General features: G+C 40.1%; 6 protein-coding genes and 1 non-coding gene across 14 annotated transcripts; 2 read left to right on the top strand and 5 right to left on the bottom strand.

Moving 5' to 3' along the window:
- Positions 1-52175: 52175 nt before the first annotated feature.
- tmsb (thymosin, beta) lies at positions 52176-54400 on the top strand. Of its 2 annotated transcripts, none has more exons than XM_037546245.1 (3): positions 52176-52323; positions 53541-53653; positions 54326-54400. In XM_037546245.1, the coding sequence occupies exons 2-3, from the start codon at positions 53554-53556 to the stop codon at positions 54358-54360; spliced, it is 135 nt and encodes a 44-aa protein (XP_037402142.1). In that variant the 5' UTR covers positions 52176-52323; positions 53541-53553; the 3' UTR covers positions 54361-54400. The 2 variants fall into 2 exon arrangements, with proteins under 2 accessions (XP_037402142.1, XP_037402143.1); XM_037546246.1 differs by having other exon boundaries at positions 52216-52353.
- Positions 54401-64609: 10209 nt separating this feature from the next.
- On the bottom strand, positions 64610-67789 carry eif4ebp3 (eukaryotic translation initiation factor 4E binding protein 3). The gene is made up of 3 exons (XM_017718342.2): positions 67501-67789; positions 66141-66305; positions 64610-65109 (listed from the first exon to the last, which is right to left on the bottom strand). Exons 1-3 carry the CDS (start codon positions 67631-67633, stop codon positions 65078-65080), a joined length of 330 nt encoding a protein of 109 aa, XP_017573831.1. The 5' UTR covers positions 67634-67789; the 3' UTR covers positions 64610-65077.
- Positions 67790-69956: 2167 nt separating this feature from the next.
- Positions 69957-111151, bottom strand: ankhd1 (ankyrin repeat and KH domain containing 1). 7 transcript variants are annotated; one of them, XM_037545859.1, is made up of 34 exons: positions 110714-111151; positions 91932-92085; positions 89090-89246; positions 88245-88407; positions 87815-87962; positions 87396-87629; positions 87178-87272; positions 85896-86133; positions 85166-85357; positions 84739-84848; positions 84542-84629; positions 84042-84169; positions 83631-83774; positions 83403-83505; positions 82373-83260; positions 82021-82154; positions 79952-80063; positions 79731-79876; positions 79423-79565; positions 79088-79301; positions 78154-78329; positions 77886-78048; positions 77603-77698; positions 77383-77499; positions 75124-75286; positions 74500-75001; positions 74139-74294; positions 73875-74024; positions 72120-73759; positions 71769-71954; positions 71415-71669; positions 71089-71264; positions 70770-70934; positions 69957-70545 (listed from the first exon to the last, which is right to left on the bottom strand). In XM_037545859.1, exons 1-34 carry the CDS (start codon positions 110987-110989, stop codon positions 70486-70488), a joined length of 7872 nt encoding a protein of 2623 aa, XP_037401756.1. In that variant the 5' UTR covers positions 110990-111151; the 3' UTR covers positions 69957-70485. The 7 variants fall into 7 exon arrangements, with proteins under 7 accessions (XP_037401756.1, XP_037401758.1, XP_037401757.1 ...); XM_037545861.1 differs by having other exon boundaries at positions 82021-82151; XM_037545860.1 differs by having other exon boundaries at positions 84739-84845.
- A 7537-nt stretch (positions 111152-118688) lies between these two features.
- zgc:110540 (deoxynucleoside kinase) lies at positions 118689-122077 on the bottom strand. The gene is made up of 7 exons (XM_017718376.2): positions 121868-122077; positions 121110-121225; positions 120283-120476; positions 119962-120109; positions 119661-119776; positions 119412-119511; positions 118689-119082 (listed from the first exon to the last, which is right to left on the bottom strand). The coding sequence occupies exons 1-7, from the start codon at positions 121959-121961 to the stop codon at positions 119056-119058; spliced, it is 795 nt and encodes a 264-aa protein (XP_017573865.1). The 5' UTR covers positions 121962-122077; the 3' UTR covers positions 118689-119055.
- Positions 122078-128320: 6243 nt separating this feature from the next.
- trnas-gcu lies at positions 128321-128402 on the top strand. Its single transcript has one exon. It is a non-coding gene; the product is annotated as a tRNA-Ser (tRNA).
- Positions 128403-129022: 620 nt separating this feature from the next.
- On the bottom strand, positions 129023-131385 carry LOC108439788 (prefoldin subunit 2-like). Its single transcript, XM_017718377.2, has 4 exons — positions 131246-131385; positions 130580-130668; positions 130173-130296; positions 129023-129322 (listed from the first exon to the last, which is right to left on the bottom strand). Exons 1-4 carry the CDS (start codon positions 131336-131338, stop codon positions 129137-129139), a joined length of 492 nt encoding a protein of 163 aa, XP_017573866.1. The 5' UTR covers positions 131339-131385; the 3' UTR covers positions 129023-129136.
- A 1471-nt stretch (positions 131386-132856) lies between these two features.
- cd248b (CD248 molecule, endosialin b) lies at positions 132857-134938 on the bottom strand. Its single transcript, XM_017718372.1, has one exon. The coding sequence runs from the start codon at positions 134936-134938 to the stop codon at positions 132857-132859; it is 2082 nt and encodes a 693-aa protein (XP_017573861.1).
- Between the last annotated feature and the right edge of the window lie 9241 nt (positions 134939-144179).

Raw genomic sequence — 144179 nt, 5'->3', positions numbered from 1 at the left:
GAGTTTCTAAATACTCTCAAGTGTTTTCCCAATGAAAAACACAGAAATTATTAGCATCCAAATGGAGAGAAAGACAGGTGGCGGTGCAGTGTTGAGCTATGGATTTGAGCATGGTAGAAGGTGAAAACTTGACTGCCTGAAAGAGGAATGAAGATTGCTCGTCCTCAGACATTAAGCTGACAGGAAGCAGGAGAGGAGAAGATTAAATGGTAACGCTGCTGGGAGGGGAGAGGTCGGCATTAGTTCTAATATCAGCAGTACACACAACACAGACATACAGCACAGAGATGTGAATATTATTTTAGGCTCTTATTAACCCTGACAGTTTTGAAGAGCTCCCCCTGAATTCCGCTACTTCAACTATTTGAGGTAAAGTTGCAGATAAACAAGCATCATTTTCCAGAGTTTAGAATGAGTTTGATCTGTTTATGCTATCTATATCTTTCTGCACTTAAACCTTGTGTTCCATCACATCTTCCACAACAGTTGGTCATAGTATTGTTTGGCTGCCCTAGAATTATATAAATGTTTATCTGAAGTCAGGAAAATTGGCCAAATGCTGTGGTCGTTACTGAAATAAAGAAATTTGGTGGGTCAGTGAAGAGGCAACAAGACACGTCTCAGAGAGAGGTAACCATAGCAACAAGCTTCTAAAGACGAACCTCACAGCTGAAAATCTGTGTACACTTACTGTGCATCATCATAGATCCTAAAACAATGATGCAAATACTCTTCCCCATAATTGCAGCTCTGATATCTTTTTTATTGGCAATTTGGTGCAACCCTTAGAGGTCAAGTTATTACTTTTGTTAAAGTACTGAAATATAATTACACAATGATATAATGATTCCATTTACACTCAACTTACATTCTTTATTGACAGGTTTGTGTTTGCACTGACTATTTCTGTTTGTTTTAATACATAGTTACCGCATTTTTATCAAGCAATTTCTAACCTGGGTTATAGTTCTTTCCATGAATTCCATGTTAATGAAAAAGTCTTTAATTCAAATAAAATATTCCCAACATCTTCTTCTTATAAAGATGTGAATCATGGCTGGTGAGTTTTAGTTAAATGTAAAGGAGAGTCCTGGAAGCTGGAAGAGAACTATATTCAGAATAAGAAAAATATAAGATTGACACTATAAGAGAAGATGAGACACATCTTAAGACTGAGGCTGAGCTCCTGTTCAGCCTTTTCCACCAATCAGTTTAGCACAACACGCTGCATTTAAAAACAAAAGCTTGCCCTCAATTAGTCTCTCCTCTGCCTCTTAGAATGGTATTGATCAGCCTTTGTCATTGTAGCAGCTCCTGCATCCCACTTTACAGATTGACAAAGGAACTCCAAAACCACAGATGAAAAACATCATGCATTTGCATAACAAAGATATTTCAAAAAAAGAGTCCAGCAACTCATAAAAGGGTTTTCCTTTCTTTATATTTGATTAGTCTTGCAAACCTCTGTGGAATGTTTAATACTGAGTCATCTGAAACAAAACAAAGGAGATTAAAGAGGGGTTTGCTGAAGCAAGGAGATTCACAGCAGTAAGCCCGACTGTTATCTGATACAAAAGAGTAAATTGGCCCTCGCTTAAATGTCTGAGGAGGGTCTGGTTGTGAGGTGATATACATTGTAAAACGTATTACTAAGCTAAAGTATATATACTCTAATAACATGAGGTTGTGGCCAATTAACTCATTAATGTTCATGATTTTTTTCTGATTTTCCAGTAGTATTTTGTTCTTTACGTTTACCTGACTATAGATTAGAGGACTTTTTACAATTTAATCGCACCACATGAAAAGTGATTGATTTTATTAATTAAGATTGATTCCTTGGACGAAGCCTAAGCTTAGACCTCAGCACAACATTCTAAAAGAAAATGTCATTCAAGACTAATCCCTGCCTAGGAAACTGACCCCAAATTTATCAGATTAAGATCTCAGATTGGTCTACTTTTCAACAAAAGTGACAATCCAGATTTGAAGACTTTCAGTCAAACATGCTGCATATCCATGTGTAACCATTGTAGAGTTTTTGCTAAGAATAACAGCTGGTATATACTGGAAAACAGTTTTGTTTATCAAATGGCAGCCATGATGTATCATTGTTATTCCCTGTACTACATGTAAAGCCTACTTCCAGCAATGCATATCATAAAAAAAATGCAAAGTTTATGGAAAATTAATGCATTATAACCCTTCAATTAATTATTAAATGTGTGAATGAAACCATTAAAACATACAGTATATGTAATGAAATTCAAATGGGTACTGCTAGATATTAATCCCATTCATACAATTATAACTATAGTTCATCACCTTAGACCAATAATTAGACTCCATTTGTAGATTTTATTGATATAAGCATAACAATGATGAAAGAAAGGCGAGACCTTTAACCCTATCAAACCTCAGCAGCATTATAGTTTTGTTTGTCTCCTTTTCACTCATTAAAATCTTTTTTTTTTAATCTCTGTACAAAAAAAGCACAATTCTTCCTTTATTGCTGGATGCATTGCGATAGCTGTGATTAATCAGAATTTAATCAAAGTTGACTAAAATGTGATGTACATTCTTATTCCTTGATCAAAATGGAATTCTAAGATTAGAATTCTGAGAAATATTATTAACATAAAACATATAATTAACAGAAATGAGCAAATTAAGCAGCAGAGATAGACACTCATTTGTGATGGCCTTAAAGGGGCTAAACAATGTTAAAGTTAAACCCACAAGACTGATGCAAACTATTGCCTCACCTTTTTTTAATAGCTTTTCAGTTCTAGCACCACTCATATGCAATGTGTATTAGGTTTTGTGCTTATTTATTCATCTATTCATTATTTATTTATTGAAGGTGAGCTTCTGACTTTCACTCTTCCCCATGCAGGTGTCTGTTGAATCCTTCTTCATCTGCAGGCGCAGCAAGAGGAGAAGTCACTTGGGGTACTGTGGGGAACTGTAGCAAGTGGGGCAGCCTGAAGCTCCCCACCGAATCTCAGTTCTCCTGCCAAAAAGAAAAAAACAAAAGCAAGCCTAAAATGGTGTAGAGCTATTGTGAGTTATAGTGAGTTTGTAATATTGAAGAAACCGGCCTACAAGAACAGCTTTGCAGTCAGTTCGTTCTTCTCAGCTCAGCTTAACTGTAATTAAGAGATGTCTTAGGTATGTTGCTCATTTACTCACTTAATGTGTTTTGTAAGTAACACTTGAAATCTCAGTGTCAATAGCATGTTTAAATAGAGCCAGAGCTGCTGTGCTAGGTCATTAACTAGAGAGGAACTTGTTGCATAATTAGCTGTACTTTCAGACTAAAAGCTTGAGAGAATCTGTTGAGTGCCCCAAGCCTCCTCCAGCCACCCACTCACTCCATTAAGGCACACATACATACACACACACACACACACACACACACACACATTTAAGCTTCTTGCTGATATCATAAGTTCATATTTTTCACTGTTACTGCTGGCTCTATGTTTTTCACTGTTTCGCTTCCTTGAGCCTCTTCCCAGAAGCCTTTGTAGTTTGCCTGCTTTGCGCTCAGGCCTCTGCTGAAACGCGGAGGGAAGCTCAGCATTATACTCCGATCTGTGAGGAAATAAACATTACCGCTTAAGGTTTGAATTACTGCTCCATTTCGCGCCTCTGCCAGAGCCTGATAAGACATCAATGTCAAAGCTGCTCTGTCTCTCTCTCTCTCTCTCTCTCTCTCTCTCTCTCTATCTCATACACACACACACACACACACACACACACACACACACACACATGGGAATGAAGATATTCAGCAAGCTTACTGGAATCTGAAAATGAGAGGAAAGCCCAGTGCTGGTACCCAACACGGGAAAAAAATTCAGATCTGAGCGGCAAATGGGCCACTGAAATATGCAGGAAACATTTCCATGGATATTGATTTCAACAGTCATCAGAAAAACATACTAACTATATCTCTGCAAAGGAGTGGCTCCAAAACCGTCTTCACTTGAACTTGATGGATAGTTCCTGTGTCTGTCGTGATGAGAGCACATATCTCAGTACTGAGCATGTGGCGCTGGATGTCCAGTGGGACAGCAGCAGTGAATTAAGATGGCTTTCTTTTTATTAGTATTGTTTCTCAACACTGTTAATTATTGCCAGTGAATTATTGTGCACTATTATAGATGCTAACTTATTATGTATTGGTTACTGACTTGGGAGAGTGGAAGCAATGTAGATTCTTCATGACATTCATATGAAGGAATAACACAGCACTGTGCATAAGTCAGAGACCACGCTTCATTTCTATAATTTTCAAGTTATTCATTTTTCACCATCAGAAAAAAAATTACACAGAGGCCAGGCCTCTATTAAATAGAGCCTCACAGTTTTCAGTATTTAGTGTGTGCACACTTTGGTTTTATAAGCGGCTCCATTCTTTTTTGACTTGCTTTGGGTTATTGATAAAAACCTGCAGGAATATTTTTTGACCTCAGTTCAGTCTTAGCAGTTGCATTATCTGCCTCTCGTGATCCAAGTAATCCCAAACAAAGGTCTGGACTCTCCATTGTTCTAAGAAGAGCAGCAGCTTCTTTGATTTTCATTTTTTCTTCTTTTTTCTCTCTTTCCTTTTCTTAGTAAGGGCTTCTTGAGAGCTACTTATCTTTTCAGACTCATAGTGTTGAATTGTTTCCTAACAGTGGAAGGATGGACAGAAACATTAGGAGCTTGATTTTCTCCTCTCTCTCAAAGAGAAAGCTTTAAGTACTGTTTACCTAATAGTGACAGCTTGGGTGGTCAGCCAGGTCTTTCAGGGTTGTTAGGAGTCCAATTTTCAATTATTTCTTCATAACTTCAGCTCTGGAAACTTTTGTCACTTTTCCTTTGACATCGTCCTTCCTTACACAGTCCCCCATCAGACCCCATGTCCCATTTCCTCATACGGATCTCCTGAAAATGAACAACTTGGACTTTCCAGGTTGCTTTGACTGGAAATTAAATAAAAGAACAGTGGTCAAATATTTAGAATTCATTCAATTTCATATGCATAAAAATAAATATAATGTCTTCTAACACATAGGTCAAAATGTAGCCTATTGCGGTATTACATCTAGAATTGTAGAACATTTGAACAGCTGAAAGTGCTAGAAGAAGTGTTCTGTATACATGACATAGCAGTCACCCACGTATGGCTAGCATTACACTAATTGACTGGGAGAGAGGAAGTAAGTCATTCATTTAGAACACTGAGAGCACCGTAATGCGTTTTCATGAACTCTCAGCCACAGATGCTGTGGCATCACTGGAAATGTGAGTCAGGTCCCAGCAGGAGGACAAAAACTTATTAGACAATTGCACCAGTTAGAAGTGCAGCTCTATAGCCTTATATCTCTGCCTGTTCAGAGATGACTGATGGAGGTCATCTTCTTACAGAATATTATCTGCGGTACAGAGAAGATCAACAACTGCAGTGCAGACATATATTTTTCCTTAACTTTTTGTCTTGCAGGGCAAAAGTACAGTGTTTGCAGTGGGCCAAGGACACAAAAAGGCAAAACAATAAACAAATGATAAGATAGTAGGTTTGCAGAGTTTTTGATTCTCTAAATATGGTGGCAAATATGTCCATTGGCTTTGCAGCTTTAAAATACAAACCCAATTCCAGTTGGGATGCTGTGTAAAATGTAAACAAATGTAAATAAAAACAGAATGCAATGAATAGCAAACCTTACAGACCCATATTTTATTCATAAAGTAACATTAAAAACATATATGTTGAAAAGGGAGACATTTTACCATTTCATGAAAAACATTAATTTTTGTTTTAACATTAATGTTTAGAGCTTGGCAGCAATGTATTTCTCAAACAGGGGTTGCAATAAAATACAATTGAACAAATATTAATGTTATTGAATGATAAAAACAGTTTGACTGGTTTATTTCATTTTTACCACTGTTAAAAGTGAAAATTGTTATTAAAAAAATACATTGCTTAAAAAAGAAAAAGTCACATAAGTTAGGAAGAACACTTGTCCCTCAGTTTTATGTCACTGGTGTTGTCATAAAAAAAAAAAAAAAAACAACAGTTAAAATCCTCCAAATTTCAAGCAGTGTTTTTTTATTTTTTTTGTTTGTTTGTTTTTTCTGAGGCAAAAGATGAGTCTATTCATTCTTTTTCTAAGTTTATACATTTTTGTTTTTTATGTTAGGCCCTCAGATTTGCCATTCATGTTAGTTTTTTTAACATGATGTATTCACATCATTTGTTGATCTTTGTGTGATTAATGAGGAGTGATTTGAAAGACTGCAGAGCCCATAATGGAAAACATGTTTCATGCCAAATTGTCACTTCTGTAATAGCTCCATACTCGTGACACCAATGACAGTAGATTTTATGACGCCTAATAAAACTATTTATTAATTGCTTTATTTATTGTCACAATATAATGAGCAGAATATGTTTACTTACATTTAGCAAGCACAGCAAATCTTTCTGCACTTGTATGGTCTGAACGAGTCTAAGCTTTAAGATTGGCTGCTACTACTGTTTTTAGCTTTGTGGTGTACTTTTATCTATGTTCACAGATAACAACTTGTCATACAGCCTCAGCAACCACTAGCAAGTCTATTTGGGATTACTCAACTTGATATTTGGCTTAAGGAAAGTGAGTGATGATTCTTGGATGAACAATGAGAATTGAAATGGATCATATTGCTGTACTGGTCTTCACTGCAGAGTTTCCATTGGAAGAAAACTTTTTTTGCTGATTAGTTACCAGGCACTGTGTTGAATGTTTTGCGATTTTATCATGATGAGTAAGTGTAATTCCTAATGTTTTATTGTTTTATGCTTAATTTGGACCTCCTAATATATTGACTTTAAATAAGGCTTGAAATAATACTGTGATGTCTTTGTAGTTACATTGTGTCATAGGCATAACATGATGGAGCTGTCATATGATGTCAGCTCCGGCTTTACAAATGTTGAAATTTTTATATTATTGATGTTGAATGGATGAAATATGGTTTTTATTAGATAAACATTTTAAGGCTCTCAGTATTCAGATGTAGATATTTTGGTCTCAAGTATAGTTTAATGTGGAGAATTGAGAACGTTACAGATAGAAAACTGCCTTACAAATGTTGATGCTGTTTTAATTGTAATATAATAAAGTGTGTGAATGAGCAGTAAGCTGTTAGCTGCCATGCTATCCCAGGTGGTTGCTAAGGTATTGCTAGGCTGTTGTTATGATATGCCATGTGGTTGCTAAAGTCTGCTAGTCTGTTTGTTATAGTATCCAAGTGGTTACTAAGGTGTTATTAAGCTATTGCTTTGATATTCCAGCTGATTGCTAATATGAGTGCTACTATGTATGTAAGTCGGTAATGTCTATGAGGGGTAGTGTGAGAAGATTTGAACTTTTTCGTTTCCTACAGGAAAAAAAAGTCATCTTTGAATGAATACTTGAATACTGTACAAAAATTGTGTGTACGATCGGTCCCAAAAGCACAAGCATCCTCTTCCTGTATAGGCACTATGACTGCACAAAGTTTTGTGGTTTTAGCTTGAAAACATGCAACCTATGAAAATACCAAAAAAGAAACATAATAATGACAAGACAAAGATAACAATATCAAGCCAACTTGATTACAAATATGTCTTACTCATCGTAGTATCACAAACCATTTTTCTAAATGTGTTGTCTGTGTAATTTAAACTCTTAAATGGCCAGAGCCCACTGACTGGCCCAAAGTTTTATTATCCACTTCTATAACCTAAGAATAACTTAACAACAACTTAACAAGTTATGTATAGTATAAAAATATCATTACTGTGTATGCAAAAACTCTGGTAAACTTTCACCATGACTGCACCAATAGAAATGTTTTAAAATTACTTGGAATTAAATATTTTTCATTAACTTCCATTAAAATTTAAGAGTAGGGGTTAGGTTAACTTTCTGGTGGGCCAAAACAAATTTCCCACCAGCTAAATTTGGGCAGGCCTGAGGAAATCAGCACCATGACTGTGCTCTATAGTGTTTCATCAGATTTAAACTGTAAAGGCAGGGCTTCTGCACATGGCTTTAAACACCTGGACAGTCATCAGCCTTCTATTAATGTTCTCATGCAATAGGCATTAACTTCACACATTCGATCTGCCCTTTAGGTCAAGTCTAAATTTATCTCAGGGTATCGATCCAGAGGGAAACACACCTGCAAGTAGCTGTTAAAGTTAATTGTGTGCAAATCAATGAATGTGCATCGCAGGTCACACAGAGAGGACACGAAAGATAATTCAGCTGTGCTGAGCGCAGAACTCTCAGCATGTCTGTCACTTGCTCACACAGGAAGGCAGCTGCACCCTGCTTATTAGCATGTCTATTAAAAGCTTCATGGAGATTTTGGAAATGACTCCTTAAGAATTCATTTAGGGCTTAATTGAGGGCACAATCGCTACTCTCTCACTCTCTCTCTCTCTCTCTCTCTCTCTGTCTCTCTTTCTCAAACTCTCAATCCCACTCCTTTCTCAAATTCATAAATTCATAGTGTGGTGTATTTTAACCCCTTAATGCCTAGGTCTATAATCCAATTGACGATTATACTCTCTCCATTTCAATATTGTTTTTAGTGGCTGTTCCATTACTCTATTAGTTCAAGTGAAGCTTGTGAGATGGTCCCTTGGGGTGTAGGGGGTGAGGGCTCACCTAAAAGTAAATATATACGTAATTAAGTATATGTATTAATATTCACATATACAGTGCCCACTTGTGCCTTACTTAAAAATGTAACAAATAAAATATCAAACCAATGGTCATGAGTAAGACTGTCATCTTCTTTTCAGCAAAGTATGCTTTCAAAAAGTAGTTAATGTCTAATACACATCATATATGAGCTCATAATCCCATTAATCAGGCTCACTTTATCACATTAATCAGCCCCTTATCCCTTCTCCGCCAAACTTTACTGTTGGCACTCTGCATTCACATAGGTAGTGTTCTCCTAACATCCACCAAACCCTGATTCATCCATCAGACTGCCAGATAGTGAAGCATGATTCATAACTCTAGAGAACACATTTCCACTGCTTCAGAGTCCAGTGTTGGCATGCTTTACAGCATCCAGCTGACACTTGGCCTTGCACATAGTGATTATATAAATCAACATGTAGTATGTTTGTTTAGTCATGTAGTGTATTTGTTTAGTAATGTAGTGTAATTGTTTTAGAGAAAAATGTTGTTTAGCACAAAAACTACTGAAAAGCACAGAGGTGGAAAAGAGGAAGTCTGTTTTTCTTACCGTGGTGTCAGTGAGCTTGACTAATGGGATTATGAGCTCATATATGATGTGTATTCGGCATCAACTACTTTTTGAAAGCATACTTTGCTAAAAAGAAGATGACAGTCTTGCTCATGACAATTGGTTTGATTTTTTTTCCTACATTTTTAGTTTTGGTTTTGTTATACATTTTATGAAGAAATCTAAAGAACTTGATAGAAGTTTACCATTTTGTTAAATAGTAAGTGTCTGAATACTTTTGGGACATACTACAGTCATGTCAAAACTTGAGAATGTTCCAGAAATATTTTAATTGATTTTATTTATCCGTACCATTACGGCTTTGAATTCCTTACCTTAGCTGGTAATGTATTCTTGATGAAATTCATGTATTTCATGTATTCATGAAATCTTTCAATACTGTACAACATAAAAACAAACTACTGTATATAAATGATCGTGACCTATCTACAAGAAAGAGTGATCCTTCTTCAGAATTTTCCTTGCTGACAGCAGGGATCAAACTTATAAACTTTCAACTGACAAAATTCACATAAAAACGGCAAATCACTCAAAACTGCAAATTATGCAATGCATTTTCATGTACATAAATCAGTGATGTGCTTGGAACTGGTGAGCAACAGGAGAGGCACACTTAAAGGGCCAATCAGATTTTTACTTGGGCCAGTGCATCTGTGGTTGCACCTCTGGATCTGTCCCTGATGTAATTAAACCCATTCATTTACAGACTCATTATTCAATTTTGTATCTTAAATAATAGCTTATTATTCAGCAGTTAATGATTTGGAAACTACTGTGCAGGTCACATAGTGATTACAATGAGGGACTGAAGTGTGGGCCCACATACGAGCTTCTAGGATTTAAGGGGTTAAATGAGGGATTCTTTTCATAAAGTTGAGCTGAAAGCCTGGAGATTTTGATCAGAGCTGTTGCAATCGTGTTACTGTGGCTGTCATTAATCTTTGCTGTCACCTCATAAAGGCAGGACACAGAGACATAGGGAAGGTGATCCAACTCATATGCCAGGTGACATTTATTAACTATTAATACACACTATGGAGAGCTGGGGGAGCCAATTTAAATGGATTGACAGCTTGGAGCCACTGGGAGTGCTACCCTGCATCTACTGAGCTGCGCTGTCTCCTGAGCCTGGATTAGACGCTGCACAAATAGGCCATATTAAAGTAAACGCACAGATTAATGCAGAAATACTCCAGAGAATTCCGTTCGCTCTGAAAACAGAGAGCTATTTTTCATTGTTTCTCTTTCGCCGTATTATGATCTTAAATTCGTCACTGTCCAAACTCAACCAAACTCAATTTAGTAGGTTACTATTGTTGTTGTGTTAATAAAAATAGCAATAATAATAATAATTTCATTTTTTATTACTATTGTTATTATTATTACTACTGTTGTTGTTTTCATCTATGTAGCTGTTCAAATTGCTTTACCAATTATCCTCACAAAATAACTTCAATAATTTTGTGAGTAAAAGTAGTTTTGGGCTATTTCTTTTGGTTGTTTAAATTTTTACACCATGTAAAAGGCACAGTTCTGTGTAAAAGTTTGGACACCCCTGGTCAAAAGGCATATTTTATTGACATGGAACTGGAAATAAGTACACATTACTACAGAGAACACACTTTTGGACATTTTAATGCACAATTACTGTTTGTTTACTGAATTTAACATATTTGGAAAAACATAGCTTGGCATATTTTACATTTAATGTTTTATTTTTTTCCCCCCAGTATGTTAAAATGTCGTATTTAAATGTGTTCTCTGGAGAAGATACGTTAGCTTATTGTCATTGAAAAACATGTGACCCGGGGTCAGTTCAAGCTGTGCATATGACTATACCCTGGGATTAACAAATAGTGTAAATAAACAAACAAACAACAACAAATGGTACACGGTTTTGATATCATGGTAGTATTTTCCATGTCATAGTCTGTGTGAAAATTCCTTCTTATCCCATCACAGTGGCTTCTTAATCCAGAGAAAGTGTCCCCACCCTGCTGTCATTGCTTCGTTACCCACCATCCTCTGCCCCCTGGCTCAATGAGGGGGTGGTGTGGTGACAGAGTGTGAGAAAGAGTGAGTGAGAGACAGAGAGAGAGAGAGAGAAAGAGTAAAGGCCAAACACAACTGCAGCCTTTTGGACCTCCCTATAATTAAATCTGTCGCCGCTAATCACCGCTGACCATTGTCATGGCAACCCACAGAGGGCTAATTAGGGGCCAATGAGAGCTGAAGTCAGGGGGCAAATTGGCAGTGTCAGGTACCGACTCCTCTCTACACACTTAAATGACAGCACAGCCATCGTCCTCAGTGAAAGCAGGATCAGCAACGTAGTTTGTCCATCTGCTCTCCTGTAACCTTTCATTACTGCCCCGATCAGTGGGTTTAGCCTGTAACGGGCAGCGGCAGCAGTAGCAGCATACCAGCATCAGGAAGTGCACTAATGTTCAAAAATGTGTAATCAGTGTTTTCAACAACATAAATACAATTTGGTTGCACACAGATGCTTAATGATTGAAGACTATTATCATGTAGTCCTGAGAAACTTTGCAGCTTTCAAAGAATTTGTTGGCAGCTGTAAAAAGAGTCAAAATGTTAGATGTGTCCATATTGGTGAATGGAGCTGTAGATGATTTTAAGTATCAATAATGAAGTTATTAAAGTTGTGATTATTATTATTATCATTGTTGTTGTTGTTGTTGTTGTTGTTGTTGTTATTACACATAGCTTTGCTTTTATAAGTTATAATTAATATTATTTGCAATAAGCAACTGTTCTCTCAAGATCTCAAAATGAGTATGAGATTATAATGCTGTAATACCACCAAAGCATTATGCTATTTGCAGCTCCTTTAGAATAGTCTAATATTGGACACGTCTGCATTGTAAGTAATATTGGAATATATATTTTAAAGGGTCTATATCTTGGACAACCAACATTTTCTGTCTCTTTTGAAATAAAAGAGTTTAAAGTAGTACAAACACTGTAAAAGTGTCAACATACCATTCACTCATTCCATACAGTACATACATGAAATGCAAATACAGCCCATTTTAAAATTTAAAATTTTTAAATTTTTAGCCCAGATGAGGCACAGTATAAGGCACAGCCCATTAGAAGCCAATTAGAACAGGTCTCATTTACACATGGTCATGAAAAAATAAATTCTTGCTGTTTTGGCACATCACTCCATACAATCATTATAAGTGGACCTCAAGGAAGATGATGAAATGAAATATGAATACTGGTTCACTTTAAACTTTTAAACAAAAAAATACCAGATGAATGCTCAAGGTTTCAGTATTGGCATTTGAAAAGAAAAAGTACTACCTATCACTAAAAAGATCATTACTATAAGCTACCTTATTATATTTTTGTACTGTAAGTTATTATATATAATATATAAGGTAACAAAATTGTTCTGTATAATGAGAGACTGTAATTGGTACTTTAGCTCTTGCTCTCTATTGTCTCTAATAACAGAGTGACAGCTGTGCAGGTGTAGTGCTCAGTTTCAAAAGCATGTAATTGGAGGCAGAGAGCTGTTGCTCCGTTGCACAGACAGAGTCATGATGGATAGAACAAGTTACGCCCACCACCGGACACTATGTCCTTCACAATGTCAGAAACAATCGGCAATTTCATTATCATTTGCACATGACATTTTTGTCTGCTGCGAGAGTTAATGCTGGGTTGAGAACCCTGCCTGGTTTCAAGATGATCCACAGTGATTTCAGAGTTGCGGGTGTATGTGGGCTTGCATAGGAGTAGGCAAACTGTGAAATAATGGATTGAGATGAGGCCTTGTTGTAGTATGTATGACATACTGTGCGAGGTGAGGCGTGGTACTCCTGGGGCTGGGAGGATAATAACAAAGAAGCAGGAAGTCTCCACTTTTGATGTGGCTGAATAATTGTCTTGTCATCTAACCCACAATAATATGACCGGGTATTGCAATATGCTTTTGTGCAAGAATACAAAAGCAGACAGGGATTTCAATACTTCTTATGATTTTTTACAAAGCTGAGGGAAAAAACCCTAAAGTTCAACATTGATTCCACGCTGAAGCTGTAATTAAAATCCATTACTTCTCACCTGCTAAATTTTGAACAGTCTGGAATGTTTCTCTCGGGAAGATAGTAATCACTTCATTTGTTTGTAATCACTTCATTTGAATGCTAATCTGGCTGCAACTACAGGGCACAATCTGTCTGGAATATTTCTCACTATGTCCAGTAAGCAATTGAATCATTTATAGTCCCTGCAAAGACCATCAGAACCTAAGAATAACATGTATCAAATCTAGAGTTTAAGAATTTCCTCCCTCTGAATAAAACTGTGTGGCTAAATATAGTGGTGTTCAGGATCACTTTTCGAGAGCACAATAGCACTACAAAGATGTATCATATCAAAGCAAACATCTGCAAGTGATAAGACAGACAACTGTTTCATTCATGTTCCCTGAGAGAAAGTGTGATGCACAGAGGTGTGAGGAAATCATACATGGGTGTGTAAAATTACAGAGAAGGACACAGTGGACAGCAATGGCTTTTGAGAGCTACTGAGGTACCGAGAGACAAAACTAGCCCCAGTCATGACATTTATGTTTGTTTTAACTTGGGATAGCAATGAATGGTAAATATAGAACTTTCATAGTTTCATTATATATTTCGGCCAATAGTGTAGCAATGGTAAAGTTCTCATCTGTTCCTTCTTCTGTAAAATTATTTAGAACCTAAACTCAAATTAAAATAAACTACATCCATTTTTACTTTTAAATGAAAAAAATGAAAACAGTTTATGAACTGTTCTCAGGGGATGTTTAAACTTTGGAAGCAATGACCATTGCAAGATTTTCAACCAACAGATTTCATTTATCTATATTTAACATATACAACAGCAGTTTTCAACCTGAAGGCTGTGGCCCTTCCAGAGGTGGTACTGCAGTCTTTTTGTTTGTTTTATTTTTAATAAAAAAAAATAATGATAATACAAATAACTGGCGACCTGTCTAGGGTGTATCGTGCCTTTCGCCCGAAGACTGCTGGGATATGCTCCAGCACCCCCCCGCGACCCTGACGGAGAAGCGGCTTAGAAAATGGATGGATGGATGGATGGATGATAATACAAATATTTAACTAAACATAATATGGAAATATTCCTGACTATTTGCAAAATACAGCTCATTATTGCAAAATGATAACTAGTTATGTTTATATTTTCAGTTAAAGATGAAATTGTGTGTGAGTAGCTACTATTCTGTGCATTTTGCTCAAGAATTTTTTCAAATAAAGCTTTGAAAGCCAATATGTTACACCATCACTTGGAGACTAAACATATAAACCTGTCCAATTGAGCCAGAACATTTGCAGCTTTCTTCTCTTTTGCCTGACATCCATAGCTTGGTAGCTGCCACATCATTGAGTCAGAAAAAATCATCTGATTACCGAAAACTGTGGAAACCTTCACTGTTATTTGTGTGGCCCTGAAATTGACCAAGACAAGACCAAGTCCAAATGCAGTCAGGACCAAATTGAAAGTAACACTACTTGACTGAGCTCAAGTACCACTAGCAGCCAACATTTTATTTTGGTTACATATTCATGAGTATGATTTTGCTGTCAGTCCCTTTGCTTAAGATAAGGTTAGGGTTTTACTGAGCGTATGTTTAATATGGTTTCAGGCTGTTTTCTTCATGTACACACTTATATAAGTGGTGTAAATCACATATAATAATACAGAATTCACTTTCTGAGACCATAATATCAAAACTGGGTACCATTTGTTGTTGTTTGTTTGTTTGTTTGTTTACACTATTTGTTAATCCCAGGGTATAGTCATATGCAAAGCTTGAACTGACCCCGGGTCACATGTTTCTCATTGACAATAAGCTAATGCGTCTTCTCCAGAGAACACATTTAAATATGACATTTTAACATACTGGGGGAAAAAAAATAAAACATTAAATTTAAAATATGCTCATAAGAGTGCATGTATAAATAGTTCATTGTTAATCAGTAGTCCTTTTTGCAATGGCTTAGAATGAGGCTTATCCTCATTCTAATGATTTGAGAACTGGAACCGTTTTACAACTGTTTTGATGATCCCTACTGTCTGTGAGTATTTAGCTAGTGTATCATATTTTGCAGTGACTGATCAATTAGTTGTAGCACTGCTAGATAAGTGAAACAGTATTTTTTCTGAAAGACTTAATACAAAGACATAGCTCAAAAGTTCAAAGCATATAAGTCAAGTTTTATTAGACCATCGCACCCACCTCCCTGCTCTAGGCATCAGGATACATGCCCAGAGTACTTTTATTTGGGTGCTTCCAACACTCTTAATCATTATAACTGCCAGTGGTCAACACACAGGTGGACAGGAAAACAGAAACAATGCTATGGTCAAAAAATCTGATGGAACAGAAACAACACAACAGTTGGTTAAAGAGACACAATCTAGTCACAGATGTGTGGGAGCAACACTGAGAAATACTGTGTTCTTACAGTTCATTACGTTGGCTGCAACAGATCAATATGGATGAAATGAAAGGTTTTGCATGGTTTTGCATGGTGCTGGGTATTTTAGGACTAGGAAGCAAAAGCTCATGTGCTATTCAGTCAGATCACCGGTAGGACAATCTCTGATTGTAGATCTTCTAACTTCCTCTTCTAGTTCCACACCAGCAGAGATAGATTGTTTTTATATCACACCATTTAGCACGGTCAGTGCTACTTGGCTTGGCTGAAAAGTCTTATATTAAAATCTTTACTAGAACTGGAGCTGCGTATGAAGAAAAGTGGCAGAACCCATTTGGCAGCAGCCTCAAAGCCACTGTGTGGGATGGTCTGCCTGGCACTTTCAATCAAAAGACAAATGAAAAACACTGGGGCACAGTTGAGACATGCAAATGATAATGACAATGTTTACACATGCCAGGATAAACAAGACACTCAACTGTTCTCACTTTGAATCTCCTTGCTGGAGCGTATTTAAATATTTCATGCTTTTCATGCTTATATTTTCTTTGAAACAGAGTTCTTTCCTATATTTTTCTTGTGTTTTTTTCCCTGAGGTCAACTCATGGTGTTTGCATGGTTTTATGTACCAAAAATGTAACGTTATATAACAATTTTCCACCTGTCTTCAACCCATAAACCATAAACAGGCTTATTGTTGCTCTTACTCTTATTATGTAAGAGTGATACATGTAAATTACCTCTGTTTTGATAGATTGCTGTGTACCGTGCCTCATTAAGAAGTAGTCCAGGTTGAAACATTGCTTATAACTTGGATGGGCTAAACTGCAGAAATCTCCATACCTAATGTCAAGTGTCAGAGGGTCATAAAGCCCACCAGTACTGGCCCGTGGAGAAGTTGAACTGCATGCTCTGGAGTGATGGAGCATCGCCTTCAGTGCCTGACCTCACTTATGCTCTTGTAGCTGATTGCAATGAAATCCTCACTATAACATTCAACATCTAGTGTAAAGCAAAGAGTAGAGGCAGTTATTACATCAAACCCTGAAAATCTTGGCACTATGCATTCCAGTAGGTACTGTTCTCCTGGCATCTTCCAAAGCCAGATTCTTCCATCAGCTTGCCAGATAGTGAAGTGTGATTCATCACTCAAGAGAAGATGTTTCGACTGCTCCAGAATCCAGAGGCGGTGTGCTTTACACCGCTCCAGCCACCACTTGGCATTGCCCAGAGTGAAGCCCATTTCAGAGGTCATTTGGAGCTCTGGTAATCAGAGTTGCAATAGAGGACAGGCATTTTGACACACTACACCTTTCAGTACTCCTGCTCTGTGAGTTTGTGTGGTCTTCTGTCTTGTGGCTGAACTGTTTTTGCTCCTAGACCTTTCCATGTCACAATAACACATACAGTTGTTCAGGGCAACTTTTTTTTTCTTTTTTTTTGTTGTTGTTTTGTTGTTGCATCTTAGTGTCCATATTTGAGTACTGAAAGTAGTTTTAAAACTTTAACAATGCTTACATTCTATATAAAAATCTTATCAGAAAAATAAAAACAAGGAAAATTAGGTATTCCATGATATGGCTCCTTTAACTTGACTTTGGTCCAAGAAGTCAGTCATGCTCCAGTTCTGTTGGAGTAGTAACAGCAGTGCTATGAGAGGTGCTAGCCTGGGGCCTAGTGAAGCCCGCACTGCGGCGTGTTTCCCCGACAAATCTGACCAGAATAGCAAAGTAGACCACTCTCCCTGTGGAGCTGAGCAGTGTAACATCTGTAAAAGCGCTGTGGCGCCCTTGCATGCAGGTGTCAGAACATTTAAAACCATTTTCTCCAGAGGGAGTTAAGAAAGAAAAAAACCTCACCAGCCAACCCTACTGGCAAGTAGCTCCTGCCCCAAATTAAATCATGACTCCTTCTTTCCAAGAACTGATTTGCATTTGGATTTTTCCTTTGAACCAATATGGCTTACTCCCCTTCAGCCCTTAGTTTCTTATCATGACTCACTCTTCAGAGAGGAAAATAAGGTACGGTGAGTGGAAGAGGATTTGTAGACTGCAGAGGCGGAGGGAGATGAGCTGTCTGCCTCGAATTCAAGAACACTCACAGAGGCAGCCGGCTTAACAAGGTCAGAGACATTAGGATGTGATTAGGGATCACCAAGAGCAACATCACAAAGAAATACAGCGCATATTTGGACAGATGCTCTTTTTTATTGTTTTGACTCTGTACTCCAGTATTTCAGATTGGAAATGACACAGTGACTACTGGGGTTAAAATAAAGGTTGATGTCCTCCATTATGTTCAAAAGCATTTTTGACCTATTCTTGTGCAGCTGAATCTTCAGCTGTGCCTTAAAAGTCAGGTGCACTGAAAAATTTTAAGTTGATCTCAACAAACTCACTGATTTATTCTGTGATCCTGTGCTAAATATCTGTAAAGATACATAATACAAAGATAAGCATGTTTCAATCAAAAATAAATGTCTTTACAAGATGTTCAGTATAGAATATATTAGAAAAATTGCAAAATATGCATGCAGGCCAGTTTTAAAGCAAAAATATTTTTGATTTTGGAAACCATGTTTACATTAGTCAAACCAGGGAAATCATTTAGTTGCTTGACATTAAATGGCGGGCCTAATAAGAAGGAGGTTTTACTGTTACTTTCCATTACAGATTCTAACGAGATCCTGCTCATTGACTTTGTATGGCATTAGCTAGGGGCATTCAGGACTGTCTGCAAGTTTGAGCGAAAGAAATCAGAAACTATTTCATCTTATGGTTTATACGTTTTGCTATACATTGGTGAATGCTTTTAATTGCACTGACTGTTCCACTTTATTACTATGCTAAGAGTTCTGTACAGTTTGGTTTCATTTTATGCATCACAGGATTAATGAGTGCACTGCCACAGACATAGTTTGATGAAATGTTTAGAAGAACACAGTGATTTACATGAAAATGATTTATAATTTCAGTAACCAAATATGAGTGAATCACTGACTGAGCTTAAACATGTAAGGAGGTCATTCATTTGCTAATGCTACTGAAAGACTTTGAAAAAGCCTCTTCTCCTTCTACCCGGCAGCTCCATCTCCAACGTTCTTTGACCAATATATCCACTATTCCTCCTCAACACATGTCCAAACCATCTCAACCTGGCCTCTCTGGCTTTATCTCCAAACTGCTCCACCTTCACTGTCCCTCTGATCTGCTCATTTCTAATCTTGTCCATCCTTGTCACTCTCATCGAAAATCTCAGCATCTTCATCTCCGCCACCTCCAGCTCAGCCACTTATCTTTTAGACAGAGCCACAGTCTCCAAACCATACATCATAGCAGGAAGCACTACTGTCTTGTAAACCTTCCCTTTCACTCATGCTGCTATCCTTCTGTCACACATCAGCCCTGACATCTGTCTCCACCCACTCCATCCTGCCTGCACCCTCTTCTTCACCTCTTTTCTACACTGTCCATTGCTCTGGATGGTTGACCCAAGATATTTGAAGTTATCCACCTTTATGACCTCTACTCCTTGCATCTTCACCTATCCACCTGCCTCCCTATCATTCACACACATGTATTCTGTCTTGTCTCTACTGACCTTCATTCCTCTCCTCTCCAGTGCAAACCTCCACCTCTCCAGATTCTCTTCCACCTGCTCTCTATTCTTACCACAGATTACAATGTCATCTGCAAACATCATGGTCCATGGAGCCTCCTGCCTGACCTCATCTGTCAACCTTTCCATCACCATTGCAAACAAGAAGGGGCTCAAAGCTGATCCCTGATGTAACCCTACCTTTACATAGAAACCATTTGTCACTCCAACTGCACGCCTCACCACTGTCTCACTATCCTCATACATGTCCTGCACCACCCTAACATACATTTCAGCTACACCTGACTTTCTCATCCAGTACCACAGTTCCTGTCTTGGCACCCTATCATATGCCTTCTGTAGATCCACAAAGACACAATGTAGCTCCTTCTGACCTTCTCTGTACTTCTCTACCAACAGTCTCAATGCAAAAATTGCATCTGTGGTACTCTTTCTGGGCATGAAACCAAACTGCTGCGCACTGATCTGAACCTCTCGCCTTAGCCTTGCTCAACAACTCTTTCTCATACCTTCATGGTGTGGCTCATCAACTTTATACCTCTGTAGTTACTGCAGCTCTGCACATCACCCTTGTTCTTAAAAATGGGGACCAGTACACTGCTTCTCCACTCATCAGGCATATATAAAATGTGGCTATGACTACTTATGTGAAATGCAATGATTACATGTCATATTCAGCACTCTGAATTGAGCAACACTGAGGTGCCAGTGACCAAATATCAGTTTACACAGGGAGCTACCTGTGGTAATAATGATTGGAAGTTATACATATTGCAGTTATAAAATGATAAGCTGGTAAAATTATGTATTGCTGTTATTAGAAAATTAGGAAAACAGGAAAATAAAGAATGCCAAAAAAATTTAAATTCTATACATAGGTGTGTCCAAAGGTTTGACTGGTACAATACATTTTAGTGTAATAGCTCTGCTTCTCTATTTTAGTGTGTAAGCTCTGCTCCCTGACCCAGCTATGCTTCTGGCCCAATACACCGCTCGACCACTCCATGGACAGCAATAGGAATGCACTGTAACTGATTGATGGCCTTTAGGGGCCAATAACACTTGACCATGTGGGTGACATCAGCCACTGGGAACGACACATGACATGGCCATGTCTTTGTGGCTCGTTAAACTGTGTCAGTTTACACAGATCACCTGCGTCAGTGGTTGTGGCTTTGAAAAATCTGAATAATGCAAAAGAAAGAGAAAACACTGGAAAAGGGACCTGCACCAAGGATAATACAAAAATGACAGTAATGTATTTTGTTGCTCTGACATGCCATACACAGATTAAGAAAAGAAAGAAACGAACCTTTCTTCATGCTTTCTGCTGAAACAGCCCAATATCCTCAGCATCGGAAATAGAATATGTCTCTTTTCTCAGATCCCACACAGCCCTTACAACTGATCATTTGTCATTATTCTCTTTCCTGACAGAGCTGCAGCAATAAAATCCAGCAATAAGCCTAAAGCAGCACCCTGGAGCAATCTCCCCTGTCTAATACGCAGCACAGCAGTACATGCAGTGGGCTTTCAATGACTGGACTATAAACCCCCTGCCTGTAGTTGAAAAGGCCATTGGGACACATTCTTCTGACATAGAAACTGTATTTGTGGGCTTGACTTGCAAGTGAAGGCGCACTACACACTGCATCATGCATGAGCGGTCAGAGAAAGGGGCACAGCAGGACACCCAGCAAAGCACATTACTGTTACACCACAGGGGCCAACGCTCCATAAAACTAAGAAGAATGGAAGAATATGAGCAGGCAATTTGGAGAAAGGCAAAAAAGGTGTAACAATGGTGCAATACATGGAGAAAAACATTGTTCACCTGAGAGTGATTTGCCACTGTGCATCATAGAACTTTGAGAATTTGTCACATTGCATTTGATTCAACATTTAAAAAGAGCTTCAGTTACAACATAGGCCACACTATGATCAGATTCTTAATGCATGATTTATGTTGACTTCTCTCTATACTGTCAGATGAAACCCTTAAAGGGCAGTTATTACAAAAGCCCAAATTTTCTCCCCGATCCATTCAGCCCATATATGAAATTCATTTGTAAATGTATTTAAAATACATAAATCTGCCTATTCAGGCTACAGCAATTTAGCCCAGTAACAAGCAATTCCAAGGGTAAAAAGCTGAAAATGGTGAAAATGAATTATGACTGATTTTGCTACATTGTACCACTGAACCAAAAATGACAACTTTCCTCACTCATCCTGCCAAACCTGTCAAATGCTCTAGCAATTATTTGACCATCCAAATGTTCTTGGGATGACCATCAACCCTTGTATCTTAAAACTATCCCAAATTCAGAATTGTTCATTTTTACCTCGTGATTTCATGTCCCATTTCATATTAAGCACAATTTAACACATCACATAATTTAAAAGATATTTTTGTGACATTTGCCCTCTAAAGCATCATCTGACTTTTTATTACGTCACCATATATCAGTGAGCATGGAAAGTTTTTAGCGAATAATAGCGTGTTTCACCTTCCACTCCCACTGCCGCCACCTATCATTGAGAAAGATGACTCAGCTAGATTCTGAGACCCTCCCTAATACCACATGTCATTCTGAAACATATCACAAAGGGCAAATATGTTATGGTTTGGATTCACACTGACTTTAATCTTACACACCTAATTCTTTTTATTTTCAACATGGATAAAGAAGAATCCTCAACTTCTTCCTCAACAATTTTTAGAGAAGTCATAGGGAAGGCAGTAGTTTGTTTGATGAAGATGATTCAGTATAGAGGAGGTGATCTTTGAGGCCCAGGGACCTTTTCCTCACTGACATTTGAATTTCAGTGTTCAAATCACCTCTTTATGGACAGCAGACCTTTTAGTGAAGGGCAGAGTATTACTGAGAATCTGATGCAGTTCAAGTAAACTGATGAAATTAATTGAATAATCCAGCATGTTTAAACCTAATCTCAAATACCTTGGGTTGTTTGTATAAAATCATCTAAAAATAGTCTTTAGAATGGAAAAGAACAGAAAACCTGTTGACTCACAGACTCACGTAAAACCCCAATTCCAATGAAGTTGGGATGTTGTGTGAAACATAAATAAAACCCCATGATTTGCAAATCCTTTTCAACCTATATTCAATTGAATACACTACAAAGACAAGATATTTAAATGTTGACCTTTATTGTTTTTTGCAAATATTCACTCATTTTGAATTTGATGTCTGCAACACGTTCCAAAGAAGTTGGGACAGGGGCATGTTTACCACTGTGTTACATCACCTTTCCTTTTAACAACACTCAATAAGCATTTGGGAACTGAGGACACTAATTGTTGAAGCTTTGTAGGTGGAATTCTTTCCCATTCTTGCTTGATGTACAACTTCAGTTGCTCAACAGTCCGGGGTCTCCGTTGTCGTATTTTGCGCTTCATAATGCGCCACACATTTTCAATGGGAGACAGGTCTGGACTGCAGGCAGGCCAGTCTAGTACCCGCACTCTTTTATTACGAAGCCACGCTGTTGTAACACGTACAGAATGTGGCTTGGCATTATCTTGCTGAAATAAGCAGGGACGTCCCTGAAAAAGACGTTGCTTGGATGGCAGCATATGTTGCTCCAAAACCTGTATGTACCTTTCAGCATTAATGGTGCCTTCACAGATGTGCAAGTTACCCATGCCATGGGCACTAACTCACCCGCCATACCATCAGAGATGCTGGCTTTTGAACTTTTTGCTGACAACAATCCAGACAGTCCTTTTCCTCTTTGGCCCAGAGGACACGACGTCCATGATTTCCAAAAACAATTTGAAATGTGGACTCATCAGACCACAGGACACTTTTCCACTTTGCGTCAGTCCATTTCAGATGAGCTCGGGCCCAGAGAAGCCGGCGGCGTTTCTGGGTGGTGTTGATATATGGCTTTCACTTTGCATGGCAGAGTTTTAACTTGCACTTGTAGATGGAGCGACGAACTGTGTTCACTGACAGTGGTTTTCTGAAGTGATCCTGAGCCCATGTGGTAATATCTGTTACAGAATGATGTTGGTTTTTAATGCAGTGCTGAGGGATCGAAGGTCACAGGCATTCAGTGTTGGTTTTCTGCCTTGCCGCATCAATCTTTTGATGATATTATGGACTGTAGATGATGAAATCCCTAAATTCCTTGCAATTGCACATTGAGAAATGTCGTCCTTAAACTGTTGGACTATTTGCTCACGCAGTTGTTCACAAAGTGGTGAACCTCGTCCCATCCTTGCTTGTTGCCTTTCAGGGATGCTCCCTTTATACCCAATCATGACACTCACCTGTTTCCAATTAACCTGTTCACCTGTGGAATGTCCAAACAGGTGCTTTTTGAGCATTCCTCAACTTTCCCAGTCTTTTGTTGCCCCTGTCCCAACTTCTTTGGAATGTGTTGCAGTCATCAAATTCAAAATGAGTGAATATTTGCCAAAAACAATAAAGTTTATCCGTTTGAACGTTAAATATCTTGTCTTTGTAGTGGACTCAATTGAATATAGGTTGAAAAGGATTTGCAAATCATCGTAATCTGTTTTTATTTATGTATTGCACAACGTCCCAACTTCACTTCAGCACGTATTGGATTCTATAATGGTGTTAACAAGTTTTGATTTTAAATTTTTTTTATTAAGTAAAGAGAAACACGTCTAAAATACTGTCTGTGGCAATTAACCATATGTTGATGCTGCAGACAGATGTAAAGTTGAAAAAAAAACTAACACTGGTGTATTGCTTTAAGACAGCGCTTGATTGGACAGTCTTCATATTACCTCTTTTTATGAAAAGCGGTACTGATGAGCTAAGCAAATAAGTAGATGTGGACAATATGGGCCCACCACCCTGTGTAGATAACTTGGACAGTGGTTGCTTAATAAGTAAAGCTTTGGGTGATTAATTCCAAGGTTGTAGGTTCTAAACTTGATCTGCCACTGTTGACCCTTGAGCAAAGCCTGGGCTCCAGGGGTGCTGTGTCATGGTTGATCCCAGCATTGTAAGCTGGAATATGTAAAGAAAAGCAATTCACTGTACTGTGCAGGTATAATGGACAATACAGCTACTTAAAAGAAGAAAGACCCAGAAGGTGTTGTTCATTTAAACAGCAGGCTGTGTTAGAAACTCATGTTGAACTCTAACAGAACGTTTATGGCGAGTCACTGACTGCCTAAGAAGAACTTGATCACTCCAGCATTTTTGTGGAGCTGAATAATACATAATGTGAGTTAGGTACTTCCTGATGCTGCAGTAGAGGCATGTTCATGTGTGCACAAGGAGAAGTAATGGGATTTGAAACAAACTCTGTAACAAGCTCTGCTCTCTAGCCTGACTTCGACATGCCATTTGATTTTCCTCACCTTCACACCTTGTCATCAGATCTACGAGTATAAATTGAAAGGAAGACTTAAGGGCTGCCACTGAGAGCTAGAGATGACCAAGGTGCAGACAGTCTGTCACAGAGATGTAACAGAAGGTCATCCGATTACAGCAGAGATGTGAGCTAATTTTCTCATTTTTTGAGAGCTGGGAACTCGCATTTTCTTTATAGTGGAGGTAATAAGAACCAGGGGTCATGATATCTACAATGCATATAAGCAATTTTAGTTATTAATCAAAACAGCCAGTGAACCTACATGTGTCATTTCAGCTTTTATATGTAATGTTGATGATGGTAAAATAGTGGTAAATCTTAAAAATGCATTTTCAGTCCTCTATGACTGCATTTTTAAAATGTTTTAGGCCAAAGCTTATCTAAAAACTATTGTAGAAACAAAGCCTCAGGCATCACGCAATGTATTTGCAATATATTTGCAACCATGTTATATAATAGCTGTGAGGGAGCTTTAAGAGGCATTAAATACTTTAGTGGTCTGGTTCCTATCAGCACCACTGTGATCAATTTTGAGTCTGTTTGCCTCTATAGAAATGCACATTTCACATCAATCCACTCTGAACGACTTTCTTTTCACTTTAACCACTGAATTATGCAGAAGTTTAAAAATGGTGGAATTTTCTTTTATTAAAATCAGTTTGAAAACATTTTTATTTCTTCTTCACTTATCATTTACTGAATATTTTTGCCAGCTTGTCACTGTCTTTCACTGTTTCTATGATTTTGAGTGGAATATGTCTTAAATAACTGGTAGACGCCTGATACATCACTGGTTAAAGGTTTTGTTATTTTATGTGTTTGTGCCTGCAATGTCATCATACCAAAAGCATCCTAAAACTGATTTAACATCATCCATTGCAAATGTTTATCCTCCCTGATTGGATGGTGTTAATCTGGAGCCTTACCAAATCATCATTTAATATATACCTCAGAATGGCCTTCATTTTAGTAACATCACTGAATTGTTTCACCGCATTTACACCAGGTCACTTCATGTGACTAGTATCTGGATTCAATTCTCATAAGATTTTAATAGTCAAATGCATCTCCAGTTACTTGGATTGAAATCTGATTGCTGTGTGGGATGGAATATGCTAATCTGCTTGTTACTTGGCAACCAATCGTCAATTGTTCATGCGTTCAGCCTCTGTCTGCAGTTTGTTTTGTATCAGTAGTATCTATCCATATTGCTTTTAAGCATTCCGTTTCATCCGATCCACAACCATGTGCATCCTCCATGATTATCTTCCTCGCAGACATGGATCAAGTGCCCAGTGTCATTTTGCATGGAGAGAAGTTTCAGTTGGACTGGGAAGGGTATTGTTTGTTTAATGTGTCTGCAGACAAATGTGTTTACACTCCAATAACTGGACTCAAATGCATCTAATACTACCTTCTGAAATGCTTTGAGTGATCAAATTTGTTTCTGTTTTAAATGCATCTTGGGTGTGTTTGGACCTGTCCAGATTTAATCTTTTTGTCTTCCATGAGATGTTCTGTCATCTAATATGTAGACAAATGTCATCTTACTGGGTTGACATTAGCCACTTACAGTCTACATAGTTAAAAGCACTCACTTACTATCAGTGGGAGCAGAAAACAGAACTTGGATGCCTTAATATCATTTCTGCATCATCGTTATGCTGATGGTAATCACTATCTCTGCTTTTACATATCATGCACTGCATTCTGACCTGACTGATTTTGTTGACTAAACATTGCAGCCATACGTGTGTTTGATCTAAACTCTTCAGGGCACCCCTGGGCTAATGGCTATTTTTTAGATGCTTTTCTGGGCAGCTGAGGAAAACTTCCTTCCACAGTCAAATTGAACTGAGAAGTAAAGCTTACATCGCCTCACGCTACCATATTTCTTCCAGCCATTTTGTACTTACATATTTTTTTGTAGCTCAGCTCACTTTGTTGACTTCGCCAACAAGAATCTGCCTCTTGCCTCAGGCTACAGTTCAAATTTAGTTGCTTCCTGTCAGTTTGTCAGTGCTTATAATGTATATATTTTTTATAACGATCTCTCTTGAAGCTGTGGTAGAAATAGCAAACTTAGCAGGCTAACAAGAAGTTTGCCTTGGATTGTAAGAAGACTTCCAATAGCCTGTCCCTGTCCAACAGAAAACGCATACCTTATTTAAGATTGCAAACTTAATTTAAGATTGAAAATCTGTTGTTTAGAAAATGAGCAACCTCAAAGATGTTCTTTGTTTGATTTCTTCCTCAGAGCTGTGCTTGCTTCATCACACTCATGAAAGTGTAAGTTCTCTTATCATCATCCAGATGGCAAATCAAATTTCGATTGTTCTCTTCATGCAGATATCACATGGCGCGCAGCCTGCTGTGTGCTGGGCTGTACCGAAATGCCTCCACTCAGTGTGTGCTTCTGAAAGTATTTACAGCAAGGCTTTTCTGGGGCTTTCACAGCAACTCAATTATTTCACCACGATCCATTTATGCCATCAAAGCTGATCCTTTCAAAAGCCTGTGTGGAAGAAGTTGTTAGCTGAACGCATTTGCGCCTGCTGTACTGAAACGCAGAAAAACATTATGAAGCTCTGCTGTCATATAGGATGCATTTTGCTTTTATGAGCTTTTTCTACTCTGCCTTTTTAAAGAAATGTCAAGTGCATTGTTAAATATGGTAGAAATGTATGATTGAAGATGCTTGATGTGCTTAGAATGGAAGAGCTTGATTACAAAGTGTATTGGCCTATAAAACCTTCTTCGGATGTCAAAAAACTGATTGATGTCTGTGGAATTTTGATTACCAATACTTATAATTTTTCTTCCACAACTTAAGCCATTAACGAAGCGATTACAATGCAATAAAAAGACAATAGCAGTGTGCTGGGTATAGTAAAGTTAGGGCACAGAACTTTAATTTCAGATCCAAACGAGCTCTCATCACCAAGTGCAGAAGCAGCTATGAGAAAGTCTTCCTAGAGCCCACAGAGCAATTTATTTTCATTATACTAATCACTAGATCAATACAACGGCAAATAGCACCCATTCATCTTACCAGAAAATATATGGCACTACCGGCGAACACTACGCATAAGCGGCAGTTAGTTGCCATGCATAACAGAATTAACTGTGCATAATGACAAATGATTAAAAACGGCCCAATAGGGAGAGAGAGGAGAAATGGATGTTTCTTTGTTGACTGAAACATGGGGAGCCTTCACTCTAGGGAAGGTTTGGCATTTGTTAGACGCTGTTTACAGAGAGCTGACTGGCAGACAGCAATCCATCATGAGTCTTGGTCGTGGCTGAAGTGGGAGTTGGTACCACTCCCCTGGAGACATGATGTCTCCTGTTGTATACAAAAGCAGCGTGCATGGTATCATACCTGCAGTACAAGAGGGTTTGTTACACCCATTTGGCACCAACTGTAGCAACAGGATACAATAGTAATGTTATTGCCACCTGTCCCCTTCACTTTAAAGTGCTGGTCAGCACCAGCATTCAAACAGTTTTAGCTGCAGAAGATAAACAGTGAAAAATTGGCCACCTGGAACTGTTTCACAATGTGTGCCAAGTATCAAGAGGGAGTACAACGCCCAAGGACTTCTCTATTACAAGTTTGATACCACTTGGAAACATGACATCCAGCTCCATTTGCAGAACAAAGCTTGTTTCATCAGACTCATGAAAGCATAAAATCCAGATGACAAAAGTCCGTAGATTTAATAAAAGATTTAATACCAAAAGTGCTTTTCTATTACATCACTTCGTGCTTTTTAAGACTGCATTCACTGAAAGGCTTCAGATTAATAACTGACTAATACACAGAGCTTTCAAGAGGTTAATATCAATAACATCAAAAAAATCTCCAGGTCTGAATGTGTGCCACGTCTGCTGATGGATGTTTTCATATATCCGTCGTTGCCAAAGGAGCTATGTCAGTCTCGGAGCAAGCCCACAGAGAAAACATATGCTGTCTGAAAAGCATCAGCTTGAACCCATCTGCAAAACCACTGAAAAAAAGCAGTGAATCGCTGTTCAAAAGATGTTACACAAAGTCAGCTAAAAACTTTATAACAATGCAGTTTCACATGAATGCTCCATAAATACACCTAGTAAATAATGACTGAACCTCTCCACAGAAAATACAATGGTGTCCTGGGATGCAATACAATACAGCACAAATGTGCAGAGTTTAGAAGCTTTACTAGGCTTTTCATCCACTGCATACTCATAACTCATCACTTCTACTGCCTTGTAGTTTGGCATGCTATCTTCTTTCAGGAGGAACAGGTTTGTGTTAGTTTTTTTTAGTTGTTGTTGTTTTACATATGGTTTTAGTTTGGAGAACAGTAAGTGATGCATGCTGGGGTTAATTCTGATCTATGTTGTACTGCCTAAGCAAAGCATTTATGATGGGGTGTGAGCAAATGTAGTAATAGATGCTGTCTCAGTGGTTATTGCTGATGGTCAAACCAGTCACAAAGTGGTTCTCCAAGGGTTCTTTAGTAAAGGTAGCGGCTGGATACATACACTTTTGAAAAAAAGGTGTCACTATGGGTTCTTTGAGTGATGTGATAGAAGAACCATTTTAGTTCACTAAAGAACTGTCTGTAAATGAGATGTGTGTGAAGAACCTTTTAAAGGTATAACTACTTATAACTGCTTATGTAAAAGTTCTTTACAGAATGTGGATGTTCTTTAAACTTTAAAAAGGTCCTTTATACTCACACATCTCATTTACAAAAATGGTTCTCTAAAGAACTTTCCATGGAATGGTTCCTTATGGAACTTTTCAAAAAAGTGTAGACCAATCACAACTCAAAGCACTCTTTCAATGCATTAATGGTTTTTCTTTATGATGAAAAACCTGTTGTCATGCAGCCTTCAGAATCCCTTGTGGAAATGAACTCGATCTCCCAGAATCCTCTGGGAGATCACGTGACATCACAGGTGACACAACGCCCCTATCAGTGCTCCAGGTCTCCGGAATATTGATGAGCATTACCTGTGTGATGCACTTGAAATAGTATGTAGCCCAGGCTATAGCTTAGAGATGTTGTGAAGTATTGATTCACTTTGTGTTGATTTACTGAGCGGTTTTTCTGTTGTGATATCTTTCGTGTATGACCTATTGCTATTCGTTTTCGGTTTATGCTCTTTCTGCTCTGCTCTTTGGATGTGTTTACTGCTTTCTCTGATTTTGGATTTGAACTCGGCCTATTTTTGTGACTACGACTTGGAACTCTGTTTATATCAGTAAAAGCCTGTCCGATTACAATCATCTGCAAGCGTCTGACTGTGCTGGAATCCTTACACCTGTTGTATATGGTTCTTTTTTGAAGATATATAGCACCAACAAGGATTCCACTACTGTTACAAGTATAATAGGACCCTTTTGTCACTAAATAGAACACTTTTTGTTAGGAGAATGAGGCAGGTTATTGTACAAACATTTTTATCTGTGGAGTCAAAGTGACACATTACAGACAAAGTGGTGTAAAGGTTCTATACCAGTTTCTTAGAAAAATACATCAAAGCCAAGAACCATTTAGAAACCTATGTTTTTAAGGATGTTGTTCAAATACAACTGCAATTAATTCAGAAAAGGCCTGTACACTAATAAAAAAAACGACAAATATTTTAAGCAAGATCTTTATTAGAGAAATACAATACAGAAAAATAGTGCAAATATTTTAGTCACACAAGACTTGCTTCAGTGCAGTACTTAAATTTTAGCAACTCCGTCTGCCATGCTTCCCATGTTCTTACAGTTTATTTGCCAGACATGGAGAGAAAGAGAGAGAGAAAGCAGTGAAGGTAGAGATTCCATTTATATGCCTAATAGACACCATGATTCACACCATATATAAGCAGATTATAGAACTCCATATATTACCATGTTCCTGGCTCACGTATCTCATTTCTCCCTAGCCGCAAGCACAGGATTACTCAGAAATCCACCATGACAGGTAACAGTAACAGTTTTCTCATCCAGCTAATGTTTTCCCATCAAATTTTTTGTTTATTTCTCTCTGAGGGACTGAGGAGTAAACGCTAGCCTGTACTTCTTCATTTGTCTCATGTTCAAAGCGTTCAAGTCTTCCAACATATGGCTGGTTCAACTGTTACTGTAATGAGGCATTGTAAGTGCTATTTTCAGCAGGAGTCAATAAGACTTGCCCTAGGGGCCATTCTGACTGCTGCATGGTTGTCAAAGTAATTTATCTGGTATGGGTGAAACATATGGAGTACATGACAGGAAAATCACTTTGATAAGATACATTTCCTGAGTTCTTGGTTCAACAAGCAGGACGCAGGAAGTGCTTGAAGATGGTGATGCGGTGTTGGCTGGGAATGAATGGAGTTTCACTGTGGAAAGATGAATTAGGAGAAGTGCTGGCTTAAAACTAGCATGCTAACATAATGTGGTGAAACATCCTCTGTGTGCAAGGTACTGGTGGTATCCATTGCTGTTAATTGGTAATGTTTTTCGGCTTTGGACCATTACTAATCAAATAGCTGGCCACAATTTAGGAATAATAAAAGTGGGACAACCAGACATGCCCCAAGTATGTGGCTTAGAATCCAGGACAGCCAGAACCACAAGGGCTAGCAGGCACTTGACCCACCACTGTTCTAATGGAGTTCAGGATTCTTTCTTACTAGAGAAATTAAACTACACAGAATGCTGACTAATGCATGTGAATAGAGAGAGAGAGAGTCAAACTCTTTGGTAAAAGCAATCAAAATCTCCATTTCAGCTGGGAGGCAAGATATTTCTGAAACAGGAAAGCCTTCAAGAGTTCATGTTGAGTGAGAGGAACTGCACCTCACTAATCTGAGAAAAATTGCTTTTAATGTAAAACACAAACTGTTACAGTGCATATCAGCACTGTATTGTCCACATAATGCACCTGTTTTAACATTTTTCTAATCACAGATTGTCATATAGTCCCTGCATGCTGCTGTTAATCATGGCACACAAGAAAAAAAGTAATAGCAAAGATGTTTTTTAAGATATATTGCTTTGTTTTGAGATGTTAAGCGTCTCTATTTCCTGTTATATTTTTAGATTCTCATGGTGGTAGATGTGACAGTAACAGAGAGATTGCATCCTTCCAACAAAATTTCTGACCTATAAACAAACACCCCCATGTGTAATTAGGTCCACTTCACAGTTGCACTTTGTCACTCAGCCACCCACCGCTTCTTGAAGTGTGGCACCACCCCTGTTAGGAGACCAAATCACTAGTCAGCATTAGGATGTATTCATTGTCAGAGCAAAAGGTCAATGTATATATTGCACATTTTAGTTAGCATCCTGAAATATAAATTGCATTCTTGAAATATTGAAGCCATATAAACGCAGTAGTTCCTAAATAGGACAATTAGCTTTCATTTTAATGTTGCATATGATATTTAATAAAGCCTTGAAGTAAATTCTACTTAGTGTAACTTTTCTTATATTTTGAAACTCGTGGATTACCGAACATCCAGATGGCGAGCACTAATAATGTTATGACTGAGATTGAGGGATGAGTGAAAGATTTGTGTGGTCTCTCAGTAAATTGCCCCCTCACTCAGAATTACTCCAAGACGTCATGCTCTCTTCCCTCCTGTTGCATGTTTTCCATGGGACAAGCTTGGATGCCTCTGGTAATTGGGTTCATAAGCTATGGGAGAGAGTGAATTGCTGCCAGTCAGAACATTTTTTTTCAGTTCCTTGCATTCAAATTTGCTCTGTAAAGAGCCACCAAGAAGCTAAGGCTATGGGAACAAGCATAAGAAACACCAGGGTGAAGTGTCACTGTAACATGTATGTTTTTGTTTTAAATAAGCACTTTAACATCTTTAAGAAACCTAAATACTTTCTTGCACAGTAAGCTAGACTTAGTTTTAGATTTAGTTTTTTTCAGTTACCTCATTGACTGGAGATATTTGTTCAGTATTTTATCAATACAGTACAACACACTTTCTAATTGGTGAATTCAACTACTTTAAGGTGCACTCTTTGCTGACACAGGCATTTAATTGGGTAGTCACAGCTTGTGTAATCTCCAGAGAAAAGCACCATGAATATAATGGGACACTATGGAGCAGCCGCACACAGTCACCATGCCCAATACCAAGTGTCAGCTAGACGCGACCCCCAGCATTGGGCTAAGTAGCAAGGGAACTGCATTCTGTGAAGAGATGAAGCACCATCTCATAGCTTTGGGATAAGCTGTAGTGGCATTTGTGATCTAAAACTAATCACCCAGCATCAGTACCTGGCTAATACTCATGTGGCTGAATGCAATCAAATCCTCCCAGTAATGTTCCAACTTCTAGTGTAAACCCTTCTCCAAAGAGTCAAGGCTGTTCCTGCAGGAGAAGGGCAGGCAAACTGCTTGATTTCAGAAGAAACACTGGAGTCTACAAACTTTTGGATTGTAATAATAGATGTGATGCAGATTTTTTTAGTTTTTAGTTTTTTTAGAAGTTTTTATTTTATTTCTTTGGTGCAATGCCACTGAAGAACCTCTTGAGCTTCCTTAACCTTTCAATGATTATTTAAAGAATGTAAATGTGAAGAACCTTTTAAGCTTTAAATAATGTCAACCTCATGAAAATGTTCTATAACAGTTACAGTCAAGGACCATTTAGGAAGCTTCATGTTTAAAACTGTATCAAAGAATGTTAAAATAGAATAATCGTATTGATCAATTAATGTCCTGCCACAAAATCTCAAAAACTCCTTAGCTTTGAAAGATAAGCGAAGACAGTGTATTTGGGTCACAAAAACATAATCCGTCAACAAAAAGGAATAGTTGTTTGAACTATAAAGATGATAAATAGTAAGAGCAATAAACATGTAAGGTGACTGAAGCATTTCTGTCTTCACTCATTTTTTATTGTGTTCCTCTGTGTAAAAAAAGAGCTATTTATCCTCCCACGCGCTCCGCCTTCATCTGTTGTTGTTCCCCCCGAATCAATCTCCTTTGTGCTAGTTCATAGTCAAAATCACATGAATAATACAACTCAGTGGGTGGTAAGACATCCTCTTTAGAAACATGAAGTTGATGAGTCTTTGAGTTTCGGTTTCTGATCTTTGCCTTGCAGCCACTCTGTGGTCTTTCTCTCCCTGTCCTCCCTCAAAGGACCACAGAAATATACCCAATGATTACACCCATCATTCACTGTCACAGCTGTGAGGTACTGGGAGCGGGGCTCTCCATGCTTCTTCATCAATGTCTGTCTCAATGCCTCCCAAAGAGGTGCAACTCTGAATGATGGTGCTCAAGTTAGATCAGATAATAACAGTTGGAGAGGTTCTACATAAAGCAGCTGTCTTCTTCAGAGAGAAATATGCTTGCTGGAGAGATCTAAGCTGAGAGATCTCATGTTGGAGAGATCCTTCTGTGAAGAACTTGCATAGAGTGCAGTGCATAAATTAGGTACACTGGGTTTGCAATGGAACCAAAATATGGATGAACCATATGAATCACCACTCTTTTTTTGCACATTCCCAGGAGAATTTGAAAACTGGTTGATCAGTACTTTTTTGGCTAGCGGTGTGCCATTGCACCTTTAGATCATGAATGAGAGAGCTAACAAAAGTTCTACAGCTGATTCTAGATGTGACATTTTAGAAGGGAACCCTCAGGGCCTTCTAGGCCTTCAGAGAAAACCAAATGATTTCTGGTGGGTAAAAAAAATGCAGCTGTAATTTTTAGTTCATTTTAATTTCATAGAATCATTGTGCTTGTTGTATTTAAACTTTTTGATTCATGCACGTATTTCATTATTACGTTTTGGTGGGAAACAAATGGACTAAAATCCATTTCCAAATATTATGTTGTATATATTCAGGGATTTTCCTCTATGGCGTAGGTAGATGTAGTTCTCTCATTGGTCAGGACATCACAAAAAGGGAAAACGCATCAATCTGTGCCTTCTGAAAGGCCTATAAATTGACTGTAAAGATGAGTAGTAGCCTAAGCATTAGAATTTTGTCAGTTCTTAAAAATGAAAAATACTGAGCGGATCTATATTCCAAGGTTGTTTACTCAAAGAGTCACTGCAAAAGTGCAACATACAAAGCAAAATTTATGTACATCTCCGTTAAATCCTCAAATTAAACATATGGAAAATCTTTTACAAGCTTTATAACTCTTTAACTGGCAAGAATATCCATATGCACCAGTCTTAGTTTAGTGTAAACATGACATCACAAATTCCATAGGGAACAGATTTTTTTGCCTTTTTTAGCAAAGTTTTGACATTTATGGCCCAAACTAAAGCCTGGCTTTAACAATCATGGTTCACCACAATGGTGTTTGCATCTGGGCTATGTTGCTATTGTTTTTCCAGATAAAGACCAGAGGAAAGCCAAAGCCAGAAAAATTACCATCATATCAGATGCGCTAAAATTAACTGCCAAAAGAATGAAACAACTAGCAAGCTTATTCATAGTACAGACAACATGGCAGACAGAAGATGATGAAGTTGATGAAAAAAGTCTGTTGAACAGAAAAAGAGTGCAGTTCAGGATGTGTGAAAGACAACCAAGAACAGAATCCACTGGAGAGTTTACAAGATGCACAACACTGGTAAACCTCAAGAACAGAAACAACAGGTTACAATTTGCTAACAAGTACATAAAACCTTGAAGAGCTCTGGAAGAAAGGCTATAATAAATAATAATAGAATAAATAATTATATATTAATAATATATAATAATATATTAATAAATGAGGTGAAGAACAGGGGTCCTTCTTGTGTGGAGTTTGCATGTCAGTTGCCACTAGGTGAGAATGTGTGTGTGAATGTGCATGTCTTTCTGTCTTCCCACTTAAATGTCCAATTGCTTTCATTTTTTTTTTTCATTTCAATGAACATGCTTGAGTACCAGGCCAAACTATAGAAATTGCACCACTGTCCAGTGACGTATGGACTGCACTGTACACACTTCCATATTCCATGCACTTCCCAAATGTAGTGCTTAAGACATTTTTAACTTGAGTGTTCAGAATAGGGTTAATTCCGTGGGTAAAATTCAATTATCAATAATTGATGTCTCCAGTTCTCACACGATTAACTCAGAAACGCAGCAGGAAAAGGATGGAGCAATTGCTTCCAAAGTGCAATTTTGAAATGTAAATTGATGCGTCAATACTGTACTTGTGAATATTGGTTTTGCGAGGAGGCCTCATCCAATCTCTCATAACGATTCTCAATCCAGGACAAAGCCTGAGGACTTTGCGGAAAGCCTTGTGCGGCAATCTCTGACGCCCAGCCACCTCCATGGCAGATAAGCACTTTACTCCACTGTTTGTGTCAGCACTAAATCGTCTCCCCGACTGCATAGGAACTCTAATCTGGAACAACTGTAAAACTCCTACAATCTCACCTCCTGTAACCTCAAAAGAATTAACGCTGCACTGGATGTGCCTGCAGCAAAGACGAGCACTCTCAACTTCCTGGCAAACACTTATTTTTTGATAGGTTATATATCTGACTCCCCTCACAAAGAGAAAACCCTCGGCTTGTTACAGCTGAAGCCCCTTTTATTGTTTGCACAGTATATTTGTGCCCTTGTTCAGAAACCAGAGACGGTTACTTTTGAAATAGCTGCTGGACTGCAGAGAGCAAGCCAAAGGAAAGTGACAGACCACAGAGCTTTCCATCTCTGCTCTCCCATTTTCCTCCTCTTTCTCTCAGTCTTGGTTGGAGCAGCAGCTGCTAGCCTCCAGTTGTTAGTGCTCTGAGGAGATGCTGCGTCAAGCAGATGAGGCTGAGATGGGATGAAAAAAGGCTGATCAGTCAGATAATGCTCCTGAAGTGATGTCTAATAAGCAACGGGACAGAGAAGTAGATTTGATTTGCTAAGGTTTTTTTCCTCCTCCATCGTGCACCCTCATCTCAGTTTTTCATGTAATTTTTCTTCATTTCTGATTGCAGATTTGCAATTACTATTGCACACACACATCTATGCACGCCAACAAACAAAGATAAACACATATAAAGCTGTATACGTTTTGCAAAAACCTGTGCTTTCCTAATAACTCCAGGGACCTGTTTCAGGTACGGATGTGTACATGTACTCGAGTGTTTGTTTAACCATTTAAGGGTAAGTGTTTGAATACTGAAGTGTTTGAATATTGAATACCACTATTCGGGTAGGGTGGGAATGAGGTGAACAAGGTGGGTAATCAGGTAAAAAATCTGTTAAATAGAACAATAATAACCATGTAAACACTTGTATCCGATTACAGTCCCTATCAGAAAGTTTAAGTATGTTCTGCGCATGTGCGTTCACGTCATAGTGAAAGTTTATAACGTTCAACATTCCGGGAGCAGAAACTGACCTGCAGAGAAGATGAAGTTTATGCTATGAACTGAACTTACGTGATAACTTGTAGTGAGCATGTAAACAGAGATTTTCAACTAGATTGTTGAGTGGAGTGATCATATAAACACCCCAGTCTTAATCTATAATCGGAATGTATTCAATCAGATTAGCCAAAAACTTTGCATGCAAACACAGCCACTGAATTGTTGATCTTTTTTGGCATGTTTTAACAAAACTGTAAAACATCAATGCTTTGCTTGTACTTACTGAGTAAGGATGTTGTGGTATACTTTGTTATTCCAATTATTTTTTGTTACTATATTTGCATTAACAAGCAACAGGGCAATAGATGACCAGTCGTTTTTTCTATTACATGATTTGTAGCTGTGATTTAGCGACATGGCAGCAGGACTACAAGTGACAGTTTTTTCAAATGTATTCAAATGATCTATGACTAATAATGCAAATTAACTACAAGACTGGCTCAAATAACTAAAAATAGGACTAAAAATAGATATGGGGGGTGAGGTCCCCAGCTTCTGTTCTCTGATCTTTTTGTTCCTACCTATTTCCATAGTATTGTGCAAAAAGCAAAACTTATATTGTTTTTGCAAGCAAAACTTATACATTTGTAACCTAAACTAAAGTTCCTACTTTGAAAAAAACAGCCATACATGTATAGTACATATTTATTACAGTTTAATATCAGAAGGTGGACAGCGTATACTCCCACATGTGACAACAAGCCTCAAATACATCCACAAGAGACAAACTTTTGACAACAAACAGTAAGTGTGAGTGTACGGTGAAAAGGTGGAGGCAGCACAGCTTTATTGCTAAATAGGCAAGTCCAGAAACAGTTAAATGTACTTGTCCAACAAACTAACCTGTTGACAGGTTATCCAGGTAACGCCTGTATAAGATAAGATAATAATAAACAATAAATAGAAGGTGCAAATAAAGGGGGTGGACAAATAACAGCAGCAAGGACCACAGCAGTATGAGTACGAGGTAGAAGGTGTACATCTTAATAATGGTAACGTATAAAGTGACATAAGACAACAAGTCTTCATGTGCATCATGAGCAGAGCTCTACCAGTTAGATGTAGTTTTAGTTTATTAGCTTATCTGCTCATCTGAGACTGTCTATACTACTCACCTCACAATAAAACTTTCCAATTTTCCTGGGCTATTTATGAATAATAAAACATTTTTGAAATGCATTCCTCTACATGATGCTAAATTTTAAACAACACCAGCAACACTCTGTGGTTAGCAAGATATCAGTTCATGAACTTTTATGGATACTCAAATATCAAAATTAGCCGGAATTCACATCCTTAGTTTCAGGCAGTAAAGAAAGCTGCGCCCCAGAGGATGTTCCCAGAACAGATGCGGAAGTGTGCGTCTGTGTGTGTGTGTGTGTGTGTGTGTGTGTGTGTGTGTGTGTGTGTGTGTGTGTGTGTGTGTGTGTGTGTGTGTGTGTGTCATCCCATGTTTGAGCAACCAAGGGACTCCATCACACAAACACTGGCTTTAAAAAGGCACTGACTGAACAAATATACCAAAGTCTATAAACAGTCCCTGTATAATCCCCTGCCTATGTCTCATGCAAATGAAGCACTGCAAGGCAGCGTGTGAAGTGTCTGCATTACATTTCCATTTCAAGTTTTGCAGGTTTTTTAACGGCTGCGTTTGCAGAGCTCATTGTGTCTTATGAAGCAGGAGAAGATCTGTTTTCCACTGCGTGAGCTTCACAGCACGGTGAGGTTCGCTAAAATTGAACTGCACCAGCACAGTGGGCATGGAAATATCTCAGGGCTAATGCAAGACAATCAACACAGGAACGGTAGTTTAGAGGGGAGAGAGAGAGAGATAGAGAGAGAGACAGAGAGAGAGAGAGAGAGAGAGAGAGAGAGAGAGAGAGAGAGAGAGAGAGAGAGAGAGAGAGAGACAGAGAGAGAGAGAGAGAGAGAGAGAGAGAGAGAGAGAGAGAGAGAGAAAGCAGGACACAGAAATATAGAAAGCGAGGAATAGAGAGAGCAAGGACGAGTGTGAGAAATGGAACGAGAACTGGAAAGAGAGCAAGAGAAAGAGAGAATGAAGAGAGAGAAAAAGATACATGAAGTAAGAGATAGTGAGAGAGAGAAAAAGGGAGACAGAAAGAGAGACATAGAGCTAGGGAGAGACAGAAAAAGAAATAGAGAGAGATGGGAAAAGAGAGAACCCTAGAGGCAATAGAGAGGGAGAAAAAAGAAGGAAATAGGAAGAGAAGACGAGAGACAGAGAGATTGGGAGAGAGAGATCAAGAGATTGAAATGGAAAAGTGAGAGAAAGAGAGAAGTGGAGAGAGATGGGAAAAGAGACAGAAAATGGAGAGGGAGAGAAAAAGAGAAATAAGAAGAGAAAAAGATAAAGATAAGATGAGAGAGGGATAGACAGAATGAAATGGAGAGGGATGGAGAAAAAGAATTTGAGAGACAGAGAAATGAGTGAGGCAGAGAAAAAGTGAGAAAGACAAATATGAATAGAGAGAGAAAGAAATGCAGAGAGAGATGAAGAGAGAGACAAAGAAATGGAGAGAGATGGGAAGAGAGAGAGAGAGAAAAGGAAATGGAGAGGGGAAGAGAAAGAGAGATAGATTAAGAGAGAGTGCACAAGAGAGAAACAAGAAGAGAGCGCAAGAGAGAGAGATAGTAACAAAGAGAGACAGAGATAATAAAATAGAAAGAGAGAGAGAGAGAGAGAGAGAGAGAGAGAGAGAGAGTCTTTCATGAAAGTATGATTTGTCAGGCAGTGTAGAGCATCATGATGAAGCATTACGCTGGAGTCCTTATGTAAACCGCCTCCACAGCCACACTGCCTTTATGTAAGCCTGGAGAGAGAGAGTGAGAGAGAGAGAGAGAGAGAGAGAGAGAGAGAGAGAGAGAGAGAGAGAGAGAGACAACACTTTCACTACAACACTTCACTCCAGCTCTGATTCCAGTTCAGCCTATAACATTTACTCTGCAGTCAACCTCAGTGTTTCACAGCTGGGCCTTTCACCACCCCTCTACACACACTCGCGTCCAGCTGAAGAGCCTTTGACGCAGTCATCAGAGAAGAGCCCTCTCTAAACCTAAAAACCTGACAGCTTCTTCCCCAATCTTTTCCCGCGCTTTTGTCCTCGCGCTTTCACTCTGTCAGACCTGGCTGGCGTCTCGCGATCCCTTTTTATCAGGACTTCCATTAGCACGCCGTTGCCATAGCGACTAGTTCCCCTTGCGAAAGCTCTCGATGGTAAACAAGAATGGATGCTCTATTGGCTCTTTAGAGATTTAATAGAGGACTGTATGAGAGGCTGCTGGTGCTCGCAGCCTCAAAAGTCATCACCGCCCTACCACAGGCTTAGAGGCAGCGTTGGTGAATGTCTATGCACACCTGTTGCTTTGAGCAGGGTGGTTTTCAGTGTCTTTTGTGATGGTTACACACATGATCCAACAATAACTGGCTGTGAATTTCCATGGCACTCGTCTTCTGGCTGATGCCAAGCCAGCGTTAACATTCCCCAAAACAAAGATATGGATCTCTTACTGGAAGTCTGCAGCCAGATGCAGCTCAAAGCTGCAGCACCTCTGGAGTGAGAGCCTCAAAGCTCCAGAGAAGGCAAAGCATTGCATGGGGTTATGCAAGTAGAGCTGAACAGATTATTCTGCATGTTGTGACTTTGTGGTTCAGAAACCTGACACATTGGGTTTCTGGATCTTTTACGAAAGCATATAGTGGGGATTGTAGTTTCATGATATACTTCCTATCAGTGACAGAACTTGAAGGGTCCATATTCTGCATCTCTTCCTTTCCATTAGGTCCCTTGTGACATCTGTTGTGTTTATACACCAGAAACTTCATTATTCCTAGACCATTTCCAACCTCTGATTATCCCTAACAATTTGGTACTGTGTCTTTAAGACTTGTAAAGATGTAAATGGATTATGTTTTGATTAGCAGCTCAATATTGTGCCCCATTCAAAAAGCAGTTAAGGCTGAAACATCAACATGAAAGTGTGGAGTTAAACTGCTGTAAGCTGAAAATATGAATATATGAAAACGAGTTCTTCATAATATCACAAAAACAATTCACTCAAAGTTTTTGCTTTTAGTTTTTATTCGTGAACTGGGGAGTTAATTTTAATGTTTATGCTGTCATTTACATTCTTCATCAAACTCAAAATGATCAGAGTTATAAAATTACAGCTACAACAAAACTTGCAACATTATTTTTCAAGTAAAGTCACAAAATCTTTTTCACGCAGGAACCAGAAAAAAGAAACAGAGAACATCATTATGAAGTCACTGAACAGTAGGCACTGTGTTAATGTATCTACTAGCATCAGAAAATTATTTTTCATGCAGTGAGCAAGAAAAAATATGGAACATCATAGTGGCGCCACTTAAAGGGGTTCTTCTTGACCATAACAGTAGGCACTGTGCTTATGTATCTACTACGCTTTGGAGGAAGAGGCATCACACAAGGGACTGCAAAGAGGTCTACAGTTCCCTGGTAAGCATCAAGAATGTTGATTTAATACTAATACTAAAATGTCTGACCACGATAGCCCACCACAGCACCACTGTGTGGACCACAGCTGGGCCACAAAGCACCCTCTGGTGGTCCTTGGTCCAATACTGAGTGGGAGCAATTGGTCTGTAGTAGGCTCTTTGGCACTTTGTAATAACAATCTGAAAAATAGCTGACTTAATAATGAGAATAAAGTATGTACACAATGCAGTTTCAACTATTTTAGCAAAGTACACTGAGGCGTCCACTTCAGTAGTAGTCCACTTGTGAACGTACAAAAAAACATTGAAGCATTCTGCTGAATTCTGGTTTAAAAACGCTCACTTTAGCCTAATGTGTTGATATTGTACTATCAGTGACACGCATCACATATTGTGAGAGTCAACATGAGAGAAACATCGCTGTGAGCTGAGCACTTTCTAAAGATAAATAGGTGGGCCTTGAGATGGAAAAGCTCCTTGATTTACTGTAAAACCAACCAAACCAAATGAAAAAGATACAATTACACACAAACTTAACTTTGGTATGGACAAAATAGGTGTGAAAACTCCAAAACTCTGAAGTATTCCTTTGAAAAACTATCCATAGGAAAAGATCAAAAAAGTTCAAAACTAGTTCAAAAGAATCCTATCGGCACTTTCATTTTTTGAAAGTGGAGATCAGGGGTCAGAAACTCAAATGTTACGAAGAGCCATTTTGTCCTTTCAACAAATATCAAACCACCTTGGGAGCCACAAGGTTTTATGTCCATTTTACCATCTTAGCTGTAAATATGTCTCAGCATATATGTGCTAATGTGCTGATATAGGCTAAAATATAATACAAACAATAATAAAGATTTACTTTGCTCTAGCTGCTTTTCTCACATCTCCAGCAGGAAACTTTTGCAAAAAAGTAGAATAATATATTGTAAAATACTCTGCCTGGCCAAAAAAAAGGTCACCACCTGGATTTAACTAAGCAAATCTTTCTCATTTGTTTAACAACCATGCTGAAAGACACATCCTGTGGCTATGGAAAAGATGTTAATTTGTTTCAGAAAGGTCAAAATATTGGCATGCATCAAGCAGAGAAAACATCTAAGGAGATTGCTGAAACTACTAAAATCGAGTTAAGAACTCTCCAAGGCATTATTAAAAAGTGGAAGGACAGTAGGGAAACATCATCTTCGAGGAAGGAATGTGGTCGGAAAAAATCTTGAACGATCGTGATTGGCGATCACTTAAATGTCTGGTGAAATCAAATTGTAGAAAAAAAACAGAAGAACTCAGGGATATGTTTAATAGTGAAAGTAAAAGCATTGCCATAAGCACAATGCAATGGCAACTCAAGGGATTGGTACTAAACAACTGTGTAGCCTTAAGAAAACCACTTTTCAGTCAGGCTAACTGGCAAAAATGGCTTTAATTTGCTAGGGAGCATAAAGATTGGACACTGGAGCAATGCAAGATGGTCATGTGGTCTGATGAGTCCAGATTTACCCTGTTCCAGAGTGATGGGCACATCAGGGTAAGAAGAGAGGCGGCTGAAGTGATGCACCCATTATGCCTGGTGTCATTGTACAAGCCTGAGGGGGCAGTGCTATGATCTGGGGTTGCTGCAGTTTGTCAGGTGTACTACTACTACTACTACTACTACTACTACTACTACTACTACTACTACCTGAATATACTGAACGACCAGGTTATTCCATCAATGGATTTTTTCTTCCCTGATGGCACGGGCATATTCCAAGATGACAATGCCAGGATTCATCGGCCTCAAATTGTGAAAGAGTGGTTCAGGGAGTGTGAGACATCATTTTCACACATGGATTGGCCACCACAGAGCCCAGACCTGAACCCCATTGAGAATCTTTGGAATATGCTGGAGAAGACTTTGCACAGTGGTCCAAATCTCCCATCATCAATACAAGATCTAGGGGAATAATTAATGCAACTCTGAACAGAAATAAATGTTGTGACATTGCAGAAGCTTGTGGAAATGATGCCACAGCGAATGCGTGCCATATTCAAAGCTAAAGGGGATCCAACGAAATTTTAGAGCGTGACCTTTTTTTTTTTGGTCAGGCAACGATAAACTTTTTTACAAGGCTGTAGTTAGCTTCTCATTCGCAGCTTCTTGTTTGAATTTTTTTCATTTCACCTTAAATGGTGCCTGAGGCAGCGGAATGAAACTGCTGCACCATTTAAAACTTGAACAAGACGCTGGTGAATCTGATTTCTGCTTTGTGACTTTTTAGTGTTTGACAGTTTCTAGTTGCAGACTAAACATATCAGGAAACCAGCTGGAGTGATTATAAATGAAAATAAGTCCATTCGTCTCCAAAGTATTGATGTTCTGACTGTTATCTGTGTTGCTATGTGACCAGCCATCTGTGTGCCAACCTTCAGGGTTAAAGGGTGAATCGGCAGTTATACATTAACTCCAGCATTTAAGACCATTTACTGGTAAAACTGTGTTAAAATGATCAGCAGAACTTTATGTTACTGCAGAGGACGAATATTTTATTTTTACATGAACATCTAATTCTGCTGTGGAGCCGCAGCAGGTCAGTGAAAGAGACGCATGTTGCTATGCTAGATGCTAATGTTGAGGATGATGCAAAAACAATAGAGGTTGGAGCCACAAAGCTCATGTTTTTGGACAGTGATGTTTTTGTGAAGTGCGTGCAGGTCACGCTGAAATTGCTGGCTTTCTTTGCAGAACCTTGATGGCACTCAAATGTTCTTAGATTGCGTCAGACACCAGCGACGGGAAGTGCTTATTGAGTCTAATGGCACATGTCTCATAGGAAGCTGGCAGAGAAGAGAGCTGAGGCCGACCTCTTTCCCTTTGAGAGTGAGGATAAATCAGGGGCTTGTTCAGGGCGTTAAACGCTCGGCTGCTTCTGAGGAGGAGCCGCGGACGACCCCCTGGACGACAGTGATTAATGCCGTGTGGATGAAGTGATAACGGCGAGGGCCAGGGGCGGAGGCGTGGGAAGTGGACTTTGACAAGGGGGAACATGGCTCTGCTCTGCTGCGCACAGCTGCGCCACGTCAAGTGGATTCGACTCCAAGGAGGGAGAGGAGGGAGAGGAGAGAGGGAAGGAGGGAGGGAGGGAGGAGAACGGGAGGAGGGAAATTTGTCTGCAGATGTGAAAATGTGGTCATACATTCTCAGGCTTTTGTTGTGTCCCTCGAAGGTTTCGAGTGTCTGCCGTTCTCTCAGTCGCTCGCTCAAGAGGGCAATGTCAAGATGTTAAAATGTTAGAAGCTGAAAGGAAAATGAAGAGTCAGGCTGATTTACTTCAGGGTCTTGTGATGTGTCATCTTCAGTCCAGTGTTTGGAGCAAAGCTTGAGCTAGACTGAGCTCGTGTCCTAATGTGAGCCTGCCGGAGAGTGTTAAAATGGTCAATGAAGAGAGTCTATACACTTGTCTGAGTGCAAATGACTAATGCAGTGAGTAATATCAACCACTCTAAGATTATAAGAACTAGACGAACTCGTTGGAACTGCTCTCAGTCAGCGTAGCACGAAAGCTGCACAGCGCCCTCTAGTGGACAACCTTTAAACCTGCCCATTGTTTTCAGTGTCGGGTATGAAACCGAAAAGGCTTGAGCTTCAGTGGTATAACTGCGTTAGAACCAAACTAGTCTGTCAAAATCAGTGCAAACAGACTAATTTAAAATTAAAACCAGCCAAACTTACATGGATATATTTCCCTCTGCCAGCTCCAGAGCTCTTCTTCTGTAAGACCACCTGATCTGCTCTCCTTCGTGACAGAACAAAAGATGACAATGTTTGGCTGTTATGTTGAAATAATTTAATGATCACTGTGCACAACTAAATCATTCAAATCACATTAATTCATTCACTCTATGCTAATTCCTTGAAATTGTCTCACTACTTGTGCATGTTATTGCCATCGCTCAGAGCAAAAATATGTCTAGATATCTCTTCATGCTTCATCTAACGCATTCAAAACCTGCCACCGTGTAAAATAAAACATTAAAAAAAGTTCCACAAAAGCAAACAAATACCGCACGTTGACAACAAAAACAGTTGGATCAATCTGCATGGAGGAGCTTATTCACTGACCACAGAACAAAGCAGTAGTGTGCTTGTGCATGGTTAAGAGCATTCCTTGTACACTAGGTCCATCTGGTGGTAGGATGCAGGGGGAGATGAGGATGTCTGGAAGCTGAGAAGATGAGCGTAAATTATAGAACTACTAGGGCGAGAGACATACATATGCACTGTAATATAAAGTGACATTATCTTAAACATAGGAAATCCTGTATGTCTAATGTTTCTCATTAGGTGATAAGTGTAAAAGTAATTATATATTATATATTAGAATATTCAGCTTCCAGATTTATTTTAGGAAATAATGCTTGAAGCAATGAATATCGTTTGCCTGTGCAGTAAGATAATAATAATTTATAATGTCATTTTATAATAGTAGAAAGAATGTCTAGAAATGGGTTGAATAATTCTTAAAACAATCTCAAAATGAGAAATTAGATATACTGGCTATACTTCAGAGGATTTCTCTGGCTGAGGTTTCATTCTTGCCGAGCAGTACAACCTTTGCTAAGACCCAGGATATGTTGGTTGCTTTTTAATTTCGTCTTGGTATTTGTAATTAGTAGCACCTGCTACTTGTGCAAAAATAACTAAATCCTTGAAGTAGTTTAGGAAAAAGGGCTTATTTTTAAAATGAATATAAAATCGACATTCATTTTCGATTCCATTCACATAAAGTAAACTAGGGGGAACCTGTGTGGTAAAGCTAGCGTTACAGTGCATAGCAAAGAGAAATAGCAAAGATAATAACAAAAATAACAGACTTCTTAAACATGAACCCCAGTTTCCCATTGTATTTAGTCCTCCCTAATTCTTTCTCAGTATTTTTACCAAAACATCTAATATTGCCTTTTACACATCGCCTTTACTTATCCATCATGGACAATATGTGATTACTTCGCCCAGGCCTACCCTGAGTCCTCCCTGTGTTTCATGCCAATTGTTCTACCTGTGTGTACCTGCTTAGAGTACTTTACAACACATCTGTTCTGAATAGTGTATTTTAAAGTAAGTAAGTGATACTTTTTTAATCCCACAACCAAGGAAATTCCACCTCCGCATTTAACCCATCCGTGAAGTGAAACACCACATACACACTAATGAATACACACACACCAGGGGGCAGTGAGCACACTTGCCCGGAGCAGTGGGCAGCCCTATCCACAGCGCCCGGGGAGCAATTGGGGGTTAGGTGTCTTGCTCAAGGACACCTCAGTCATAGACTGTCGGCACTGGGGATCGAACCAGCAACCTTCCGGTCACAGGGCCAGTTCCCCATTTGGGTACATTACAGGGCCAGTTCCAGCCCACGCCCATTTGGGTACATTCTTATAGCAGGTAACTCACTGCAACCTACAAAATACAGATCCATTTCAAATTACTTAATAACAGTTACCATTCTTCAGTTTTCTACCTGGTCAGGAAGTGTCTGCTTTTCTTTAGTGTGAAATGCTGAGAACAGTTCCACAGGAACACATCACATTTCCCACAGCATATGCAGTGTTAAAATCATTCTATGCAAGGTAATATAAGCTAAAATAGATAAGGAGGCTGAACAATGAATATAATGTGTGATTCAAATTATGTGGAATGCTATCCTACCAGCTTGTTATTATGCATAAACAATATGGGAACATTGTTCTACATTATTCATATGAGTACTACATATTTATTGCCATACTGGCTAAATTTACAAAGTTATTATTGTTTTTATTCTAGTTTTAATAAGGTGTTGCTTTTTGTCTTTCTGGTTTGTGTTTTTTTCCACCTTGTTTGGTGGCAAGGTGCTTGAGCAGTCCAAGTGCAGTGGAACTTATATTACTATGTAAGAATAATTTTAGGAATTATATTAATCCTCATGCGGATTATTTACTCATTAAAGTGGTTCTAGTAGACAAATAAAATAACTGAAAGAGAACTTAAGGTTTGTATAAACTTTGATGCATAAACTTTTGATGATTAATGTGTGATTATCCTAAGAAAAGGGGATTTCTATGCTCAAACTCTTAGACTCCACTTTGCAAGAAAAGGAACATATCACATTTGTGCAGCATATGCACAGTGTTAAAATTATTTTATGCAAAAATAGACAAGGAGCCTGAAGAGTGAATATGACGTCTGATTTAAATGACGTGGTATATTATACTACTGGGATGTGAGTACTACGTGTAAATACCATACCAAACTGTAATTAAACTAATTTTGACATTAAAACATTAAGACATTGTTTCATATATTGTCTATTTTTGCTTGCGCTCCTCCTGTAGGACAGATGTACAGAGATGGGTGCCATCTTTTTTAAACACTCTAGCAGAGTTGTACCACGTGTATTACTAGAAAGCAACACAATCTGTTCTTGTTTCCAAACAACAGTTTGTACATTCATATAATAATGTATAGAGCACAGGGAAGCTGAAATGTGATGTCCTCATATAAGGATGTGGGGTCTCATGGGGATACATCAAATCAAGTACTGATATGAATTTGAGTGGTTAAATGACAATAATGGCAAAACACCCACCCACCACATATACAAAAACATCTTGAGAGTTTGTTGTCAATGAAGAAAATGTAATGAAAATGACCATTTTTTTAGTTGCATTGTTTCAATATGTATCAGTCAGCAGCAATCCACATTTAATGAGGCTTTACACTGTATTTAAACAGATCAGTTGTGGACAAATGTATGTACTTAAGTATCATAAGTAAAAGTACTGCGAGTTATTCTGATACATACTGATCACCAGCCACCTGTCCTGTATTAACCTCCCCAGTTCTGCCCGTACTTGAAGTTTCTTGTTGTTCCTGAAGTTCTGAGCCTGCATTCTATGTTCGGTTAGCTCCTCTGGATGTTGACTCTTCTCCGGTTTGTACCCTGACCTTGAGCCTGCTCCTCCTGTATTAGCCTGTCTGCTGGTGTTTTGACTTTGGACAGTTTGTCTGGAATTACATCCAGTCTCATCTAATTCGTGATTCTATTACAGTTATTATTTCATATTATTTAGAAAAATAGATTTTTAGGCATTAACAAGTTCTTTTTATATATTTCAAAATAATGCACTGCTGCAGGTTAAAGACAGTAGGCCTTGCTTGTGCAACCTTGTTTGTCCACTTTCTTTTTTCATCTGCTGTGCTGTTAATCAGAACCAGGACAACCAGAAGAAAACTACTCAAAAAACTGCTAACAGCCTCATAGAGATGAACAATGACTACCCACTTTTTCTGCAGCTCTGGTTCTGGAAGTAAAAATCCCATTCATTTTCTCAAATGATTTCAACAAATCCTTATATAAAAGATTTTTGACAGAAAAAACAGAACCAAACAGTTACTAGATCTATCATGACATTTAAAACTTTCATTCAGAGCAGAAAAGTTTTTAAAACGTAAACAAAAAGGCAAATGTGCAAGACTTTGTATTTATTTTGTTTTAAATTTCACTTTTTTTTAAATGTCGGGATGAATTGCTGATCCCAAACTGCACTGCAAATGACTCTGTCCCTCCAGCCCTAACAGATTTTAGCCTGTTCAACTTTTGTAATTGTGCATTTCCACATATATTTGTCATTATTTTTTGTATTGTGCTTTTATGCACATATATTTGCTTTTTGTCTTTCTGGTTATGTGATTTGTTTCTTCCCCTTGTTTTCTAGCAAGTTGCTTAAGCAGGCCTAATGTGGTGAAACTTTCAATACCATTAAATAACAATTTTAAGAATTATTTCAAACCACTTATTTAAAATTTCTGAAGCAACAGCAACATATCTAATGGGTAGAGCTTGCTTTAGGGACTCTGGGTAGGGTATATGAAATGGGGGAATGAGACATGATTTTTTTAAAAAGTTGAAATTACATTCATGACTTCAGAGAGCTTGTATACCAACATCTACCAATCTGGTAGGTCCACACTGAACAATTAAAGTTATGTGTTTAAAAATGTAATGGCCTATGGTTATTACAGACAGGATTTTCATTTCCAGAACCAGACCATTCAGCACTGTAGCTATGTTGTTACAGCTTAACGGTTAATGGTTCTGTGGCTCGGGAAAAAATGAACAAACTAGCCATTAAAACTTCTAGTATTTTGGATCAATACATCCAAAATGTCAAGGAGTATCGAACACCAAACCTCCAAGAGGGTGTTTCTGTGATACACACATGCACCCAAGATCAAAAATAATGTGATGTTCAGGGAAGTTAAGCATCGATATGGCTAATGAAACAATGGTGGAGAATTATGAAGTTAATTTTGTGCCAAAGGTTTCATATAAAATAATAAAATCCACAAGCAAAATAGTAAATATGTCCAAAATATTATTAACATATTGGAGATGCTCAAGTGCCCTGTGATGGACAGGCAATCACTCCAGCATATTTCCTGCCTTCTGCTCAGTGACTAATGGGATAGACTCCAGCACCCCCATGTCCCAGGAGGATACGTGGCTTAGATAATGTGTGTGCTTTAAATAAACTCAAATTAATAAAATAAACTCTAGCAGAGGTACTGGCTAGCATTTTGAGTTATGTTCAAAATGAATTAAAATGGTCACTATTGAAACATTTGATAAAGTTTTGATGTGTTATGAATTTTCGACAGTAATGAAATGGAACATTTAATTATTTATTTGATTTATTATTTATTAAACACAATTAAGGTATAGAAATTGACAGTGAAAGGATTTTAGTCTAAAGTCCAAGTCAGCTAAAAGTCCACTAGATGGTTAATGTAATCCTAAATCATACAATTGCCTCCTTTGTTAAGTAACTGAGTAAGTACACTTGCTCATACGTCTTCTGACACTGTACGACATACTGTTAACTATAAAGAGAGACAAAATAAGTGCAGACAAAACAGATGTCAACATGACTGTTACTGCCTTTTTTTTTTTAGTCAAAAAAACCATAAGCCCAAAGCAGAGATCAGATCTCTGTCTTAAAGTCATGTCCTCCCTTGGGTCTCTGCAGGGCAGCTGAGTGTTACTGATAGACTTTCTGTCACGTCCTCCGCACAAGGAAGGGTTTCTGACACAGCTGTTCACAGCCACCATGTGTTCAGAGTCACACTGCTCACTGGACAGCAGCTGATACATACCACGCCTGTCTCCTCTATTGTCTCAGACTCATGGTCAAACCTGGAATTACAATTATGTATGAGTGAACATTAATGCTTTCTCAGCTGTCCAAAGATACTCTACTTCCAGTTTTCCCCACAAGATGCCTCTGCAATATGTGGATGGACAAAAAATTATTGAATATTTATGTAGTATATGTTCCTATTCATCAGTTTTTGGGATGATTTAAATAGTTGATTTAAAACCTTATGTTAGGGCTTTGGTTTTTAGCCAAGGCTCTTTTTCTGTTTTATACACTGAAGAAAAATAATGCCTTGAATTTGCTTGATTCTATCAGTACTGTGCAAAGGTTTTAGCCACCTAAGCAAATAACTTTGAGCTATTTATCTGAGCAATAACAGACACAGGCTCTAGAAGAAGATCCATGTTTAAGTCTCAAATGCAAAATCAGCAATATACTGATGAAAATATGATAACAATAATAAATCATTCAGTCACATCCTCAGGAGACACGTCTCTTTGAATTCTCTTTTAATGCGCTTGCAATAATCAGATTCATCCTCTCGAGTGAAGGGGTCCAAAACACAGCCAACATTACAGTTTTTCTGCGTATTGTTATTACCCTTTTCCACCAGAGATGTCTCTAAATCCCCAAACTTACATAGTGCAGCTTTAATTTAATGGAAAATTTATTAGCCAAAGTGGGTATTGGATAGTCATTAAAATTAATATGGGACTTCATCAAGGAGGGGTTTGGAAATTGTAAATGGTCAAGTTTTTCTGAGCCAATAAATGCTTACTGTCCAGTTAAATAGCTTAAAATTAAATAAAAACTACCTGAACTACTTTTGCACAATACTCTACATTATTTCCACATTCATAAAAATATTGTCAATGTTGAGACAAAACTCCATATTTCCAAAATGATATCTTTACTGCAAGGGTAAAAAAAATCCAAATTTTGATGCTTGTTTAATGTATGTAAGTAATATTTGACCACTTCTATTGATCTATTAAAAGTGAAATGTTCACACACTGTGAAGGGCAACTGCATTTTCAGATGGTCAATCAATAAAAGGGGGACGTTTCATCCTGATATCATATATTTTAATCTTGTAGAATCAAGTAAAACCCTTTTCAGCGTGTAACATTTTACAAAATATCTGCTTTTGATGTTTTTTCTGTCCTTTATTACATCATTTTTTGCCATTTTATCATTTTAACATTCATCATTTTCTAAATTTAAATGAATGCAGTCAGTACAGTACACTTCTCTGCAGTGCGTGCTCAGCAAATTCACTCTCTAAAGCACAACCCTCTGTGCCATAAATATTTGATACTGTTGGGGTGGGGTGGAGATACAGATAGGCCCAAGACTTCACTGACGGGAATCCCCCTCCCCAGCCTGCACAGACACATTTACAGACACATGCATGCTCACTCGTCTCACTGCCCTTCACACACAGACTGAATCCAGCACTGCCGCATCCGGCACACCCTGAACCTGGTAAGCAGACTGCATTATACTGCTCTGTGTGTAAGTATGTCTTTATTTTATATTGCCTTCAGTACAGTAATAATGTTCAATTCAGAGAGGAGAGAGGGAATGCAGTGGCTGGCTGGAGACAGCTGGATGAAAGACATACAGAGGGAGAACAAAGGAAGAATCAGTTGAGGAGCAGAAGGGCGGGTAGCAGAGTGTCTCAGAGCAGTTGTAAAATAGGCTGACTCATGATTTCACATTCATACCTTACCGTATAGAACAGCTCTCTGATTTGTTAAGGCTGTATTTGTTTATTTATTTAGTCATTTTACTTGATTGTGGTATATAATCACAATGGACCCTTGTCAACCTGTAACAATAACATCTTCTCATTGTCTCAATATGTACTCTTTCATTGAGACAGACTGATTTTATTATTTTGAATGAGTGAATGTATATTGTTGCAGGTATGTTAAAACCTTGTAACCTATTTTTTTCCCTCTTCTTTTTAACATTAAAATGCCATTTGAAAATGTAACTGCCCTTTACACTGTGCAAATGTTTCATGATAAAGAGCACAATAGAAATGGTTCAAATTGACCTGTATGTCATTATAGTGTATTGAAGATGTACATTAAAGTACATTATACAATACATTATCCAATACATATAAAATACTTGCCTGTGATGGACTGGCGACCTATCCAGGGTGTATCCTGCCTTCCGCCCGAGGACTGCTGGGATAGGCTCCAGCATCCCCCCGCGACCCTGACGGAGAAGCGGCTTAGAAAATGCATGGATGAATGGATAAAATACTCAATTCTTTTCACAACAGTGATGATATGAATGTTGTATAAGTGAATCTAAATTGTATTGTGTATGTATCAGATTTTTATGCAGCATACACTACTGTGCTGAAGTCAGAGACCACCCTTCTTTTAATCAATTTACAGTCAAAATGGTAAAGTTATTCATTTTTCAGCATCAGAAAATGAGTTGTTTAATGTCTCAATGTTTTGCATTGATTGCAGCTTCCATTCTTTCTTTGAGATTTGCTTTCAGTTCTCAGAGAAATCTCATGGGTTTGTTTTTCCACATCTTCAAAGTTCAGTCTTAGAAGTCGGTTAGATTATTTGGTCTTTGACTTTTGCACAGTACTGTATGTTGCATGAGTTTTAGAGTCAAATAAAAGACTTGAGATGACAAATGCTTGAGATGTTATATGTGTTATACGTATTTAGAATCAACACAATCATGGCTGACAAACCCAACATGATGGAAATCACAAGCTTTGACAAAACAAAACTGAAGAAGACTGAAACTCGGGAGAAGAATCCTTTACCAACCAAGGAAAGTAAGTGTTTAATGTTTAATATCTCAAAAGCCATCACAGTTCTGTCACTTCATCTCTCTCTTCTAAGGCAGTCTGTGTCTCTAGCTCTGGATTTTACTTGTGTGACTTTGCCTAAGTTAAATTTACAAAGAGCGTGCTCATCAGAATAATGTGGCTTGTCAAACAGAATCACATGATTGGCTAAATCCTTTACAAATGTACTTCACACTTTATCAGATTGATATTCAGGTCCGGCAAATTCACCACTGACTTACATATAAGAGAGAACAAAATAATTACCAGCATTTAACAGTAACTGGAGGAAAAAGGTGTGACACTGATAAAGATGAACATACAGAAACACTATTGTTTCTGTGGTCCACATGGTGCCACTCAAATCTAATCAGCTCTGCACTAACGCTACACAAAGTGGAAGTCGGGCGTGCACATCTGTGGCCCACTTCAGACGCAATCAGTGTGAAATCAGCTTACTCCAGCTGCCTCCTTCTGCCGTCTCCTCTTGCTAATGTAACTCAGCACGGAGGCTCATTTGGTGCTGTTTACCCCCCCCCCCCCCCCCCCCCCCCACACACACACACACACACCCACCCCCACTGAGTGGAACAAAATTCACTCCAGCCAGGGTGTGTCAGATTGCATCGTGTCTTTATTAATCCGTGTTTGTTTCCGCAGCTATCGAGCAAGAGAGGAGAGAATCCATCGCATAAGCAAGAGGAGGACTAACATGTAGCAATGTAGCAAAGAAAAGAGAAAGAACACAACCTGCCTCAATGAACAAAAAGCTTTACATTAGAAATGAGGACCTGAAGATGCCAAATTTCATTTTTCATAATGTATTGCTTTCTTGTTTATATTTTTTTAATGAACTTGTGTGTTGGGTTGAATTAAAATGTTAAAGATCTAGAGCCTGGTCTATTTGTGTATTTTGTGATGTAATGAGAGTAACGCAACTGTAATCCATAATTTATGGCATTAGGGTATGGCATGGCATTGCAAAATGGAGTGATAGCCTTCCTTATTCAAAATCCCTATGACCTTGTACAAATATCCCACTTTACCAGCACCAAAGCACCCCCAGACCATCACATTACCTCCACCATCCTTGACAGATGGCGTCAGGCACTCTTCCAATATCTTTTCAGTTGTTCTGTATCTCACAAATGTTCTTCTGTGTCATCCAAACACCTCAAACTTAAATTTGTCTGTCCATAACACTTTTTTCCCATCTTCCTCTGTCCAATGTCTGTGTTCTTTTGCCCATATTAATCTTTTCCTTTTATTAGCCAGTCTCAGATATGACTTTTTCTTTGCCACTCTGCCCTGAAGGCCAACATCCTGGAGTTGCCTCTTCACTGTAGAGGTACTATTTAGAGGTACACTGGCGTTTGGTGGGTACTATTTAATGAAGCTGCCAGTTGAGGACCTGTGAGGTGTTGGTTTCTCAAACTAGAGACTCTAATGTACTTGTCTTGTTGCTTAGTTGTGCAGCGGGGCCTCCCACTTCTATTTCTATTCTGGTTAGAGCCTGTTTGTGCTCTCCTCTGAAGGGAGTAGTACACAACGTTGTAGGAAATCTTCAGATTCTTGCATGGAATGGCCTTCATTTCTAAGAACAAGAATAGACTGTCGAGTTTCAAATGAAAGTTCTCTTTTTCTGGCCATTGTGAGAGTTTCATAGAGCAAACAAATGTGATGCTCCAGATTCTCAACCAGCTCAAAGGAAGGTCAGTTTTATAGCTTCGCTAATCAGCCAAACTGTTTTCAGCTGTGCTAACATACTTGAACAAGGGTTTTCAAGGGTTTTCTAAACATCCATTAGCCTTCTTATACAGTTAGCAAACACAATGTACCATTAAACCACTGGAGTGGTGGTTGTTGGAAATGGGCCTATATACACCTATGTAGATATTGCATTAAAAACCAGACGTTTGCAGCTAGAATAGTCATTTACCTCATTAACAATGTATAGAGTGTATTTATGATTCATTTAATGTTAGCTCCATTGAAAGAAAATGTGCTTTTCTTTCAAAAATAAGGAAATTTCTAAGTGACCCCAAACTTTTGATCAGTAGTATATATATATATATATATATATATATATATATATATATATATAGAGAGAGAGAGAGAGAGAGAGAGAGAGAGAGAGAGAGAGAGAGCCTTCCCAAAAAAGTTGGGGTGCTGTGCAAAATGTAAAGAAAAGAAAAACTATAAAATAAATAAATAAACATTTTTTATTGTTTTTGAAAAATAGAAGCCCATTTTGAATTTGACGCCAAACATGCTTCAAAAAAGTTGGGACGGGGGCATGTTTACCACTGTGTTTCATCACCTTTTCTTTTTTGGGAAATGAGGAGACACTGCTGTAGTTTCCCTTTCTAACGTGATCAGGATTTCTTCTGCTCAACAGTTCATGAACTGTTTTATCTTTTTTTTTTTTTTTCATAATGTGGCAGTTGCTTTCAATGTGTGACAGATTAGGACTGCAGGCAGGCCAGTTTAGCACTTTCTTTTACTATGGAGCAATACTGCTATAATACATGCAGAATGTGGTTTTACACTGTCTTGCTGAAACTAGCCAGGCTTTCCCTGAAAAAGTCCTCTGGATGGCAGCATATGTTGCTCCAAAATCAGTATTCATTGTTCAGCATTAATGGTGCCTTTACAGATGTCGCCCATGCCATGTGCACTAATGCACCCCTACACCATCATAAATACTGGCTTTTGAACTGTGCACTGATAACAAGCTGAATGGTCCCTCTCCTCCTTAGGCTGGATTTCCTAAAAGAATTTGCAAATTTGTTGGACCACATGACACTTTTCCACTTCACCACAGTCCATCTTAAATAAGCTCAGGTCCAGAGAAGGTGGAGCCATTTCTGTATCCTGTCCAAATACATTTTATACATATTTTATATATAAACTGTTTAATTATGAAAATCATGTTGATTTCCAGCCTTGTCTCTTGTATACAAAGATTTATCTGGATTTTCTGAATCTTTTAATGATGTCATTTACTATAGATGATGAAATCCCCAAGTTCTCTGCTAACGTTAATCATAAATTGTTGCACTATTTTCCTGCGCAATCTTTCACAGAGTGGTGAACCCCTCCTCATTTTTACTTCTGAAAGACTCAGCCACTCTGGGATGCTCTTTTTATACCTAATCATGTTACTGACCTGTTGCCAAATAATCTAAATCGAGGTATAATAATGAGATGAAAGGATCCAACATCCACAATCCAAGATTAGTCCAGGTGTATGATGGGGGGCATCAGTACTTTCAATAATCTGACCACCTCAGGAAAGAAGCTGTTGCTGAGTCTGGTGGCTGTTTATTCAGTTCCCAGTTCCATTTTGATGATGTTCAATTCCAATTGTGAAGGGGTGATCTGCTTACTTACTTCGGCCATGAACATTTAGTTCCTTATTCCTTTCAGGGCTTTAATTTTATTTCATTCTGCTCTGTTGATTCAGCCCCTGCACTGCTTAGCTTTCAAAACAGAGCTACATTTCTACATTTCTTGTGTTAAAACATGCTGGATTCATTCATTCTCCTGCAGTTCTACAGAGATGTGTTTGACCTGGTAGTGATTACCCTGCTGATTACTAGGCTAAACAACCCACCCGTGGGAATCACTGAGACCATCAAATAGTACCACTGTTGACCACAAGATGGCAGTATTGTTGTAGATATTGCTCTCTGAAAGTAGGAACTCTTGTAGGATATGAAAAATATTTTTTCCATAATCTAGGAACTTAAAATGTTGCTAATCTGAAGAGCTACTAAGCAGGAAGAGATGGGCAATGTGGTGAGGTTGTGAAACAGTGAAATATACATGCACCCCATCCACATGATCAGCTACAAATATGGTGTGAATACATATGTCAGACTACTTGTACTGGTGGTCAGTAAGTATGTGCCAGTTGGGGGGATGAAATGTGATGCCGGGTCACAGTGGGTTTGTAACATTCCTGCACGTGACTGAGCTGCATGTCTTCTGGCTTGAGCACAGAAAATGTACACTGATGTACTCACTCACTCACACACACACACACACACACACACACACACACACAAACAATTTTAAAAGCTTCTGGTGTGTAAAAGTGAATATTTGCTATTTCTACCATACATATCTACATCCCATAGTGAAATCAAATACATGGCCATATATGCACATATATCATAAGTCAGAATATCAAAATTTCAAAATATCTATTGTATCAATTTTTTGGAGATGCCTGATACAATGAATGTGTGCCTGATACATGGTTGCCTAAATTCCAGTACCATTATAGTTGCTACTATGGGATCTGTTTGTTTTTTAGTATTCCCTTGTGAATGTTTTAGAGTTTGGTGAGGAAGGTTAGGTTCATTAGGAAGTGGAAGAAGATATATATTTCCTTTGTCTTTATCTGTGAAGCTGCTTTGTGACAACATCAGTTGTAAAAAGCGCTATACAAATACATTTTCTTTGATTTGATTTTATATCAACCTTAAATTCTGTACATTAACATTGCATATATGAGTAATATATGCTATCCACCCTTGAATCATGTTCTCTATTATATATCATTAAATAATTAGGTAAATATCTGTGTTACACACATATGTTTGATTATGTTGATTTATGGCTGTAATATATGTCCCACATTTAAACCTTTTTAAACCAAATTTCTGGTATATATATATATATATATATATATATATATATATAAGCTGGCATATATGTTACATTTTTGTCACCACTGGACAATCCATATGTTGCCATATACCAGATTTTCGTACAAGATTATACCAAAAAAGGTTCTATGACTTTTTAGAACATTTTTGGTGCTAGAACCATTTTTAAGAGGTCTTTAAAGAATTATTTACAATAGGTTCTTCATCAGGGAGATTATGCTCCATAATAATTATAACAATAATAATAGATGCAAGTTGCAAAAACTCAACTGGTGTTTAAAGCTGTGTTATGTAACAAAGAACTACTGAAAGAAGTAGCATTACTGAGTCAGGAGAGGAAAAAATGCTATACTGTGGTGTTTGTGTGCTGCTTTGAGTCACCCTGTAAAGCCTGTTTACACTAATGAAGACATGGTGACAATGACAATAGTAGATAATTCACTCACGTCCTTGGAAAACAGGTTCTTCCAAGTATTCCTGTTAAATACTGTTTGACTCATACTATCATTAGATTCATCCACCTGGGGAAGGGAGCCTGAGCACAGTCGACGTTTCAGAATGTTCTGACTTCTGATTCTTTTCCTTGTCCAAACAGTTGTTTTTTGAGCATTCCTCAACTTTCCCAGTCCTTTGTTGCCCCTGTCCCAACTTCTTTGGAATGTGTTGCAGTCATCAAATTCAAAATGAGTGAATATTTGCAAAAAACAATGAAATTCATCCATTTATCATTAAATATCTTGTCTTTGTAGTGTATTCAATTGAATGTAGGTTGAAAAGGATTTGCAAATCATCGTATTCTGTTTTTATTTATGTTTTACACAACGTCCCAACTTCATTGGAATTGGGGTTGTAAAAGTAGTTTGTGGCCGTGATCTAGTAAGGCATGGGAGCAAGATCCTGATGCATAGCCATGACTTAGTAAAACATGGGAATGTGATAATTAAGCCTTGACTACAGCTTAATAAGATATGATCTTGTTCCAACGCCTTACTAAGTCATGGCTTTGATTTAATTATCTCATTCCCACACTTTTATAAGTCATGGCCACGCATTATGATCTTGTTTCCATGTGTTAATGTGTGTGGTGTGGTTGGTTAGTGTAGTGGTTTACACCTTTGCCTTCTATGCTGTAGACTGGGGTTCAATCCCCCCACCAGGGCAAGCACCCTACATTATACCAATAAGGGTCCTTGGGCAAGACTCCTAACACCACCTCAGCCTACCTGTGAAAAATGATCAAATTGTAAGTGGCTCTGGATAAGAGCGTCAGCAAAATGCTGTATGTTAATGTGCTGTGGCCATTTTTATTTATATGGGATGTCACCTGCAGTGAAAACACTGCAATAGAGGTTTTGCTTAATGTACCATTTTGGTACATACAGTGGGTTGCAAAAGTATTCAGCCCCCTTGAACTTTTCAACCTTTTGCCACATTTCAGGCTTCAAACATAAAGATATGAAATTGACATTTTTTGTGAAGAGTCAACAACAAGTGGGACACAATCGTGAAGTGGAACGAAATTTGTTGGATATTTTAAACTTTTTTTTAGAAATAAAAAACTGAAAAGTGGGGCGTGCAATATTATTCAGCCCCCTTGCTTTAATACTTTGTAGCGCCACCTTTTGCTGTGATTACAGCTGCAAGTGGCTTGGGGTACGTCTCTGTCAGTCTTGCACATCGAGAGACTGAAATTTTTGCCCATTCTTCCTTGCAAAACAGCTCGAGCTCAGTGAAGTTGGATGGAGAGCGTTTGTGAACAGCAGTTTTCAGCTCTTTCCACAGATTCTCGATTGGATTCAGGTCTGGACTTTGACTTGGCCATTCTAACACCTGGATACGTTTATTTGTGAACCATTCCATTGTAGATGTTGCTTTATGTTTTGGATCATTGTCTTGTTGGAAGATAAATCTCCGTCCCAGTCTCAGGTCTTTTGCAGACTCCAACAGGTTTTCTTCCAGAATGGTCCTGTATTTGGCTCCATCCATCTTCCCATCAATATTAACCATCTTCCCTGTCCCTGCTGAAGAAAAGCAGGCCCAAACCATGATGCTGCCACCACCATGTTTGACAGTGGGGATGGTGTGTTCAGGGTGATGAGCTGTATTGCTTTTACGCCAAACATAAGTTCGATTTTGGTTTCATCTGACCAGAGCACCTTCTTCCACATGTTTGGTGTGTCTCCCAGGTGGCTTGTGGCAAACATTAAATGAGACTTTTTATGGATATCTTTGAGAAATGGCTTTTTCTTGCCACTCTTCCATAAAGCCCAGATTTGTGCAGTGTACCACTGATCGTTGTCCTATGGACAAAGTCTCCCACCTCAGCTGTAGATCTCTGTAGTTCATCCAGAGTGATCATGGGCCTCTTGGCTGCATCTATGATCAGTCTTCTCCTTGTTTGAGCTGAAAGTTTAGAGGGACGGCCGGGTCTTGGTAGATTTGCAGTGGTCTGATGCTCCTTCCATTTCAATATGATCGCTTGCACAGTGCTCCTTGAGATGTTTAAAGCTTGGGAAATCTTTTTCTATCCAAATCCGGCTTTAAACCTCTCCACAACAGTATCTCGGACCTGCCTGGTGTGTTCCTTGGTCTTCATGATGCTCTCTGCGCTTTAAACAGAACTCTGAGACTATCACAGAGCAGGTGCATTTATACGGAGACTTGATTACACACAGGTGGATTCTATTTATCATCATCAGTCATTTAGGTCAACATTGGATCATTCAGAGATCCTCACTGAACTTCTGGAGTGAGTTTGCTGCACTGAAAGTAAAGGGGCCGAATAATATTGCACGCCCCACTTTTCAGTTTTTTATTTCTAAAAAAAGTTTAAAATATCCAATAAATTTCGTTCCACTTCACGATTGTGTCCCACTTGTTGTTGATTCTTCACAAAAAATTACAATTTCATATCTTTATGTTTGAAGCCTGAAATGTGGCAAAAGGTTGAAAAGTTCAAGGGGGCTGAATACTTTTGCAACCCACTGTATGTTACTATGTAATGTCATGTGTGCAGTGGATTCTAGTTTTTCCCCTGTAATGACTACTTTTTAACTTTTTAAAGATCCATTATGCTCAACCACAAAATCCTACCAGGAGTACCAGCAGAACAGAAAACGAAATATGCCACATGAGTCACTTCTCAGAAATCTGCTGGGGACAGAAGACTGAGGCCGAAAAAGTGTATGATAAGATTAATCAAAGCAGCAGGTGCTGCTGCTCCAAGACCCAGACACTTATCAGTGGACCACAGCAGAAACTGTGCAGCTGGTTTCATGTTTACATCACTCAGCAGAGAAAACACATCCAAACTTTATGCCTACAAGGCAACACTGCAAGATTAAAATGAACTCTTTTTAATAGAACGGGACACACATACTTAGACAGGATAGACTCAAATTATGATTAAAAGAAGAGGAACTATAAAGCAGGGGTGTCCACTCTTATCTGCAAAGGGCCAGTCTTCACTCAAAACAAGCTGGAGCACACCTGATTCCACTTGTTTAACACTGCTGATCATGTGAGCTGCTGGTTTGCTGGAATGAAAACCTGCAGCTACACCAGCCCTTTGTGGACATGCTGAGACACCCCTGCTATAAAGCTTGGTAGAAAAGTTACTTAAGCAATTTAAAAAACAGGAAATGAAGAACCTAAAAGATGAATGCAAAATTACGGGACTTTCTATAGTCTTTATTTCGTTGCTGTCCAAAGAAAAACAAATATATCCAAAATAAAACTGTACAGGAGAAGGCAAAATGTTCTTTACCTTTAATGGAAGTTAATGTAAAAAGATCTTATTTTAAGCAATTTTAGAGCATTTCTGTTGGTCCAATCATCATGAAATTTTTACACATGTAAAAGGCGGCTTTTTTTTAGGGCAGCAGCGAGTTGAGGACTGTATTCACTGCCTGCTTAGTTCAAAAAAGGGAAAAAAGCAACTAAACATTGTCCTTGCGGCATTCCAGTATTTCTAGGTAGCTGGTGCACTGTTCCTGGAACGGGACAGGATAACATGCACACAGAGTGCCAACAAAAACAAAAACAAGCTACACTCTAAAAAAAAATAAATAAAGGCTTCTTTGGAGATATGTCATTGAAAAAAATAATTTGGTTCTCTAAAGAACCTTCTACAGGATGGTTCTTTAGAGAACCATTTTTGTTAATGAGATGGGAGTTGGTCATTTAATATAAAGACCCTAAGAAGAACCCTTTAAATTAGTAAAGAATCTTTACACTTCATGAAGGTTCCTCACAATCAAAACAGTTTCTTCTATGGTATCAGCTTTTATTTATTTGTTTTTATAAAACTTTTACAGTATGTGGAGGTTCTTCAAACTTTGAAAAAGCTATTCACACTCAAACCTCTTATTTACAAAAATAGGTTCTATGGGGAAGAATCTATACATTACTTCAACATAGCTTTTTTGCTACCATTACTTGTAAGAGTGTAGATTGAACAGGTGGGACATGTACTGCTGAGTGTCCGTGGCCTCAAAACCTGCCTTCGCGTATGGAGCGTGATTCTCTAACAGTCGTTGATCTTTTGTGATAATACAAGGCGACTTTGCCTCGTGTCAGAGTAATTCTGTGGCCAGGTAAAACTAGGTGAGAAGGCATTAAAGAGCGAGTGCACACACTGGTCAGTAAACAGCTCCTAAAGCTAAACAAACACATGGGGACTCAACTCTATGAACCCTGAGTGACATCATGTTCCAAAAGCCTCTGCCCAACTCTATAGAGCACTGCAGCTGGAGATGCCATTAATAGAGCTGTCATGATGTCAGGCACTCCAGTTAAAAAAAAAGTAAAAATTTGCTCTAACTATATGTGATATACTCTTTATCACATTCTCTGATTCAGAGATCAAGTTGTGTAGGGTTTTTATGAGGTCACAGCCATATTATGCTGTTATGAGTCAACCACTGTGCAGTTGCTGCCCTTTTGCATGTTCCCTTCAGGCTAGCTCAGACAGAACACGCTTGTTCTGTTAGTGCAAACCCAAGCTGTTTTGTGAGTACATATTGCAGGTCATGGGGAAGGCGTTGCAGTTATTAAAAACTTAAGTAAACAGCCAAACACTGTTTCAGACGTTGCTATATTAAATCTGGAGGGAATCACATGAGAAAAGGCCATTTTTTTTCTTTGTGAAGAGTCAAGAGAAGTTAGGCTCAAAAATACAGCTTCCAAAAACGGTTCTTGGTTTGGACACTCCTAACTCTTCTCTGAGTGATGCTGTAGAAGAGACACTTTTGGTTCCCTAAAAACTAAGGTTTGAAGAAGGGTGTTTGTGGATGTGAAAAACCTTTTACATAAGGATTCTTTGCCAGTTTTAAGGTTTATCCCAGAGCCTTTATATTATACGAAGGTTCTTCAAACTAAAAAGGCACATTTAACCCGCCATTCTTCAGGGAAGCAAAAGTGGTTCTTCTATGGCATCACACAAAGAACACTTTCTGTTTGTGGTTCTGGTGGACCCACCACATTATTTATTTAAATCAATACAGCTAACAATTGATGTAAAAATACCAGATGCTTAAAATATCTCCAGTAGCCAGCCTGTAGCCTGTCCATGTTGTCCACCCTCACACACACAAACAGCAGGCCATGTAGGAGAACAGAGTGAAGGGACACAGCACCCCCACACTTCTATTCCCCACATGGTCACTCCCAACACCACATGTGCAATATAAATGTGTAGGACATATTGTGTAAAGTCACTGAAAATGTGTTATCTTATGTTCTTCACAGAAAATTAGCAAAGTCCAAGGAATCTGAGGAGGAAATAATAAATTGCATCATTATTTCTTTTGGTAAACAGTGAAAATAGGTTCTACATACATGAACACCTCACATGGGTTAAAACAGTACTACACACTTGCATGTCTCATTTACAAAAATGCAAGGCTCTACACTGAAGTGGTTCACAAATCAGTTTTTAGGGCACCAAAATAAACCGGTTCTTCTATGTAAATGTCCTTCAATTTCAGTTTTGGAGGGCCCAGGTCCAGTAGTTTGGTGCTTCCTGCTCAAACAGACCAGCTAAACCAAATAGTTAATAAAGGAGTTGGAACTAGGCATGTCTGAGCAAGGAAATCACTTCAGGACTGAAACCAAAAATCCCTGTTCCATGGCATCACTCCAACAAACCCTTTTGGCACCTTTATTGAAAAGTATAGTAAATATGGGGTTTATCATTAATGGCAACAGTAAAAGGCAATTTAATTCATTTTAAGCAGCAAAACAGGAAAAAGTAATGACAAAACGCAACTCGTTTTTCAGTTTTATTCAAAACAGTCATCCTGTACCAAGTAACTGAATAGTAGTCATTACAAAACGTTTCCCTAAAGGTTCAGTACAAGGCACTGATGTAGATGCCCCAACAGGCCATCTTGAACTTACTGAGGAACCAGTACAAAAAAGCTGCACTGAAACAAACCCAACCAAAAAGGTAATTACAGATATTTGTCTACCTTTACATAGAATGGAGGGTCTCAGAGTGTTCCCTCACAATAACAGAGGTTAGTCATTTATTCAATCCCAAATTTCCACCAAACTCAAAATACATCTCCACTCCTCACATGTCAACCACATCTGTGCACTTTGTTATTCAGTATGAAGAAAAAAAAGGATGTGGAAGCACTACAAAAGAGGGAACCCCTGGTCTCTCTGATCAGGAGCAAAGGCTGGTAGAAAAGGCTGTGATCGATGATTTCTCCATAGGAGCTGCATTGCAGGTTCAGATGTCTATTACAAACTGACTGTCTTCAGCTGTGGGGGGAGAGAGAGAGCGAGACAGAGAGAGAGAGCGAGGGTGAGTGAGTTTGTCGACTGAGGGAACAAACTCCCCCTATAGAAAAAAAAAATAAAAACTCAAGAGTCATGCTGCACACGTGCTGCAGTGTACACAGCAAGGCTACCCCACCCCCCCCACCCCTCGATAAGAGAAACTACTTGACTTGTCTAGAGAGCAGATCATGCATGTTATTGTTTACTTTTCTCATGAAACAGTTGCTCAGTCTCCTTGAAGTATGACATTATGATCAAAAGAAAAAGGGAAATACAAAATAGTAGGTGCTGGAAAACTGTTACCCCTGGTAGATAGATGTTGCCCCTTAAGATGACTCAGTTTGCCTCCTTTCTGAATACTGTACATTGTAAAACCATAGTAAAAGCAACAAGATCTCATGTACAGCATTTGTTGACAAATGGACTATAGTCAAAAAGCCTAGAATGACTTCATGTTCACAGTGTTATTTTATGTACTATTTTACATATTTTAAAAACATTCATATTTGACAGCAACTACACTATAATTATCCTTTCACAATAACTGTCAAAATATCTGCCTCAACTACAAGGAACTCTGCATATTCTTTTTAATACAAATTCTTCAGTGCTCTGCAGCTCTCCATCATACAAAAACACATCTAAAATCTTACACTGTTAGTTTTACTGCTTCATACTGATTATTTGAAATGTGAGGTTGTACAGGACTAGTACACTGAAATCATTTTATGCAGATATGGGCAACAAAGTTTTCCAAAATTTTGAACCAGTAGCATCTACTCAACTTTGATCCCTCCCAAGATTTCATGCCCATAGGCCTGCCGTTAGTCCCATTTTATAAGACCTCTACAACATGCAGAAACCTGTTACTCAAGTTTTACTAGACATCACCTGATCAAAAAATTGACAATAGGGTGCATGTGTTAAACCCAGATACCTCTGACTAGGCCATATGTCAGGGAATCCACTGAACCAATTAAGACAGAGAGAAAGTGAGAGCAAGACAATCTCACCAGGGAGGTCCTTGCAGTCCTCTTCTTGTTCCAGTAGTTTGCCCAGTGTGTGTGCAGCCGGCATAGTGACCCCTGGAATGTGAGGGAGACAGCATGGAGGGGTCCGTGCGACTGGGGAATTCCGGCACTCTAGAAGAAACTTCCTGTCATAGATGATTCTGGTCCCTGGAAAAAAATTATTATTATTATAAATAAAAATTATTATTATTGTTGTTATTATTATTATTATTATAAACAACACACTTCATGAGACAATCTCCAGAGTGAATACAGATCAAGCCAAAGCCTACTGGCAAGAGTTCTCAGTGTACATTGGCTTTGATTTACTTTTCTCTATCGTACCTTTCTACCAAGGCCTGGAAAGTGTTCAGATGAAGGATATAGAACAAATAGAAAAACATGTTATGCAACACAAACTGTGGTATGGCCCAACCTAGAGGGGTGGAGAGTGAGAGGGGGGAGCTGATTGGGGTGCTGCTTAAGGAGTACAGAACAGAAAAAGACGAGGTGATCCCATTTGCAAACACGAGAGGTTAAAACCAGCACCAAAGATAAATTTATCAAGAGTGGTATAGATGCAGGTCATACAAAAGCAATCAGTAAACAAGAAGTTCATCTTTTCTACTAAAGCTGCCATCCTAGGTATGCAGCACGACTTTAACTCAGGCTTGTTCTGTGGCTTTTAGACAGAGTTCACTGTAGACTTTCTCTCCTCCACCACAATGGTGTGTGTAAACAAGCACGTGAGGACTTGCCAACGGATGCTGCAACTCTGAGCTTAGCTTCCCCTTTGTATACACTCCAGAAGTCAACATACCAGCTTTGGAAGGCTTTTAGAAAATGAGGGCCATTTCATTTGAATTTGCTTGAACTAGACAATTATTATGTTCACCAACCACGCTGAGGTCATATTTAGCAGCTGGAACAGTTAATATCCTCTTGACCATTATAACATGGATGGGTTCTAGATCATTATCTACTCTAAAGAAGCTTGGTACGTTTAGTTGACAGTATATCTGGAAATATGTGGAACAGTAGTTAGAAAATAAAAGTTGGGATTACAAATGTTTATACTGGATGAACAATTAGATTTGACTGTAAGGCAGGGGTCCCTAAACCTGATGTGGGTGTAATCCGATTTTGGGGCATATTGGGGGATTTTTCCACACGGAGTTCACATGAGCCAACTAATCAGCTAATTAACAAGACTTTCCTCAGTTAAAGTGGGTGTTAGAACGGAGAAAGCCGGCCAGGGGTTCTGCAGGACCTGGACTGAGAACCAATGAGGTAAGATGTGATCAAATAAAAGCGTCAGTGCTGCGAATGTGAAGATAAAGAGTATTTAAAAAGGCAGACTCACCTCCAGGAGTGGTGGAGAAGAGAGTTCCTCCAGGGGTCTGGCTGTAAGAGTCGGGCAGGGGAGACCAGCTTTTAGCGTCTACCGCTCGGCTCGGAATGGGGCAGCCCGAGGACGCTTCACAGACAGTCGACATGGTTTTCAGCTCCTAACAGTCACGTTCAGGTACCTAGTCGCTTGAAAGTGAGACTTGTTTTTCGAGCCAATTGCTGGTTACGTTACGTGTTTAAGCTCTCTGCCTTCCGCCGCTCACTGTGAGCTCTGCTGACTGCAGCCCTCAGACAAACGAGTCGTGCGGTTTTAGAGCCTCGGAGGGGGCGGGGCTTAACGGAGCGCTGACGTAACAGCAGTGAAAGCGTTGGAGCCCAGTGTAAACACACACTCACCTCTGGTAAACGACAAAAGGAGAAGGGTTAATGAAGTTAACTGTCTTTGTCACCGCCAGCAGGACTAAACCGGAACGAGACAAACCTCTGTGTGCGTGAAGTTTCACTCTAGTGTAAATGAGCGCCGATCGTCGTCCTGTTTTCACTCGTTCGTTTCGCATGCCTGTCGCACGTGGTGGCATCCTACTTTAAAAAGATGACTCTTCAAGGTCGAAGCAACAGTTGTAGTTAGAATCATGAGTTCTTTATAGAACCCGTTTTGAAATGGTTCTGTATAGCACCAAAAGGGTACTTCTATAATTATGATTTCCACATACAACACACCGTCACTGGCTCTATAAATCATGGCTCTAAACAGAACATTTTGTCTAAATCTAGACACCCCAAGATTAAGTTTCCCACACTTTTCTCTGCGTAGTCTCCGAGTAACTCATGTTTCAATCGAAAGTTCGGTGAAGTAAATGATAGTTCTGGTTCATGTAGTGCGGTTGAAAAGACGTCATTTTTCTGTCTGCATTAGAAAACTGAACTCACTCACCAGGGACATGACTAAGTGATGTTTAGTTATCACTACTAAACCGTTCTTTTCAGCTAAAAAAATAACTTAAAATCTTGGCCAGGCCCTAAAAGTGTAGTTGGAGAAACACTCATGATATAACAATCATGACTTTTCAAACAGGCCAAGAACCATTAAACACTCATCTCTAGCAGGTATTACCCGTTCCTCATTCTGCCGTTTTCCATGTTTAACAGTCTGGTGTAATGGTCCCGGCAATTATGCTGTATTGGATCTTATTCTACGAACCAGAAACTTCCACTGAGCCGAGTGGCTTTAAATCATTATACATCAGCTGTACACATTTAAGAACATTATCCTCCAGAATCCTTCAGGTTATTCTACTTATCGCTGTAGTCGGAAAAAAACTCGTATCTGCAAAACGACAACTTTACTGGAGGAGGAAAAACATTATTTTTAATGCAAGTCAAAAGAACCAGAATTCCCCACAATGTAAATGCCAACTGACATTTTCAAATCATGGCAAAAACCCTCCTCTTTTTTCGGTTTTCACAGTTATATTACTTAGATGTGTGTTACTGAACTTGAATGAGAGAAATGATCTTTGTAGCGACTTTTTGTTCATGAAGCATGTGGTTCATTCACGTGTCAGTTTGACGCTCACATGTTCAGGGCACCGGAATACACGTACGAATGACTTACCCATGTAAATGTGAGCGAATTTGACGGCTCAGATCTGTGCAAAAATTCAGAAATGAGCCTTGTACTACGGGTATAACCCAAGGTAATATGAGCTACTTCACCTGCTTTACATCCACGTGTGCTTTCCAAAGTAAAAGTATTTGAATATAATCAACTTACAATAACAATGGGCTGTTACTTCTTTAGCTCATGTTAGTTCCCTGGTCATATCTAAAAATCTTACATTAACCGATAAGATGTTTCACCTCCCACCCCCATTAGTGAAAACACTGAGCTAGTGGACTTTAATGATGAAACTCTATATTCTTCTCGCTCCCACTCAGCACCTGTAACTGGACCACATATAAGACTGAGATGGATTTGTTACGGGGTATTGGATGATGTTGGTGTAGACTTAAAATACAATTGTTAGCCTTTCTAAAAAAATTACCCCAAATGTTGTGTTCATCAACTGATGCTTAGTGATACCTCCGTTTCTCAATCACACACATCCTGTTTTTAACTTTTACAAAATATTACACCATGTATACTGCACTTAACCTGTCCAGCTTCTGCCCAATGACAGCTGGGACAGGCTCCATCACCCCCCCCCCCCCCCCACGCGATCCAGAAGGACCAGCAGTTCAGACAATGCGTGTGCACGCTGCATTTTATAGTGAACATGTGCGTAATTGCACCCCCTGTCTGCACAAGTGACAATGATCTCATGTCAAATTAATGTGCAGATAGTATATCTAGCCTGTTTAAACAGTCACTTCTGATAAAGATGAAGGCTACAGTCTCTCACATGACCATTTCTTCCACCGCAATAGAGAGACCACAGTTTCATTTAAAAGAGCAAGACACCATTTGGATACATTTCCAACTTTTTATTGAATATTAAGGTAAATATTTCACATTAATACAGGCTACATAAAGTAGAGCCACTATACGACATGAAATTTACTCTCATTTTAACCCTTTTTCAGTATGTAAACAATTATACATGTATTTACCACTCTAAAAGGTCTGATTTCTCTCTTTATGTAATCATCTAGTTCTTGGCCGTGTATAAATAGCGCACTGTCCTATTGAGCCCTGCAGACCAAGAACACTTTATGTGGGGCTTAAATGTCAAAATGGCTATACTACTCAGAGAATGTATCCTGTTAAACAGGCAATCGATTTGTTCATAGACAGTGGTAAACACGTTAAAGCCCACACTGGATTCTTTCTTTTTAGTTAGGCACATCAAAAGGTGTCCGTCTCTCAAATTTCATAACTTTTTTTTATACTTTAAGGGGACACTCCTAGGTTAACATTTTGGTAATTATGTAATTATCTTGTTCTTTAACGTGTATTTCTTGTTACTGCTCCTATGCCTCAGTCTCTAGGTGTGTGTGTTTAGTTGACATGATTCAGATGCACATTTCCCACGTGCGGGGCCCAAGTCCCAGGCCAGACCTGAAACGACAAGGTTTCAACAGTCAGGAGAGGCGACATCTATACAAAGAACTGTAATTTCATGGCAACTCAGAGAAGAACAATAGGTCTAGAATTGGTCTGGAATGTCAGTACATACAGACAATGTTCAATGAGAGGAAAAAAAAGCATAACAGACAGAGAAAGAGCACTCTTGCTCCTGCTTTCCTTGGCCACAATAGAGCAAAGATGCTCAGAACAGTTACCTGCTGTGGGTCTGAATTCTCAGCCGAGTTGGGGACGACTTTCAGGATGGGATTCCAGGCAGGGTCAGTGGTGTGGAGTCCGTTGTACATTGGGCCTCCAGGACCCTCAGCCATTTGAGGGTGAGGAGGGATCATTGTGCCACCATACATTGACATAGGTAACCCCTAACCAAAAAGAACAGAGACCACAAAAAATTCTGAATTACTGAACTCTGATATGCAAAAATAAATGACAAGAATTTTTTTTAAACAAATACGTTATCTATAATACACCACCCGACTGGGAACTTTACAGCTATTCCTGATGTAGCATTCAAACCTTGGGGAAATCCATGAAGTTAGTGGGCATGGGCTGGTGGAAGGTGTTGGAAGGAGCTACAATTCCGGTGTCATCTCGCTCCATAGCCTGATGCTGGGAGAAGGCCGACTGCTCTTGCAGCTGCTGGTGCATCATAGGCCCTCCCATCAGGGGTTGAGACCAGCCTGACATTGCTTCTGTGGAGAGAACAGTCGAACATGTGTTCTTTTATCCCAAATACAAGCCACTATGCAGGTACAGGTATATGAAAATATGCACAACACACATGGTCAAAACTCAGCTAAATACACAGTTGTTAACTATATTCTTCCTCCCATGTCACTCACCAGAGGCACTGCCCACTCCAAAAGACCAGATGCCACCCTGTCCGACCGGCGGCGTGTAACTGGTGGGCAGCATGGTGTGGTTGACTGAGCCTGTCTGCCGGATGCGAGCCAGGCGCTCAGTGCCAATGGGCGGGGGCACTTTACGATCCTGCTGGCTAGAGCTGCTGGGCTTGGCCTGGATCAGGGCAGGGGTCACGGTGGATGTGCACAGAGGGGAGGATGCTCCAGATGACACTGACGGCACCGGAGACTCACCTAAATAAGACAAACATTTATTGCATGCGCCTGTCCAGTAAATAAAAATGGTTGCATATCATATTTGGAATGAAAGAATGTAGAATGGCAGTTATTTACTTATTCTCGTACAGGATGTAGAGGCACTCCAAGGATGAGGGGAGAAGTGCTGACGGCTGAAAGATGGTGTTCCAACAGGAGCTGGACCCTGCAGAAACACAGGGCTGGCTGACATACTTGTAGCAAAGCTGGTGAGCGCGGTAGAAGAAGAGATGGAATTGCCTATGGGATCCATTGGGTGCATTCCTAATAAAAATAAAATAAAATAAATAAATAAAAGACTCAAAGTTAAATGTACATTACACTTGCTTGGCAATGTTAAAAGAAATTAGTCCAGATACATCAAATTATGCTAGCTAGATTATCCAGATATTATGGCTATAAATTAATTTTTAGGTCTTGGACACTTACCGATGGGGCTAGACACTATTCTTTGGGAGGCGCAGCGATACCCTGGTGCCTTTGAACCATCAGGAGGGGGCATGTTGCTCTCCATCTGTCCCATCCCTCCCATGTAGGCAGGGGGTGCACTGTAGGGCTGTTCCTGTGGAGTGCGTGTGGGAAGATGACATGCCCCCCACACCTGATTGTTGCCCACCTGATTGCTGTCAAAGATACTGCTGAAGTGATTGAAAAGAGCTGCAGGGCCAAAATTTGGAGGCAGCTGAGCTTTCCCACCGTGGAGAGGCAACTGGGAGCCATTCATCATGCCCATCGTTGAGGACATCTGCAGGGATGGGGGTGGCATGCTGGCAGCAGCTAGACTGGGTTGGGGAGGTTGCTGCTGCTTGAGAGGTTCTTGTGTTGTGCCTGGAGGCACAAACACAGACTGCTCCGGCAAAGGGGCTCCAGGTGTCATGGCGTAGTAGGGAGCTGGAGGTGGCATTCGGGGTGACACCCCGGGTGCAGCTGGTGTGTAGTGAGGTAAGGTGCTGCTGGTGTTGGTGAGGGTGCTGCTGCAGGTTGGTGGTGCAGAACGAGAGACTGGCAGAGTGGTGCTGGGCTGGGTTGTGGAGGAGGAGCTAGGCTCTGTGCTGGAGGTGAAGGGCAGGGGCAGCTGCTGTCTACTATCTGGCTGCATGGGCAGCGCAGGCTGTGCCGATGGAGATGCAGGGAAGTGCAAAGGAGCCAAGGGGCTGGGGCCCTCACAAGTAGCACCTGAAACAGGAACTGCCAGGTCTGCCGGCTTCTCTTTAGCAGGCGTGCCAGCAGCGGGAGGCTCTGGCTTGGGGGCTGGGGGATGCTGTGAAGGTGGGGCAATTGGGGCAGGCGGAGGTGGAGGGGTTGTGGAGGTGGTGGGAGCACAACTGATGGGAACAGGTGGGGCCTGTGCAGTAGAAGAACTACTAGTAGTGGTAGCAATGGCAGGTGCAACACCAGACTTGGGCTCAGCAGAGAAAAGCTGTTTCCTGACGGAGGTGGGTGTGGGTGTGTTGGAGGGTGCAGTGTTGGTGGGTGAGGCAGTGGAGCCAGGGGTGACAGTAGCAGTAGATGCTGGGGTAGGGTGCTCGGTGGTAGCGGGGGCAGAATTAGAAGGTCGTGGGGCAGCACTGCCAGTGTGTTTGGGCGAGCTGTTAGCACTGCCAGGGCTCACAGGACGTACAGGGAATGGGCCCCAAGTGTTAGGGGAGGGCGAGAAGGTGCCGCCAAACTGTGCCATGGGCAGACGGGGGTGACGGATCTGGTGCATGGTCTGAGCTGCCAGCAGGGCCAGCTGGGGGTGTGTGTAGGCCAGTGGAGGCAAAGAGACGAAAGGAGGTCTGACACCAGGTGGCATGTTTTTGCCCAATTTGCCAGCCTGCTGAGCAGTCGAGTTGGAGGAGGACTGGAAGGACACGCTGGAGGAGGGCACAACTGATGGCAAGCCTTTTGAAGTGGCTGCAGTGGTGCTGGTGGCTCCTGTGGAAGTGGTGTAGGTGGAACCAATTTTGGTATTGGTGCCAGGCTGACGAATGTGGTTGCGAGGAATCAGGTCTTCCAACTCTTTGGCAGGGTCCTGAATTAGCGCATTGATCAATTGAACAGCGTGCCGTGTGGACTCCGTGCCACCTCTGAAAAGCAGTGGACAAAGTGTGTAAGGGACAGCATGTAGAAGACCTAAGCATACCACTGAAAGTCAAACATATGATCAAAGTACAAAATATATGAAGTAAAAACAATTTGCACCTGATGGTGATCATTCTCTCGCCATTCTTGTCCTTCTGTTTGTCAACATCTATGTGTGCACCTGTCACGTCTTGAATGGCTGTAATATTGCAGCCACCTCTGCCCATGATCCGAGACACCACAGAGGCTGGGACTGAGAGCTTCTTTGATCTGGAAAAAAGAAAATTAAAAATCTAAGCAATTTTTATAAATCATGTTAATGTAATACAGAAGGAGGGAAAGTTTTTCATGACCACCCCCCCCCCTCTCTTTTATGCCACTTACCTCCGGACAACCTCTTTCCACCCCTCCTCTCTTTTCTGGCCCCTCTTGGGGCTGGTGAGGTTCATTTTGCTGTTGGGTGAGGTGACTGGCAGTGAAATGGTCTTAAGTGAAGAGGGTAGGGAATTGGAAGGCAGGTCACTAATGACCTCATGAGCTCTGTAAAGGAAAAATACAGAATAAGACGGAGGTAACCTAACACACTATTGTGAAGTAATAAGTGCATACTGTAATGCACTTGGCAACAAAGCACCCTCAACAATAGACAAGCTTTGAGGGGGAAAACTGGTGATATTGTAATTTTAATCCCAACTGTACAACTATCAATAGAGTATTTACTGTGTAATACTGAAATAGCTCTTACTTCTGTTGTGGTTTAGAGATGGATACGGTGACTTTCTCCTCCCGGGAGGCAGGCAGCGATAGGCCCTGCCTCTTTTCAGTCATAGGTTGAGGTTGGTTGGAACTTGTAGGTGCCGAGGAGGACGATGAGGAGGACGATGAGGAGGGCAGGTCAGCCAGCTCCTGGCTTTTACTGCCATTGCTGCTCTCACTGTTGCAATCAGTGCTGTCCAGGTTGTCCGAGTCACTGGTGCCCCCCGGTGCCCCACCGCCTCGGGGTTCACCATGGATCTTGTTTTTGTCGGCCTTCTGCTGGGCCAATGCCACCTGAGGGTCCTGTAGGATGATGGGCTCACTGGGTGAGTCCCTGGTCTTGTTCTTTTTATTTTTGCGGTTGGTACTAGGTGTGGTGGCCACATTGGCGCGCTTCTTGCCAAAGGCATTAGTGAAGGTGGTGGAGGTTGCAGAGATGCCAATGGTGGTGGTGGTAGTGGCGCTAGGGGGCTCAATGGGGACGTCCACCTCTGCCAAGGCAGATTTAAAAAAAAGTAATAAGCAGTTACATTTAAGAGTACGCTATACATGGAAAAAATATTAGTGAAAGGAAATACAGAAAAATTTAAGAAAAGTAAAATAACCAACATACCTTCAGCAGAGTCCTCTTTCTGGTCCTGCGTCTCAGAAAACACATCCTTCACTTTTGCCTCTTCTTCTAGCTTCTTCTTCTGCTCCTCCTTCTTCTTCTTGCGCTTCTCTTTGCGCTTCTCTCTCTTTGCAGCCAGAGCTTGTTTTTTACTTTCTTCACGGGACTGTCAAACAAAGGCATACAATCAGTTTCACCCAATACAACCTAATTTTACCTCCCATAAACCAAAGTGTTCCATGCATGAAAGGCTGCTATGACGGGTAAATGTATGCTTTAGTGCAGGGGTGACATTTTGAGTTGAGGGTCATACTGGTCAAAAACTCAAAAGGAGCTGCATCAATATATCTAAGCATTTGCTATTACTATGGGTCATTTTAATTAATTTTATGTTTACTGAAGTGACATTTAGTGACCAAGCAATTTGTATTGTATGACTGCAAAAAACAATGCAGGTTGTAATTACTTTGTAGTTCTTTAACTGTAGAATAAACATCGTTAAAGCGTTAAACTGTTAAAGCATCCTGTTGAGATTTACCAATTACCTGTTAGACAAAAAAATCTTATCAACAAACTATAAACTGACAGTCAAAAGGCAGCCATGAAAACTGCATGATACGCCACTATATTGTCTGATCTCTCATCTACTGCATTTGAAAAACAAATGGTTTTACTCTCTCCTTCAACTGCTTGTCTAAATCTGATCGTCTTGACAAATTTGTATTAGCAAAAGCCTGTTGCTTGTCAGGGCACACCAGTGCAGCTCCCATTAACGAAGCCTAGTTTTGTTATTGCTTAATAAATTACTTTGGCATATTCTGAAGCAGTCATGCTTTTTGAGAGCTGCAGTTAGTTTGTTTACTACACTATTTTGCCAACAGTATTTGCTCGTCTGCCTTAATACGCATATGAACTTGAGTTAATATGATGTCGGCCCACCCTTTGCAGCTATAACAACTTCAACTCTTCTGGGGAAGCTTTCCACAAGGGTTTGGAGTGTGTTTATGGGAATTTTTGACCATTCTTACAGAAGCGCATTTGTGAGGTCAGACACGGATGTTGGATGAGAAGGCCTGGCTCGCAGTCTCCACTCTAATTCATCCCTAAGGCGTTCTATCGGGTTGAGGCCAGGACTCTGTGCAGGCCAGTCAAGTTCCTTCACACCAAACTCTTATCAATGTCTTTATGGACCTTGCTTTGTGCACTGGTGCACAGGAAGGGGCCATCCCCAAACTGTTCCCACAAAGTTGGGAGCTTGAAATTGTACAAAAGGGAAGCGTGATTTGTCACTCCATCTCCACTGCTCTAGGGTCCAGTGGTGGCGCTTTACACCAATGCATTCAACGCATTGCACTGCGCTTGGTGATGTAAGGCTTGGACGCAGCTGCTCGGCCCTGGAAACCCATTACATGAAGCTCTGTATGCACTGTTCTTGAGCTAATCTGAAGGCCTACACGCCTCAACATCCGCTGACCCCGCTTTGTCATTTTACGTGGCCTACCACTTCGTGGTTGAGCTGCTGTCATTCCCAATCGCTTACACTTTGTTATACCACTGACAGCTGACTGTGGAATATTTAGTAGTGAGGAAATTTCACGACTGGACTTGCTGTACAGGTGGTATCGTGTCACGGTACCATGCTGGAATTCAGTGAGCTCCTGAGAGTGGCCCATTCTTTCACAAATGTTTGTAGAAGCAGTCTGCATGTCTAGGTGCTTTGTTTTATACACCTGTGGCCACGGAGGTGATTGGAACACCTGAATTCAATTACTTTCACAGGTGAGTGAATACTTTTGGCAAAACAGTATGTCTATCCGTAGCTGCCCAGTAATCTGGTCGTACATTGTCCACGATTTAGTTTCATAGCACCTTCGAATGTTCGATTCTTTGGGCGTGGTTGCTGGGAACAAATTCCTCAAATGGGCTTGTAGTGTATTTTCCAGAACAAATTGTCCCTTTCTCCTAGAACACTTTCAGAATCCACCTGGCTTTTTTTTCTGCCAAGACATTCATCATTGCACAAAGCTGCTAGCTTGCACTTGTCCATTATGAGCGACTAAGAAACTACACCAAGAATGACATAAAAGACCTTTAGTAAATTAGTAATTGAATCTGGGCAACAATAAAAGTTACTATGGTTTACTATGAGCCCCTTATTTCACTCATTAATCCATATGTTTTGCACCCCTGCTTTAAGTGGATATATACACCCTCATTATTGGAACATTATGTCTAAGCACAGTGTCTGAAGCTACAGCACACCTTTTCAAGATCAAGTTCCTTGAGCAGAATGCTGGCATTCTTGTTAGCCTCAGCAGCCTGCTGGTCTTTGGCTTTGACAATGGTCTCCATGCACTGATGACACTTCTTCAGCACCTCCTGGGAGCCAAACACAGTTTAGTTGAATGTTTATACCAAAAAAATCCATCCCACAAGCTACAAATTGAACCCATTAAGTGTAAAATAATGCTTCAGTACACACCTTGTCTGTGATGGTGGCAATGTATCTCATGCACTCAATATCAGAGGGGAACTGATTCACCTCCTTCACCAAGTACTGGACCACTTTCACATGTCCCTAAAATGAGAAAAAAAAAAGTCTCAGTCTTGGAATGCAATAAAGTTTCCCTTCCACTGTGACACACTTATTTTATATTTAATTTTTCAGATTTCATTTATATTTTATGGAAAACAGTCATTAATTTTCACAACTGATCATAATTTTAAGACCTAACATTCCTGGGTCAAACATCCAATGTTCTCACCTTACGGAATGCTGCCATGAGAGGGGTGATCTTACGGTTGTCCGCTGCATCCACATCAGCTCCGGCTTGCACTAGAAGCTGCACTACATCAAAATGGCCCCCATTTGCAGCCAGCCACAGAGGAGTGTTCCCCTTCTTATTACGTACGTCGATGTGAGCCCCTCTATTGGAAAACAGGAAAGAGCAACATGATCTCTGCAATGCTAATCATGTAGTTCTTGCATGTAGTTCAAGAGACAGCATATTGATAGTAAGTGCTACTACTTACCTATTAATGAGGAGCTCACAAAATTTGTAGTGGCCCTTGTCTGCAGCAATGGTCAAGGCAGTGTCACGAGATGAAGGGACAGGAGGGGCATTGACATCTGCACCTTTATCCAGAAGCACACGGCCCACCTCAGCATAGCCACCGGACGCTGCTTCCATAAGAGGGGTGAGCCCCGTCTGACACAAAAGATCATAATTACACCAGAGAGCAAAGCACAACACAAATGCACTAGGGATGTAATTTCATAGTTCTGAATTTGAATTAAAGTGTTTGGTACAAGGTAAACTCACAAATGAAGGGAACGAAACATTACTTTTACTCTTAATAAAAACATTGCACATGTTTACATGCACTTAATAATTGGATTTCTGCAGTCATCTGATTATCCAAGTGGTCATGTAAAACAGCATACTCTGATTTACTGGATAAGATTAAGGTGTGGAAATCCAATAAAAGAGAGCTAGATTTTAGCTCCATGTATACCTTTACTCTGATTTCTTTCATTTTTCTCAGTCTGTGCATATGCGAAAAGAGACCACTCTCCTGGAAATACACAGTACCCACGACACGGCAACAAAACACTTAAGAGATGCTGGAACTAACAGGAAGCTTGATGAAATGAACACTTAGAACACTGTTGATTTTCTAGATGTACATTTCCTGCTAAAATTACCCCATTAAAAAAAAGCCACGGAATTACATTCACGCCACATCTTATTTTATGAGTTTATTGGCTGGCTGCAAAGCAAAAAAATTTGCCTGACTAATACAGACCCAGAGTTTTCCAGTATCTTATTAACCAAGCGCATGTAAAGCACTGAACGGATTACTTACAAAAATCGGACTTTCTGTAGTTACCGGATTAAGTACCGAAGTCTGATGAGAACAAAAGGTGAGATTTGAGTGAAAAGCATGCTCTTTGAAGGTAACTGACCTTGGCACGGTGCTCTACGTTAGCCTTGCGGTCCAACAGCAAGCTGACCACTTCGGCCCTGCCCTGGAAGCAGGCCAGTGTTAGCGCTGTATTGCGATTGGTCTCAATCTGAGCATTGATGTCAGAGCCCATGTCCAGCAGCAACTTCACTGCAGGTACATGGCCGTTCATGGCTGCCAGCATTAGAGGAGAGATTCCCAGCTTGCTGCCCGTCCTAGAATGGTCAAAAAGGCAGATGATATTAGTGAAAAGACATGAGAAAAGACATTTCAAAAGGATCACACCTTAAAAGACACTTCACAGGAAAATGGGTACAAATGGGAAAATTATTTGACCTAGAGTTAATCTCAGCTCCAGCGTTAAGGAGGATCTTGATTATATTGACGTAGCCTCCTGAGGCGGCTAGGCTAAGTGGGGTATAGTCAGACACATTACGGTGCTCCTTGTTAGCGCCACGGAGCAGCAACAGTTCCACCACCTGTGGAGAAGGAGCCAGAAGTTAGATATACTGTCTAAAGAACTATCCTGAGTAACCAAAGGAAGTAGCCACAGCTATAAGCAGCTTCCCCTACAATTATTTTACGTTGTCTTGTATACAAGAGATCAGAGAAATTATGGATGCTATTAGGAGTTTTAAACGCACCTCTTGTCTGCCACCCGAGCAGGCCAGAGAGAGAGGGGTGTCTTTGGTCCTCTCGGACTGAGCCTCAATGTCTCCACCTTTGTCCAGGAGGATCTCAACAACGCCAACATGACCCGCAGTAGCAGCCAGGATCAGAGGAGTGAATCCTGTGGACAGAGAAAGAAATTCAGATTTTGCTTTGGCTCCTTATAGTAGTTTGAGGGGTTGGAATGTTGACTTACCTTTCTTGTCCCGGTGCTCAATGTTGGCCCCTCGCGCAATGAGCACTGACACCAGCTCCTCATGGCCGCCTGCACATGCCAGAGTCAGAGCAGTGTCATGATTGCTCTCCGTCTGAAGGGGTGAGAAGTAAAAATAAAGATTAATGCCACAAGTACAATGTAGTTCTGTGCCTCTCATTTTACATGTTATGTCCAAAAGTATTTAGACACCCCTTGGTAAATTAGGCTACGTTCACACAGCAGGTGGCCCAAATCCAATCTCTTTCTTCATATGTGACTATGGCATGCGCCCGCCCCACCGGGCCCCGGAAATGACAGCGGCGACGACCCTCGGCGAGGACGGCAGGGAGAGAGATGCGTGTGTGGAGGGGGCAAAGCGCAAAGCCCAAGCTCCCCCGATGGACTCAAGTCACGAGAGTGACGGCGGGAGGAGGAGGACGCTGGTGCTGGCCATGTGAGGGACCAGAGCAGCGAGCTCTCGGTCCCTCTTGGCTCGGGTGCTCACGCTGCACTAAATGAGAGCCAGCTGATGCTGATCTGGCTGGCACCGTGAGTGCCTTTTAAAAAGAGCTGAGAGGGAACAGAGCAATAGAGAGAGGGATGAGTAGCAGCAGCGGACTGAAGAGCTGAAAAGCTTGAGTAGGAGACTAAGCCAAGCTGGCTGAAGCCACTAAAAAGTGGCCGGTTTAGCATAGCGTTGGTTGTGTTTACTTTGTGTGTTTATTTCAGTGAAATGGAAATAGGTTAAAGAAACAGGGCTGCTGCAACTCTGAACCCTGCCTCCAGCGTCCTCCTTGAGCCTGGGGTAGCACATGCAGTGCTACAGTGACTCGGTTGAGTCATCTATGTGTCAATGTAAACACCAAAAAAAATTGCATGGCATCTGACATTTTCAATTACAATTTGAGACTCTTTCATGTGTGGTACCGAAATCCGATATGTATCCGACTCTGAACAGCCAGATCGGAATTCTTGCGACTTCTATGTCAGTACAACTTGACAATGTTAGAATTTCGTGCTGCAGAGACTCAAAAATTTATGCTGATTTTTCTGTACCAAAAAAATTACAAGAGACTCGCTCCATGTTCAAAGAGGTTTACAAAGAACTGGCTAAACACGGCCGGGGGAGAACTAGGCTGCAGCAGCAAAGAACAGTTTAAAGAGGACACAAACCAAGAAAGTGGGCATTACCGAATAATGTGCCCCTTTAATGGCAAACTAACACACTGTGGGTGATGAACCCAGCTGTCCACCATTGGAACTTTATAATCACTTCTGTGATGCTGACAAAGACGAAGCTGAAAGCTCCGGGAGTGACTGGCGCACGCTGGCCTTCATGATTGTTTACCTCTGGACGAGCCACATGAAGCATTGTTCTTTCACTGTTGACCTGCATGCAAGTCAGTTTAGGAGCTGATCTGTTCAGACTAATGTCACATACAGATCACATTTAAAAGATAATGTGAACAGCCAAAAATAAATAATCGGATTTGGTGTGAACATCAGATTCGGGCCACTTTTACCTGCCATGTAAATATAGCCTTAGTACTTAAAAAGGTGCACCTACTGCTAACACATGCACTGAAACAGTGCACACAAAAAAGATATTACCACAGAATGGAACACTCTGGAGAAAAAGCACACAGGCCTACTGCCGAGCATCAACTAGAGAGGTGTAAAGCTTGAGCTGACAAACGGTGGGCTGCTGGGGCAGTTGGAGTGCTGTTAATGCAGAACTAATCATCCAAAATCAGTGCCTGACCTCACTAATGCTGCTCTTGTGGCTGAATGTAATCAAATCCTCACAGCAATGTTCTAACATCTACTGAAAAGGCTTCCCAGAACAGTGATAGCTGTATAGCTATTACTGCAGCTATCCATAATAATACCCTTGATTTCAGACAAAAGGCTGTATGTCTATAAAGTTCTACAAGTCTGTCAAAAATTGTAAACTTGGAAATGATTTATTCTCCAAAACTATAAAGCATCTTGCACCAGTTTCTTTTCAGTGCACATCTTTTTGTAGCAGCCGAGCATGTGCCATTTGATTAAGTGAGCTCAGAGCTTACGTGTGCATCGATGTCTACGGACGGGTAGAGCGGGAGCATGGAGGGTGGAGTGACAGTGCTGATGGGCGTCTGTGTTGTGGGCTGAGGTATAGGTGAGGTCGTAGTGGTTAACATAGGCACTCTGCTGCTCACTGCTGCAGATGAGAGAAAAGATTCTGTCATGAATGTCAAGACATTATAAAAAGAAACAAAACCATCAACTGCATGTTGCCACACACACACCTAAACAACATGGTCCTTGGTGTTTTATTTTGTTGTTTTTAGGAGAGTACCATTAAATTACAGTGAGCCTACCTTTTCCAATGACTGTTCAATTGCAAAAAGTTCAAGGGCTCCACAACTCTCAGCTCACCTGCCATGATGTCATCCAGCGTGTCTGTAAGCGTCTGTGCAGGTGTGGCCACCATGAGGCCATCAGGAGCCTGTGCCAGAAGACCGGGCCCCAGGCCTGAAAGCTGCTGGCCCAACATCACCCTCTGCAGATCTGGGCTGTTGCTGCCTGGGTATTCGGCACTGCCGAAGTCTGTGGACTGCTGTGCTGCCAGGGGCTGAATGGGAACGAAGCTGGTCTGCAAAGGGGGAGGCGTGGGGCCCTGCAAGCCATGTGGCTGAGGAGGTGGCGGAGGCGGTAGCTGTGCTGAATCACGATACAGAATGGTGTCCACCTGCGGCAATTCCGTGTAGTCTCTATCTTCTTCATCCTCATCCTCGTCATCTTCATCATCGTCCTCCTCTTCGTCATCCGCGGGGGCAGGTTGGTGGTCCTCCTCATCGAGGTTACCCTCACCATCAGTGTTAGAGCCCAGCTGCGTGGCCTGGAGTGGCAGGGGGGTGCCGGGCGCCTCCACCCCTGCCGCCTGGCCCGGCTCCTCCTTGATCCCCTTAGCTTCCATGTACTCTTTGGTGAACTGCTGCTGCGTCTTGAGCTGCAGCTGCCGCTCCACCTTCTGCAACTCCTTCAAGATCTTTTTCTTCTTCTGTACCTGCTCCTCGCGGCTTTTCTTCAGCTCCTCAATCTTGTCTTTGGTGAGCGGCTCGCCCTGGATCAGCTCTAGTGACTGCAGCTGGGCCTTCTCGATTGCACTGATGCGCTGGCCAAGTTCGTTCAGCTTGCCTTCAGTCTCCTCCACAATGCACTCCAGCGGCTGGTAAGGGTGAAAGGGCGGCAGCAGGTCAGCATCCAGCCCCCCTGTAGCCACCGTGTTTCCCTGCAAAGAGCTCAGCCTCTGCTTGGACATACCTGATCAGCAGAAAATATGAGGTGAAAATTTTATCATTAAGCTTGCACAGCACAACAGGAATATGACATTTTATGTGTAGTGTCAAACACCTGCAAGTTTTTTCAAAGCTTAATTTTTGACTGAAGAACAAAGATAAATAACCTTTGTTTGTGACTGGTGGTGGCGTGGCGATAGTGGAGGGCACTCTGTCTGGCTCCTGAGGGGGTACCACCATGGCCAGGGCTTGGAATGGAACTCTAGGAGCCTGTGGATATGAAAAATACATTTTCAGGGTTTGAAAGGTATGTAAAAATGTAGTATGTGTAATGTTTGTGTCTGCTAGCACTTACGGTAATATCATGGCATAATGAGAGCGCTGCAACTCCTTACCTGCGATGTGTCATGGGAGGGAGGCGTGAGCTGGGACAGGTCTGGGGCAGGGACTGACAAAATGTTGTTTGGGTAGTCTAGCAGGTAAGACACTACATTTGTGTGACCACCCTTAGCAGCTTCAATCAGCATTGTAGAGCCATCCTGGTTGGAATAGATCAAAGACTTATCAGCACCTGAGACGCGTAGACAGCCTGGTAAAAAATCTTGCAAACACAGAGCAAAGCTCACAAAGAATGAATGAATCAGGTATAGTATAGCCTGTAGAAAAAAAAATCATTAATTTCTAATGCCCAGAACACAAACTATGAAGTAAACTGAAGAGAATTTCTCCAAGTGAGTATTTTAGCTCAGAAAAAGGCTTCATCCGAGTACCACAATCTATCTGCATCGGTTAACACAACTACCCACCTTCAGTCTATGAGTGGGGTCTGCACCATGAGCCAGCAAAAGCTCCACCACAGCCAGGTGGCCTCCAGCACAGGCCAGAGACACCACAGTGTGATCATTATTGGCCGTAGCTCTATTCACATTAGCACCTGTATAAAAGACAATAAAATGCCTAATAAGAAGACTATGTGCAGAAGTGGTGTTACAACAATTATGTACATATCAATCTATATTTGCCCCATGATTTTGTAAATCTGACACCATTTGTTATCTATTTGATGGTTCGAGTAGTGGCATGCACTTTCAATGCCAACAGTGTAAGTGTCTACACTGAAGGGCTACATTTACTGTATAAAAGAAGAAAACACTTCCAGATATATTGTGCAAGCCTAAATATCTCGCTTATTCCGTGTTTCTTACTAAAGGTTACTGCACATGAAGTGTTTAGGTACGAAAATCTATGAGGTATATTGTTACAGTTGACAAATAGTAAATTTGTATGGATCTCAGCAGACACTAACCTTTACTGATTAAGAACTGTACAGTGCAGAGGTGTCCTGCTCTGGCTGCTTTCATCAGTGGCGTCCTCCCACCTTCTGACTCATGTTCCTTGAAAGCAAAAAGAGTTAAAAAAAGTCAAAAACAGCCCTACCAGTACAAAAACAGCACCAAAAAATAATAAAATAAACAAATAAAAACAAAACAAAAAGGCACAAACCAGGTCAGCCCCAGTCTGAAGCAGCACATCAGCTACATCTGTATGTCCGTTTTCACAGGCATATGTCAGTGCTGTGTCCCCCGTGGCTGTGGTGGCATGGACGTTAGCTGCTGAGTAGAGAGCAACACAAATGACCCTTATGTTCGCTCAATGACAAAACAACTATGCAATGAAATTTATTTATTTATTTTAAAAAGATACATATATACACACATACATACATCCCTGCAGGGATCCTGACAACTGAAGAACAGGGTGAAAGGGGGCTAATAACGTATGCAGGGAAACAGATGGTCTACACTCTAATTATAGAACTACAAAATGCACCTACAGGGTAAGTGAAGCTTATAAAATGGACAAAAAGGGGGTGTTCCTAATAAAGTGCTCGATGAGTATGTGTGAAACAAATATGACCAAAATGTCTCACCAGCAGCAAGCAGGTACTTGACCAGCTCCAGATGCCCCTCCTGTGCAGCCTCCATGAGAGGAGTGGAACAGCCAAGTTCAATGTCTGCTCCAGCTTTGATGAGGAAATCCGCCACCTCCAAGAAGCCACCACAGCAGGCCAGAGTCAGAGCAGTCTCCTGCGTCTCCTCTGTCTGAGCATTGATGTTCGCGCCTACACACAGCATTCCAGTGGTAACTTTAGTCACTTTAGTAACATGCCTGAAACTATGAGAAAATATTAAAATAAAACTAGAACAAATGACAGCTGAAAAACTACCAAGTAGAAAACTTGCCTAAAAGTTTAAGCCAGCACTAAACTGTTTTTTCTTAAGGCTACAAAAGTTGGCATGCAGAATCAGAGGAATTAATAGGCCACACATTTTAAATAATGCACTCCATATTGTACATACACTTACTTTATGCATAGCATGTATATTGCAGCCAGTAAATAAATCATAACAGTTGCTTTCATTCAATATACACAAACAGCAAGTCAAACTAAAATCACTTGTAACTTGTTTTTGCAGTCAGTTCAGTAATGTTTTAGTGCTTCAGACTAGCACTCTTTCATGGGTCTCAGTTCACACCAGCAGCAGATCCACAGAGGACTTGCAAGCCTAAACCATATTTTCTGGCTCATGTAAACACATTGTATATTTACTATTCAAAATACAGATACAAAAGGTCAAGTCAATTCACAATCTTTCTACCTTGTGCAAGAAGGAGAGCTACCATCTCCTCATGGCCTTCACGTGCAGCCTCCATGAGAGGAGTGTAGCCCTCATCATTGACCTCCTCCAGGTTGGCCCCTCTCTCAATTAGCAAAGCTGCCAGCTCCACATGTCCTCCACAAGCTGCCAGTGTCAGTGGAGATTCAAACGAATCTGCTGGCATGTTCACCTGTGCACCGCTGTCCAATAGTAACCGTGCCACCTCTACATGACCGTCCTACACAGAACAGAGAAAGAGCTCACACAAGTTACACCCCAATGGCCAAGAAGCAAGTACTATGAACTGAGGGGTTTTTTTTTGGTACATGTCCGATTCTCTCTGGGATATGACATGAAGGTCTTGGCTCTTATAGCTTGAAGCTACTCTCAATCCTATCAGGGTTTGTACACTTCTTAATTAAACAGTGGAATTCCACGACTTTACCATGATGTAAAATGAAATCTCCATGATAAACATAGTGCTGGGCTAGCTGGGCAATATAAAATCTATACCAGAACACCATGGTGCTGGCATATTATTTCCTATTTTAGTGATACTTTTGCCATTTGATGTTTCATTTTGTGCAGTTTTCTCATGACATGTAGTCCTTGATGGTTTACATTCAAGTAATTTTCTTAAAATCCATAAAAATAAGTAAATAGGAAGCATGAGTTTATTAACTTTAATAAAGTTTAATATCACTTGACAGCATGAAAGTGATATTAACATTAAAGTATGGACAGCTGTTCTTAGAGGAAAAAAAAATGTACATTATCTTAACATAAACTTGATATTTAAATTTTATTAGCTAGTAAGTCAAGTCGTTCAGTGTCTTGTCATAACACATCAATTCTTTAAGAACTGTGACATGTGGAAAACACAATGCATCTCACATGGGAAAAGCATTATCAAATGAACTTTGGCGTTAGCCATCACTGGACAATTGAAGGCTAATGGCGGGTTACCGGTAGCTGTTCATGACCTCTGCCACTCACAGCTGAAATGACACAGCCAGAGCAAATGTGCTGTGGAAAACTGTACACTACAGTCATACATTCACAGACAGCTAACAAGGTATTTGCTTGTGTTACCAATTTTACTATGGACATTTAAAAAGCAAATCACTGGAGGAATTTGCAGGTGAGTTTTAGAGAACTTGTCCTCATTACCAGGTCATATCAAACACTGTGAGACTACTCTGATTGAGAATGTAACAAAATAATAATAATAATAATAATAATAATAATAATAATAATAATAATAATAATAAAGCATTCCCACCATGCAGGCTTCCATAAGGGCTGTGTGCATCTCGTCTGTCTTGTGCTCCTGGTCAGCTCCTGCCTCCAAGAGAAACCTCACCATGTCCAAGTGTCCTGTATCAAAGCCAGAAGACTTATTCTCTGCCTTCATACTTCTTCACAGCTTGTCTACAATTGTGTGCATGTGTACTGTAAAGAACATAGCGCTCAATCTACAATGGCTATTCTGGCACTCACCTTTATAGCAGGCTAGTGTGAGTGCACTTTCTTTAAACTCATTGGAGTGTGTGTTGATCCCAGCGCCATACTCCAGGAGGACACGCGCTACCTCCACATGGCCCGCGCTAGCTGCCTCCATCAGAGGCGTGTGGCCATTCTCATTATGATCCTCAATGTTGGCTCCCTCCTTCAGGAGAACTTTGACCACGTCTAGGAAACCTCCCGCACATGCATATGTGAGAGCAGTGTTACCTAATAAGGAGGAGAGGAGCAAGAGAAATATGAGCCTTATAAAACCTGAAGGCTTCACTGTAAAATCCATATGCAAAATGCAATCTTTAAAGTGTACTGCCATGTAGAAACAGCAGATGAGGCAGAAAAATCACTTCCTTCGAATAAAGCAGGATAGGTTAACCTTAAAGATGTCGCTACTGCACCTGTAGAGGACTGTGCATTGACGTCCGCTCCATGCATCAGGAGCAGTCTGACGATGTCTACATAACCCCCACTGGCAGCAGCCATGAGCGGCGTAATGTCTCCTTTGATACCCCTGTCTTCTACATTAGCATGCATGGCCAGCAAGACCTACAAAAACACAAGTACACAATTTAAACGTGGAGGGAAAAAAAAAAAAAAAAAAAAAATCTTAGTAGGGATATAATCAACATATCCAAAAAATACATAACTGAGATCTAATTCAAATATAAATATGGTATGACCCATTACTCATCCACTTTGATGTCAGGACCCAAATACACAACTAGAGGTTAACCAATTTTAGAGTTTAGTGCATATGAATGTTGGCAGGGCAACAGCATTACAAAAGAGCAGTGTGCGTGCATAACGGAGGCAGTGTGTGGACCCTACCTGTGCGAGTTCATAGTATCCAGCAGAGCAGGCCAGACACAGCAAGCTCTCTCCCTCTTCTGTGTGCTCGTTGACGCTGCGGCCCTCGTCCAGCAGCTTCCTCACCGCGTTCACATCTCCATCGGAGCAGGCCTCAGCCAGGCTACGGCTAAAAATAACCAGACTGCTACAATTACTGCGACTGTGCAGGCGAAGCTAAGCTAGCTACACTGACTGGATCCTCCAGGAATCAAACATGCCTCTATAAATTACAGAATAAAGATACAGAATAAGTAGCTCAGCTACTTAATTAATGCATAGTGCATAGCTCACCAAGTACAATGTAACAGTACATACAAAAGATATGGGCCCTTTAATGAAGTATATATCATGGAAAACCAGATTATCTTAAATGACAGAGGATGATGTAGTGCGTAAGAATTGCTTAAGTTTCAAAATCCTGTACCACTCCCTAGTCTTTTTACAGTCAAAATATGGAAACTAATCTGTGAAAACAGCCCGTTTTCAAGGTCACAAAAAACATACACCTGCCTATTCAGTCTACAGCAGTTTAGCGCTGCCCATTCACATTGAAATTAAGGAGTGTTGTGGCCAAGACTGCTTTTTAAAACAGGAACAATACAGGACATCCAATCAGAACAGATCATGTACATACATCTATCTTAAAGGCAGCTAAAACCTCTAAATAAATAAATAAATAAATATATATAGAGAGAGAGCGAGCGAGCGAGAGCGAGAGCGAGAGAGAGAGAGAGACCCTTGGAGAGTTTGTAAGAAATAGGTGAATAACAACAGAAAGTATGTACATTGAAGTATAATGTGAACATGTGAGAGAAGATGCCTACTTGTCTGCCTGGCTGGCGTTGAGTGTGTTTTCTGCCCTCATGCGGGTGAGGGCGGCGGCAGCCTCATCTAGCGCGCAGCTCACTGATGACGTCAGGCGGCGGAGCACCTCGGGATCTGCGAAGGCTTTGCCATCGGCAGTGGAGAGTTTACCAATGCCTGCAGCGTCCAGACACACACCAGCAATACGCAGCATCCAAGGCCAAAGGCATCCGCAGTTAGTGCAGGCCCAAGTCACACAAACACACACACACACACACACACACACACGACACACCATGGTTAGGTATGTTCAAACCATGCAGCATGGTGGGGTGCACAAGAATTATGGCAAACTGCACAAAATGACTGATTTGGTGGCTACCTAAGGTGGACTCCACAATTCACAAATAGTCTTAAAATATGTGTGAGGTACAGTTAAATTTGTCACACAGAGATCTAACAGTTCTGCCCATCGCAAAACTACACCCTACAACACTAAAGGTTTTTATTGTACATTAAAAGGAGTATGGAAACAGCAGCTTACCAAAACTGTGCATCAGAATGTGACTGGGTTATGGAAACAACTGTCCAACTACCAGGTGTTAAAGCTACATCTCAAGTTTCTTAAAAGGTGTCACTGTTCAACATAATTAAAAGTACAACCTGAAGCCTGAGGGAGCTGCAACTACAAAAGGCACAGCAAGAGCACCTTCATGCATCATCATGTACAGGCAACATCACATAGGTTGCAATTCCAGTATCATTAACATCCCATCAGCACTTCAGTTCATTTGATTTAATTGAAAAAACATAAGGATCAAGAGGTTTTTTTTTTTTTCCCAATTAATAGATTTGATAAGATTCCTGGAGTGTACAACAGCATCATACCACACAAAACATGAATGGGAAGAGTTGCATATGAACTGTTAGTGTCAGTCCTTCCTTTAAAAACACCCAAATAGCAAGACTTATACAGCTAAACTGACATCAGCTTCAATCAGTGTAGTCACAACCCAATTAATTGGTTATTTTACAAAATAAAACAAAAACGCCATTTTATGTACTTTATTGGTCCTACATTGAACATTTCTTATTTTGCTGCCTAACTATGCCCAATTGAGGAGCAGTACAGCATCGCAGGCAGAGCAGCACCTGTCTGGGGCCGTGGGGGGTTAAGTGCCTTGCCCAGGGGCATAACTAGGTATACTTAGCCAGTCATGGTATGTGAACCAGCAACCTTCTGTTTGATCGCCCACTTCTCCTACCACATAGGCTACCAGCCAACACACAGGCTCTCTCTTCAGAGCATGCCCAACACACATATAACAAAAATGAAATTATTTCCTGCAGCATTTTAAAGTTATTGTTAACTTAAATGGCATCAGGGAGAACATTCACCACCAGTTAAGATGATCTTAACACCAACACAATTTGAGAAACTCCTCCCAGAATGGTAATAGCAGATACTCAACAATTAGGCAGCAAAATACTGGATTGGGACATCCCTAATAAGTAATCAAATTAATGGCTTCCAAAAAAACTTCAGGATTGGCCAGGGAATGTACACACAAGAAAAGAAGCAGAAAAAAAAAAAAAAAAAAAAAAAAAACAGCAAGATTACCTGCTTCAGGTAACACAAATGCAAAGTAAACACACCTGTGTAACATGCCTAAACTGTAAGTAACTTAACACTGAGTGTAGACAGAGAACTGACCACCACAAGTAACAAACTGGATAGGTACATACAGAAAAATATCCAAAGACAAGGCAAAGCATTCATAGATAAACAATAACACAAAACATTTAACAAAACCATATTAAGAGAGACATGGACAATTTCTGCACAGATACAGATGAAGAGACAAATACAGAGGACCATGTATGTACATATACACACACACACACACACACACACACACACACACACACACAGTGTGGTTTACTAAAGGCCACTGCTGAGTCATGATGGGAGCTGGTGCTGCTGTATGGAAATCCATTGTTCCTGCTAATCTCCCCTATGCTTCCCCTGCAAGCTAACTATCTGCTCATGGGGCTGGGCTAGCCTGTACCAGTTCACCAGTGCAGAGAGACAGTCTAACCAACTGAGCCACACCCAACCCAGCACAACTAAACCTAAAGGTCAGCTACATGTAAAATTACACATCACAGGTTGGGTGAACCTACATAAACAACTACTTTTCTGATCTGTACAACACTCCTATGATCCCTAATCCTTCTGCAGGAACCTGCAGATCATTAACATCTACACCTCAGGCTTTGTACCACTGACACACAGGGGGAAAAAAAAAAAAAAAAAAAAAAAACCCCTCAAATCAGACCTGCAACAGTAACACAACAGGATGCAAAGCATGTAAAAGAAAGAAAAAAAAAAAAAAAAAAAAAAAATCTCCAAAGCCTGTGCTTAGTTGTGTGGCTATACTGAGCTACTAGCTCTCATTATATAGATCTCTCTCCCTGTCCCCTCACCAACTGAAGAGTTTACGTTTTGCAGTGTGGTTAGATAGAAAAAGACAATGTATATACACTGTAAACAAAGCAGACCTATTAGACCAGAGCTACATACAAACATCTGTTAGGCAAAGGGGCAACCACTCACAGTGAATACATTTTTTGCAAAAACAAGACAAATTAACGTATTTTAGGAATGAACTGTGGTTCTCGAGTTTTTAACCCCAAACCAAAGAAAACTGATGCTTTTACACAAAAGGCTGATTTCTGTTTGGAAAAGCAGCCCACAGAACAGGTGAATGATGGCATGCAGAGGTGTAAGAACAGTCAACACTGCTGTCTAAAAAGAGACGGCTAGAGGTGGGCAGAGCAAGAGCTCTCAGTGGGACATACCTGCTGCTTCTAGCAACGCCTCCAACCGGGCCTGTGTTTCGGGATCTACTGTTCTGAGGTCAGCTCCATCTGCTGCGCTGGACAAAAGCAGCTCTGAGGCGGTCTTTAGCACGGGGTTATCCAGGTCCTCCTGGTCTAGGATGAAGGACTCCACCTGCAGGGAAGAGACACAATGTCACCGCTTTCTTAAAAATTCTCTCACACACCACCGGGATAAAGAGGTAAAAAAAAAAAAAATTTGTAAAAAGTTACTCCGTTTTCTGTACTTAATACTGCCATGCAGTACTAGATTTAAATCTCATGACAAACACACAATTCACTTTGTGCATTCACAAAAAAACAAATTTTTACAACAACTTCACTGAGTAGCCACCACAGTGCATCACAATGACATCAGAATGAACAGCAAACAAATTAAATGTCAATTACGATGAATTAGGCCATGACATAAGTCAGGGCATATCAATCATTAAATTAAATGACAAATACAGAATATCAATTTTACACACACGTGCGCAAACACACGCACTCTGCCTGGCCCAAAAAAGGCCAGCACCTGGATTCAACTAAGCAAATAGGTAAGAGCCTCCCACTGGATAATTACTGCATGGGTGATTATGTTTCAGCTGGCAACAAGTTATTTAACCCTAACTGATGCAGTGAGTAGCTTCTCATTTGTTTAACAACCATGCTGAAAGACGCATCCTGTGGTCAGGGAAAAGATGTTAATCTGTTTCAGAAAGGTCAAATTATTGGCATGCATCAAGCAGAGAAAACATCTAAGGAGATTACTGAAACTTTTAAAATCGAGTAAAGAACTGTCTATTGCATTATTTTAAAAGTGGAAGGACAGTGGGGAAACATCTTCGAGGAAGGAATGCGGTCGGAAAAAATCTTGAACGATTGTGATCGGCGATCACTTAAAAGCTTGGTGAAATTAAATCGTAGAAAAACAGAAGAACTCAGGGATATGTTTAATAGTGAAAGTAAAAGCATTTCCATATGCACAATGCAAAGGCAACTCAAGGGATTGGTACTAAACAACTGTGTAGCCTTAAGAAAACCACTTATCAGTCAGGCTAACTGGCAAAAACAGCTTCAATTTGCTAAGATTGGACTGTGGAGCAATGCAAGATGGTCATGTGGTCTGATGAGTCCAGATTTACCCTGTTCCAGAGTGATGGGCACATCAGGGTAAGAAGAGAGGCGGCTGAAGTGATGCACCCATTATGCCTGGTGTCATTGTACAAGCCTGAGGGGGCAGTGCTATGATCTGGGGTTGCTGCAGTTGCTCAGGTCTAAGTTCAGCAACATTATGTGCCCAAAGAATGAGGTCAGCTGACTACCTGAATATACTGAACGATCAAGTTATTCCACCAAGTTGTTCAGGGAGCATGAGACATTTGGAAACATGGATTGGCCACCACAGAGTCCAGACCTGAACCCCATTGAGAATCTTTGGGATATGCTGGAGAAGACTTTGCACAGTGGTCCAAATCTCCCATCATCAATACAAGATCTTGGGGAAAAATTAAAGCAACTCTGGACTCTGTGGTGGCCCATCCATGTGCAAAAATGATGCCTCATGCTCCCTGAACCACTCTTGGAATATGCCCGTGCCATCAGGGAAGTAAAAATCCATTGATGGAATAACTTGATCGTTCAATATATTCAGGTAGTCAGCTGACTGCATAATTTTGAAAAAATGTTTTATTTATACACACACACATATACATACACACTATATATATATATATATATATATATATATATATATATATATATATATATATATATATATATATATATATATATATATATATATATATATACACACACACATATACACACACACAAAAGATGTGTGTGCGCATGTATATATGTATGTACATATAACACTTTTTCTTTCTCCAGCAGCAGCAGGTAATTAACACATGAGGGCACTAGTAACAAATTTCACACTGCCCGCAAGGTCCAGCCTTTCAGGCCTGTTGCCTGGAGACAGAACGCACAGTATTTAGGCCCTGAGCCTTTGTGGAATTACAGTAAGCACTAAGATGAGCTGATCAGCAGGTTGCCCTCCGCGTCCCTACACATGCCCTTGACCTCCACACACCTGCCGCACCGCCCCAGGACGTCCTGCACCAACCAATATTGCATGAAAAACTGAGGAGAAAACCCACACACAGCAGCAGCAGCATAGAAGTCACCAAGGGTGAAAATAAACATTTAGAAACTGACCTAACAGAGCCCTTCTGTGATCAGGAGCAGCAGACACAGCAGCACAGCTAATCTACGGAATTACTGCAGGAACTCCACTGACCACTGAGCAGTGGAGCACATGAGAGTCTTTGATGAAATTAAATGTAATAACTATTCTCTCTGTTGTATGCTTTTATTCATGGCAGTGTTAGAAGATTCCCAAGACATGAAGACAACTTGTATCCTTCTGGGTAAAGGAATATCACTAAAAGGAATTTTGAAAATGAAATCTCTTGCCAATATCAAGGGTTGCTTTGTTGTACTCTTTACCTAGACAGTTTATCATTTAATTACCATTCATAAGCCTCCACCACAACAATACAAAAGCCATAGCAATGAGGATTTTTAAAATAAATACATTTAAAAAAAAATGTTAAGTGCTGCTGGAGTTTTTACACACCGTGTCCACTCACTGTCCACTCCATCAGACACTCCTACCTTGTCAGTCCACCTTGTAGATGTAAAGTCAGTGACGATAGCTCATCTGCTCCTGCACAGTTTGTGTTGGTCAAACCAGCGCTACACACACACACACTAACACATCACCACCACATCAGCATTACTGCAGTGCTGAGAATGATCCACCACCCAAATAGCATATGCTCTGTGAGGGCCCACAGGGTTCCTGACAACTGAAGAACATTGTAAAAGGGGGCTAACAAAGAATGCAGAGAAACAGATGGACTACAGTCTGTAACTAGTTGTAGAACTACAAAGTGCACATATATAGTAAGTGTAGCTGATAAAATGGATAATGAGTGTAGAAAAATTAGGTCATAATGTTATGCCTCTATGTATGTATGTACGCGCACACACACACACACACACACACACACACACACACACACACACTCTATAGGGTTTAATATGATGTCCGCCCACCCTTTATATAACAGCTTTAACTCTTCTGGGGAGGCTTTCCACAAGGTTTAGGACTGTGTTTACGGGAATTTGTGACCATTTTTCCAGACAAGCATTTGTGAGGTCAGACTCTAGCCACGTTTACTTGCAGCCTGATAATCCGTTAATAATCCGACGAACAACTCAATCGGAATAGAATACATCCATGTAAAACACCTCAATCGGAATAGACTAATTCGATTGAGGCCATTCGGAATACAATTTATATCCAATTGAACAAGCTGGGTAAACGTCTAAATAATCCATTAAATAGAAGAATAATAGCCATGTAAACGCCTGAATCCGATTACACTCCAGACGGAAAGTGTACGCATGTTCTGTGCATGCGCGGCACGTCATAGGGAAAGGTTTAGAACGTTCAACATGGCGGGAGCAGAAACTGGTCTGCAGAGGAGGCAGGTTTATACTCTGAGCTTTAAAAGACGGCGGTGAGATGGACGTCCAGCTTGTGTCTCAGAACACATGTCTTCCTTTATAAGTATATGTGAAGGATGTTTTTCTGAGTCTGACATTAGTTTAAAGCAATTAAAATCACAAACGTACCAACTGGAAATTCATCTCACGCCGACTGGACATCACATGATAATCGCCGTCATGGTAATGTTTACTCTAAGCGCTGTTCCACGCATGCGTCATTTTGCATCAGATTACTTGTAGTGTAGCACGTAAACAAAGATTTGTCAGATTGTTGAATAAAGTGAGCATATAAACACCTCAGTCTCATTGACAAAAATCTTTACATGTAAACATAGCCACTGATTTTGGGACAAGAAGACCTGGCTCGCAGGCTCCGCTTTAATTCATCACCAAAGGTGTTCTATCTGGTTGAGATCAGGACTGTGTAGGCAGATGCAACTGTCAAATCCAGACTCGTCCATCGGATTGCAAGACAAAGAAGCACGATTCGTCACTCCAGATAACACGTCTCCATTGCACTAGAGTCCAGTGGCGGCGCTTCACACCACTGCATTCGACGCTCTGCACTGCGTGTGGCAATGTAAGGCTTGGATGCAGCTGCTCGGCCCTGGAAACCCATTCCATGAAGCTCTCTGCACACTGTTGAGCTAATCTGAAGGCCACATGAAGTTTGGAGGTCTGTAGCAACTGATTCTGCAGAAGGTTGCCGACCGCTGTGCACTATGCGCCTCAGCATCCGCTGACCCCACTCTGTCATTTTACGTGGCCTACCACTTCGTGGCGGAGTTGCTGTCAGTCATTCCCAATTGCTCCCACTTTGTTGTAATACCACTAACAGTTGACTGGAATATTTAGTAGCAAGGAAATTTCACGACTGGATTTTGTTGCACAGGTGGCATCCTATCACGGTATACCACGCTGGAATTCACTGAGCTCTTGAGAGCAAAATGGAAAGAGTCTGCATGCCTATGTGCTTGGTTTTATACACCTGGGGCCAAGGACGTGATTGGAACAGCTGAATTCAATGATTTGCAAGGATGAGTGAATATTTTTGGAAATATTGTGCATATGCATACATGCACAGTGCTGTTTTGAAATAATTTCATTTATTGATGGAAAAATGTTTATGCCTTACTTGGCCCTATGTGAAAAAATAACAGCCCCCTTAGCTACTAAATCAATCAGGTAACCAAATTCAATAGACTACAGGGTTCACGACATGAATTGCTAAGGCTCTGGGACTCCAGTGAACCATAATAAGAGCCACTGTCCACAAATGAAGAAAACATGGAACAGTATTGAACCTTCCGAGGAATGGCCAGCCTATAAAAATTTCACCAAGAGCACATCAACGATTCATTCAGAACGTCACAAAATAACCCAGATGAACATCTGAACTACAGGCCACACTTGCCTCAGTTAAGGTCAATGTACACAATTCTACAATAAGAAAGACGCTCGGCAAAAAAGGCATCCATGAGAGAGCTGCAAGACGCAAACCCCAACTGACCAAAAAGAACACAAACTTAGAATAATATTCTGTGGACCGATGAGCCACATGTGGAACTCTTTGGAAGACATGGGTCCCATTACATCTAGGATAAAGCCAACACCACTATCCACCATAAAAACACCATACCAACAGTCAAACATGGTGGTGGTAGTGTGTTGGTCTGGGGCTGCTTCGCTTCCGCAGGACCTAGACCTAGTCCTATTTCAGGAGTCGGCAAATGTTAACAGCCATTTTTGGCAAAACAATAACCAAACCACCTTGGGAACCATCTTGGCTGTAACTATGTCTCAGTATGTGCTGATGTACTAGTATAGCCTAAAAAAGATATTACATTGCTCTGCTTTAAGCTTTAGCTCAGCTATAGCCACTTTTGTCACATCTCCAGCGGGAAAAAAGTTGCACAAAAACAGACTAGTTCCTTGTGAAATGTCCCTTAAAATGTTCAATTTCTCATTCATCAGCTTCTTATTTGAATTTTCCCATTACACTTCAAATACACTTGTTTAACTGCTGCACCATTTAAGATGAAATGGGAGAATTTGAGCAAGAAACTGGCGAATGAGAAGCCAACTTCAGCTTTGCGACCTTTTAGTGTTTGGCAGTTTTTTGTTGCAGATCAAATGGATCAGGAAACCAACTGAGGTGCTTATAACAGCAAATTAGTCCATTAGTCTCAATCAATGTCCATCTTAAGGATAAGATAATCCTTTATTAGTCCCACAACAAGGAAATTCTGCTTTACAGCAGCAAAGGGATAGCAACGCACTTAAGAAAAAGTAAAGTAACAAGAAGAGAAATTAATAAGCAAGTAATTAACTGTCAATTACTTAAGGTTTTTACGGTTTGTTACTTGTTGCTATAATGACAAATTTTAAACTTCTCTCTTTGCCTATTCTTTAGCCACTAGCTAGGCAAGATTGTTTTCTACCTGTCGGGGTTAAAAGTTGGTGAATTACCAGTTGTAAACTACATTAAATGCAGCTGGCCTTTTTTGATAACTGCTGTTATTTAAGTAATTCCATCAGAATCATGAAAATATTTCATACCCAGCTCAACATGAGATAAATTTAACCAGTTAAATAACTAAGAACAATAGCACAAAGAATAAAGTATGCTACCAACTTAGACGATTACCTCTGTCAGTTTCAGCAGAGGACAAAATAAAGACATTATTATAGTAGATGGAGGAAATGACTATAAAACATGCATACAACACTAGATACAAATACATACAAAACTTTACTCCTCGTCACAGATGTGACAGCCAAAGCATATATGCTACTATATAACGTCTGAACATCGAGTACATCAGAATCATGCATTTTAAAATGTATTTCATCTTATGCTTCCTATATACAATTTAACCTCTTCACAGAGCTCTCTGCTGTTGCTAGCACACAGTAGAAAGATGTTTGCTCTGAGCTCACTTAGTCAGCTGGTTTGTATAATTTAAGAAGTCTTGGCACTTAATGTTGCCAGATTCCACAAAGCCATCTCAGACAACACTAAAATACAAAATACACGACAGTGCCACTCTTTTGTTTATGTGTAAGTATCTGTCAATTCCTTGTGTTCCACAAAAACAGGGAAACACTGCCAATGGGAGGTGTCTTTCACAAATAATTTTCGCAGTAGTAGTATGAGTGGATCAAAAAAATTAGACTGCCAAAGGGGTGGGGGGGGGGGCAGGGATGGAAAGAGGAGAAAGGCAGGGAGGCTGGGTGTGGTCAGCAGAAAGTCCATCTGCAGTGAGAATAATTAAAAGCATATAGGAGTATCTGAATGTGCTGGCCATGCAGTGGCTGGAACAGCTGGGATCCAAGCCTGAGCTTACCCCTTGTCAGGGGGTAAGGGCCTGTGTTTGTGAGTGAGCGCGAGAGAGAGAGCGAGAGCGAGAGCGAGAGAGTGAGCGCGTGAGAGAGAAAGAGCGAGCGAGAGCTTGAGCATGTGTGACTGAGTATAGGAGAGGCTCTTTCACAAGGGAATGCATCCACATCCAAACAAGTGACTCATTACCTCATCCATGAACTGAAAGTATAGGAACAAGAAAGAGACAGAGATGCTGACCCAACGCCCCACAACAGTAACAAGTATTAACAGTTTACAAAAAAATATTAATTTTAAATTATAGCGCTAACAATAAATAAAAACTTGGTTAAATGAAAATATCAGGTCATTAGCTGACTGATACAGATGGCTTTGAAAGAACATAACTAAATAAGAAGTTTCCTTTCCAGAAAACTGCTTTCTGTCTGGTTAACATTTAGAATATTGTACACGGTTCTCTTTGGTGGAATTTTGAAAGAAGCAGAACTGAACAAAAAACTATTTAATTAAAAGGTCTTTTTTTAAAGCATGAAGCAGCAGTACTAAGGAAACATGTACTCATTACCTTTATTTTGCTAATTTAAGTCAAATCATCATATATTGGAAAATCAGTGCTGAATTTTATCAATATCCAAAACGAAGCGCTATAGCTCAAACAACAAAAGAACTAACTGAAAACAAACCACCATCCATAATGCCGTTATGAGCGTAGTTTAAGTATAGTCAATGCCATCTTGTGGCTTGTACTCCTCTGCCCAGAGATGCAAACACCTGAGTGATATGTGGACCACTCAGACAGGAGCAAGTTTCAGAAGACACGACAAAGGGTTCAGGAGCTCTGTTTGATAACATGCACACATTACACCACACAAGCTCAATCCATTGCATCTTTCTTGCTCAAACGGCAGCTTTTTAAAATGTATTTTTCATCTGAAGCATGCTGCTGACAGCCACAGGACAGCATGGGATCACTTCAATTATTTAGATATCTGCCTCATTCATGGTGATGGCCTACGAACATGCCAGTAAAACAGACAGGTTGGCAGCAGTTGAGTGTAAGGTAATTTTATGCCCACACAGAAACAATAGGGTTACTTGGGGAGCTCAGAGACATGGCTTGGGTTCCTTGACATTTTCCCCTCCACCCACCCTGTAACAGGAGAAACCTTTGAAAGTATTTTAAAGAAAATTATTTTTCCCACAGCCCTGTTCTAACTAGGTTTAATGTTGGTTAGAGAAAAAAACTTGAACACTGATTATAATTTTCTATTTCTCAACTTCAAAAGCTAACTGTTCTGCCCAGGACAGGATCAAACGAGTCCACAAAAACAAATGTACCAACAATGTCAAAGACAGCGAGAACATGTGATTTGACAGTCTACATATAACACACATGACCCACATTTTACACCACACACACACACACACACACACACACACACACTCTAGTACAGAGTCTGGGCTGATAGGAATTAAGAGTGCAAGTTACATATGAAACAAAAATGTTTATAGAAACTTTACCATCAGTAATCAGAACACCAGGATACATTCACAATACCGCGTTGAACTTTTAATTATTCATTTTTTTTTACAAGTGAAGTGAAGACATTTTTCAGTGAAGCATTTGTAGACGGCAAAACATGTCTTAAAACTGCCAGGTATCCATCCATCTGTCTAAATAAATTAAAGTAAATAAATAAGTCTGTTTTCCAACCAAATAAAAGAGAATAAAACTACATGTTAAAAAATGTTGTTGGAAACTAGCAACCAAAAGGCACCAACCGAAATGTGATGCAATACAAGTGAAGCAATTCATGTGGAAGGCAAAGAAGAAGCAAAGATGGAATTGTTTTTAATCATTAATAATTCTTTCATGTCATTTGTCACCTTTAGAAAAAGGGTATTTAAAAAAAATTTGTTGTGGTATGAGTATCAGTATCAATCAGTACCCGGCCATACTGAGAAATACAAAAGCAAGCCTACAGAGGGATGTACAATGACAACAGTAGATAATTTACTTACATCATCAAGTCCTTCACTAAGTTTTGACTGAGTTCTCTTTGAATACATTAATATATTAAACACAACATCGTGTTTTGAGGAAAAAACCAACTACTACTTCAAACAACCTGTAGGTGAATTACCAGAGACATTACTGAAAAATCCAAAAATATTGTTTTATTAAGTACATTGTGTTTACACAGCAGTACATTACCAAGTATTTTATAACACTCAATGTATTACAAAGAAAAGGTTTTACAAACCTTTCTCAGAGCAAATGGCACATTTACACAACTTGAGATTTAGGAGAGGCTTAATCCTGAAGAGATAAACATTTAGGGTTTCCCTGAACCAGTCTTTAACACTAAAAGGAACTAGAGTCATCACATCAACTGACTGTATGGCGTTTCTAAGCTACACTACTTTATACATATACAGTGTGAATGGCATCACAGGCTAACAAAATGTGTCACGTTTTAATGCATCACGAAATCAACATGTGTACAGACCGAGAAACTAACATTCTGTTTACCTCCGGCATCAGATCTTGGGTGATCTTGAGTGGACAGTGCTAAGGACAGGTCAGAACAGAGTCCACTCTGTCTCAATCCACATCTGGAGGTGGTCAGGGACTCACATGGCCACATAACATCTGTAGTGCAAATCCTTAAATGTGTGGATGCAACCCTGACAATACTGAATGACCACCCTGATCGACAGAGTCATCATAGCAGAGATGAAGGCAGCTGAGCAGTGATGTTTTTCATCTCCTCCAAGTTGCAGTCCATTTGATCTAAATGTTTGTAGTGGCCCATATATAAACACAAACAAGAACAAGCAGTATAATTTTCGTCTAAAAAATTGCAACAAATGCAGCAAGAGTTTGACGTAATAAACGTGCGGCACCCTTCCTTCAGCCCCAAAATCCAATCAGAAAAGGTCCCGATAGGTGCCACATTGGAGGCTCATAGCTAGCACGGACGGCTATGCGTCTTGTCCACTTATGACTGGATGACATGAGACATGTTAATGCCAGTTATGATCAGGGTCTGACAGATCCAATCATGTGTTTGTGACAACTACTAAAATCAAAGTACAACGAGAAATTTGGTAAATGATGCTCCCAAATCATAATATTACTTCCCTGAACTCATCTCTCTCAGTCATGGCAGTGAACCATGTGCACTCATAACTAAAGTGCCCTACTTTAGTGATACTTTAGTCATCACTAAAGTAGAGCCCTTGTTTTTTTGCAAAACCGCTTGCATTTTTCCACTTTTCCAAATTCTGTTTTCACTTCCTTTACATGAGTTTACTTTCCCTTACAAGGGTTGCATCCATACCAACACTGCCATTGGGAATCTGTCTGATACTGTGCTCATTTACTCATAAAAATTCAATGACAGCAACAACACAATACCAGCTGATGCTGTGTGACATAAGCCAAGTGCGCACTGCTGTACTAATACACAAGCACAGAGTAAAAGGCTCTGCTTACACAGCAAAGTATTAACTAACTATGTGAGAGTTAGACACAAAGTCATCGGTCACTAAACATTCCGCCGTGGTATTTTCCCCACCAGGAATACATTCTGTGACTTCAGCCTGTTTTAGACACACAATCACAACTACTTTGGGTGGAGACACACAGGCCAGTTAATCAGAGACAAGAATTTTCTTTTCATTCGCAACCCAAGCCTATGCCAACTTTACTTTGTTTCACTAAATAGAATAGCAGGGTATAATCATTAATGCAGTGATTCTTTTTGGTAAAACAGTCTGAACAGAGATGGTACTGTCCTACTGTGTACATCCACACCTGGCTTTTAGCTTTTTTTTTTATTTAATGAAACAACTTTATTTTAATTGTTTACAGACAGACCTGCCTGTAGGGACTGCATTTCTCGCAGCATGGATAGAGCATTTTCATATAGCATGAGTATAGAACTCACAGCCTTTTTCTGTACACAATGGTTCGTTTAAACGTATAGTCACCGAAGAAGATTTCTAAAAATCACACATTGTATGTCTGGCTTCAAAAGGACATTCAACTACAGCCCAAACAAAAGACTCCCGAAAAGACATAAAACTCCACATGAGCTCTTCAGATTCCTACCGTCACGGCACTAGAGACTGATGTTGAAAGACAGAAAAGGAGCAAAACCACAGCTATACTTCAGCATGTACTAAATATATACTTGTTCTTTGTCTGAAAAAAAATGATCGATGCATCCCTATCCTTTACCACCAAACTTTTTTTTTAATGTTCATTATTTTACTGCATACTACTCCAAAACAACTATACTGTTAGTTGAAACACAGCATTAATACAAAACTACTGAAATAAACTCAAGTGCACTTTTCAAAACTTTGTAAACAGTACAGGTGGGAATCTTTAGGTACCTCACAATTCAATTCAATTATGATTCAGAGGGCTGCGATGCGACTATAAAACGATTATCGATGCATCTTTTCTTCTATACAGTATTTCTTTTTTCCTTACTGTGTAAGGACTTGGTAGTTTTAAAGCAAAGTATTTGTAATGATCCATAATGAATTTACTTCCAATATCCTTTATGAAGAAATGGCTCTCATTCACTTCTTTTGTTTGGAGCTCATTAAATGCGCTGCCACTCATCTGCGATAAAATGAGCAGTCACGGTGAAATAAAATCCAGTGATAATGGATGTCCACGCAGCACGTTACAGCCGTTCTGCCCGTTTTCTTTAGTGGTTTTATAACTCTGGATTTGGTCTTGTTTAGAGAGTCAGTAAAATATTTGAGACTGACGCTGAATCTCAGCTCCACAGCGTGCAACGTAGCACGAAAGCCCTGGTTCTCAACGACTGAAAAGCAGACTGCAGGTCACATAGCAGTGAAGTCTCACCTGGCTAGTAGCTACAAAAACTCAAAGAAATAAGACAAACATTTGGATATGAATGGACTTGTTGTATTTATAAGCGGTGCCGCTGGTTTCCTGGAAAGTTGAATCTGCAACGAGAGACTGTCAAACACTAAAAAATTGCGAAGAGGAAGTCGCTTCTCTTTTGAATTATCCCTTCCACCTTAAATGGTGCCACATGTACATCAGCATTACAGAGAAATGTAACATTAATACAATAGCAATAACATGAAACAATGCCTTTCCAGAGCACAATAAATGAAGCATAAAATAGATTGGACATATCAGTATGTACTCAATACTTTAGACAAAAAGAGAAGTAAGCGTTATGTACATATTTCCATCTAAGAAGGAGAAGGGCCAAAGCTAAACATTTAGTCAAGCGTGGCTCCAGCCCAACTTCCGGCTTGTAGTAAAAAGTATTGGGCAGTGACCGATATACTTAAAATCTTAAGTAAAATCATTATCAGTTCCATAAAGTTTTCTTGCTAGGCCATTTCTTAAATTATGAATTATACGCAATATGATTGTTATTTATTTTAACATTATGCACACTGATGATTTTTGGCAAAGACATGGAACAACTCACAACTTTCAGAGAGGCATCTTTCAAGCCTATGACACAGTTAAACTCTTCGGTTTGCTCTGGGAAAGACTGGGAGGAACTGGAAAAATTGTGAAAAGATTTGTTTTTAAAACTGCACCTGAAATGCAATTTTCTAATAAACTATTGAACAAGAGATGGTTATGTTATTTCATTTATCCGTTTGAACGGATGACAGACTTATTTTTGAATATTTTATAATGTGTCAAAAATACATCAGTATTCGAATACATTTTCACAGTATATGATATGCAACCAAATTAGTTTTTTCTGAGGTTTGGTAAATTGAAAACGGTAGAAAACCAGTAAAGCCAGACTGAAATATTTACTGTACATAAATAAATTTCGCCCAATCATGTAGCATCTGATATACAGGATCATCTGTTAATAGAATATTTCAGATTCACAAGCTGAGAACATCAGGACAAATTTTGGCCTGCAATAGACACATCTGTCAGTTCTTGAGAGCTCTGCTAGCATCCTTATAAACCGCACAACTATACAGCATGTGCACTATGACTACTGCCAATCACTAATTGTAATACTAAGGAAAATAACCAATATAATTTCTGTCAACATGGCAATACTTTGTATAGCGTGTGAATTTAGCATATTTTCTAGTAATGCACATACCGTTTCTTTCAGACTTAATAGGTGCATGAATGTGTTTAATAATACAATAATACTTGTGTAAATTAGTCAAAGTAACCTAACACTTAAATAATTTAAATCTAGCTGTTAAATTAATTGCATTACTAGCTATGCCAGATTATTTATCTTGGATGGATTAGCACTGCAGTGGAGAAGAGTGGGTTTTGTCCCACATCAGAAAAGCATTTCTGTACGGCTGTGAATGTTTTTAAGTTTTAGTCCTCATCTGACTCTTTCAACAAGAGCAGTTACAGCAGGAAGCACATCTTTTATATATTGAACTGAAGTATTTTGTTTGGTTGTTTGAGCTGTAGCTGAATGTCCTCTAAAGTCAGACACTGCGTTGATAAACCTTGTTCTTTGGTTACTCACTCTATGTTAAATAATAGACCGTCATACATCTATTCCACGTACAAAGCCTACGATTTATAAAGTCATACTGTACGAAAACACTCCCTCCACGCCACGTAAAATGCAGCCCCTACAGACAGCGCTGTCTATAAACAATTGCAAATAAAGCTGTTTCATCCAAAGCACGCTGCTTCGAGTACTAAGCAAGCAAACACACTGAGAAACTGAACTACAGCAGCACTACACAGGCAACACTAAACGGAAGCTGCACGGAAGCTAAAATCACGTGTGGATGTGCACAGTAGGACAATACAGTCAGACTGCAGACTATTTTACCAAAAAATAAATAAATTAAAAAATAAGAAACCACCACCATATTAATGTTTATACCTCACAAAACTATTCACTCAAACAGAGCAAAGTGCACATATGGACTTAACTCCTGTTTTGCTAGCCTGTGTGTCTCCACGTGTAGAGGTTGTGGGTGTGTTAGTATGTGTTTAAAAATGGGCCAATATCTAGCAGTGTTTTCTGGCAGGTATCTACCAACATGGAATGTTTAAAGTAACCAACAACTTTGTGCCCAGCTTGCACAAGGTCAGCAACACTTTGATTTGAGAACAGAGCCTCGTTCACTGCCAGCTTGGGTCGTTTGTTCATACACTATGTTTATGCCACATGCTAACAGTTGGTATTAATGAGCAACCACGAGTAAAAGAGCATGGTATCGGGCCAATGTTGTTATTTTCACATATTTAACAAAACTAATCTGGTAGAATCTCCTAAAAAGGAAAAAACGACTTACTGTGCACAGATAATCCATTGAATTTTTTTTTTTAATTATTGGAGTCGCTAGCAAATATTCCTTCGTGCACCCGTTACTTTAATAAATAAGTGCTGAGACATGTTTATAAGAGATAATTACTGCCATTCACAACATTTTAAATAACTACATGTAAACAAATTGTGAAAAAGGTCACCATGTTCAGACTCCCATAAAACACCATGTTCACACAGAAGTACAAGGTTATTTTCACATGTGGTGTGGCAGTGCTTGGTCTATGAGGGATATCTCCAAATTAATAAATATCTGAGTCTTACACAAGAAAACACACTTGTAAAATCACGCCAATGTCCACATTCTGAGATGTTTCATATTTAATCCTGAAAACACTGGAGTAATAGGCAATACATCAGTTCCGTCTCATCCCCAAAGCCTGATAAATTCTAGTACACACACACAACATTTACAGTACATTTTCATGTGTCCATTTTAGTGATAATAATGTGTTAACACATTAAATTATTAACAATTTTATACACTATATATTATATATAATATATAACTTTATTATACACTATTTTTTAAATGTATTTTCCTAATTTGGCCTCTCAAATCACACGTAGTTCCAGCCAGAAGCCCAGCTGCTCACAAACACTTGCTGCAACACCACAATACAGCTGTTAAAATGTTCCACTGGAGGGTATCCCATTATTTCTAATTTCCTTTAAATTCACAATGTGGCAATGTTCATCACCGACAACATACCTGTGACGCCAACAATATCCGTAATATCAGTAACATTAGCACCGAAGGATACCATCAGCAGACTACACTGAACAGTGCTTGCAAGAGACCTATCGATAAATCAACCCCCAAATTAACAACAGCGAAGCAGAAAGCTCCGGTTATCCCTGAAACACAGCACAGTGATCTCAAAGCAAAGAATGTACAAATGTTGAGTAATTATTATTATTGAAAGCAGAAAATTGCCTTAATATTATTTTCATGTAATATGCATGGTTTCATATTATGATGTGTGTGCGCGTGTGTGTATATAGTCCGATGAAGTTTACTCTTACCACTCACACAGCGAGAAAATACACTATTCTATAACTGCCAAATCCAGGTACATAAGAAATTAGATTAACCGCAACTAACCACACAAACTAATACAACTGTAATTGTTTTAATTGTGATCCAGCATTTAAATTGTTTTGACAGCCCTAGACCATTGAGTTATTCAAACAAAACACAGTATTCTTCTCTTCATGTCAAAGTAAGGCACTCCTGTGTAGCATTAATCCATTAGCCACAATGTTTTAACACTGCAATTAATAAAAGGGGGGAAAAAAAACCTTTTTGCACTTGCACATTAGCAGTTCTTCCATTTCAGTGAAAGGGATGCATTAAAGGTAACTGGGAAAAAAAGCTAGAATGATAGACTGACATTGATTCTACATCAACATAACAGGTTACATGCACAAATTACAAACTAGTGAAACTATCCAAGGTCAGCAAGATTCCAGAGCAAGATTACTACCTGATCTTGCTGTTGGGAACAGAGCTGCTTGGCCACGTAACCCACAAGACATTTGGCACCCCACCTAATCACTCACCCAAGTGATGCAATGTATTAAGCTATAACCAACAGGTTAATTGTTGCCTTTCAAGAGCAATTGCATTTTATTAGTTTACATACTGCTAGGAGTGTCTCCTCATTAGTTTAATGTCTAATTTACTCAATGCTAAAGCACTAACAGGAACACCTGGGCAAAAGTTTACAGGCAACTTTCATAATGGATAACAGTTGGTCCCAACAATACAAATTAAGTAGCACATTCAAGACATTCAACTTTTGTTGTATTAAAGCTAATTTTGCCAACAAATATTCTAGAATCTGCAGACACCGGTAACCAACGAAAAGTTTTATCCTGTGTGCATGGTATATATACACATGCAAACTATACCTTATATATTTCCCTGGATATACCATGGCAAACTTTTTCCTGTAGGTATTTTAAACAGGAACTGTTAAGTTATTTATATTGGGCAAGAGAACATCTTAAAGAAAGTTTGAACCTCTTGCTGTCACAGTGTGCACACAGACATGTACAAATATATAATTTTCCACACACTGTCAAGGCAAGTGTTTCAGTGGCTTAATGCCAAGGTGATTCCCACATACTTCAGGCAAGCTCTTTTGTGCCTCCTCATAAGCCTTTTAGTCACTGTAAGGGTGGTAAGGAACACTAAAGCTACACACCTATTGAGTTTCAGCAAATAATTTGTCATTTGTAGAAAAACAAAAAGCAGTCAGCTATAACATAACTGCAAAAATGGAGCGTCAAAAAGACTGTGTTTACGTAGTTCATTGCTTCACTCAATCGCCACTTATACACTGTGAAATATTATTGACTTCTACATTCCAAGTCCTTTTCATTTTTAAGATGGACCACAATCATCTGAGGGTGGGTTCACCAGGATATAAAGTCAGGGTTCAATAGTGCTAATGACCAGGTGTAACTGCTAAAAACATTTACGCTCATATCAATTTAGCACGATTTAATTTCATCTTCTAAATGCAGATGAAATTTACTGAAATCTGCAAGCGTCTGAGCGAGCATAACAGAAAAAAAGAGAATTTAAATAAAGTAAAGTAATCTCATCAAAATAAGGCCCCAACTCCTCAAGTAACCCCCTCTCCTAAGGTCTAATGAGGTAAAAATGATAACATCCTATAAATGAATTAGGTCTACATAATGCAATTTAATGTTAGCTAATGCATGAGTAATGTTAAAAACTGTATTGTGAAAGTTCTAGAAGTGCAAATAAAGACACTGTAAGCGCAAGAGAGGGATGAAAGAAGCTGCAAAGAGTGAATAGGGGCTCTTGTTGGAAATCTGGGCCCTACCTGAGACCGAAGTCAGCTCCTTTTTAAAGTACCCCTCCCTCCAAATTCCAAACAAAATACCAACAACACAAGAGTTGGGACACTGGCACCCATTACAAGTTATAAAAGGCAACAGACACACCCCTGTCCTCCAGACAGAAGGGGAGAATAATCATGTGCAGCCCTGAAAAAGAAGAGGTGCATGTTTTGTAAGCACGAGGTGTGTGCATGGGTGCGAGTGTGTGCCCACATCTACCAAGTATCTGAAATGGGGTCTTATTATTTGAGACTACTACAGCATCATCACGTTTGTTAAGATATAAGCTAAGACTCAGAACTGAACAGGAGATAACATTTTTTATGTTTATGAAAACTTGTTAGCAGGTTAATAAATATGAGGGTTGGTAAACAGCAAGTTTGCCATGAACCAAACATTACAGTAACTTAATAATCAACACATCAGCCATTGCCAAACAATGATTACATCAGATCTCTTACTGCAACCCAAGTCTTTGACACTGAGAAATAGGTTAAAGTTGTTTTAACCTGAATGCAGAATAACACAGTGAAAGTATTGGAGCTACTGAAATATCAATTTCGTTTTATGTAAATACTCTCCAGATTATTAACAGAAAACAGACGCTAAACTGGCTCTCATGTTCACCTCTTGAAGGCCAGTGATGACTGTGCGCTGCCCAAACATTTGGTGACCACGCTTGATGACAACGTCAGTTACTTTAGAGAACGTCGCCCCAACAAGAAGAAACCGTGCTGGCCTCCACTTTCTGGTTAAGGCGTGTTGGTCTAATGGCTAATTAGATCCTGCAAAGATGACCAAATCCGTTTTCTAGCCGGAGCCGTTCTGTAAACACTATACTAAAGATACTGTTGCAACATGGAGCACCTTTTCATCCACAACAGAGGGAGTCATGTGTAAAACCCGTGCGAACGCCAAAGCTAACACATTACAACACAAACCAGTTTGTCTCTTTCGATTATAACAAGCTCACAACTGTTACAGCAAGAAAAGAGACGAATACAGCTAGGCAGCTAACGACAGATAAGCCGAGCTAGTCAACGTTACGAGCTAATATTTAGAGTTACGTAGCTAGCGAGAAGCAGTTAGCCGTAAAGCTAACGACGTTTCTACCAACTAGAGGCATCAATATGTTGCAGGGTGTCATTCCAGAAAGCTCCTCAGCGTTGAGAAATGCGCGTCGGCCTCCAAACGGCACGAACTAAACTTACAGACAGCTGACAAAGTTGTGGATGCCAGACTAAACGGCACCAAAAAACTGAAGTAGCGGACGATGGCGTTGTCCGCTGCTGTGTTTAGGCCCAAATCGCAGCCTTCGTCACAGGACCATGCTAGCTGGCTAACTCGCCCCAACCCGAGCTATTTGGAAACGCAAGTGGCAACGTGGGTTGAGAGAATCGCGTTGAAATTTTAAGATACTGTGACGATTAAACGTGTATGTCGGGCAAAAACGCACTTTGTAAAGGGAGGCAACGGCATTTACTTTTACGGATTTTAAATAAGATTCGGGCGACGGAAGGGTTTGGTAGCTTAAGAGCCCAGTCTCTGCCCTCACCCTGGTTTGGTTAGCGAGCTAGAGTTAGCCGAGCTAGCGGCGGACTTGGCTAGCTGAACTAGCTTACCTCGGAGACCTCATCCTCGTCGCTGCCGGATCCGGGGCCCGAGGAGAGGACCGCGGCTGCTGTGAGTTTGAAGTCAAGTCTATCTGCAGCGGGCCCGCCAGCCTCGCCAAACAGCCGGACTTTTTTGCCACCAACGCCTAAGCCGAGGCCTCCGAGTCCGGCTCCTGGTGTGGCTCCAACCCCCATCCCCAGCGCAGGGGAGCGCGGAGTCACCGAGTCAATCTCGTCCTCGAAGCCGTCCGTCCGCATTGCTGTCCCGGCTACAGCATCCTGCATACTTTCCTAAATAAGATGTTTATTCGTGAAGGTAACGTTGTCCCTTCGCCTTCTTTGGGGTTGTATTGTTACAAAATTATCACGTTTTACTTCAGAAAAATCCTCAAACTCTCCTGAAGCGAGAAGAGATTCTCTTTCCCCCAAGCCATTAACTTTCTAACAACCTACCCCGCTTTGTTCTATTTCCGTATAGACCCGCCTATTTTCAAAATACTCAAAGGCGATTGGTCGCCGACGCGAGACACTCGAGTCTGATTGGTCGAGGTGTACGCTACTCGAGCGAAAGCATGCGGCGTTAAGGTTGGTTTACGGGAGGGCTTTAAGATTTAACGCCAGGAAACATTGTACGGTAAAGACGATTGGACACCGAAACGCCTGTCAGCAGCTCCCGCCCTTTGGATACGCCTATTTTTGTCTTTATAAGAAAAGTAGAGGTTAATTTGCTTCAGGGCAGCCAGTCTTATGACGGGACAAAGTAATGTTTTCACGGAGTAATGTTTGGTATAGTTCAACGTTTTTCACTTCTAACACTTGTCAGTGAATGTGATGTGTATGTCAGCTCCATCGTGTAACAGCAACTTGCACAGTGTAGTCAGGAACTGCAAGAGAAACAGCTGCTGCATCATTAAAGACAGTAGAGACCAGCAACACTCTCACAGCTCTAAACCTCTCCGGTTTATTAAGCGGTATTGTTTCAGATGTGTGGACGAAGGGTCTTCACAGTGCAGTACGTGGGGGATAATGTGCTTGGACGGGATTTGGATTTACCTTATCGATACCTAACGTGTACTGATCTCTTTAGTCGCTCACTTCATTTGCATTAAACTGCCGGCACTTGTTACCACCCTGTACTTTCCCGAGAAACTTCAATTCAAGCCTACTTCGATTCGCACTGACTTCAGGACAATGCAAACAGACTTTTATTATCATCATATACATTCATATGACATACATGTCATCACAGACATTTCAGATAGAAACGGATTTAGTGCATTTTTCGGATCAACAGGCAATCAGATATATTGGATATAACGCTGTTCAACATTAATGTCGTGTGCCTGAAGTGATTATCTCAATCATTTGTGCAGTACCGGTGTCATTTATGGGTAATCATTCTGATCTACAAAAATAGGTATAGTTATATATATATATATATATATATATATATATACACACACACACACAAATGAGTTTCAAAAAGTTCTGCTGACTCTACAGACTTTATTGTCTACATACAGAAACTATGCTGCAAAAAAAAACCATTTTATTTACTGTTTTTGTGATGTCACAAAAAACAATCTAAACATACCTATTCAGCCTAAGATGGTTAAGCTCCACCCATGTAGGCTAAAGTTGAGTGCTTCAGTCCCGACTGCTTTTTGAATGAAACACCGTATAGTGCAGCCAGTTAGAACAGAGCTAATTTACATGTATCAGTCTTAAAGCTGTTTCAAACCACATATGTCAGGCATACAGTACACCTGGTCCTATTAATGAAGGAGTGCACACTGGCACTGACATCTAGCCTTTATGCAGACCACCAGTTCACAACTTCCAGTACTGCTGATTGTGACTGAGCGCCACACAGCACCTGGTGATAAGTAGATATAAATTTAAATGCAAGACAAAAATGTAGGATTGGGGCCATTGTATGAACTGCTACATGTTTACTTTAAAAATTAGACACCCAGTCATTTGTGACAGAATCATCCATCCATCCATCCATCCATTTTCTAAGCCGCTTCTCCGTCAGGGTCGCGGGGGGGTGCTGGAGCCTATCCCAGCAGTCTTCGGGCCGAAGGCAGGATACACCCTGGACAGGTCGCCAGTGTGACAGAATCAATCTAATGAAAATTTGACTCATCAAAGTAACTAACAAGAAAATGTACAACAATTTTCACGATGTGCTCTGATCTCGTGTGTTAAATAGTCAATGAGAATTTTCTTTAATTACACCTATCACAAGACTCAAAATCATTCAAATATATGTTTTGTCATTATGGCACAAGCTTGTAACAATATAGACCGACTACTCAGAGACAGCATTGCCTTTACCACATGGTTAGAAAGCTCCAACTGCACTGATGAGCTCCAACCATGGACTGGAGCAGCTACTGCAACTAGCATTAGTCTGTTGATGTCTGTCACAAAGTTGGGATCAATTTCTGAATGTAGGTACTGGCTCTTATCCAGACAAAAGAACTGAAAATACTCAAGCATTGCACAATTGGAACTGAGCTCTATGAAATTCCAGTGCAATTCAGTTGTGCATGTCTATCTGCATGTTAAATGGATAAGCAGAAATAATAATGATAATAAAAAAAGAAATAACATTCATACAGAAATATGCAAAAGTCTTAGCCAGTTACAAAACTTAGTTAAAACTATTTATCTTGGCAGTTTTTTTTTTTTTTTTGCCTGTATGATAAAATAATAATAAAATGAAGACGAATACTGGTCTAGATACTGGTCTTCCTCAAAGAGAGGCTACCACACTAACACACACAAAATCATGTATTGTTTATGTCTTTATTCTAATAATAGATTTTTGGGGGTTCTTTTGACAAATGAAGGGTTTCATTGCAAAACACACTAAAGACCTCTTTCAAGATTTTTATTTATTTGCTTTTTTTCATGATCATTACACATATTATTACACATATTATAAAAATTCAATGTTATATTATGATTAATACCACCTCTAGTAGAGCAATAAAAAGTGCTTTACTACTGACCTTTACTACTGTTTTTGTTTCTCACAGCAGCATCCAATATTTATCTAATATTTCTCATTATGAGATTACTGTAAGAATATTGTAAGTTCACCTTCTTTCTTGACATTTTTTACTTGGTTCAAGTAATTTTATCTTAAGAAAGTGTCTTATTTGGGAGATCATTTTACTTGTATCAAGCATTAAAATTTTGTTTCTTGAAATAAGCAAAATTATCTTCACTCTTTCTCAAAACAAGTGAAATGATCAATGGAATGTCATTTTTGCCAAAACAATTAAAAAACCTGTAGAAATAATTTAAACACACACACACATCATCTAAGCCACCTATCCTTCTGGGTCACAGGGGGTTGCTGGACCCTGTCCCAGTAGTCATTGGGTGCACCCTGAACAGGTCACCAGTCCATCAAAGGGCATAGAAATGAATTAAATAGTGTTATAATATTCTTACAGCAATTTCACAAAGAATATTAGACATTTTAACTACATTTAAGATGTTCTCACATGCTAAGATGATTTTTTTTGCAGTGTAGTTGATATTTTTGAGGTCATAATAGTGCCAGAGTAACTTCTCACCTCACCATGAATATGAACCCAGAACTGGAGTACTCAGTTCAGAACTGGAGTACTCAGGGAAAGGCCATTAACTGCAGTAATTGTAACGGTGCAGTTACATCTTTGAGCTGCAAAGGAATCTCATCATTAACAATAGCTTAAGTGCAGCAGGGTCTAAAGAAATAAAATATGAAAGAATTTTCAATTATTGTAACATGTAGGTTCCCTACAAATCATGAAAGATTGCAAGAGATAGTGACAACACAGGGTGATTCAAAAAGATTTGTCTGATTTTAAAGCACCATATTTCACATCATAACTGTGCACTGTGCATTTTCGTCAGCAGTGAACCTCCAGCAGCTCAGAGACAACAGCTCGTTGGTTCCACAAAACAGGATGATCTCTGAAATAGCAATGAAAGAGCCATGAGTACAGTAATACCTGACATGCTCAGTCGAGTATGTTGTCTGTACAGCTGGAGGAGCCATATTGAGCACCTGTAAAATTACATTTTACCACAAAATTACATAAACTTTATGCTCATTTACACCATTTACAATTTACTGCATTGTTCTGTAATGATTTACAAGTGACAAAAATCATATTGAAATCGGATTAATCTTTTTAAATCTTTTTTGAGCCTTTCAGCTGTTGGGGCAGGCTGAATACACAATTGGAGCAGGATTATAAGTTAAGGACATGTTTGACAATAATATGTCATATAGGAAAGTTTGGGTGCCCTGGTCAAATTATATGTTGTGTTAATTTTATAAGTAAAATAAAGTGCATATCTTCTATACTAAACACACATATGCACATTTGAATACACAATTACTGCTTACTTACTGAATGATCACACTGGAGTTCTGGTATTTTATATTTTGTTATTCCAACATGGCAAAGAAATATGCAAATTTAAGTTCTCTTCCTTGTAGTTAATTTACTTTCACTTAAAAATCAACAAAGTGTGTTATTTGATATAATATATATTTGATTATATATAATCTGTATAAATCACCTGATAAAAACAATTCTAAATTGTTTAGGTAAAGCTGAAATGGTATTGTGTTAATTGTGCCATTGATTGAAACTGAAAGTGTATTCACTGGACGTTATGATTTATTTCTACATTTTAATGGACTTTAATGGAGAAATGTGGGTTGTATCATTTCACTGTTATGCTACACATCAACAGGGATTCAACATAGAGTCAAATGCTAGGAATCTACAACTTAAACCAGTTTTAAAAAAAACAATCTTTATTCATTCAAAGCACAACTACATTAGAAAAGCATGCCTGTTTTTTTAAGTAATTGGGAACACAAGAGTAATACCACCTTTTCCTTTTCATAAATAAGCTCTAAGGACACTATTTCTCAATTCGATTCAGAACTGACCCCAATTATGATCTGTCAGTATTAGGATTTGCTACAGAAGTAAGTGCTGTGTGACATGCCTGGCTGCTCCTCTGTTGTGTTGAGTCTGGTAGCGAAAGCTAATGAACACTACCAACATTAAGAGAAGCAGTGTTTTAACTTGCAGTTGTCATTGTCTTGTCTGACAGTGCAGTCACATTTATGCCTTTTGTTTTTGCCAGTGGTCATTTTGCATACATGTATGAATATACAGCCACTGTGTTGCCGCTTTAATTCAGAACTGTTACATACATTAACACGTGGTTGCTCTTTTAATTATATGTGCAGCACCATGCAAAAGTCTGAGGCCACCCAAAAAAGGTCCATCCATCCATCATCTTCCACTTCTCCGGGGTTCGGGTCACGGGGGCAGCATCCTGAGCAATGAGGCCCAGACCTCCCTTTCCCCAGCCACTTCCACTAGCTCCCTGGGGGGATTCCGAGGCGCTCCCAGGCCAGCTGGGCGATATAGTCACGCCAGCGTGTCCTGGGTCTTCCCCGGGGTCTCCTCCCCAGTGGACTTGCCTGTGACACCTCCCAAGGGAGGCGTCCAGGAGGCATCCTAACAAGATGCCCGAACCACCTCAACTGGCTCCTCTCAACATGGAGAAGCAGCGGCTCTACTCCGAGTCCCTCCCGGATGACCGAACTTCTCACCCTATCTCTAAGGGAGAGTCCAGACACCCTGCGGAGGAAACTCATTTCGGCCGCTTGTATTCGCGATCTCGTTCTTTCGGTCATTACCCAAAGCTCATGACCACAGGTGAGGGTGGGAACGTAGATCGACCAGTAAATCGAGAGCCTTGCCTTATGGCTCAGCTCTTTCTTTACCACAACAGACCGGTAAAGAGCCCGCATCACTGCTGACCCAGCACCAATCCGCCTGTCAATCTCCCGCTCCCTTGTACCATCACTCGTGAACAAGACCCCGAGATACTTAAACTCCTCCACTTGAGGCAAGAGCTCAAAAAAGGTGTTTCAAGCTATTTAAGTTTTAGCAGTTATTGAATAAGCAATGAAATGAGTAAAACAATAAAATAACAGTATTTTTGTTGTAAAAAACATTGTTGTTTTGTGATATTGCTAGAAAAACACAGGTTTGGTCCTCAAATTTCCCCTCAAGGCCCCTCTATTTCTTAAATTACACCACCAGCATACTTGATTCAAGTTAATAACACATTAATTAGCCAGCAAGGTTTTAACCAATTCAACCAGTACATGGGTGGCAACGACCAATACTACAGTGCCTTGAAAAGAAGTTTGGAAATGCCAAGTGAACACAGACAGACAGAAAAATCAGTTTATAGCATCAAGACTATAGTCACTTGGCAATAGCCAAACACCCTAGTGTTTCACAATGTGGCATTCAAGTTGTCAGTGGGCAAGTTCAAGAGAGAAAACACAAATAAGACCCAAGAAGCTGTCTAAATCTGATGAACAGTACTTAAAGGTCACTTCCTAGAGGGACAGAAGGAAATCTGGAGAAGTGCTTGCTCAGCAAAGGGCAGTCACTTGGCACCAAAGGACACACTTTGACAGTGAAAAGCCATCTTAGAGGAAACAATCTCTTGCAGGACACGCCACAGCTAAGAAACCATTCTTGGTGAAAATAAATAAGCAGATTGCCACACTTGAAAGATCATGGAGAAAAAACTTCCAGTCTGTAAACTTCTGACCCTCAAAAGTGGCAGTAATGTGAAATGAATCGGTAAGATGTATGCTGTCTATAACATTCCCTCATGGACTGGGGGTTTCATCAAGCTATACGCTGAAGAAATTTAAGTACAGCAAGTTGGCAAAAATGTCTTTTTGGCATAGTTGTCCTCAACACACTTAAGACAGCATAAAATTGGCCTCTTACAGCTCTGACCTTAACATAATTGATCATACAGACAAAAAAAGTAAGCTAAAAAAAAAAAAAAAGTGTTAAATCCTAAAGCTTGGAAGAATTTACACAAGACAGCACAACTGACCCTTGATGGCTTAAACTGTACTTTACACTCTATGATGAGTTCTATAAGACTTGGGAACCACAAATTTCATGTAGGACCAGGTACATCCAGAAAGGGTATGCCTGTTGGTAACTGTTCTTTTAATACACAGTACCTTGCAAATTTAGGCACCTGAAAAAACTGTTCATAAGCTATTTTAATGCGTCAGTAAGTATGTACGTTAATTTGCTCAGGAAAAAAACAAAACAAAAAAACATTTGAATAAACAAAAATGATATTAAGTCAGTAAACTAATTTTATGTACATTGTGCTCCTTTAACCATTTCCCACCCGGTCCTTGTGGCACCCTTGTATTTTTGTAGTTATCATCCAATACCTGGTGTGGCTAATCACTGCTTCGTTAAATTAAATCAGGAAGGCTGTTGATGGATTTGAACCTCACCTTTGTTTTTCCGACTAGCTACCGACATCTGAACTATTCTGAAAACAAGAAATTCTTGTTACCCTTTGCTCTATTAATGTTTATTTGTATTGAGTCTAATACTATATAGCGCTGTTAAATCAGGCAAATAGTTACTGCAGCACAGAACTGTACACATCTTGACAAGTGATAAATCATCACTGTCAGAACAAAACCTCATATCCAAAATCATAACTTTACAAAAGAAGGAAAAAAAATATATTAACATTTAATGAAAATTAATGGAGAAATTTTATTCCCCAAATAACTTTGGACCATTTCTGTTGGTTCATTCATCATGACATTTGACATGATTTTTTTTGGAAAAAGCCAAAAAATGATTTTTTTGTGAAAAACACTTAGTCATTTGTGTGTGTCACAGCATACATGTGTGTATTATTTCATAGTTATGTATGGACCTCCAACTATGTTCATGTGGATATTATGTGTACATGCAGACTGTGTTTTTTTTTTGCTGTTTATAAGTTTGTTAATAAGGCTTTTATCTACAAGGAGAAAAAGAACTCAAAATAGAGCAAAAAAAACAAAACTTTAAAATAATGCAGGAATTCTCAGACAAAACACTAAAACAAAAAGTGCAATTTAATGCCATATACATAAATACATATTTACAAATATAAGCTATAGCACTAAAATCATGTGGGACACTCTTGCTATTGGTTTAAGCAAACAACTCATGACTTGAGGTGATTGTGTTTCCTATCAGAAAGTTCAGCAACAAAACTGCCATACTGGTGATCAAGTTTTAAAAAGGTCAGGTTAAAAAGTCTGGTTGTTTTGTGCCTAATGGAATTTGGCAGTTGACACTGTATGTTCCTTTACATTTCTAACACCTCATACTTACACAATACAAGTGTATCAAGTTCAAAAATCAAAAAAGGCCTATTAGCAAAACAAGTTGCCAGAGAACTGAGCGCTTGACTGCAGCAAGTCACAATGTACTCAGGAACTCCTTCACCTGTAATTAAACAGAACAGAGTAAACAGACTTACTGCAAGGTACTCCCTTACATGTTATCAAAAGTTTTTAAATAGCCTTTTCTAATGGGTAGGTGCCAGACTAAACACCTACTGGACTGTAAGGAGGGAAGAGAACAGATGTGTGAAAACATTATATTTCTGTTGCATCATGCAACCTTTTCTAAACACTCCATCTTCCTGTCAATTTTAGACTCTTACTTATAGAGTAAATTGTAATAGTATATTTACCACATTCACAGCTTACAATACTTGGTAGGTACATTTTTTTTTTATTATTCAAACTATTCTGTATATCTTTTTTTTTTACCTTGTCCATCACTTCATGCTGTTTAATTCTGTCACTTTTGAAGTCATCATTAACATCCAGTACCAGAATGGGGAGATCCTTCAGGTACTCAAAATCAAGCCTGAGGATAACAGTAATATTAGTCTCTTAATACAAATGTAATGAAATGGAACTATAAAAACTGGAAGAGGAAATAATGTCTGTTTGTTTAATAGCACCAAGCCTTAAACGAGAATGCACTTTCAATTACATATTATGAGGAGGACTCACTGTGTAGTTCTGTTGTAGAGCCAGCATTCATGCTTATAATGAAGTTGCTCCAAGTATTCCAGAGGAATGCCCAGTTCTTCCTCTCGTCCTCGCAATTTAAGACGCTGCATGCATCTCTGCAAAAACACAATTACTAGACTGTAATGTACTACAGTCCTTGAATTTTATGCTCAGTGTTTGAGAATCACAAATACTTTGTGAATGCACAGAAAAGGGCAGCCTTAACACAAACATTTACACTTGACACAAACTTTGCAGAATTTCCCCCTTCTCTCCAAAGTGCTTCCTATATATGCTGTACCTCAGGATCTGCACGCAGGTAAATCATTGCATCAAGCTCAATCTCAGACTCAAACTGAGAGAGGAGCCAGCCATGCCAGTCCTGGTAGATGGCCCACTCAGTCTCATTCAAATCTCCAGACTCAAAGAGATTTGAAGCAAAGATATATCTGCAAAAATAACAGACCACTTAAGTGTAAAGCCACATATTATAAGCATAATGAACGTTTAATACCCACTATACGTGTAATAAGTATGCAATTTCATCATAAGCTTATGCTTCTTATTATGTCCATTACAGATTGTACATGTATTAAAATTATTTGAACTACTTGTCAGATACCGGTCACTGTAGACGGAGCGCTCAAAGAACTGGACTGGTTTCTCTGCCAGTTGCAGCTTGGCAGATGGGGGCTGAAGCTGGGCACGAACACGACTCAGACAAGCATAGCTCTGGAAGGTGTAGGACCAGCGGCTGGGCTTGTCATACAACATCTGCAGCAGGTTGCCTCCACTCTTCTGGGATGTGCTGAGCTCCTAAAGACATCAAGATAGATTTTAGGCAGGGATCAAACAGTTTAGAGATAAGGTTTTGGCCTAATCCCCCCTTTTTTAATCCATTCATGCTGAAGAGGTGTAAGGGAAAAATTACATTAACGAAACTCCTCTAGATTAACCCCTGTTTTGCCATGATCAACATTACACTGGTCATTTTGGAAAGTAAATGAAGTGGCTACATTTGTGACAGACATCGCAAACCCTCGTTCCCTTTGCAAAGAAATCCAAGTGTTCACATTTCATATAAAACCACTCTGGATGACTTTTTTTTACATTTCAATGACTGAATTATGCACACATTTTGAAACATTTCTGGATGGAAATCAGGGTCTGATTTGAACCAAACAACCTCATAGCAGTACTGGTTGCTGTTATAGTGTACCATTAGGATGTGAAATTATGCTATGAACCAGTCCTCTACTGAAATTCCTCTCCAGCCTTTCAAGAAAAACAAAAAACAAACACACTTGTGCTTTAATCACACTTTCTAAATAGAAGCCACAGTTAAAACATCCATGAATTCTTATGTCCAGTCTGATCTTATTTTGTGCAGCAAAATGAGCCACTGCACATGCGACCAGACCACAGCGGCGGGAAAAGATCAGATCGTACCTCATATTCGTTCTCTGCAGTCTGAACATTGCACCACTTCCCAATGGGTTCCGGTATGACTTCCCACTCATCTGACTCTCTTTCCAGCAGCCGCACAAAAGTCGATTTCCCAGCAGCTGTTCAACAATCAGACACCAAATTACTTTTTTTTTGCAAAAAAATAACAAATAAACTTGTGTAGTCACTGCAACCTGTGAAGGAATCAACAGAGACCATAAAATGCCTCGTAACTCTAACGAAACAAGCTCACTCAGTACACCAGGTTTCTCGGACATTCCCACCTCGCCAACGTGTTTAGGAGGGAATATTTAAAGTACTCGTTTCTGTTGTGGTTTAATTTTAACAATTTCCAAATGTGGCTTAAGCAGCTAGTTAGCTACACTAGGTCATGCAGATTATAAACCGAGGCAAGAAAATATTGGGGGCTTAAACGTGGAAAATACTTTGACTTTAAAAACAAGTCGATTAACCTACATGTGTGTTCATAACTGCGTTAGCTGGAGCCACAGCGAACAGGCTAACGACAGGCTAACCCGCCTATTTCTGAGATGAAACTGACTCAACACACAAACGTATTTGGCGCCAAACAACCTGCGAGATTTTAACACATCATTTTTACATAAAAGAAAACGAATCTAGTAAAGCAACCTCACAAAAAATAAACGATATAACCAATTAAATAAGTACAGGGACTACACAACTTAACGTACATTACATAATAACCCGGGAAGGTTTAAATCCACAGCCACTGCACTCACCAATGTTTCCTTCGATTGAGATCTTCTTCACTCGCTTCTCGAAGCTGTTGTTGAAAACGGGGCTGGAGCAGATTCTCTTAGGAGGAGTAGCCATGGTAAGAATAGCTATTACCAACGGAGTAACTAGAAAAGATGATGAAGACTCTGTTCTGCTTATTTCTTACGAATCCTCAGCTCAGCTCCGCGCGCTGCTCAGGACAGACTGAAGCCGCTCTTCAATATTCGCGGCAAGTCAGGACGTCAGAGGGCGTCACACACTGGAACAGGAAGCAGCTGGTGAAACGGCAAGAGTCTCACTTTATTTTTTGACTGTAAGAAAGGAAAATTAATTCCAACATTTTCTTCCCTTTTCACCCTATTTTCATATATTTAAAAAAATCATTGTATCAGAAAAGCTGGCCTTGAGACCGTTTTATGACAGTTTATCAAAAAAGCAGATCCACCATGAAACACAATGCATTACATCAACTACATTTTACTTTCTGCGTAGAAGAAAGTGCATGATTTGGTCATACAGGCAAAGGCTGTGTATTTTGAACAGGCACTTGAACAGAGGAAGAAATGCCCTGCCCAGCACAAACTCAACACCTACCACAGGGAGTGGGTAACATGGGGGGATCCAACATTCATTGAGGCTTGGCACTTCTAACCCCTTGTTACACTTCAGAAACAACCCTCCTTGGACATAATTACTCTAATATATTGCACACTAACAACAGCAACAGCATAAACAGTCCACCAGTCCACCATCCCAGCCAGCACAAGTGGCGTGGCGTGGCGTGCCCACTCCTCAGTAGCAGGTAGCCACAGTTCACTCTCGAGGCTGTGTTCATGTCGCAGACACTTCTCGGCACGCTCCTCCTCTGCCCCTTACAGGCACCCAAGCAAATGCTCTGTGGGCGTCCTCTCAATGCACCCGAGCACTGAATCATCCTCTGAGAGCAGAGGAACTCACCACTGTTCACAGTGTCAATTCTGGTGCTACTGGGGACAGTTACAGCAGCTGCGGCCCTTCTCTCAGCTGCCTTCTGCTTTCTTCTGCATCCACTGCGTCATCAACACCAGCAAGGTCCTGCTCATGTGCTTTGCTCACAGCCCAGGATCCATAAACTGGCGCTGCATGTTCAGCAGCTTTTTAATGTTTGTGGCTTCACTCATGAAAAGCTGGGGTGTCCTTGACCTAACAGTGAACCCCGAACCTGGAGATCCAACAACAAGCTCTGATGCTGCCATGTTCAGCTTCTTTGGAGTCAGCCGCTTCCCCCAATGGAAAGAAGGCCACGTTGCCAGGGAGCCTCAACTCTCTACCTTAGCACCCCACTCCAACTATCTTCACTTGACATATCTCTAAGCCCTGTGTTTTCTTCACAAGGTTAAGCATGGTCCCGGCCACTGCAGCAATCCAAATTAAGAGTACATGCACCCCGTATAGTTGCAAGCCAGAACTTGGGCACTTGGCTCAGGCCCCTACCACAAAAGGAGTAGATGGGAGCCATCTCCTTCCTTTCACATCAAATTGACTGCCAGTGATAGAGTTGGGTGGTTGTCACTTCCCAGTTGTTAGGTGTGCTGCTCTTGGTGCAAGGAAGCACATCTGGACATAGAACCTGGAGGGCTGTGGTTAATCCAACTAAGTTGTCATGTTGTTCTGGTGGAAGATCCACAAACACCTGTAGTGCTTTATCGTCTGCTGAGCCTTGATGTCCTGTTTCTTTGTTGAGTACACCCTTCCTCCAGGAAATGTTTTCTTCTCTCTCTGCATTCAAGTTTGTCGAACCACCACTCAGTGACCTCCTACTTTTGACAGCAGTGTAGCATCAGTATAAAAAAAAAGGAAACCATTGCGCATACAAGTAAATGCCATTTATTTTATACTGGCATTTCAAAAGACAAAGAAATGCCCAGCACAGCACTACACCAACATGAAACATGGGGAGAGGGTTACATGGGAGCACACAACATTCGAGGGTAGACACTTCTAACCCCTTGTTAGACTGAAAATCCCATCCTCCTCAAACACAGTTACTCTAATAAATGTAACAACACACTAACAAGAGCATAAACAATAACAAATGTCTGTTTTTACACCAGGAGTGTGGGTCCTTCTGAGAGCGATTTTGCATGAACACACCTCCTTAGCTCCTCCTGGCAGCATGGCCAATGGTGGATGCCACAATTTTATGAGCTGAAGTGATGTTTGTTCAAATCACAATTCACAGATACAATACATTTGGTTTAAATCTAACTTCATAATTACAAGGGGCTCTATAATTACAGTCATTACACATAAGTATAACTTGCCTAAGAGTATAAAATGTAAATAACAAGACACTGAAACTTGCAATACATTTCTAAACTTACTGCCTCCATAACTGAATGGTTCTGATCAATATGAATGTAAATATTATTAAAAATTATGTTGTCAACATTACCATTAGGAACATGTGTTCCTCTACTATAGCTATTAGTGAGAATGTGAGAGTCAAAGAGCCTTGTCTTTTAGCCTCAGAACCCAGTATCTTTGACAAGGTCATGTGAATGGTGTGTGCCTCAGTTCAGATGACAGAAGCAAGCCCTTTCTCCTGTAGTTTATTAAAGCAGATTCATCTGAAACATCCTTTTTGCATTAAATGTGAACATTCAAGGTAGGTGTGGCTCTGAGGGTATATGATGGTGTCATATTGCCATGTCATTTTTAAGTATATTCTAGACCAAAGTGCTCACAGGCCAGAAGTCATCTATGAACCACAGGTTTATTTTTGCAAAATAAAAAAAAATCCTAACACTCAGCACTGAGGTAACAAATGATCTAGTGAAGCCAGGTTTCCTGGACTAGGATTCTTTCTGACTTATTCATGTCATGGCCTTTTATGGCCATCCTAGATTGTATTCATTTTTAGTCTGGCATATCCAACATGGTCACCAACCTCTTAGATTAAGGAGACAAATAAAGAGGGGGACAGGTTCACTTGACAGTGAAATGTTAGGTAGAGAAAGAAAACAATGATGCAATTTCATGAATTTTGCTCAGTGTCCACTGTCAGACACCACATGCCAGTTTGAAACAAATTGTCTGAAATGAAGAGACCTCAGGAGTTGCACACAAATGTGACCCCCAGAACTTCTTGGTCCGTGGCAATTATTTGTTGAAGCCAGGGTGAAAGATGGCTATGAATTATCAAGCAACCTTGTCTCTGTTTGTTACCATCATGAAACACTATCCAGTTCTGATTACAGATTACAGATCCTAACTTGGAGGATGCCTAACTGTCAGTATAGTTGTTGTTTTAACAATACATTTGCCAGTGCATCAGGATATGTATCACCCTCTTGGTTGTCAGTATGGCAAAAGGATGGTGTCTTTTTTCAAACAGTGATTTATTCACTGTGATATTCTGTAATCCAGTCAAGAAGTTAATTCCCAGTTTTATATGCAGAAGCTCAAGTGTGCCAAACCTGTAGTCAGCTCTGTAAAGAGGTGGACCAATGAGGCTAAAGAAAGGCTTCAAGACTGCATGAAATTAACAGATTGTAGTGTGTTTGAGGACGCTACAGGCAGCCTGGATGAATATATGGATTCTGTGACATCCTACATCAGCTTTTGTGAAGACACCTGTGTTTCCACCAGGACTTGCATAAAATATAACAACGATAAACCCTGGTTTAATGCCAGATGGAAACAGTTGCGCCGGTCTAAAGAAGCAGCATATAGGAGTGGAGATCGGGCCCTGTACAATCAGGCTAGGACCACACTCAATAAAGAAATCAGAACTGCAAAAAAGAACTGCTCCAACAAGCTGAGTAGTATGGTGTCCCCAAATGAGCCATCAACTGTCTGGAAGTCCCAGACAATCAGTGACAGTCAGCGACAGTCAGCTGGCTGATGAGCTTAACACCTTTTACTGCAGGTTTGAAAAGTCCAGCTCCACACAAGCATTCAGGACAGATTCACACCTCCCTGTCATTCAGCCTGCCCTGAAGATCTGCAAAAAGAACGTGCAATGACTCTTCGGGAGACAAAAATAAGGAAAGCACCAGGACCAGATGGTGTTTCACCCTCCTGTCTGAGAGTCTGCGCTGACCAGATCTCACCAGTCTTTACAGCACTCTTTAATAAATCACTGGAGCTGTGGGTCATACCTTCCTGCTTCAAACGTTCCACCATAGTACCAGTTCCCAAGAAAGCAACCATCACAGGATTGAATGATTATAGACCCACTGCATTGACCTCTTTAGTCATGAAATCCTTTGAGAGACTGGTGCTCTCCCATCTGAAGAACATCTCAGATCCTCCACTAGACCCCCTGCAATTTGCAAACCGGGCAAACAGGTCGGTGAACGATGCAGTGAACAGGAGACTCCAGCTTATTCTTCAACAGCTTTAACACATGCAAGGATCTTATTCTTGGACTTCAGTACAGCCTTTAATACAATCACCCCAGAACAGCTACACAACAAACTACTCCAAATCAGCATGCCAAGTCCCACCTGCCAGTGGATCGCCAACTTCCTTACTGGCAGAGAGCAGCAGGTGAGGTTGGGAAAGTTCACCTCAAACACCCAGATCATCAGTACAGGCGCTCTACAGGGTTGTGTCCTCTCACCACTGCTCTTCTCTCTGTACACGAATGACTGTACCTCCATGGACCCCTCAGTCAAAATCTTGACGTGTGCAGACGACACTACAGTCATTGGTCTCATCCGAGACGAGTCTGCTTACAGATGGGTGGTTAATCATGTGGTCCTTTGGAGCAGCCACAATAACCTGGTGATGAACACAGCAAATAACAGTGGAGATGACAGTGGACTTCAGGAAGAGCCTTCCAGCCCTGTCAGCACTCACCATCCTGGACAGAACTGTGATGGCAGTGGAGTCCTGCAAGTTCCTGGGCAAAACAATTACCAGGGACCTGAAGTGGGGCAGCAACATCAGCTTCATCATCAAGAGAGCCCAGCAGAGGATGTACTTCCTGCATCAGCTGAGGAAGTTCAACCTGCCTCAGGAGATGATGGTGCAGTTCTACACAGCCATCATAGAGTCTGTCATCACCATGTCCATCAAAGTGTGGGGCAGCTCAGCTACCAAGCATGACCTCCACAGACTGCAGCACATCATCAGATCTGCAGAGAGGACAGTTGGGGTTAAGTTGCCTACACTACTGGAACTGCATGCCTCTAGAACCAGGAGTGGTGCAGAGAAGATCTCCACAGACCCCTCTCACCCCAGACACCACCTGTTCCAACCCCTTCCCTCAGGTCGGCTCTTCAGCCAGATCAGGTCATCCAGGCTACAAAGGAGCTTCTTCCCACAGGTCATCACTCTCTTGAACAGTTAAAATATTACACAAAATATTCCAGCTTCAACTACACTTCTACATATCGCTGTTGTCGGAAGAAAACCTTGTATCTCCAAAATGGTAACTTTACAGGAGAAGGAAAAAACCTACTTTACTTTTCAATGTAAATCAATGGAATCAGAATTTTTTCCACATAATTTTGGGCCATTTCTTTTGGTCCATTCATCATGAAATGTACACACAATGTAAAGGACAACTGTTACTTCCAATTTAAAAAACTGAAAAAAGGCAAAAATGGAGATACAAGGTTTTCTTTAACACCCTTTAACTGCTGCTGCACTCAGCACTGTAACTTTAGACTCATACTTTGCACTGTGTGTGTGTGTGTGTGTGTGTGTGTGTGTGTGTGTGTGTGTGTGTGTGTGTGTGTGTCTAAGTGATGTTTGAAATGCAGGTTTTATTTTATTTTGTTATATTTTTATATTTGATCTTATTCCCTATATGTGAATGTCTGTCTGATACTGTGCACTGTGAGCTCCTGCAACTAAAACCAAATTCCTGTGCGCAGCATACCTGGCCAATAAAGCTTCATTCTGATTCTGAATTTGATCAAGTCTGTACCTGGCCAGCAAACCATTCTGGTACTTAAAGAGTTTGTTTGTTCGTAATGTAATTTGTGGTTTTTAGCCAAATTTGTTTGCCATTCATATGAAAAATAACGTTATGTCTGGAATGTGTCTGGAAGTTAGCGCGTAGAAAGCGCTGAAATATGAAGCAGCTCTTCTCGGTTTAACCGGTAGAAGGCAGCAGTGCTGAGCTAGAGAGGGTGAATGCTAACTTTAGGCAGAAATAATTGTTATTTAGACATATAACTAATGCCTTACTAGGCGCTAGTGACAAACCAAACAGAAATTGGGATTATCCAGTATTTCAACCAATAACTAATTCTAACTTGCTAACCTATCTTATGTACCCTAGCTGGTAGGTACACAGGCAGCAGTGGCAACCGCGCGTTACTAAGGACGAGTTTATTTTTAGCATAAACTATTTCAAAATGTAATTTCACAGTCAACTACACCACCAATTATATATCGTTACGACCCAAAAAACATCCACATAGCTCTACATGAGTACACTGAGAGAGCCGTGTCGTCATGACGAGGTGGCCGAGTGGTTAAGGCGATGGACTGCTAATCCATTGTGCTCTGCACGCGTGGGTTCGAATCCCATCCTCGTCGGGAAGCAATGTTTTCCTCATCCACATGACAGTTACGACGTACGTTGTGCACGTCATTTTTACACACACTGTATGTTCAAAAGTACCCAGAGGCCACTTCTGTATTATTATAGCCTATTCAAGGTGTACACACTGTAGACACGTGTTTAATTGTGCACCCACAGCCTGTTTAATCTTTCAGAAAAAGGTGAGAAAATCACTGACGATAGAAAGGGCCACTCTGGAGCCACGCAAGTCTAGTGTCAATGTGCCCGATGTCAACCATTGGTTAGAGGGACATAAAGCCTCCCTGCATTGGGCTGTGAGACAGTAGAGCAGTGAGCGATGGAGCACTATTTGATACCTTTGGGATGAGTTTGAGTTACTACTCACATGTAATTTGCATGGTAAACCTGTTCAGATCTGTTCACACATTATTAAGTCTGTCCTGCATATTTATTGTAAGGCTTTAACCTTTTACTTGCAGTACATGCATTTATTGTACTGTATTTCGTTTGTACTGCATGACATTGCAAACACAGGTCATGGCTTGTCTCAAGGGAATGTTATTTCATGTCACACTATCCTTTTTTTTATGGTTGAGATGACAACATTTTTCTTGACTCTTAAAAAGCAATTGAATCTGGTGAATAAACTGTTTAATCAGTTAATAAAAATACATGAATACATGAAGATGTACATACAAATGAAACAACATGCTACCATGACAATCTACACATTTTAGAAACGATTTTACTATGACACCAATACCCCTGCCCCACCCTTGGTGCCTCCTCCTTCACTCTCTCGCTTGGCTACAGCCGCTTTCCCCGCTGCCTCATCCTCTCCCACTATCCTGATGTTGTATCGTTCCCGATATTCATTCAGCTCTTTCCCCTTGGTCTTCATCTGTGTCCCAAGTGACTCCACAATCTTGGAGATCTGAAGAACAGAGAGAAACGCTCCAAATGAAGTAGGCACAAAGTTCACACAAGACAAGGCTCTGGCAATGTCCCATAATTTCATATACATTCTTTAAGCATTTATAATCAGGCAGATCAGGCATAACATGATCACCCCCTTGTTTCTACACTCATTGTTCATTTGATCTTTTATCAGCTACGTTTACTATATAGGTGCACTTTGTAGTTCTAGAATTACAGACTGTAGTGCATCTGTTTCTCTGATACTTTGTTAGCCCCTTTTACCCTGTTATTCGGTAGTCAGGACCCCCATGGACCCTCACAGAGCAGGTACTATTTGGGTGATGGATCATTCTGAGCACTGCAGTAACACTCATGTGGTGCTGTGCTGTTACAAGTGGATCAGACACAGCAGTGCTGCTGGAGTTTTTAAACACTGTGTCCACTCACAGTCCACTCTATTAGACACTCCTACCTTGTCAGTCCACCCTGCAGGTGTAAAGTCAGAGACAATAGACGATTGGTCATACTCTAGTCCTCCATCAGTGGTCACAGGACGCTGCCCACAGGACACTGGATATTTTTGCTTGGTGGACTATTCTCAGTCTAGCAGTGACAATGAGGTGTTTAAAAACTCCAGCAGCACCACTGTGTCTGATCCACTCGTACCAGCAAAACACACCACCATCATGTCAGTGTTACTGCAGCGCTGAGAATGATCCACCACCCAAATAGTACATGCTCTGTGAGGGTCCATGGGGGTCCTGACCACTGAAGAACAGGGTAAAAGTATATGTATATATACCATCCACCCACCCACACATATCTGTGCGTGTTTATTTATTTATTCATTCTGTAATGCATCTGACCTGTTCTTTGTTATTTTCCAGGGTTGGGAGGACTTCATTGACCGTCCGCTCTACCAGTACACCTCCAATCAAACGGTAGCACTTTTGTGAGGGGTCAACTTCTTTTAGTGCATCAATCACAAGACTGAAGGGAAGAATTAAGGCAGCACAATTAAAATGGGAAAAGCCGTTAAATTTTTCTCTGCAAAGTGCTGAAACAATCTAACCTTACTTAGTGCAACGGAAGTATAATAACACAAATCACTGCATACATATAAGCTCAGTTTTCTCCAGTCTGCTTTGCTGAACCCCTACACAAAACAAGAGTTTAACTTCCCACACCTGAGATAACAGCACATTTATACAAGACTTAAACATAAGGTAACTCTCCATTTCACAGCCCTCTACTGTCAGACTGATGACACCACCTGTGTTCGCTGATCTCCATCTCCAGCTCTGCTGCTTTCGTGGCCATACTGCGCTGCTCCTGACGCAGCCGCTGGAAACCTGAAACAACCTGCCAGATGTTAAGTAACACAAGATTACCTTGAGATTAATTTAAGCCCTCAGAAAACCAACATCAGTGAGATCACTTTAACTTTGAATACATTTATCACAGTAAAAGACTGAGGTACAGAAGCAACTTCAAAACTTGTAACAGTTAATAGCACTCATTACTCATAATTGATATTACTTGTAGGTTACTTTGTGTGTTGTGTAAATTTATGTTTTTCTAGACTATATTTCCATTAATGTTGAAACTGTGCCAAGGGAAATTCTGATTCAGTATTTAAACTATACAGCCCCAACTACAGGGTTGCTTTGGCTAACAATAATAACAATAATACTACTAATAATAACACGACAAAGATTAGGATTAAATTCCAGAACACAACAGGTAGTAAAGCGTCTTTCTCCGTGCTCCTTATCTAACGTGATCTCTGTCTGTCACACAGTAGACACTGTCGGTTGCACTGGAATAACTAACGGTAGCTCCACAGACAGAGGCGCAGTGTTTGATACTGTAAATGACAGCAGGACACGCGTGTAACACACAGGGTTTCTTATTTTTAACATAATCATGGAGTCTGTACCTGCTCTGCTGAGAGACCAGACTGTTTTCCTCCGGAGCTGCTTGGTTTACTGTTAACATCTTTCCTCCCATCACTGTTGTTGGCGTCTGCCATTTTCAGACACGTGACAAGTGCTTTCTCTTCTTCACCAATCCGGCCGCTTTCCGACTTCAAGTCTACATTAAAAGTCCTGCACCACTGCATTAAATGTTTAGTAATAACGTGACTATTTCTAATACGTTTTAAACAAAAACAAAATAATAACATCTAACAGTTTTCATGAATAATATCAAGCAATAATTTTTTTAAAAATCTAAATACCCCAAATGACGTCACCCAAGTGTTTTTTTTTTTTTTAATGTAACGTCATTTCTTTGATGCTGAATAATAACAGCACGTTAAGCAGATAAACGTACGTTAGGCAGAGGCGAGACCTTTGGCTGCATCTCAAATGGCTCATTGCTGTGTAGCGCACTATGTAGGCCGTGAAATAATGGCTTCTGCACCCAAATTATTGAATGCATTCTATGTCTAATAGAAAGCCATTTATATCCCGCCATAAGCTCCAACCTTTAGTGAACTAGAATTAGTTTCATGGCCTATGCAGCGCACTATAGAGGGAGCACGGAGAGATTTGAGATTCAGCCTAAGGCTCTCTTGAAAATGGGGATCACTTTCAGAAACTTGTAACAATATTACTTAAAATTCAAAATATAAACCGCATGTGTGTTTTAATTGTTAATAACGTTGCTTTACAGCACACTTACAGCACACATAGTGCCTGTCCTATTTAAAATATAACATCTTCCCTGTTGAGGGCGCTGGAACCTAATGTATGCTGAATGATAAGTGCACCAACACTGCTGGACTTCTAACCGAGCTGTATCTCACTCTGTTTTATTGCAAATTTAGGTTTTTATGGTAACATTTAGTACAACACAAATTGACAGCAAGTTCAAATTCCTTAAGAAGCTGCATGTATTCACGCAGATAAACTACAGCGGGTCATGTCATGCAGTGCATAGCTTTACAATATTTTGGGTCAAAAGAAATACTTAAAAAGCACTGCTAGTAATTTTCACAATTTAGCAGTTACTTAAAAACTTTCATAAATCCTTTTTTTTACACTACTTTTTAACACAACTGAGCAATATGACCATGTTGTATGCATATAATTCAGTAAAAATGGAGATCAATGTGGGTGTGCAAAGCAATTGTAAGCCTAGTTTGCTGCAAACGCATGAATAATCACTTAACATCAGCAACACGTTTGTCCAATTTAATAAATGTGAAAAAATCATGTCTGTGGGAAGCTGCACAATTCCAAAGAATAAATTCTGAAAACAATGACTGTAGCTTTATGTAACTTATGGTTTATGAGTAACACAGTACTATTCTATGAGCACCTACACAAATACAGTAAAATACTGATGAGAATGAGTTTGCATTAAGATTCCTGACCTCCCTCTTTGCTTCCACCTGATGCTTTGGTTAAATTGAGCCTCAAAAATACTGTCCAACATCAGTCACTTGGAAACTTTTGGCATCAGTGTGGTTGATGAGAAACTGACACATTTTTTTGGGGTCATTGTGTTTTTTTATATTATAGTCATAATGTTTTATGCAAAATTTTCAGGCTTGAGATTTTGCAGAATTTGATTTTGCAGGTTTAGAGTTGGTGGTCCAGCTGTAACAGTCTGTCACACTCTTGTTACGTGGCTCAACAGCACAGCTTGTGCAGTACACAATGCCTAGTGCTAGCATTACCACAATAAAGACACAAAGAGGCACTAATAGTGCCACTAGCAGCCAGCTTCTATCCTGCTTTTTCTTGCCACCTGGAAGTTGCTCTGGGCTGGCAGCAGATGGCAAACTACTCTCAAGCATTTGGGATGTTGATGGAGTGGTCCTATCAGAATGTCCTTTGTACTTCGGTGCAAGTGATGATGCAGTTGATATCCTGTGGTCACCTTTCACTATCTCATCAATGGCTGCTGATATCCTGTCATCGGACCAGAAATTGTTTTCATTGTCAATATTCAAACTAGCAGGTGTACTTGAGGTCATAGCATTTGATGTTGGAGAATAGGTGGTCTTCTCTGTCCACCCAGGTTCCTGTGAGGTAATATGGTTCTCCTCCGGTATGTCTGTAATCCAGCCCAAATCTTTAGGAAGCCACTCCATGCTTGGTGGATCAGTAAGCCATTCCAGAGTGCTGGCATCTGTCACATCAGTCATGTAGCTAGTGTCATCCCAAGGGAGGGATGTTGGATCAGCTGGTTTAACAGTTGTGTAGTGCCCAGCTTCTTTATCAGCGAGTATGCATTTATACTGGTCCTGGTGCAACTCGAAGCCTGCCTTGCAGTGACACTCAAATCCTCCCATGTAATTTTTACATATCTGTTCACAAGTGCCTGGAATTTGGCACTCATCGATATCTTCACAACGGTCTGGATCCTCAGGCAGAGGAGAAAACCCTTCATAGCATAAACATGTGTAGGATCCAGGGGAGTTCTCGCAGGACTGCTCGCAACTGTCTTCCTTACATTCATCCACATCCAAACACTCTCCAAACTCAGACAGCTGGTAGCCCTCATGGCAGCGACATTCAAATGTTCCAGGCGCATTGATGCAGATCTGGGGACACGGATTTTGGGAGCACTCATCAATATCAAGGCAGTTTTGACCATCCTGTGACAGGAGGTACCCCTCTGGACACTTGCAGCGGTACCCTCCAGAGCTGGGTTCACAGTCAAACTCACAGTCTGCACTGTGGCACGGGTCCAAAGGCAGGCAGCTCTGCCCATCCTCCCCTAGGTTGAAATTTTCTGAGCACTCACAGTGATAATCAGAACCTTCATTTACACAGTAGTGCTCGCAGCCTCCATTGTCCTGCTCACACCAATCTTTCAGAGCATCAGAGCAGAGAGGTGCATCCTTGGACCATCCAACACTTCCATCCTCATGTAGCATGCAGAGCACAGACTGGTCTCCTTTGGTACTTTCTGGACAAGGCAGAGTGGCCACAGAGCCAAAAGGGATATGGGTGAGCAGGGTGCTGAGCAGGTTGAAGGGGGTGGTGTAGAGCGCAGGGCCTCTGCCTTCATTCTTCAGGGCTGGACACATCCCTCGATAAGTGTAGCGGCACAAGAAACCATCCACAGCCAGCATGCAAGAACCATCTAACCACTTGAAGTTGCTCTGGTCACTGTTGCTTTTGTCTGCAGTGTTGTAAGTAATTACCACACAGCGAGGTGCAGTACAGGCACTGGGCAAGTCATCACGTTGCCAGTTGGTGTACTGCGTGTCCTGGTCCCCTGTGATCCAGGTGAAGCCCCTCAGGGGACGAGTGGCAGAGCACTGGCGAGGCTGTCGCTGGAGACCAATCCACAGCCTAAGTCTGGGTCTGGGACCTTGTCGTTCTCCAGCAGAGAGCAGCTCGTGGATCAGTGTTGCCTCTTCTGGTCGCTTCACTGTAGCCAGGTTGCCCCCTTTCTCCTTGCAGCTCCTCCAAGACTCGCGAAAAGTCTTGCGTTGGAGGTGAATGGAGTAGCATCCCTCAGCATTGCATACACCATCCTGTTCATGCAAGTTTTGGCCAGAAATCCCCAGTGGCCAGTAAATCAAAAGCACTGCAAAGATAAGACAGTGGTATGCAGCACAGCACATCTTCCTCAGAGTCCAATCTATCTGCCTCCTTTGTTCAGTCAGCATCTTATTCTCTTAAGGTTGTCCTCCGTCTTACTTACTTTTAGTTCTCCTTTCCTGTAACTTTTGCAATTGTTCATGAACACGCCTGGACCCTCTGCTTTGAAAGGCTTTTGTCTGCAGCCCGTCTGCAGCAGAGAGACGATGAGGCAGGGCATGGACGTATGTTTTTGGAAGAGGAGGCGGGTAATGAGTGAGTGAGTGAGCGTGGAGGGAGGGGGGTTCTTTGGCCTGTGGTTTTCCCCCCGGTGCCGTATGGTTTTCATAAACCTCTTTAAGGAAATAGTTTGTAACCCTGCCAACAACCCCCCTCCACCAACCCCCCGCCCACCCCCTAAACTCCGCCCTCTGGTCATCTACCAACAGCATCACTACAACTACCCACCATCAAAACTTCTTTTGTGAGCCTGGAAACCTATTGTTCTGATTTTGTAATAGGTTTCTTTCTTTTCCCACTTTTTCCTAGTGTACTGCATTTGGAGTATCATAATATCTTACATGACAATGCAAATTTCCTTTTATGTATGAATAGGTTATTTTAAGAAATAGTTCTTATGAATTGTTGCATTCTATGTTGTATTACTGAATTAAATCTGAGTGCTTTGAAGTTTCCAGGAACTTTGAACAACAAAAATGTGTTCATCTTGTGTCAACCATAGAAGGATGGGTTCCCCTTTTGAGTCTTAGTTCCTGTCAAGATTTTTCCTTGCCACGGTCACCACTGGTTTGCTCAAGGGTTCTTGGACCTAGATTTTTTTTCTGTAAAGCTGCTTTGTGATGACACTTGTAAAAAGCGCTTTATAAATAAACTTTGACTTGACATTGTCTCAGTAACAATGGTCCGATGTTTTTTCATTTGTCAGTTTCGATCTGTAAATTTACTGTACGTTGCCAAAAAAATGTCTCGTCAGAGTCCTTTAAAATTATGCTTTACACAATCAGCTATGCACTGTCAAAGTAAACAAAATAAGATTTGGACAATTTTGTAGTGACATTGTTTGTAGGTTTTGACAGTAGAATTCACTGGTGAGAGTGATATTTATCCAATTCAGTCTGGAGAGAAAGCACAGTAATTGAGGATTATGCTAAGTATAAGCAATGTGATCTTTCTTGTCCTGTTCAGTTTGGATTAGAATCAAGCTGAAGTTCAAAACTTCATCAGGAGACAGCAGATCATCTTATTTTGCATAGCAGGGACAGGCTGTCTGCTTTTATTCACAGTAAAAACCACAACTCTCTACCAACATCCCCATCAAAGGTAAATTGCTCTCTTTAAATGACTCACAAATTTGCTGAAGAACAAATTTCCAACAAATGTTGCCATAACTCCACAGCAGGAAACTACATCTGATCCCGAATCTATCTACAAGACAGCCAGACTTTGTTTCCCCGACCTGCACTGTTAAATGTGTGGATCAGATTTAATTGGCTTTACAGGTCATATTTTTATTAATAACAATTCTATGGCATTTTGGTAGGTGAGCTGACGAAAACGCAAATGACCTGTCAGGTGAGGTTTGTTGTAGACAGTGAATGAGTAGCTATTGAGTGGATGAATATAGGGTATTGTAGCTGTGCCAGCAGCCAGTGTAGAAGCTGTCTGGAAGTCAGACAACCAAAGTGATGACTGCTTTTGTTCTCTCTGAGGCAAACCTTTCCCTGTCTGTAAATCAAATCAGCCTTTAGTTACTGTTGCTCTCAGCCTTGAGTTCAGTCTTAGTCTCTCCTCGGTTAACATTTTTGTTTCCTCTAGCCAAAATGTACCTTTCACAAATCCATCCCAAAAAATGCACTGTTCCTTTCCAATTCAAACAACTCTGGCCTGGCCTTGCTTTCCCTGGACTCGGATGCCCTTCACCAAGGTAAGCTTGTACAAAACTTGTAAGGAAAAAAAGAAATTCGCTCTTATGAATATTTATTGTGTTTACATAGAAGGGATAAGAGAATTATTTTATGGAAATTGCAAGCTCTTGTAGCTGGAAATAAATAGCTGACATAAAGTAACTTCTTTTGTGTATATAACCCTCCAGAGACAACAATCTTCCTGGACTTTTTTCCAACTCCCCAGATGTTGAGGCATGCTTACTGTAGACACATCTGGCCTGTATTCCACACTGTCTGTTTAGATTTGCATCTTTCCCTGAAATGGATGAAGGTTTGTGAAATGAGATCAGAAAATAATAGAAGTGAAGCTTTCACAACTACACTTGTATTTTGTATTATGGAACATTTTTATGATACAAAGTCTATGCACATAGAAACGGTTTGAACGAGGGTCAGTTTAACAATATTTTCCAGCACTGTGTTCTCATTAAAAAGCATCTCATTAAAAAAAAAAGATCCAGATTCAGTTGCAAACTCTCAAAAATTTGCACAGCCTGAAGCTGTTTTTCAGAAAACATTCTCCATTACTTTCTGATGTGCAGTTGACCCAGCAAACCATGCAGAAAACATAAGGTATGTAATAGCATGGTCTACCATCCCTGTAAAAACCATATCCAAAAAACGACCTACATAGTTTTAAATAGGTTTATCATGCCCAGGTGTGCAGGGCATCTGATGGTCCAGCCTCTGCAGATCGGTGTGTACGCAGCTGTTAATGTCTAAAAAATTACGGCTTGGCCGTAATGTCAGTCCACAGAGGAAATGCTACTATTAGATTGGCCGCAGCCTTTGACTGCAGTTTCAAGACAAATAAATAATGGTCACAAGCTTTGGAGAGGGTCACTTCCTGACCTGAGTCTGCAGACTGTGGAGATGTTATCATGTAGGTACTACTTGTGCACAAAACATTTCCCAATGCTCCATGTTCCATTCATTTTTGGGGATTTCCCCATGCCACCATGCAACTCATCACTTCACTCTAGACAACATCTAGACATCAATTTTTAAGTAAGAAAAATAAACTATTAGTTCTTCATTGCAAATTAAATAATGTTGACCTTAGCAGAATAGTAGGTACAATTTTTAAATGATCTATCTTCATAAATCAGTTTCATATACATTTTCTAAATTAACCAACACATAATATTATACTTCATCTTGTTTTTAAATCAGGTTATCAAAAGTTCAGAAGCTCTAGACGTTAAAATCTCATGCCCGGTTCATCAAATATAACAAGTGTGATTGTTTATTCTTGCAAAAAGTGCGCTTATCAGATGAGATGCAAAGTGAAAAATTATATACAAAGCGTGAAATCAAATAAACCTTTTGAATACTTGTTTATTTGCATTTAAAGTTTCATGTTTGGTGTTTCTATGTGATTATTGAATTCCTTTCACTTGTAGAGTTGGTATTTTATTATGATTATTGAGCTCCTTCAGTGGCTGGTATTTTCAGTGGTATTTTGAACTCCTTGAACCGTGTGTTTATTATTTACTGTTTATTATTTGTCACTGTGGTCTCTGAGCTCCTTTAATGTTTAATGTTTTTTATATTTTTTTAATGTTACATGAGCTCCTTTAAATTGTACTGTTTGGTATTTTTGTGACTATGAAGCTCCATTAAAGATTACTGTTGTGTACTTTCAATATAGTTACTGAGCAACAGTTGCTCATAAAATGGCTGAACATAAAATGCTCAGTTGATCTTATCACAATTCTCAGACTGCATCTTTTACTTTACACTGTTAATAAGAACGCTGTTTGTAGGTTTGCCTCCTGCAGACTGTGAACCTCCCACTTCTTTACCATACACATAATCACAGTGGTAGGGGCCTTGGGGAATCTCCTGATGAGGAATGTTGGGAAACATTTTGAGCGGGTGGGGTGTGGGGGGGTGCAAAATCAACATTCTGTTTCCTTCGTTCTGGACACTCCATACACTCGGAAACTGGAATGCCCTACAACCCGATTGCAATGGCTTGAATTTTAATGGGACACCCACTAACCCTGTGACCCCACATGCTTAACTCCTCTGCATTTGCTTTTTCCATTTTCCTTGGTTCCAGCAAGCTAAGAGGTCCCCAATAAAGCTTGACTGCTGTGTTGAAATACAATCCATGGCACGCAGAGATTTATCAGCTGGACATGCATCAGAAAAGATACATAAGGTCTGCTAGATGAATGCAGATGTGATTATGAATAAGCAGTAAAAGTATGATGAGTTCTGAACAAAAATGGGAAGCTAATTAGTTGGGTAACTTTTTTTCTAATCCAGTGCACAAGCTGCTTGTACTATTTCATTCGGTCAATGGCTGCTTATGCTCTCTGCACAGTTCGGATAGGGCTGCCAATATTGGCTCACTGCAGATAATTTCTCTATTAATTTTCCATTGTAACCTCTTTGATACAGTGGCCTTTCAGTGCTCTTAGACATGCAGAGTGTAAGCAGGATGTCAAGCTCAAGCCACGTGTACAGTATTTTAATAGAATTTGACCTGAAACAGCCAAACACTGACACGCCCTTGGAATGCAATTTCATGGAGTCTTAGGACCATCATTTTAGGCGTTATCAGAAGTGTAACTACTGGGGACTGGGAGTGCAGTCTCACAGGGGGCCATGGTGCAGGGGGGCCTGTGGCAACCAAGCCCCCTTAATTCTTTATTGGGCCCCTTATATAGACATTAGAAAATGGGACTCCTAACAACAATGTAAGACCTGATAGACCTCCAAATTTGTCATTGTCAGAAAATCAGCACATAAATCTTTCATTCTTCAGATATCAAACTTAGTTTTTGCCTCACATCTGAAAAAATCCACAGTGATCAACTGCAAAGAATATGAGTCTGAAAGGATGTTTAGCTGTTAAGAAGCTGTGACTGAGAAAAAGAAGTAGACAAAAAAGAACATTTGCAAATTAAACAAAAAATCTGCTGGAGTTCTCAAAATAGTGGACTGAACCTCAACATCAGTGAATGTGTTTGGGATTAATTGAATTGTAAGAAACAGAAAATGCAACCAATGTCTAAGATTGAACTTGAAAACCACAGACAAATATTCTTGCAGATTTCTTTGAAAAACTTAAAAAGCAAATAAATAAATAAATAAAGAGTGTTCTCTGACTTCTGCGCAGTACAATGCCGCAAAAGTTAGCTTCCACTGGCACTACACAAACAGACATGAGGTCTATTTATCTACCTCTTATTCATAATGCATGTTATGAATGGTGACCAGAGGTGGGCAGTAACTACTTACATTTACTAAGAGTATACTAACATGTACTAAGTACAATATTGATGGATTTATGCTCTTTTGAGTATTTTCAAATCACAATACTTTTACTCAAGTATATTAGTAAGTAAAGGTATATACCTATAATTCACATTTTAGCCATTCATATTTAGTGACTAGTTCATTTTTTGTGTTCAATTTATTGTGTTTTGTTGGTGGCATCATCTGTACTGCTTCGTGACTGGCATCCGGAGGTTTAGCATTTAAATTTAAGACCCAAAGGACACAGAAAGAGAATAATGGAGCCTAAACTTACTCTTTGCTGATAGATTCTGTATTTACTAAGAAGTTCCACTGCAGTTCTATAAGTAGCTTAGAGTAGTTTTTGACCAAATATTTTAGTACTTCAAATTGTTTTTGGAACATACTTTCAATTTTCATTAAGTCATTATTTTATCTAAGTATCAATACTTTTACCTGAGTATGAATTTAGGCTGTTCTACCCACTTCTGTTACCAATCCGCAAGGTGATAGATAAAATAGGTAGTCTATAGTAAACATTTAGGTTAATATTAGATCCTAGTGGGTGGAATGGCATGCCTAGAGAGAATCAACTTGTTTGTGGCATAACAATAGTGACTTAACAAGGAAATTTCATTTTTAAATTTTTATTTATTGAACGAAATGTTCATAGGGGTGGTCCATTAATTTTTTTGCACTGCTGGGACCCATAAGTTCCTAGTTACATCAGTGGATGTTACATAACTTCTAACCCTTTAGCGACTTTCTCTTTGCTTCAGTTCTCCTTCAGAGTGCTCTAATGAGTAGATCAAGTTATCTGAGTTAGTCTCAGAAATTCCATAAACATTTCTGGGGGGAAAAAACGTTTTTTGTCCCATTCCCCTACCATCAAACACTAGGCAAAGGTATCCTCTCTCTGGTCTGCTCTCCTCCATCACTTCCTCTCTGGCTTTTCAATTAATGCCTAGCTATAGGATTGTTTCATCTATAAAACCTTCTCACTCTGGCAGGCAAGCCAGGTTTAGAAGTCTAGGATGACCTCTCTTTATTACCTCAGCCCTCTGCTCAGGTAATACGTGGTGTGGGTAGCATATGCTCCCTCCATTACTGCTGATCTATATAGCATCTGCCCTTTCTCTCTCTATGGGCCTCGCTTGCTTGGATGTGGAAACCTTCATACATACCTAGAGCCTCTCTTTCATACTGCAGAGGCGTATTTGGATAAAGAGTGCTGGACACAAAATGAGTAACGAATAGCAGAGCTGCGATACCTGTCTATGCTATAGCACTCTGTCCTGACCCTGTGGAATCTGGACTATCCACAGGTTGAATAATGAAGGCAAACGAATACCTTCATTCCATAGATTTCAATGTGTGTAGTAAGGATAAAAGATTTGAAATTATTCTGAGGACTTCACACTTTACCTATGCATGTTCCGCCCACTAAAGCATTCTTTCCTAGAAAGTGTTGCTGGGTTGTATAAGCTTTACAGAAGGTTGGCAAAAGTGGCATTCAACCTAATGAGAAGTCGTAGTTTTTGTAAAAATATGGATTTTTGAGTAAGATATTATTTTGAAATGATGCATGTAAAGGTCACACTAATGAAGAAATGTAATTGAGCATGGTGATAAATTGTCATTTCCAACCAGCTTAGTTGTGTCACGATTGGCTCCTCCCACTCCTCCATGTGCTGTTTGTTTACTGTTGATCTTCCACTTGCATTTGTTTTGGTTCAGTCCTGCCCCTTTGTTTTCTTGACTCCACCCCTGATTCGTTTCACCTGTTTCCCACCTCTTCCTTGTCATCCCTGTGATTATTTAAGCCCTGTGTTTGCCCCTAGTTTTCGTTGGTCTTTGTTTCATTGTGCTGATTGTTTGATGTGTTGGATGTTTTGCTTGTTCTGTTCTCTCTGTTTGAAGTGTTTTGTTAAGTATTTGGTTTTCTGTGTTCTTTGTCATGTCTGTCCCTCCTGCTCTTCGTATTGGCTACCTGAACCTGGACCATCATGACCACGACCCTGGATTTGCCCTCAATGAAAGTCGCTTATCTCAGCGTATGCATCCGCCTCATCGCTCCCCACCGTTACAAGTTGCAAATTGTCTGCAACAACATAGTCCAGCTAAGTAGTTTATCTTTTAAAGGGCCGATTTCACAGCAAAAAAAATTCTTGCTTTTTTAAGTTGATTAAGAGTAATGAAGAGTGTAAACATTACTGAAGTTTAAAATTCATTCCTCAGTCCATACAGTCCATAGATGTAAACTAAGCAGCAAAAAAAAAAAAACATTCTGAATTAATAATTTCTGTGATGTCACGAAAAACCAACACATTTACACGTATCCCCTTGTTTAGCCTACAGAGGTTTAGCCCCAGCCATTCATAAGGAGTGTTTTAGTCTAAACTGCTTTATGAATGAGGCAGAACACAGGGCAGCTAATCAGAAAAACGGTTGTTCACATATATCAGTCTTAATGGTATGGTAAAAAAAGCAGCCTGTTTGATTCTAAAAGGATAAAGTTATTCTAAGGGCTCTGTTATGTAGTGAATCTAAACTCCAACCTAAATTCATTCATTTGAATGAGTGAACATTTGCTAAGAAGGAGCACATTTTTGGGCAGAGCATGGACAAATTAATTCCGCCCAAGTTATCTGGAGCTATTTGTAGCCCATCATTTTACTGACAAATGTTTACTTTTTAAGTTTGACTGCAGTTGTAGGCAACATGAATAGGCTAGCATTATTGATATTCTGCCACTGTAGCCATTTCTTTAGTGAACGTTGTTACTGTAATATCACAAATCTTTTTTGTCTGTGTTGTTGTGAATTGAAAATGGAAATGTTGGAATAGAAAATAGAAAAAAATGTTCTTACATTAATGTATTTTAATGTGAGGTAAGAATGTTTATTCGTTTTTTTGTGAAATGTTGGAGATACAAAGTTTTGTTAATAAAGCAACAATATAGCAGCTGCAGGACCAGTCTACTTTTTGTCTAGCCTGTTATTAAGAATTATATATCTTTTATATGGAATTATCTTTTATAAGTATCTTTATATGTATTATATACTATATATAGTATATTTATAAGTATTTATCTTTCTGCACACAATGGGATCAAATGAAGAGACCTACTAAAAATGTCACATGCCATGGATCATTCTTAAGCAGACAACATGCATCGGGCTGTTCAATTTCACTTGGCTTCGATCTTAAAACAGCTTCTCTCCCCATCACAACACCTTGTTCACACTTATTGTGCCTTGTTCAATGGTGATTATGGGTTCTGTGAAAACAAGGTGTCCCATTCTCTGTATGTGAGCACGTTTAATGGGCCCCATAGTTTGTTTATTGACCCTGAGTGCTAAGGCATGTCTTCCCCTATGGAGGCCCCTGAGCAGGAGGTCCTGGCCCCTCAGGATTCATTAGACATACTGAAGCTATTAGCCACAGCCATGTGGCCTGCTGATTCACCCAAGCAAATTCTCAAGGTTTTTTTCATCTTCTGGAAAGTGTTCTCTATTGCCCACAGTTTCTTTATTTTAGATCCTGAGCTCTTCTAGCTAAGAACCAGCTGATTTCCTGCAGGGCCATCTGTACTGAGAATGCACTTCATCACAACCATCTGAACGGCAGTATGACTGCAGGAGAAAATATACAGAACACATTTTGGATTTATTTAATCCATTTTGCATTGTGGAATGGTTAGCTTGGAGGATAACCCATATCTTTGAAGTAAATTAACAAGTGCCAGTCCAGTCTAGCAGAGGTTAACCCCTGAAACTCTAGGGACTCTTATGTGGGCCTACAGTTCAATAAATTGCATGTCACAGCTAACCTAACAAAACCTTATGATGTATTTCAGAAATGGTAGAATAATAAAACCCTCCTAACTTCAATGTACAGTACTATGCAAGTTAGTGATCAACTTTTTTATTTATTTAACTGCAAGTAAAAATGTGATTTCAGTATAAGTAGTTCATTTTTCAGGTTTAGGAAACAAGAGACAACATGTATTTATCAGACAATTACACAGAAGCATCAGCAACTAAATATGATATCAGGTTTTTCATTATTTAATGTGTTCACGCTTTTTCGTTTCTTATGGCTTCCATTATTT

Source organism: Pygocentrus nattereri, chromosome 16 (genome assembly GCF_015220715.1).
Source record: "Pygocentrus nattereri isolate fPygNat1 chromosome 16, fPygNat1.pri, whole genome shotgun sequence".
NCBI lineage: Eukaryota > Metazoa > Chordata > Actinopteri > Characiformes > Serrasalmidae > Pygocentrus > Pygocentrus nattereri.
This window is presented reverse-complemented; position numbering and strand designations above follow the sequence as displayed.

What these genes read in the sequence shown, in the direction of transcription:
- ankhd1 (XM_037545859.1), bottom strand. Translation starts at nt 110,989, where the DNA reads ATGCAGGATGCTGTAGCCGGGACAGCAATGCGGACGGACGGCTTCGAG. An exon ending in ACGAGGATGAGGTCTCCGAG is followed by an intron (nt 92,086 to 110,713) that starts GTAAGCTAGTTC and finishes TCTTCCCTGCAG; the next exon opens with GTGGAGTCCTTCATCCTAGA. An exon ending in TGAGCACCGGGACAAGAAAG is followed by an intron (nt 79,877 to 79,951) that starts GTAAGTCAACAT and finishes CTCTGTCCACAG; the next exon opens with GATTCACTCCTCTGATCCTG.
- LOC108439788 (XM_017718377.2), bottom strand. Translation starts at nt 131,338, where the DNA reads ATGGCAGACGCCAACAACAGTGATGGGAGGAAAGATGTTAACAGTAAA. An exon ending in CTGGTCTCTCAGCAGAGCAG is followed by an intron (nt 130,669 to 131,245) that starts GTACAGACTCCA and finishes AACATCTGGCAG; the next exon opens with GTTGTTTCAGGTTTCCAGCG. An exon ending in ATGGAGATCAGCGAACACAG is followed by an intron (nt 130,297 to 130,579) that starts GTGGTGTCATCA and finishes TCTTCCCTTCAG; the next exon opens with TCTTGTGATTGATGCACTAA.
- eif4ebp3 (XM_017718342.2), bottom strand. Translation starts at nt 67,633, where the DNA reads ATGTCGACTGTCTGTGAAGCGTCCTCGGGCTGCCCCATTCCGAGCCGA. An exon ending in CTTCTCCACCACTCCTGGAG is followed by an intron (nt 66,306 to 67,500) that starts GTGAGTCTGCCT and finishes ATTTTTTTCCAG; the next exon opens with GGACCAGAATCATCTATGAC. An exon ending in GGACTGCAAGGACCTCCCTG is followed by an intron (nt 65,110 to 66,140) that starts GTGAGATTGTCT and finishes CTCCCCCCACAG; the next exon opens with CTGAAGACAGTCAGTTTGTA.
- cd248b (XM_017718372.1), bottom strand. Translation starts at nt 134,938, where the DNA reads ATGCTGACTGAACAAAGGAGGCAGATAGATTGGACTCTGAGGAAGATG.
- tmsb (XM_037546245.1), top strand. Translation starts at nt 53,554, where the DNA reads ATGGCTGACAAACCCAACATGATGGAAATCACAAGCTTTGACAAAACA. An exon ending in TCCTTTACCAACCAAGGAAA is followed by an intron (nt 53,654 to 54,325) that starts GTAAGTGTTTAA and finishes TTGTTTCCGCAG; the next exon opens with CTATCGAGCAAGAGAGGAGA.
- zgc:110540 (XM_017718376.2), bottom strand. Translation starts at nt 121,961, where the DNA reads ATGGCTACTCCTCCTAAGAGAATCTGCTCCAGCCCCGTTTTCAACAAC. An exon ending in CTCTACAACAGAACTACACA is followed by an intron (nt 119,512 to 119,660) that starts GTGAGTCCTCCT and finishes TGTTATCCTCAG; the next exon opens with GCTTGATTTTGAGTACCTGA. An exon ending in AGCATGAAGTGATGGACAAG is followed by an intron (nt 119,083 to 119,411) that starts GTAAAAAAAAAA and finishes GTTTAATTACAG; the next exon opens with GTGAAGGAGTTCCTGAGTAC.